Source organism: Crocuta crocuta, unplaced genomic scaffold (genome assembly GCF_008692635.1).
Source record: "Crocuta crocuta isolate KB4526 unplaced genomic scaffold, BGI_CrCroc_1.0 scaffold397, whole genome shotgun sequence".
NCBI lineage: Eukaryota > Metazoa > Chordata > Mammalia > Carnivora > Hyaenidae > Crocuta > Crocuta crocuta.
Window position 1 is genome coordinate 1960436 of NW_027527387.1, and position 144179 is coordinate 2104614.

At 37.7% G+C, this 144179-nt stretch overlaps 2 protein-coding genes across 4 annotated transcripts; both read left to right on the top strand.

Moving 5' to 3' along the window:
• Positions 1–10251: 10251 nt before the first annotated feature.
• Positions 10252–34293, top strand: LOC144221693 (uncharacterized). Its single transcript, XM_077752227.1, has 4 exons — positions 10252–10299; positions 32858–33108; positions 33394–33885; positions 34171–34293. Exons 2-4 carry the CDS (start codon positions 32983–32985, stop codon positions 34291–34293), a joined length of 741 nt encoding a protein of 246 aa, XP_077608353.1. The 5' UTR covers positions 10252–10299; positions 32858–32982.
• A 169-nt stretch (positions 34294–34462) lies between these two features.
• Positions 34463–108440, top strand: LOC144221854 (myoD family inhibitor domain-containing protein-like). Of its 3 annotated transcripts, none has more exons than XM_077752371.1 (4): positions 34463–34545; positions 52624–52746; positions 86414–86692; positions 107930–108440. In XM_077752371.1, exons 2-4 carry the CDS (start codon positions 52692–52694, stop codon positions 108253–108255), a joined length of 660 nt encoding a protein of 219 aa, XP_077608497.1. In that variant the 5' UTR covers positions 34463–34545; positions 52624–52691; the 3' UTR covers positions 108256–108440. The 3 variants fall into 3 exon arrangements, with proteins under 3 accessions (XP_077608497.1, XP_077608503.1, XP_077608512.1); XM_077752377.1 differs by lacking the exon at positions 107930–108440 and adding an exon at positions 99403–99653 and having other exon boundaries at positions 34471–34545; XM_077752386.1 differs by lacking the exon at positions 107930–108440 and adding an exon at positions 89897–89919 and having other exon boundaries at positions 34472–34545.
• The last annotated feature ends 35739 nt before the right edge of the window (positions 108441–144179 follow it).

Below are 144179 nucleotides of genomic sequence, written 5' to 3' on the forward strand. Positions count from 1 at the left end.
AATAGTATTTAAACAGACGGTGATAAAATGGAAGAGTGGTTATTTGCATGTGAAATATGGAATGGATAATCCTAAAAAGAAGAGAGTCAATCACTTCCTTCATGGCCTCTTTGGTACTTTAGATCATTCTCAACCTAGAATTTCTTAAACTTCCCACTTCAGAACTTCTGTAAAAGACCACCACTTTCTTATGTTCATGAATTGTATTCTGAAAGTTACTAAGGTCCAGCCAAAAGGTTTTTCACCTAAAATCCAGAAAAGCAGTTGGAATTCTATCCCTTCCATGTTGTTTAAGTTTCTTGGAGTTGCTAGACTAAGCTAACATCATGATGCAATTCTCAAAAGCATAATTCTCCGAGCTCTTATTAATCTAGAAAATTCCAATGGAAATGTCTTAGTCTTTATTGGAAATTGGTACCACTGTTTTTGAATTAGAAATATAATCCTTCAGTAAATGATTTGTATATATTACCATTTTGAAAAATCAAATGTCTTAGATTTTTAAACTTAAAAATCGTTACATTTCAACTTTAAAAAAACAAGAGTCCTAGTATTACTGTGACTACATTACAAAAGATCTATGCTTAGGAAAGCAAGACCAGAAGGATATACTAAAATGTTAATAGAACAAAAGCACAACTAAAATAGTGTATATAGAAAAGCTTTTAGTCCAACCTAGTGGTTACCAAACCTGTGTTTTCATTAGAATTACTGAATAGTTTTTAAGAGGTGCCTTGTCTTCATCTGATATCTATTGAATTAAAACTCCTGGGGTGCCTGGGTGGCTCAGTCGGGTGACTAATGACTGACTCTTGATGTCTCTCAGCGTGTGAGCTCACGGTTATGAGGTGGAGTCCTGCAACAGGTTCCACACTCACAGCATGGAGCCTGCTTGGGATTCTCTCTCCTCTCTCAGCCCCTATGGCTTGCTCTCTTGCTTGTGCTCTCTGTCTCTCTCTTTTCTCTCTCTCTCTCTCTCTCTCTCTGTCTCTCTCAATCCCTCTCCCCCTTTCTCCCTCTCTCTCAAAATAAATAAACTTAAAAAAAATTCTTGTTGGCAGTCCCTGGTAATCTGTATTTTTAGAAAGGTTTCAAGAGTCTTCTAGTCTGTGGTTTTGTGTTTGGGACCTAGTAATTCAAAGAGAACTAGATCAATTAATTTCTCTAGACTACTCGGATTTGTAGAATTTCTTTAGTAGAGCCAAAACTTAGCATTTTATTTTATTGAAAATGGCTGTAAGAAGGCAACAATTGGAGTATTTCTGAATATTTTGCAAAACTAAGAGTATCACTGAGAGTATCAATGAATATGCATATGCTTGATAAGTGGAATGAGAATTAACGTGCACCAGACATTTTGGGGGGCATAATTTGAAAGATGAAGGTCAACATGAATGAAGGTCGTTAAACTTCTATAGATTTTTGAAATAAAAATATTCAAAGATCTATGTGCTAAAAGGGTTAATTTGTTACATATAAATCTTTGAAATATATCAAAATTTTTGTAATCTGCTTTTCACCTCCATTTAAAAAATATATTAGGACTAAAAAACTGTTATATCCTGGATATCTTTGACTTTGACCTTGCCTAATAAAGACCTTTTATTCAAAGTCTCATAAAAAGAATTTAAAATGAAAATCAGATAATGAAAATGTGTCTATCTTGATGAATTGTGAGATGGCAAATGACCTAAATCCAGAGATTGACAAGAATAACAGGGATTTGGCTTAAGGTATTTTTCTCCTTAATTTCTATCATTGACCCAGCAAACCAGCAGGGCAGATCTTCTAGGAGAGCAGGGAATCATGGGAGTAGATCTACTTCTCCTTGTTGCCTACCTTGCTCTCACAATGACGTGCATTTCAGTGGTCACATGAAGAGTGAGGGATCAGTTGAGTCAGAGGAGCACAGGGCCAGTGATGTCTGCCTTTTTGGTGTTCAGAGTCCCCCTGGAGTTCTCATAATGCCACAGTCGAGCACTTTGGAACCCTACCTCCCTTCACAGCAAGGCCCAGCATGGGTCTGATCCAACCTTCCCCAAGGTGGTAACCCATCATGCCATCCTGTTCCCCTTTCTCTTGGCTTCTTGGATCTTCAGTACTCTTTTGGTGTTTGATCTCTGTGTGCATGTTCCATGATGTCAGAAACTTAGTCTTGTTCATCATTGAATCTCTAGTGCCTTCAACCATGCTCAGTCCAGAGTAAGCGCTCAATCATAATTTGTTAAATGGATGAATAAACGTAGGAGCTGCTTCTATTTCTACCTCTACTCTTCTTTGGTAGTTGAGTACCTCTTTTTATTACTGTGGGTTTTTTTATTTTTAATTTTGTAAAGTTTTTATTTCAATTTTAGTTAGCATAGTGTAATGTTAGTGTCATGTGTAGGATTCAGTATTTCAGTAATTACATATATCACCCTGTGCTCCTCACAAGTGCCCTCTTTAATCCCCATCAGGTGTTTTTTCATCTTAAAAACTTAACTTTTAAAATCTGTAATTTTTTTTTTCCTTTTAAAAGCCTCATCACATTTGATGTAGAGAATACAGCAGGCTTTTTTTTTTTTTTTGAAAAGTTGTACCAAGATGTGTACTATAGTTGAGTTAGGTTTTAGTTTTAATTTTTGCTAGTCAGCCAACAATCTTTACTGTTACATAGAACATTATACTGGGCCCTTGGTGAAGTACAAAATATGAAGGGAGTATAGCCTATAAGATTTTTAAAGACCATTTACTCATCTGCATATTCCTTGGAGGAACTAAACTTTATAAAGTATTAGAATCTTTTATAAAAGCTTCCATAAAGTTATATATTTATAAATAATTATGTGACTAAAGTTTGATACTGGTTAAAATTATCATAATTACTCAAATCATAAGAAAATAAAATTTCAGGGGCACCTAGATGGCTCAAATCTTACCACTCATGAATTTGAGACCCTCATCAGGCTCTGTGCTGACACCTCAGAGCCTAGAGCCTGCTTCAGATTCATGTCTCCCTCTCTCTCTCTGCCCATTCCCAACTTGTGCGCTTGCTCGCAGGCTCTCTCTCTCTCTCTCTCTCTCTCTCTCTCTCAAAAATAATTTTATAGAAGGTCTAAAATTTCAATGTGAGTGATGTAATACAATGTAAAAAACACAAAAAAACAAAAAAGCAAAACCCAAAACCCTGATCAGGATCAACTTTATATTCCCAATTGCTGTTTCTAATTACTTCATGAGATAACCCCAGACAATCTGGGAGTATTTCATCCATTATGTTTTCTTTGCACTTAAATTTCTACATATGTATATTTTTCTACATCTTCAATAATTTGCCTTGGAGACCTTTCAAAGTTAGCACAAAACAGCTTTATCCAATTCTGATAAGATTAAATTATTCGGCACTAATCATTTGTTTGATTTAACCTAGTTTTACACTTTGTAGATAGGCCTATATGTACAATATTTTCTAAGCTAATTTATTTTTCATTATTTTACCAAATTTCACCCTATTGGTAAGATACTGAGAGGACGTCATTTTGAGAATATTTAGCTCGAGATATTGGTTGATGGAAAGTTTGCTGTATCTGTAGTGTATACATCTTTAATAAAATAGCAAGTGACATTTTAAAATTTTTAAGTTTCAGAGTGCATAATGGATCTTAGTTTTCTAATTCTGTAGCAGAGTCAGTTTTTCATGACCTGGTTCAGGTCTTCTACGGGGACAATGCTACCACTTTGTATCTTATGCTATTTAAAAATGAAATTTTTCCAGGCAAGGTTAAAAAAAAGTGGTCCTTAGATGATCAGACATATTTAATAAAAACAAGAAAGAGTGCCAAGAATAAATGTTATTGTCTCCCACTCTTTTCCTCTCATTTCATTTGGGTGAGTCACGTCCAATCTAACTAGGTGTTCTAATAGAAAATTAGGCATTTAAAATTCAGACATTGTTTGTCTTTAAACCTCCCCTTTTGACAAGTACGTACTGCAAAGTGTTAAACTCAATCAAAATTTGTAATTTCTTAATGTAATAAATGTTACAAGAATAAGAAGCATCTTCTCGGGCTCTCACATGGAATTTTCTGTGCAAAAAGTACATAACCCTGATGCTAAGGGCCAAAGAATAAAAGTACACCAAACTAGTATTCCAAGGGGATGGCTCAAGAAGATGAGCAGTCATTGAAATAAAAGGGGAGACATGATTAATTCAATTGCAAAACACAAACACAACATGCGCACGAATCTAAACTTAGATCCACACTAGAAGGTATTGTATGTGAAGAATTTATTAAGTTTGCGCATTAACCTACTTTTGAGTCCTGTTTCTTTTGCGCAAAGAGAGCAATGCAATGATTAATTCCACCACCTGGAGTGAAAGATAGAACAGAAGATCTGCCTTCACCGTGACAATCCCAACTGAGAAAAAGTTTTTCTAAGTGTTCTTTAATATCTCTGTTTCTCCTATAAGATTTCTAGTCTCCATGTTGTTGAAGCTTACATGTAGATGAATTGTCGGTTATATTTAGGGTACTTTTAATCCTAACAAATATCAACTGAAGCTATTTGATACTTTATATTTAACTCCCTATTATCTATCAGGATACTTTCTAGTGATGTTTTGGGTTCAAAGAATGTGCATTTGCCATATATAAGCTTTATGTTAAGTGCCTTGCTTCTAAAAGAAAACTATGTAAGTCACAGCTATTTTCCTAGTCACTGAACTGAATGCTTTGGCTGAACAAAAGTTAAATTTCTTTACGAAGCTCATAGCTTTACTAATATGAAATTAAATGGGTTATAAAACTGGGAATTTATTTTTGTGAACAAAAATTATCCGGAAATTCTGTTGAGTATATGTGTGGTGGAGAGGGGAATGGTAAAGATGAAGAAAAATTTCCAAAAATTACTCCAGTTCTAGAGGTTTAATAAATCACTTGAAGACCAGATTTTATACCAGTAGTAAGATGAAATTATGCTTTCAGAGATCACTGGTAAAGATTAAGAGTCAAAAGATTGTTTTTCTGTTTTAAATCTCTTGACTTCATCTTTTTTTGATCGCCTTGACTTTATAGTAACCTGTGTAACACCTGTGGTGATTGTTCATTATATTAACCATGATGTTTGTCACACGTGACAAATCCTCAACTCCTACTTGATTTAGCAAAAAGACAATATTTTGACTCATAGAACTAGGAAGAACAAGGAATTCTTAGTTTAAAAGGAATCCATAAACTAATAGAAATCTTGTGATCTCCCCATTTCTGCTGTCAGCTTCTTTCTATGTTACCGGGCTTTTTCTTTCTTAGTAGAAAGGGATGCTCTCCATTCGGCAAAGAATATAGATACAGCCTGAGTCATATTCTTAAGATCCGTGAATCATGGAGAAAGAGGATTTCTTTTTTCCCATAGCTCGTTAATTTTCAGAGGAGGATCCTCTTTGGGATCAGCTTTGGCACACGATGACTGCCTAGGCCATGGCTCCTATCCATCCCTATGACCACAGGCAGTATATAGTGATTGGAAGTCCCAACAGAACCATATGGAGTTGGAGAGGGAGCTGTCAGTCCCCAGAGGATTCAGGGGAAAGAAGGGAGCATGTAAGGAAACCTTTCATTGCTCCCAATTGTCCTTTGACATGGATGGTCCCCCCTCCCCCAACTTCTGCTTTGGCTTCTCATCCTCTTCTTACCGCCTGTCACTCATGCAGGCTTTCTCTAACAATCTGTTCCTTTAAAACTCTGTATTTTGTCCCACAAATAATTCCTCTTAACACACATTTTCAACGAGTGTGTCTATGCAGAAACATTGTGAGTTTGTATCTTGACACATCAGTGCCATCACTTATTAGTCAATAAGAGCGTCGGTGTGAGTTAGAGGTTTACCCATAATTAAAAGCTGATGCTATAGAAGAAATACACACATGCACATCCATGATATGGCTAGCTTTTGCTGACTTCTTAAATCTTGTTAGAAAATTGCTATGGGGCCACCTGTGTGGCTCAGTCGATTGGGCATCTGACTCTTGATTTGGGCTCAGGTCATGTATCGAGCCTGCTATCAGGCTTTGGGCTGAGCATGGAATCTGCTTGAGATTCTCCTTCATTCTCATTCCCTCTCTGTCTCTGCCCTCCCTTCGTCTCTGCCCCCCCTTCATTCTTTTTCTCTCCCCCAACAACAACAAAAATTTATGAATCCCATTTCACTGTTTCCTAGCACCCCTGAGACTTAAATGAATAACTGGCATTCTTAGTAATAAAATTAGCTCATAACTATAATTAGAGAAAGAACTACTTTTTCACCTATCAGAAATCTCAAATGCATATACCAAACCCAGAAAAATTTGGGAAAACCTTCAAATCTTTTGAGATAGAAAGTTTTTGCAATATATCTACATTATGATACTCTTCATACACTTTCTTCATTTCGGGATTCTGCTGAATCCAGGGAGTTGAGTCCTTTGTACTGTCTACATTGGTCATGACTTCAGTTCCTTCAGAAAAACAGAACTCTGAGAAGCCAGCCTAATTATGTTTTGCTGCGAGTGTTATTAACCCCAGTGTCTGCACAACAATGGCCACCATGGGTGAAGAAAGCCTGCATTCACACTTCTCAAGGTGGCCAACTCTACATTGGTCTTTGTCACCCAATACAGGGCAGCTGAAGGCCTAATGTGGCAAGTGCCAAAAGGAAGAAAATGATGGGAATAGAGAAAGTGAGATCATTTTTTTTTTTAAAGGGCAGAGTAGACAGAAAAACAAATGAGAGTGAAAGGTACATTCAGTGTGGACATTTTCAATTTTAAGTTTGGAAAACATCCACCCAGAAACTGAAAATTGGAACCTGCGGTTTAGAGCAGAGATGTCTGCTAGAGGTTAAAATGTGGGAGCCATCCAGTTTATCAAATTCTACAAATGTTTAGCCTGTATGCATAAGCAAATAACCAAATTTCTGAGCATTCTGGCTTTCTTATTTTCCAAATAGGGAAAATAAATATAACCATTATGATTTTGTGGGGATTATGAGTTTATACAAGAAAGTTTTAGAAAAAAATTTTACCTAAGTTTTTTTTTTTTTTTTTAATTTGAAAGAGAGGGTCAGGTAGAAGGAGACTCCCAAACAGTTTCCAAACTCCGCTCCAAGCTTGACACCAGGCTCAATCCTACAACCCTAGGATTGAGGATTGAGGATCATGACCTGAACTGAAGTTAAGAGTTGGACACTCAAACAGCTAAGCCACCCAAATTCCCATGCCTAGTTTTTATTAATTAAGTAATCCATTGTTACCATTATATTAATTGCCATTTCAGCGTGCTTGGCTCTGTGGTATGCTGATGGGAATTAATGAAGTTGTCAAGAGAGAGTTTACTGGAAAGGACCATGATAGTAGAGTGTCCTAATGACTGCATTACTTTGATCCTCTTTTCACCTTTGTGAACACTTATTCTTTGTGATCCATTATTTTTCACTTCATATCCTTAATTCATCTATTCAAGATACTCCTGAAGTATCCTATCACTGATAGGCTTTGTTGTGTTACTAATAGTACTGGGCATCTTTGTCATCACCATATGAGAAGAAAATTGAGCCAGATTCCTATCAAGTGACAGGCCCATGATTCAGACCGCAAGTTACAGAGAACATAATTTGAACCAAGACATTCTGATGTACGATCCGTCTGGTTTTACCATCTCCCCAAGCTGCCTCTGTTATAAGAGTTGCAACTACTCCTCCTCGTTCGAATTCTGCCCATCTTCTGATACATATTTCCAGTCTCAAAATTTTAGGAAAGCATTTCCTGAACACAGTGGCCATTGATGGTCTTCTCAATGTTCATACACCGCTTCTTTTTCAGTACTTTATGGTTTGGAAAATTGGAAGTCCTGTGTGAGTTACTGTGATCGGTGATAATAGTAGAGTAGTCAGAGTTTAGGAAAGTGAAGAGAAGAAAAAGAATCTATTATGTGGAGGTATAGTGCAAGACTAGGTACCACTGAGGAGAGAGCATGGAATGCCAGAGGGATGGTGAGCACCCTTTTGGGGTAGAGAATAGCAAGATAATGGTAGACCAGGAGAGTGAGGTCAGAGACTTGAATGATAGATTGAAGATTTTTGAACTTAAATGAAGTGGTTAAATAGAAAATTTTAGGAAAGAGACTAATAGTAATTCAAGGTTTCAGGGAGAATTAATCCATGTTTGGTGTTTATAGTGGATTAGAACAGAGAAAAGCAGGGCCAGGAAAACTAAAAGAGAAGCTGTTGCAGCAGGCTAAGTATGGAGTAGGAGTGTTGGTGAGATGGTGAAAGTGGGGAGGATGAAAAGGAAAGTTGTTGATTCACAAGCAGGTGGAGGAACACACCAAGCAGCTTGAGGAATCGGGGTTTAAAGTCCGGATGATTGGGAAATAGACTAAACACAACCACTCAGACTGGTCCAATCTATGTACTGTTTTGAATTAGTACTTTGTGTGTGTGGGGGTGGGGGTGGGAGGGAGATTAACAACTAATGGTCTGTGTATTGTGTCCCTTTTAACTTTGCTTCTTATTCTGACATGTAGGTTTACTCTAGTAGTAAGAATTGTTGATTTCGTCATTTCTTAAAAATGTCACCATCCTTGTTGTCCAGTATACTTCTTGCCAGTTGACTTCATATTAAACGACCATGGAACTACTTTATTCTGAATTCTACCTTTCCCTACTCCTCCCTGGCTATTCACTGGGAGGAGAGGAAGTGGAGACAGGGAAAAGAGAGTTAAGGAGTTACATAAGCTATATGATACCATTTATTTTCAGCGGTTTAGCTAGTGATGGATACACTCTTTTCAAGATGGCTAATGGGAGAACATGGAGTCTACTTTGACTTGGGCCACTTCTCATGCCTCCATGCTTTGTGAACTAAATGTTTTATGATGAACAGACATTCAAATTATATCAAATTATATCCTGTCCAAATTTTATCTTTTTATTTTCTTTTCATGGTTTTTGATTAACAGGTAATAACTGAGCACATTTGCCCAATACTGAGATAAATTCTAGGAAAATTTTTTACATGAAAGAAATAAAAGAACACATAGTTCCTACTCTCAGGGAACTCTCATGTTATATAACATCACCTCTATCTCAGTTTGTATTTGCCTGGTGAGTTTCTGTTTTAGAAGATCATTTGTCTATATCCAGTTTTTCAGAATTTTACCATTTTCTATAAAGAATGGAAACCTATTTTTGCAAGAATTAAAATATTTGCCCCATTTTTCATTTCTACTTATACCTTTTATTTCATCTTTCTTTCTATTTAAAAGAAAGAGAAAATTGAACTACTATCTTAAATATTAAGATGACCAGCAAAATGATGGAAACTGAGAAGAAGCAGTGGAGTATGTGACCGTCCATAGTACCTAGCTGTGAGAATGTCTGAGAATTTGTTCCCCAAAATTATATAATGGCTCAAAAGAATAACTTATGCTATCTATTGTCTCATCAATTAATAAGTACTCCATAACATTTGAGATTGTACTAGTCTATGAATTTTGCTGCTGAAAACAAATGAGCTAACTGATTCTGGGCAGGTAGTTTTATAGATGAGGTACCATTGACACAAGTCCTGATGAAAAACTTGCTAGATAAAGATGGAACTTTGAACAACGCCCCCCCTCCCCCCACCATGCTTTCCATGACTCTCCTCTAATGTGGGGATCTTTCTAAAAAAGATCCATCTAGTTTCTAAAAAATACCATCTAGTGTATTTTACTATGCCATTTTATATGATACACAAGTCTTTATTGGCCCAACAGTTCTATCAAAATTGGATATATGAGGCTTTGTCTATATGACACTAGAGGAGGTTACCAAAGGGAATGGCATTTTAAGGTATTAATTTCATTTATTCATGAATATTCAGAGTGTGTATATAAGCCAAGCACCTTGCAATACAAAGGAAATACTCTAAGCTGTAAGATAGACACAACTCCTGACTGCTAAGAGCTGAATGGCTCTTATACTGTTTTTCAATCTGATTCTTAAACCCTCCAGCTCCTTGGAAGTGCACATCAAGGATTACACCAAAAACTGAGGAAATTTACAGGAACCAATATAATGTAAAGGAAGCTACTCATTGATGTTTATTTTCCACATATGTTGGGGAAGATTTTACTTGAACAGAGAATTTTAAATCTAGTCTAGTGAAATCAACTAGCTTATAGAAAACAGAAAAAACTATTTAGGATAAAAGAAGAATATCCCTGTGGATCCATAACCATCCATATTGTTTTCCATAGGAGACTCTTAAATGCAGAGAACAAACTGAAGGTTGCTGGAGAGAAGGTGGGTGATGGGCATTAAGGGGGGCACTTGTTAGGATGAGCACTGGATGCTGTATGGAAACCAGTGATGAATCACTGGGCTCTACTCCTGAAACCAATACTACACACTATGTTAACTAACCTGAATTTAAATAAATGAAATACATGTAAAAAATGATAAGTACTATTTTCTTTAAAATGTATATTAACACATTTCTCTGTGTTCCTATTTCTATTGAAATATAACTGACCTATAACATATTAGTTTCAGATGTACAACATGATGATTCAATATTTTTACATAGTGTGAAATCACCACAATAAGTCTGTTTAACATCTGTCACCATATAGTTATAAAACTTTCTTTCTTGTGACGAGAACTTTTAACATCTACTCGATTAGCAACTTTCAAATAGCCAATACGATATTAACTACAAGCAACATCCTGTATATTTCGTTCCATTATTTACTTTATAACTGGAAGTTTGTACTTTTTGACCCCCTTTACCCATTTTACCCACTCCCCATCCACTACCTCTGGCTACCAGCAGTCTGCTTTCTGTAAGGATGTATTAGGTTTTTGTATTGATTTATAGACTCTACATATGAGATTATATAGTATTTGTCTTTTTCTGTCTGATTTATTTCACTTAGCATAATTCCCTAAATGTACATTCATATTGTCACAAATGGCAGGATTTCTGTCATTTTTTTAAGGCTGAAAAATATTTCCTTGCTTATCTATACCGTACTTTCTTTATCCATTTATCCATTAATAGACATTTACATTGTCACTACATCTTGGCTATTGTAAATGCTGCAATGGATAGGAGGGTGCAAATATATTTTCAAGTTAGTGTTTTTATTTTCTTTGGATAAATACCCAAAAGTGGAACTGCTGATCATATTAGAGTTCTATTTTTTTTTTTTGAGGAATTTTCAAACTTTATTTTTTTTTTATCATGGCGGAACCAGTTTATATTACTGTCAATAGTGCACAGGGGGTTTCCTTTTCTCCACAACCTCACTAACACTTGGTATTTCTTGTCTTTTTGATAATAATAATATAAAAAAGCTGTTCTAATAGGTGTCAGGTAATACCGTGATTTTGATTTGCATTCCTCTGGTGAGTAGTGATGTTGAAAATCTTCTCATGAATCTGTTGGCTATCTGTATTCTGTATTTGCCTTCTTCAGAAAAATACCTATTTAGATCTTCTCATTTTTGAATCAGGTTCTTTTCTATTGAGTTGTAGGAGTTCTTTATGTATTTTGGATATTAACCCCTTATCAGATAAATGGTTAGCAAATATTTTCTCCCATTTGGTATGATCTTTTTTGTTTTTGTTTTAATCTTTTGTTGATCTTTTTGTTTGTTGATGGTTTCCTTTGCCATGCAGGAGATTTTTAGGTTGATGCAATCTCACTTGTTATCTTGCTCTTGTTGACTTTGCTTCCTGTGTCAAACCCCAAAAATCATCACCAACACCTATGTCAAGGAGCTTATCCTGTATATATTTTCTTTCTCTATGAGTTGGTTTCAGGCTTTACTTTGAAGTCTTTAATCATTTGTGTTAATTTTGTGTCTGATATGAAATAATATAAAATAATTCTTTTGCATGTGGCTGTCTGATTTTTTTCCAGTATCACTTATTAAGAGTCTATCTTTTTCCTGTTTTATATTCTCGGCTCCTTTGTCATAAAGGAGTGTTTTATGCCAATACATCCTGTTCTGATTACTATAACTGTGTAATATAGTTTGAAATCAAAGAGCATGACACCTCCAGCTTTGTTGTTCTTTCTCTTTGGCTATTTGAGGTCTTCTGTGGTTCCATACAAATTTTAGGTTTGATTGTCCTTGTTCTATGAAATATGTTGTTGGCATTTTGATATGGATTTTATTCAATCTGTAGACCACTTTAGGTAATAAAGACTTTTTTTAATACTTATTTTTGAGAGAACACAAGTAGGTGAGGGGCAGAGGGAGGGGGACAGAGGATCTGAAGCCAGCTCTGTACTGAGAAGCTCACAGTAGCAAGCCTGATATGGAGCTCAAACTCACCAACCACATGACCTGAGCTGAAGTTGGATGCTTAATCAATGGAGCTACCCAAGTGTCCCAAGTAATATGGACATTTTTAACAATATTCATGGTTCCAGTTTATGAGTATGAAATATCTTTCTATTTATTTGGATCCTCTTCAGTTTCATCAATGCCTTACAGTTGGTAGTGTATAGGTCTTTAATCTCCTTAGTGAAACCTGTTCCTAGGTTTTCTTCTTGATGCAATTGTAAATAGGATTGTTACCTTAAGTTTTCTTTCTGCTACTTAGTTATTAGTGTATAGAAACACAATTGCTCTTTATTGTATATTTTGTATCCTATAACTTTACCAAATCCAACGATGAATTCTAAGTTTTTTGCTGAAGTCTTCAGAGTTTTCTATATATAAAATGATGTCATCTGCAAATGATGACAATTTTACTTCTTCCTTTCCAATTTGGATGCCCTTTATTTCTTTTTCTCATCTAATTGCTGTGGTTAAGACTTCTATTACTATGTTGAATAAAAGTAGAAAGACTAGGCATCCTTGTTTGTTTCCATCCCTGTTTTCAATACTCATTTCTACAGACAGTTTTTATACTTTTAATAATTTTAATAGTAATCTGGTTATGTTTAAGAAAAAGCTACTTTATGAATGGAAAATTTTGGATTTAAGAGAATTCTTTTGAATGTTGTGACAGTTAATTTTGTAGTTAAGACAGTATTAAATGTACTTAAATGCCTAGTAGCAAATGTTTAATTTTTGTATTAATCATATGAGTACCTATTAATGACAATAGTGACTACTGTCTAAAGCAATATTATTTAGATTATGAAGTAACTTTGGTACATTGCACATAAATGGAGTCTTCCAACTAGATGTCTTAGATTTCATGCTCATGATAACACACTGCCTGAATGCAGAGGCCCATCTTTTTTGTTTTGTACTATTGTGAAATTTCATTTCATTGTACTTAATGGGACATAAAATACTTTCCTAGAGAGCCCTTGACATTTCTCAGCTACGTAAAGTCATTCAGTTTGTGGCCTTGTAACACTATCTCAGGTATTGACAATCACACAACTCACAGATCTTCTGCCTCTGTTTACTTGGTGACCAGATGGCCTACAAAGATTCATCAGGAAAGTAAAGGACATGTTGTATTCACAATATTCACAATGTTAGGTAATTCACAAAATTACCTAAAAGATTAGGTAATTTTTGGGTTCTTGCAGTTGATGAAAAACTAGCTAGCTGTGATACCATATGATTTGTTAAATGGCTATAGATGTAATTTCATTTACAACTTGCAAAATTGGGCAACTTTGGAAGTTATCCAAACTTTGACATCTGTTAGAGAATAGTTCAGAATAACAGCTATGTGATGAACACAATGAAAGTAATTTCATTACAAATAAAATTGCCAACTCTTTTACCTAAATTGATATATTCTCTTGAGGATACCAGCAGGAAGGATCTAGTTTTAAAAAAATAAATAAATAAACTTTGATCATATAACCCCCTGACAACTTGTATTTTCTATTAATTTCTACTATAAAATTTAAAAATAGCATTTAATAAATGCTAGAATAGTATTAGGTAGAATAGTAACTAATGTGTTTAAGTAAATAGGTTTTGAATATAAAGATTTTGCTATGCATTCAATATAAACTCATATTATGCAAATGAATTCCACTGTTAATATGCAGTTACAGCATACATTGGATAATGATTCCAAAGGAACTGTTAATAAAGATATGTTCTGAATATATATGAAGAATAATAGACACGTGTTATGGGTTCAATATATAGTGAGGGTCCAAAAGTCAGAACATATGGTTTTTTAAATACTGATTCACTGGGGCACGTGGGTGGCTCAGTCGGTTAAGCGTCCGAATCCGGCTCAGGTCATGATCTCGCGGTTCGAGGGTTCGAGCCCCGCGTCGGGCTCTGTGCTGACAGCCAGCTCAGAGCCTGGAGCCTGCTTCAGATTCTGTGTCTCCCTCTCTCTCTGCCCCTTCCCTGCTCACTCTGCCTCTCTCTCTCTCTCTCTCTCTCTCTCTCTCTCAGAAATTTAAAAAAAAAAAACATTTAAATACTGATTCACTGAAAATACTGAAGAAATAGAGACCTATTATGGTATAAGTCTGAATACACATTAAACATATACCACAAATTTAGCAAGCCTTTGAATCCATTGATACTTCACAGCAATGTGATGAGTAATGTTTTGTTACAGAACATTAGCTGGTCTATAAACAGAAAATGGTGTAGATTAGATGGTACAGCTTACAGTTGAATAAAATGAAATGTTTAGTATTTTGGACCTGTGATCTGTTGATCAAAGTAGAAGTTTAGTGGATCCACTTCCTATAAGGGAGAATAAGCTTCTAAGGGCTAGTCCTTTCACATATTACAATGATCAATTTTGAGGAAAATACTACCAAAAAATCCCAAAAACAGCAACGACAACAACAAAACTACCTGAAAACTATGAATAAAGACAATGGACAAAAGGTGAGATAATTTGGAGGGAAATAAAAACTTGAATTAAGGAAGGAAATGGCATGATTTGAGTTCTTGGTTTTTGTAAACTTTGGATTAAAGGCAGAAAGTTGAAGTTCCAGTATAAAACCATAATCTTTCTGGTGTAAGGAATCAGAGAAGAGCTCAAGATGCCCACTGTCATACAAAATGACAAGTAACCATGATAATTAAAGAACTAGAGAAGAGGAAGCCTAGATTCTCTGTATAAACTCTGTCCAAGTTTCTAAATTATACTTCAGAACTGGAAAGTGGAACTGTGATCTGAGATACCATAGTTGAGGCAAAGTTTTCAGTTTGAAAATCAAATCAAGTTAATTATCTACCAAGACAAAAAAAAAAAAAAAAAAAAAAAAAAAAACACAAACAACCAAAGGAATATAAAGGAATTCAGCATCTTTACAATATAACACTTAATACCCAGGATACAATCTGCAATTATTTGACATACAAAGAATGAGGAAAATGTGATGCATTTTCAAGAAAAATAATCAGGGACGCCTGGGTGGCTCAGTTGCATAAGCATCCAACTTTGGATTTCAGCTCAGGTCATGATTTCACAGTTCGCAAAATCAAGCCCTGTGTTGCACCCTGTGCTGGCAGTGCAAAGCCTGCTTGATATTCTCTCTCCCCCCCTCTGTCTGCCTCTTCCCCCTTGCAATCTCTCTCTCAAGAATCAATAAAGGCTGTAATCATTTTCAATGTGCACAACAAATTACCAAAGTTTAGCAGCATAAAAAATGTATACATTTATTTTTTCACAGTTCTCATGGGTCAGGAGTCCAAGCATAGGGTAGTTGAATCCTGTGCTTAAAGTTATAAGGTTTCTGCTGAGCAGAGCTCTCACCTGGAAGTTCCTCTGGGGAAGAATCTGCTTCCAAGCTCATTCAGGCGGTTGGTAGAATTCATTTATTTGTATGGCTAAGAATCCCAGCTTTCTGCTTATGTTCAATAGGAGGTCACCTTCGATACTAGAGGCCCCTGATTGTTCCTAGAGACAATCTGGAGTTCCCTGAGATGGGAGATTATCCATTATGGCTTCTTACTTCAATAATTGATCAAATTAAAAGGAGGAGGAATATTAGATCTGGAATTTGAATTCTATCAGTAATCTCATGAGTGAAGTGGGAATCATATCCTTCACAGTGGAGCCATGAGATGCCTGCATCCTTTTGAGAGAGCCAGAGGAGCCAATTAAACCATGCCCGATTTTCTAGTTTACAGAAACTATTAAATAGTAAATATTAGTGTTTTTAAACCACTAGGTTGTGGGGTGATGTTCAACAATGGAGAAGTAATACACATAAATATATACCTACCATTTGCCAGAAGTTAGAGGATTTATCTTTTATAGAAAGGAGCATAGATTTTCAAATCTGAATATTTGTGAGCAGAAGGGAAAGAATTAGGAAATCTTAAAGATCTTGGTCTTAAAAATCACTTACTGAACCCACTTTTTTAAAATTCTCATGCATAGTAATGTCATGTAACTTGTCCAAAGACCTAACGGCATGTTTTAATTTGGAATCCACTACCAAATTATTGTCTACTTATTTTCTAGTGGCTCTTCTTTGTATGTGTGCATTTCTTATCCATTTCTCACTATCACAGGCTCCTAACTGACCCTAGCAATGTTGAATGCTTATGAGGAAAAGAATGAAGATGCACCGTGAGTAAAGATAATATGCAAGTAGAGATGGTTTATCTGCTTTATTAAGCAATTATCAATGTCCTCTGTCACAGGTCAGGTGAATAAATGAACAATAAAGTAATACTCAGATTTTAATGAAGTAGGGTGAAAAATTGAGAAATACTCTCATGAGTTAAATTTACATAGCCAGTCAATGATGATTACTTCCATGAGCTCATGCTGATTAAGGGCTAAGCACAAAAGTTCCATAAATGTTAAATCTCATTATTTCAGAAATGAATTTCTGTCCTTTCATTTTTATTAACATATATATAACACACAGATATAAATTTATAGGTGGCATAAAATTAGACATCTTGGTAGTGTGTGTATGTGTGTACATGTAGTCTTTTTCTTTTTTCCTTTTGTCTCTTTCAAAAGACTTTCTTCATCCTCCCAACACCTAGGATGTTAATAACATAGTAATGTCACTAACTAAAGATCATGTTTCTAAATTTTTATGTATGTACCATCATATATAAATTTATCTTATATCTACATTTGTGGGGTTATTTTAGAGAGATTAAGCATAGGGGAGAGAGAGAGAATCCCAAGCAGGCTTTATGCTCCTTGCAGAGCTTGATGCAGGGCTCCATCCCACAACCCTGGGGTCATGACCTGAGCCAAAATCAAGAGTCACATGCTCACCTGACTGAGCCCTCCAGGCACCTCTCTACATCTACATTTGTTTCTGCTTCCTCATCTGCGTGCATATGTTTTTAATGTTTTATTTATTTCTGAGAGAGAAAGAGAGTGAGAGAGACAGCGTGAGCAGTGCAGGGTCAGAAAGGGAAGGAGACACAGAATTTGAAGCAGGCTCCAGATTAGCTGTTAGAACAGAGCCTGATGTGCGGCTCCAACTCATGAACTATGAGATTATGACCTGAGCCAAAGTCAGACGCTTAACTGATTGAACCACCCGGGTGCCCCTCTGCATGCATATTATATCCATATTGGTGTTTATAACCAAAGACACAAAAATATGCAGTCATCATATACAAAGCTTCACATATATGAATTGTGCCCCTGGAGTTGTTTAACAATAGAAGTTAGGTTATATAATACATTTACACATACATGTATATTTCATGTCTATACCTAAGAGACTTTTTTCTTTTTTGGTATGTGTTTTATACAATAGCATATTAAACATATTTGTTTATATTTTGCTTTTGTAGCTCAACAGTATGGGAACTGTTTCAAATGAGCTTTAATTCTTTCTTTGTAAAGATCTGATAACTAGTCTTTGGTATGGATCATGACACAATATATTCAATGGTTCTTTTAATGATGATATTCACATTATTTCCAGTTCTTTTCCCTGAGCACAGTGTTGCCATAAATATCGTTGTACATGTATCCTTACCTACTGAAAATTATATTTCTATAGGATAGATTCCTAGGGATTGTCATGGGTAGGTAGAGTAGTGTATGTAATTTTTAATTAAAGTTGATTATTTTTTAAAGTATTTTTTCTCCTATTACCACCAGCATTGCAATTAGTAGTGTTGACTAAAACAATGGATATTGTTGTTTCCCATCACCATATCCTGTATACATACTTGAGTTTCCTCTATAGTTGTAGTTTTATTTACATATTATATATGTAACTGCTTAGTTTTCTACAAAGATCTATATTTTTTACATTTAAATCCATTTGAAATTGTTTGCCTTTGGATTAAAATAAAGTTATAAAAGATAAATTATTATATCAGCATCATTTATTAATCTTTCCCCTTATTAAATTGAAAGACAGTATTTGTCATATATATAAGTTATGTCTGGATCTGTTCCACTGATCTCTCTTCATTCCTGTCAACACCATATTAACTTGATTACTGTGACTGTATAGAGATTTCTGATAACTGGTAACCCCCCTCCATGTTCTTCTTTAGAGTATATGGGGGGTTCATACAACTCTTCTCTGGTATTTATTTTTCCATATTAATTTTAAGATCATTTTACCCCAAATTAAAGAGAAAACAAAAAAATGCAACTGGATTTCTAGTTAGAAAAACATTAAATGTATAAATTACATTTAAGAGGAATGTCACTTTATAATATTATAAACTTCTCCTCCAGGAACATACTCTGTCTTCCCATTTGTTCAGATTTTGTTATGCCTGTTAGTAGGATGTTACGCTTTTCTTTGTATAGGTCATATGTCTTAAATTTATCTCTAGTGACTTCATAATTTTTATCAGTATTAGGCAAGGAATAACAATCTCATTGCTGAAGGAAAAGTTACTGGATTTCAAAAAACCATACTTATTTTACATCTATCCACACTACCATTACAGTATTTACTGTTTTTACTAATATAATTCTACGTATACAATCCAACTTAAGCAAAAAGAGAATTTTACCACCACCTCCCATCATGTTTATACTGACTGTTTAATTTTCATTTGTATTAAATTTTCTGGACTCTGAGGACAATATTAAATAATAACAGTATTTAATACTTTTTATTAAACTGTGTTTAGTGTTAGCTATTGAGAATAATATTTGCTCTTGATTTTATTAGAGGATATTGCATTTAAGTAATTTTCTCAATTCCTTCTACTTTACAGGTAGAAGACTGTTGAATTTTATCAAATGCTTTTTTGGCATTATTCTCTTTAAATTATTTGACATATTTTATTAAGTTGACAGATTTCTCAGTACAGAATCATGCTTGCAGTATTGGAATAAATATATTTATATGCACTGTTATTCTTTTGCGGCATGGTAGATTCTATTTGGTATAACTTCATTTAAAGTTTTAATGTATTATAAATGAGATTTATCTGTATTATTTATGTTTACTAGCTTTGAAAGTTCATGTTATTTCAGCCTTTACACAAGGCATAGAAAACTTTTACACCTTTTTCACTTTATAATAGCATATTTGGCATTTAATTTGTCTATTCTTTGAAAGTTAAATGAAAGTAGATGATGAACCTGTGTAATTCTGTTGCCTTTTTCAATAGTAGTACTTTAATCACTTTTCCAGTTTCTTTAGTGGTAACTCATTTGATACGTTTTCCCACATGTGCTAATTTTGGTAGTTAATATTTTTCTACAAAATCATGATTTCTTTTAGATTACAAACAGAGGAATTGCATGTGTGGAATTGTATGTATAATCCCTTTTAATTCTTGTTTTTCTGGTGGGGGGCCAAGGTATGGGCTTTCTTTTTTTTAATTTCAGTTTTATTAAGGTACAATTGATTTATAAAATTATAAGATATTTAAAGTGATTTACATTATGGTGATTTAATATGTATATACATTGTGAAGAGACACACCCTGTCTAGTTAATTAACACACCCATCAACCTGAATGTATATATATGACATATATAAATATGTATATATTATATATGTTTAAGTTTTACTCTTAGCAAATTTCAAGTATAGAGAACAACATTACCTGTAGTTGTCATATTTTCCATTGAATCCTCACACCTTATTTTCATACCCAGAAGTTTGTATCCTTTTACCAGCCTCTCCCTATTTCCTCCACCTCCAGCACCTGGCTACTACCTTTCTACTGTTTTCATGAGTTCAGCTTTTTTGAAAAAAATGTTCCATATGGGGATACCTGGGTGGCTCAGTCAGTTGAGTGTCTGATTCTTGATTTCGGCTCAAGTCAGGATTTCATGGTTTTTGAGTTCCAGCCCCACTGTTGGTGCAGAGCTCAGTTGGGAATCTCTCTATCCCTCTCTCTCTGCCCTTCCCCCACTTGCTCTCTAAATAAGAAAAAACAAACAAAAATGTTCCATATATAAGTTATGCCACACAGTATTTGTCTTTCTCTGGCTTATTTCACCTAATATAATGCCCCCAAGATCCATCCAAGTTGTCATAAATGGCATGATTTTCTTTTTTATGACTGAATAATATTCCTTTGTATGTGGCATATACATATATGTGTATATACCTATATCACTTTTTATTCATCAATGGACACAGGTTGCTTCCGTGTTTTGGGTGATGGTTACATAGATGTATATAATTTTCAAAATTTCTTTCAACATTTATAACTGTATTTGATTATATATCTTAATTTTAAAAAAAAATCAGAAGATCTGATGCTGTAGAGAGATAAAAGAATGCACTTATTTACATATAGGTGTGATAAAAAAAATGCAGACATTAAGAGTAAACCCACATTTAAACTTTGGCTGAAGGACAACTTCCATGTTTATTTGGATTGAAAACCAAAGGAGCAGTGATCCTTTGTTCCTGGAACATCAGCCTAAGTGCTGGGCATTAAGGCAATTTCCAAGGCTTAATTAAGTTTTCTATAGTTCTGAATGGTGTTCTGTTGTACTTTGTGGATTCAGAAAGAAAAAAAAACTTTCTAAATTCTATCAACATTACAAATGACCCCAAAACTTCATGGCTTAAACAACAACTATTTATGAACTAGTGGTTTCCGTGGGTGATGCATCTAGGCAAGTGTTCACTGCTTCACGGTTCTCACAGACTGAAACCAAGGTGTCTGCTGGGCTGTGATTTCATCTTAAGGCTCTGCTGGGGAGGAACTGCTTCAAAACTCACTCATGTGATTTTGGGGAAGGTTCATGAGGGCTGTTGACTGAGGGCCCCCAACAGTTCTTTATTCTTAGGGCCTTATGAGAGCATGCGTACCAGCAAGAGAAAGTGCTAGCAAGATGGAATTCTCAGGGTTTTGTCAGCTCATCATGAAAGTTCTATACATACCATCACTTTTGCCTTATTCAGCTCATTGCAAGCAAGTCAACAGGTAAGCCCTTACATAAGGAAAGGGGACTGCACAGGAGGTGAAGATCATTCAAGGTCATCTTAGAATGCTGCCTGCCCAAACACTTACTAATGTGGCTAGTATAGGAAATAGTAAGTGTATGTATTCTGGCCTTTGGTACACATGCATTATTTTATTTAATAATGAGGGATTTACATGATGGTAAAGAGAAAATAGTCTTTAAATATATCTTCATAATGTAGTTACAAGTGTATGATATAAACATTGACAGAGGAATGAAGTAATTTTACAAAGTTCTAGATGATTAAATTGGCATTACAATTTGTGAAGTTAAATACTAAAGGAAACATTTAAATAACTACTTTAATTCAATTTTCTTAGTCAACTGGATCATTTTCAAAAATACAAATTTGTGCCTGTGATATTATAATTTTATATGATAGCTATAACTTGATTGTATGGACAATTGATTACTTACTAGCTTGCTATTTCATTAACAAAACTCATCCCAAACCAATGAAAATAATTACTTCTAAAGTTGGCTTTCTAAAATATTGATATTTTAAATTTTATCAAGTACAGTACTATTATTATACACTTAAAATAACTAAGGAGACAAAATGGTTTAAAAATACTTCTTATGTGAGGGCACCTGGGTCACTCAGTCAGTTAAGTGTTGGACTCTTGATTTCAGTTCAGGTCATGATGTCAGGTTTCCTGATATGGGGCCCCATGCTGTCCACACAAAGCCTGCTTGGGATTCTTTCTCCCTCTCTCTGCCACTCCAGTGCGCTTTCTCTCTCACTCTCTCACTCGCTCGCTCACTCTCTCACTGTCTCTCTCTTGCTCTCTCAAAATAAGTAAATAAACATTTAAAATATTTAATAATACTTGTAATGTGAACAGAAACTGTATCTCTTTTATTCAGTATTTTGAAATGACCATTGGGCTTCTACTGAATACACTAAACTACATATGCATAGGTAAAAATTTTACTATAGCTATGAGGATCATCCATAATCTTGGAAGCAAGCTTCTAACAAGTAGAGGTTATTACTTTTTGGAGGAATTTTAACAAACAAAAACAATGATGTTAAGGTCATCAGCACGTAAAAAAAAATGGTTTTCTTTCATTTCATCTCAGTTAAAATGTGGAGTTTGGGGGTTTTTTTGTTTTATTTTTGTTTTGTTTTTGTTTTTTTAACATATCTGATTCCCTGGATTAAAGGCTACGAGGGAAATATTTCAAACTGCTGACTGTTATACAACAGTTTTCATCTTTCTCTTGGATTAAGGTTTCACATTCTCTCATCAAAAGCCTTCCTTCTCCCTTGGCCCATTCTCTACTCGGATGGGCTTAAGGGGCTAGGGGCAGATATGGCTCCTTAAGAACCACTGAGTGTTGGAAAATATGAGCAGAGCCCCCCCCCCCAAAAAAAGAAGTGATTTGTGTTCACTATGCTAAACTAAAATTCAGAATCATAGTTTAAACATCTTACATAGCCTTGCTTTTAAAATAGTTCTGCTTACTTTGTGAATTATATTCAATTTTTGAAATGACTTTTAAAAAGCTATGCTAAGAAAATCTCCAAAAATTGATTTATCACAGAAAAAAATATCCAGGTGGTCCTAAGAAGTGACTTCCTTCTGGTTCTGAAGATATTCACATCCTACTTGAAAGAGGTGTAGTGTCTGTAATGCTGAATGATCATAGACAATGTCTCTCAGCTAGCATCTAAAAGGAGAGTGCTCTGGGTCTTAGTACAGACCAAATAGAATATTCCAAAGGTTTTCTCACAATTTTAGGTCTCATGGTTTTATTTTGTAATGGTTTGTTTCAACCTTCTCTTTCTTAGCATCTTTGGCATTAATGATGGCTCTATGTGGTTGACAGATTTCCTTCTATTTATAAATAACTTTGTAATCATACCTTTATAAGCACCAATCAACCAATAAACCAAAATTACCAAAGGTAATTTAGAAAATTACCTTTACTTGTAGTGGGCTTTCCAAATGCCCCCTTCCTTCTCCATTACAGAGAGACCCAGGAAAGATTATCTGTTCTTCATAGTTTAAAAAGTAAAGACTGTAGGGGACACCTGGGTGGCTCAGTGAGTATTCAACTGTTGATTTTGGCTCAAGTCATGATTTCAATTCATGAGATCAAGTCCCACATCAGGCTCAAGATTGTGAGCCTGATGTGGGACTTTCTTTCTCCCTCCCTTCCTTTCCACCCCTTCCCTCCTTTCCTTCCCCCTCCCCCTCCCTCTCAAAATAAATACATATTTAAAACACTTTTTTTAAATGTTTATTTACTTACTATTGAGAGAGAGCAAGAACACAAGCAGGAGAAGGAGACCCAGAATCCGAAGCAGGCTCCAGGCTCCGAGCTGTCAGAGCAGAGCCCTATGTGGGGCTGAACTCACAAACAATGAGATCATGACCTGAGCTGTTGGATGCTTAACCCACTGAGCCACCCAAGAGCCCCTAAATACATACATACTTACATACATACATACATGTATATATGTGTATATATATATGTACTATATATGTGTGTGTATATATATGTGTACATATATATATATATTTTTTTTTTTCAAGTAGAGACTGTAGGATAGAGAGATAAATGACACCAAGGGGCTCTAACCAATGTCCCACTCCAGCAACATCATGGGGCAACATAATTCTATTGATGACATCAGTGGTGCAGTTTATGGTGTAAATACAAATGAGCCTTCTAACTATACTTTTTTTTTTTCTGCTATCAGGTAGATTTTGCCACGACCATATAGCTAATAGCATTTTGGGCATACTTCAGATGGATCGATGTCTGATCATCTGGGGAAAATTAAACATTCTCATTATTAGAGTTTTAAAAAAAAGTTTTAAAAAAAACTTATCATAACACTGTATGTTAACTATACTGGAATTAAAATTTAAAAACTTAATAAAACTTGAAAAAACTGAGCCTAGAAATCCCTGTGGTAGAATTCTGAGATGAACTAAAAGCTTCCGGAATGTGTAAATGAGGTCCTGTTTTAGATCAGGTACACATGTGGTAAGAAATACAAAACAGGGACAGGGTTTGGAATTTTCTAAATGCTCCCACTTTACCTTCCTCCCCCTCTTCCTATGGTTGAATCCTTCTCATCTAGGCTCTTCTCCAAGCCAGTATTATTCTTGATATTCTTCTTCCTCCAGATGGGCTTTGGTGTCATCTCTTAAGGCCCATTACAGGACCCCGTTGCTACTTCCTAGTATGAAACCCATATTTCAATCTCCTTAGGTTTTCCCCATTGTTAGGTTCCTTTAGAGCAGAGACTTGGTTTCTAATTCTAGGCCCCTTTGCCCACTCTCCCAGCACCCATTGTTTTCCTCAGTAACCACTATCTATCCTTACATATTTGTATGTGTGCTTGTGTGATGAACGTCTACCTGCCCCAGGCCTCTACAGCTCTGTGAAGGCTTTACTTTCCACTGCATCCCAACATTTAGCAGCATATCTGACATCTTGTAGTTGAAGAAAATAATTCTGTACTACCAGGACTTAACTAATACTTACATGTTCCTTATTTTACCTCTCTAAAACTTTGTTTCCTTGTTTATAGAGGGGAAATTGTTGATAGGGATCCAGGTCCTTGGAGACTCAGGGATAGAATCTGTGCCATGCCTCTTTTGGTTTCTGATAACTGCCAGCTTCCTTGGCTTGTGTGCTTTTAACTCTAATCTCTGCATTCACCTTTATAGTGCCTTCTCATCTATGCCTGATACACATACACATGCATATATACATATATGTTTAAATATAAAAATATTTCCATGTTTATATATATTATATATATAAGGAGGTTTGTTACAAAGTATTAAGAAGTCCCAGGGTCTGTGATGTGCAAGCTGGAGACCCTGAAAAGCCTGTGGTGTAGTGTGAAAGCCTGAGCCAGAAAGCCAATGACAGATTTCACCTGGAGTCTGAATGCTTGAGGACTAAGAGTGCTTAATACAGGATAAGATCCGGTGTTCTAGCTCACACAGTGGTCAGCGAATTCAACCTTTCTCTGCCTTTTTCTTCTAGTTAGTCCTTCAGTGGATTGCATGATGCCCACCTATATTGAAGAGGTTCACCTGCTTGACTCAGTCTACCAATTCAAATACTAATCTCTTTCAAAAACCCACTCACAGACACACTCAGAAATCATGTTTAATCAGCTTACCTGGGCACACCTAAAAATAACCATCACACTTGGCATTGAAATGAAGGCCTACCTGGATAATTTCTTCCTTTCAAGTGCTTGTTTATGTCTACAAAGACCCTTTAAACCAACTAAGGAAACATTCACAGGTTTGATGATTCAGATGTAGACCCATCTTTTTAGAGGCCACCAATAAGCTGGCAACAACACTCCATGCAAGAGTGAGGAAAGAAGACATGCCTTTGTATAGGTTGGCTGTAGTCGCCAAAGTTTTGGGTGGTGCTGACCTTTAACACAGATAAATTGGGTAATTATAATTGTAGTAATTTTAAAGATATATGTAAGAGACCCCTTCCCCAATATATATACCGCAACATCTTAGTTTCTTCTGGTTATTTTAGTGCAATGATAATAGACAAAATATGAATTCAGGCAAGTCTATTATTATTAATACTTGTAGTAGTAATAGCAATAGTAATAGTACTGGTATTGGCAGTAGTACTTGTCCTTGGTTTGAACCTCTGAAATAAGTGAGTTAATTGGTACCTTGGTACATGGCGCTTTATCATCACTGGTCTGCAAGTTCCTTTTCTTGTACATGACGCTTGCTTGTGAATTTTTGTTCTCTTTGATGCCTGTTCACTCTTTCCCTTCCCCTCTAGATTACCATTGTAAGGTGGTTGTGTACGTCCTCTTGCTTATGTGTATTCTTACAAACTGTGTTGCTGTTTTTTATGTGTGTATTTTTAATAACTGGCGCTATGCTAAAGTTACATTGTTTCTTACTGTTTTTACTAAATACACAGTGTTTTAAGGATTCATTTTTTTTTCTAACTTGTGCCGATAATCTGTTTCTTTTAATGGTTACACAACCTCCCAGGCTCTGCGTCCACCCCATTAACTTCCCGCTTCCCCAGGGATAGCTATACAGGCTGACTCCTACTCCCTGACCCTAAAATAATGTGGCAATAAGTAGCCTGGCTGTGTCCCCTTATGGCCCTGAATACATTTTTGGGGTACTATCAACATAGGAATAGGACTCTTGGTCCTCATTCTAGCAACTATTTTTATTTTTGTATTTAATACATTAAACTGAATTCATTCCTTTAAACTTTAGCATGTTCTTTGCACAGAGTCTAAAGCTGGAAACTGGGATAGCAAGAGAATAATTTGGGGCTCCAAGTGCTTGGGTACCAGGGGCTGTAGGAGAGAGGAAAATAAGGGAAAGTGGGAGAATATTCAGGAAAACCTTGCCTTTTACCCACCGTTGATTGGAGGTCCCAGGATTGACTATCTTTTCATTGTCTTTGTCATGATCATCATGCATTGTAGTTTCAGCCAATCACTTATCATTTTCAAGGGCCTATGTGTTCATTACTTTTCCACAATACCTGGTATAGCCAGGTTTACTTTCTGTCTATCAAGAAAAAGTCTCCTTATTGTCTATTGCATACAATATGCCCATTTTCATTTCTGTCTTCACTCACACTGTTCTCCTCTGACATGTGCCACTGTGTGGGTTAATATCTCCCTCCCTTCCTTCAAAACAGGGAAGAAAAGTACAGTGACAGCAAGGAAATACCCTGAAGGCCAGTGCCCCAGGCCAGAGCAGTCAGCCAACTGAAGGAGACACTAAGCCAGGGCTTGGTGGAAAGGACAAGTCAAACTAATTCAGCAACAGGAGATCCTCTGCCCAACTCTTCGGTCATGTAGTGACAACAGAAAATCTTTGGAATTCCTAAGTATAAGAACAGGCCTGCCCTTTCTTTGCTATCCCTCAGAAATGATGAATTCATTTACATGGCTTATCTAGATAATGGGATGAAGCCTGGATGTCAAGAAATGTAGGTTCTTAGTGCCAGTTTTGTCATGAACCCACTAAACGAACTATGCCAAGTCATTTAGCTTCTGTGGGGTTTTCCCACTCCTGTGCCTTTGCATGTATTACCCTTTCTGTCTGGAATTCCCTGAGCTTTGGGACAGGCAAACTCTTACTCATCAGCAGTACTTTGCTTGGTATCATCTTTACTCTGAAACATCCCCTGAGTCTCCCCACCTACGCCTGAGCAGTTAGGTGCCACTTTCTTTTTGCCCCTGTGCTACTGTTCTTGTTTATGTGACTGTTCTCTCCCACTCTGCTCCCTGTCCCTGCCCCTAGGGTTCCACTATGAGCTCTTACTATATTCTCTGTTGGTTTTTGTTTTTTTGTTTTTTACTTTTTTATTTTGTTTATTTTAAGCCTCTATTTTGAGAGAGAGAGAAAGTGCAAGTCAGGGAGGGGTAGAGAGAGACAGGGAGAGAGAGAGAGAGAATCCCAGGCAGCCTCCACGTTAGCAGCACAGAGCTGGACGCAGGGCTTGAACCCAGGAACCATGAGATCATGACCTGAGCTGAAGTCAGACGCTTAACAGACTGAGCCACCCAGGCGCCCCTCCTGTTTTTGAAGAGAGGAAGTGCCAGCATATGGTTTGGCATATAGTGAATACTCAGTATGTATTTGTTGAACTTAATGAACTTTGTCTTTGTATTTCTTTGCATGCTAAATGAAGGAGTTGGACAAGATGGTGGTTTTCAAATGTTTAAAAAGTAGAAAGACTGGTTTTCTCGTTTAAAAAATTTTAAGGGGAGGACTAATAAGAATGTTACAGAGAAAAAGAGGAAAGTGCTCTATTTGAAGTAAGAATGGGATTCCAGAAACCTGTCCACTTGACCTCTCCTCTTCGAGAAAGCACTAGGAGGTGGAGAAATACAGTTAAAACAAATTGGCTGGAATCACGGTGGCTCATTTCCCTTGCAGCTATAAAAATGTAATTCTGTGAAAGATACTCTTTCAAGTAGCAACATTTTTTTTATGTGAACATTTTTTGGTGAAATTTTTCCTGGAATGTAAAAATACTGACCTGCTTCCCTCAGACAGAATGCAATACTAACATAACTGAATCTTTTCTTAATGACCTAGGTACCTCATTAGGAACATTCACTGTTTCACTGGACTGAATTCACAAAGGCACTGTTATGACGTGTTTATTTTCCTGTATCTTCCCTATCTGTCATCTGCCATTTCTTCTGCTGTCATTTTCTCTGACCTAATAGCTCCCTTAGCTAATGTCTTTTTCTCAAAGCCCCTGCGCCCTAAATTTTTTGTGAGCTAAAACAATAGAAAATAAAGTTTGTTTAGAAAGTGTATGTTCACAAAAAAAGAAGTTGAGTTTGGGAAAGTAGATGGCTATTGTGTTGGCTCTATGTGAAGGTCATGAAGGTTATTTTTGGTATTTAGAGGCTTAGGGATATTTCTGCATCCCTGGGTTTGGAGATTGCTAAAGTCCCACATCGACATAAATTAGGTAGGCATATATGTTTTCTAGAAAAACTAACCTTGGAATAATCTGGGAATGACTGAATGAACGTACCTTGAATAGTGTAAAACATTTTAACTATTTTTTTACAAAGCAAATGATAGAATATTTTTTAGTATGAACCCCTAATGTAGGTTTATAAATGATACACAAGTGCTTTTGTATTAATGTGTTTTATAAGTTGTAGAATATTTTCAAGGATCAAATTTACAAATAATAAAAACAAATATAAATGCTAATATTAGAATTTTTTCTCATATTTTCTTCTCACACTCCAGAGAATTGTCTTGTGCACCCCTGGGATGCACGCTTAGTTACACACCCTGCTTGTATAACACGGGTGTACATACCTGCATACGGATATTGACTTTGACTTGAGCTAGGCCACTATCCCTTTGCCCACGTGAAAACTAATTTAGCTGCTTTTCAAGACGTCAAATAAAAATATTTAGCTCCAGAACTTAACATGTGGCCCAGTTTATAGTATAATAAATGTTTGATGAGTGTTGAATGAATGATGGACATTGAGTAGTTCATAATGATGCTTTATAAACTCATTTAATTAGTTCATTTTATCTGTTTAGTTCATGTCAGACATCTTTCACAATGCGTTCACATTAGATCATCACTAGTGTGCATATAACTAGAAAGAAATGGTTATAAAATACACTGGGACTTTTTTAATATATATTTTTTAAAGTTTTATTTATTTTAAGAGGGAGCAAGAGCAGGGAAGGGGCAGACACAGAGGGAGAGAATGAGAATCCTAAGTAGGTTCCACACTGTCAGCACAGAGCCGGATGTAGGGATCGAACCCCTGAACTGTGAGATCATGACCTGATCGGAATTTAAGAGTTGGACTCCTAATCGGCCGAGTCATGCAGGCATCCCACATATTGAGATTTAATGGTAGAAGGCTGTAAGCCAGAGCATTTAATTGCCAAGGGAAAAATTATACCCATCCAGATTACTATAGTATGAGACATGGCAAAATCTGGCTTAACAAAGGCCATCATGTGATACCCATGGGCATCTGGGGTCATGGGTTGGGCACTGGTGGTAGTAGTGACTAAATAGTGGTGGTTCTCCAGGCAGGGAGATAACAGCATTACGGCATTGGGAAGGGTGTGGAGGGGCCAGTGAGGACACATTCATATTGAATTTCAGGGCTTAGCTGTCTGAAGCCTTCTGCTTTTATGCTACATGTTCCTCTTGGGCACTCATAACTCCCAGCCAGTGGAGAACCATCTGTGTGCTTATGTTCCAGAAACCCAGCTAGCAACCTTCTGGATGATTCCAGTTAGCTGTGTTGTAGGTACCTCAGAGGCTACATCATCTACATAATCAATTCAGTAGCTTTCCCCAAACCTGCTTCTCCTAAATGTTTCCATATCTGTGGGTGGTGGTACCACCCTCCACCTAGATGCAGAAACCTGGGAGTCACCTTGGATTCCTCTCCTCCCCACCTCTTAGCTCTGTTTGGCTTCATTCCCACCCACCACCACCTCCCTAGCTCCGATCTCCGTGCCTCGAAGTTGTTTCACACGTTATACCAGAATGACTTTTAGAAATGGAAATTTGGATAATACAGCCTCCTTGTTGCAGTCTGGTAAGAGCCCTGTTTTTCTCTTCAGCTCTGCCCTCCTCACTGCCTCCCTTGCAGTGGTTATCCCATTACATTGAACTTTTTCAGTTCTTCAAGGATGCTTGGCTCCCTTCCACCCTCCGGGCCTCTGCCCACATGGGTCCTTTTACCTGGAGCAGTCTGTTCCTTCCCTTTCACTTTCTTCTTCTGGTCTCAGCAGAGACATAATTTTTTTCCAGGACCTTTCCCTTGATTCCTAGACTAGACTGCATCTCCCTGCTAGGTTATTATCCTAGCATTCCAGAACGTGTCTTGCCATGCCACTCAACAACTGTTGTGTAAGTGGTTGTGTATCCCTATTGATTTCTCAACTGCAAATTCCATGAGGGCAGTGGCCACGTTTATCATCCTCACAGCTGCATCCCCAGCACCCACAACAGTGCCCTCTGCCTCCAGACATATTTGTTAAATGAAAGAAGAGGGCACAGAACGTTGCTCATCAGGAACCAAGCTAAGCAATTAATCAGACTGAACAAATACAGCAAGGGGATAGGGTAAATGGGCAGCTTGGGGAACACAGGAGCCCACACTTAATTCCTGGCTTATCAGATGCCACCCTTATACCTTCCAGAGGGAAGATCTGAGTTTACCTTAAGAAGCAAGATAGGCTTATAGACAGACAGATCTGAGTTCTAAATTCTAGCAGTGCAAGCCTGGCAAGTGACTGGTATGGCTGATGTAAGAATTCAGTGAGAAAATCTGTGTAAAGTATATGCATAATACCTGATATATATATATATATCACACATATATATATCACATATATATATCACACATATATATATATATATTTTAATGTTTGTTTATTTTGAGAAAGAGAGAGAGACAGAAAGAGAGGGAACACGGAGTCCAAAGCAGGCTCCAGGCTCTGGGCTGTCAGCACAGAGCCTGATGCAGGGCTGGAACCCGGGAACCGCGAGATCTTGACCTGAGCCGAAGTTGGATGCGTAACTGACCGAGACACCCAGGAGCCCTAATACCTGGTATTGTGTTGTGGCCCTTGTGATCTAATCATCATACCATGTTCAGCATAATCCATTCAAATGCTTCTGCTGTATAATAACAGTTCATACCTTTGAGTACCTGTCCTCATACCTGACATTATTCCAAATGCTATAGGAGAATTAACTTATTTTTATATTTTTCATTTATATTTTTATTTACTTTATAACTATTTTTTATAGTAATCTTACCAGCCCTCATGGGATACTGTGAAGAATTTTTCTTATCATCTTTACTTTATGAGGCAACCAAGGGATAGTTGGACTAAGTTGCCCAAAGTCACACAGCTGAGCAACATACAGCATTTGACCATCCTGATGATTCTATAACACAGCCTCTCACTTATTCCTAATATTTTAATTTGAATTTTATTTCTCTCTCATTAAAAAGTAAGATGTTTAAATTCAAGAAGTATTTATTGAATCCCCTACCATGTGTGCAACGTCAAGCACTCGGTCTAAAAGTAATAAATATTTATCGTGACTATGAATTTCTAGAAGAGTTGTAGAACTTGATATTCATGGACTATAACCTCTTTGTGAGGGGATCAGAAAAAAAAAAGTCAAGGAAGTGTGCAAAAAGATAAACTTTCAGAGTGGCTACTTCCTACCCTGTTCCTTTGATTGCACATGATGCTGTAGCAGTGATGTTCCCTAAACGTTTATTCTCAAATGGCACTGCAAGTCATTCTCAGAATTNAGTCAAGGAAGTGTGCAAAAAGATAAAACAAACTTTCAGAGTGGCTACTTCCTACCCTGTTCCTTTGATTGCACATGATGCTGTAGCAGTGATGTTCCCTAAACGTTTATTCTCAATGGCACTGCAAGTCATTCTCAGAATTGATCTGCATCCATCAAGCAGAATCCGGAGTCCGGGCCCCTGGACAAGTTTTCAGGAAAGTTTAGGCACTTTTATGCACACCATTTCTGAAATCTCTAAACTTAGAAGAAAAACTTTAGTCACAGGTCATTAGGGAAAATGTCATTTGTCTCTTGAGATGTAGAGTCTGAACCAACTGTCATCAGAAACTTCCAACGCTGTGTTCTTCAGGTTTAACTGAAAGCAGGTTGGGTTGCCCTGGCCCTTTAAAGGAATGGAGCTTTTTAAATCAGTTGAAATCAATTCCAATGGGTTTTTTAAGGAAATGAAATTCCTGGGATATCATTGATACACCTACAAAACTGTGTCCAGTGTACATTTTCTTCAATTTTTATAACTGTGATTCCTCACTTGTCTTAGAGATTTGAAGAATGAGTTTCTTGTACTTATCTAGAAATGAATTCTGCATTTCACTTACAATGGAAAAAAGCAAAAGTTATCTGAATATATTACTAAAGTATTTTATATCTGCAAATTACTCTGTACTGTTTTTTCTAGGCTCATCGGATTAAGCTACAATCAGAATGCCTGAGACTTAGTTGGCTTTTTACTTCCAACCACAAGTTTACCTCCCCACGGAACCCATTCAGTGTGCAGAGAGGCCTGGCTTGGGGCCCTGGGCCATGGTGACTTCTGGGATGTCAACCTTGTCTGCCTGGATGCCTCCAGTTGATTCAAGCAAGTGCAACTGGTTTTACCAATCCAGGATCCTGTTTGACCAGAATAAAGACCCAAAGAAGAGAATAAAGGTAACTTCGGAGGCACAGACTTTAAACACTGAGCTAAGGGTCGGGGTTTCAAAACCATATTTTTGCTTATCCTCTCAGGAAAAGATCGATGAATATTTGTATTTTTGGTTTGTTTGTTTTGCATGGTCACCCCTAAAGTTTTCTCCTTCACTCAGGGAGTTCCCAGATATTCAGTGGGTGTGGGACAGAATTGGGAAGAAAGGCTGGGAGAGAGGGAATGGGGTAAGTCTCGGCAGGAAAATGCCTGGGGAGACAGGGACCAGCCACCTCCCTCTTTTCTCTCAGCCCCTAGAGGAGCCCCTTACCCGGGGCCAGTCCATCAGGCTTTGGCCTCCTGACCCAGACAGCGCAGGGCAAGGGAGCCCACGTTGCACCGCCCCCAGCCTTGGGCGGCCCGCCAAGAGTTCGAGGCCTCTCGATCCGGATGTGATGAAGAAAGAGCCACAGAGAGAGAAGTGTTTCGGGAGTGGAGGAGTGGAGGCAGGGGGAAAGAGAGCCAGAGGAGGAACAGTCCCCCTTATTGGGGAGCTGGCCCGACTGAACTGGCTGGAAAGAGGGCGGAGAACACGGAGTCAAAAGAGCGGCCACTGGCGCAGTTGCAGCCACTGCAGTGCCTGGGCTGAGCCGGAGGGAGGCGGGGAGGGACGTGCAGGGGCGGCCGCCACTGCCGCCAGGCCACCGGGGCGACATGCCGAAGCCGCTGGATCCTCGCTAACTTTCCGGGGCGGAAGAGGAGGAGGAGGAAGGGGCTTTGAGAGAATTAGGGGGGATGCCGAGGTAGGTGGTGGTCTCCCGGGCCAGAAGGAGGAGGGCTTTGGTCCCCTTCCCCGGGCTCCCAAATCCTGTCTCCCTTCCCCGCCCCCTTTCAGTGCCTGCCTCCGACTACCCTCCTCCGCCCCCCCAACTCCACCACTGTCAACGTGCGGGGCAGCAGTTTTCCTCTGGGTTTCAAATCAAAAGTTTTTTGGGGTGGGGTTTGGGGGAGGGAAGTGGAGGAGGAGGGAATGTCCCGCAGGGGTGGCGTGCTGGTCTCTGAAAACACTTTTTTCCCCCCCCTGCCAGAAGCAGTCAGTTCTCTGCACCCACCACCTAACAGCCCTTCGTGGTCCGCCCCCGGGGCGGCGAGCTAGGCGGCAGCGCTGCGCGGGCTCGGCGGAGCGGCCCATGTCCGGCGCNCTCACCTAGTAGTTGTGAACTTTTGCACAGTTAGTGCTACTCAAGAAAGTTCTCCGGGACTGGAGCCCTAGATCAACAACCGGATAAGAGGGCGGGATCCGCTGGTCCTTCCACTCCCCCTTCCTTTGACTGCAGGGAAACTGGACGACACGATTGCTTCTTTCTTAAGCATATGCATTTTGGGGCCTAAAACTTCAGTATGTGGGACCTGAGGCACTCTCCCCTGCTTCACGTCATTTCTTGTGTCTTCATCAGATCCAGGTCTGTTGCTGCTCTCTAAACAAGCTTGCACTCTGGGCTCCTCTTCGTTTCTTGTGAGCCACTCTACAACTCAGTTGATGATCTGGGTTTCTGTGACCAGTTGCTCTGGAATGGCTCACTCATACGTTGCAATAACTGTTTTGTTTTGAAATAAGCGGGCTTTAAAAAGAAACACTTTCCAAGAATGAATTAACTCCTTTGTGTTCTTCCAGAGTATAAACATAGGCAGCCTATAAAGAAAATAACCTTGTTTCTGGGAAACTTTCCTAACAAGGTTATAAACAAGTCAGGCAATATCTGCTCTCTTGAAGGTAACATCCTTGAGGTTTTCAATGAGCAAGGGCCTTACTCTTCTCATGCATTTTCCTCTAAGGGTGGCTCTGTTTTACAAAGTTCTGATATTGATATAAGCTAAATAATTTTCCAGGTCTCCAAAACCTACTGTATACTCGATTTTAAGCATATCTGATAGCTTTTCTATTTCTCTGATAATAACGTAGTGAGCTTCTTGGGATTGGTGTGGTTTGTTTTGTTTTGTTTTTGTTTTTGTTTTATGCTGCAAAAATGGAAAGGAAGAAGTTAATGTTGAACTCAGAAGAGGTGAAAGCAGAAAACATCCATGGCTAAATTAAAATGTTCTGGCATTCAGGGCTGTTAAATTGAATTATGTTTATCATTGCTTTTTTGCTTCTAAACAGTGAGTCATTCTTTTCTAAACAGAAAATAGAGCGAATCAGAATGATAAACATGTTTTCCCAGTAGCAGCCCATGCTCTGCACGTCGAATTGCCAACAGTCATTTTCCTGTTGTTAGGCATGCCCTTCAGAGTCTTATCGACTCACTGATGTTTCACACTTGAGCTGTTAATCACTATTGTTGAACAATGCTTATGTCAAAATCCACATCAAATACACTACAAAAGCAGTTGATTTGGACATGGTGACATCCAGTGTCCAAGTGACTTTAATAATATGCATCTTTAGAGTCAGCTAGAACTTGCAGTGGTATGTAATGTAATGCAGTGCAATGCTGTAAAATATGACATGATTTTGACTTTAAGAAGTGAGCATCTAGAATGGTCTGAAGGGCGGTTGACTGCATTCAACGTGATCTGCGTGGAAACTTTTGGGTTATATTGTACCTGAAAATTGGCTTACCCTCAGCAACATAGTTACATAGTACCTATTTTTTTTTAGTTTATCTTTGACACACATCCTTTAAATAAGCATCAAATTAACTGTACATGTAATACAAAGTTGAGTTTTTAAAAAGGAAATCCTCAGAATCTTGTTAAAATATGTCTCAAAAGAGCAGATTTCATACGGTATATTGAAAGGAAACAAATTTTGGAGTAAGTGGGTAGGGTAAAAGCTTCCAGATACAGGCTTTCACTTGGTAAAGACCTCAGTGAAGTAAGAAGCTTTGCTCACAGAGCTCCCTACTCTCCAGCTCTTCCTTGAGGTCTTTCTTCTGTCCTTGGATTCTTCATCATCCTTTCAGAAGAATAGTTTAATAATTCTCTGGTCAGATGTGGCTGCTTAGTTAATTGAAACTTAATTTAAAAATTTTATATATTAAAATCAGTGAGAAAAATGGAGTGTTTTATGGCAATTAACAGAAAATATCTTTTCATGAAGAGGAACTATAAGGTCAAGTCTTAGCTTGTAGGCAACGATAGATAGATGTCAATATAAAACCGGTGCATGTATTACTATATCATGATGAGCTATCCATACTCCTAACTAAGGTCATACTGTTGAAGGTAAAAGAAATTGTAGGGGGTCTCTAGTGAACTCCCGATCAAATCTAAAATCCCTTCCTCCATTCTTCCAGATGGTTAGTTAGAAACCTTACAGTGTAGCTGATTCTACTCATCAGCATTCAGGGTTAGGAAGGTTTTCCTTATTAAGAGCATTGTTCTAGCTCTTTAAAATTTCTGCTCTTCGCCTGTGATTCTGCAAGGAAATTTCTATTGGTTCAAAAGCATTAAAAGCATTTTCTGTGTATTTTGAAAATTGTTACAGAGCGAGGACATATGCTCATAGGCTCCAGGCATTAAGGGGCGACCAGGAGGGGTGGCAGGAGCCTGTAAGCAGCCGGGATCGTGGGCCCTGGGACAGCTCCTGGGCCAGGAGGCAGTGATGCTCAGCTCCAGCTCAGTGTTGCCGCTTGGGCTAAAATCTTCCAGTATTTCAAGAGACACTGGAAATACAGATTTTTATGTATCATTGCTCCCTTTTTAAAAGTTGGCAATTAACTAAATACAATTTTTGACCAGGCCAACAAAACAACTACGCTTTCAGGCTGGAAATGGCCTCTAAGCAGCTGATCTGTTATCTGCGTTCTAGAAACTAGAATGTAAACATGTGTTTGTAACTGTTTCCCTATTTGTGAGTAACTTCTGAAAGATTGGTTTGATTTGCTGTCCCGTGAAAAGTCCCTGTATTAATGTCTTGGTAGGTGAAGGATATTCTGGGCCAAACTTACTTTTGTTTTAAGAGAGAATGGATCTTGTATATGTGATTCATCTAATTGTCTTTTTTTTTTTCTTTCTTGGGTTAAGCATCTTAAAATTCATTGTGTTATCAACACTGACAATGTAGGTACTTACTTTTTTGTGCAATAGTTACTAGAATCCATGTAATTGAAAGAGCTTTTTAATTAAGTGCTTCATTCATACATTTGCGACTTGGGACTAGAAGGATTTTTTAGAAACAACTTAGTCCAACTGGCTCACTTCTTAATTTTTTTTAACATTCATTTCTTGAGAGACAGTGTGAGCAAAGTAAGGACAGACAGAGAGGGAGACACAGAATCTGAAGCAGGCTTCAGCCTCTGAGCTGTCAGCACAGAGCCTGACGCGGGGCTCAAACTCAAGAACAGTGAGATCATGACCTGAGCCAAAGTCGGATGCTCAACCTTCTGTGCCACACAGGTGCCCCCAAATGGCTCACTTTTTAGAAAGGATGTCCAAAGCATTCAAGTGACTTGGTCAAGGTCTCATGCAGTCCATAGAAATCAGGGTAGAACCACAAACTGGGGAATATATGTCATTGTGATGAATGTGGTTGAAATAAAGAATCAATATAAATCTTTCCTACGATGGATGAATTGAAGATAATAGGCTTTGGATACTGTGAATCACTTGAGCCTGTTCCAGTCCCTGCATCANGTGATAATGTGTGATTTAATGCACTCTTCTCTCTTGGGAGAGTCCTCTGAGACTATTAGGCAGACTTTTCATAGCAGGATGCAAAATGCCAGTGAAGTTAATTAAAAATAATTTAAAATGGAAGCTAGGGAGAAAATCTTCAAGTTGAAATTACATAAGAAGAGCTTTGACTTGGAAGCTTAGCTGAGTTGTCAGGAGTTTATAGTGGCTAATCAGATTTCCTTTATGGGAAGCCTGTTTATTTCAATTTATACAATGTATGCTTCTAATACCCATATTATTCTACATGTATCATATTGTTTTATTCTTCTGATTAAGGATGGTGTTTCTCAAAGTTTGTCTTCTTTGGATAGCTTCTCTCTCATAGCTTCTCTCTCTGGTTCCAGTCTGGGGAGATTGTGCTCTCCAGGAGACATTGGCCAACATCTGGAGACCTGTTTGGTAGACATACAGGGAGTGGAGTGGGTCCTTCTAGTGGGTAGTGGGTAGAAGCTAGGGGTAATGCTAAATATCTTACAATGCACAGGACTGAACAGCTCCTCACAACAAAGAATTACCTGGCCTAGAATGTAAGTAGTGTTGAGATGCTATCCTAATCTCTCAAGGCTACTGGCATTTTGGGTTCCACTCTGGATTTTAAATCAGAGTCTCTGGGTGTGGAAGGCTCAAGAATCTGTTTTTGTTTTTGTTTTTTAACAAGCTCCAGGTACTCTTTACCTCTCATTGAAAATCATTGTTGTAGAGGCATTTATCTGTGGAAAGATAAGTTATATTGATAGGTTTCTAATAAGCCACTCCATTTTTTACCAGAAGGGCCACAGAAAGCTTTAAAAAAAAGTCTCTCTTTCAAGTTCCAAATTTTAAATCCTATCACTCTATGTATACTGTATATAACTACCCATCAGCATTTTTTAAAGATTTTTTAGTATTTATTTATTTTTGAGAAAGAGACAGAGTGTGAGTGGGGAAGGGGCAGAGAGAGACGGAGACACAAAATCTGAACTGTCAGCACGGAGCCCAGTGTGGGGCTGGAACTCATGAATGGTAAGATCATGACCTGAGCCAAAGTCGGCAGCTTAACCAATTGAGCCACCCAGGCGCCCCGGATCAGCATTTTTTCACATACCCCAGTTAATAAAAGTAATCCTGAGTGTATTCTTCCTCAAAGAACTTCCTAAAATCTTGTGTACTGTCATACAAATGTATTGTGAACGTTAGAAAGGAAATCCATAGATAAAAATTTTAAGTGGATGAGATAAAAATAAGGGAAAGAGATATTTTAATATTTTCTTCCACTGGCTCAGTAGATACTCCTGTCCTGCCACCCTATGCTTGTCTTTGGAGATTGCAGCATTATGGAATAATAAGGAAAAGAGTGCATGATTTGCACATGGGTTGTTCATTTGTAAGCTGGAGTTTTGGAACCTAAGTTACCCTTTCTCATAGAAACAATGATAAATTATATTTAGTTCCCTAATCTCAAAAAATTAAAATTAATTTGTATTACATATTTATTACTAATTTTCATCTCTACCATAGCTTTTTTTTTCTCTTTGTATTATTTCTGCCTTACTCAAATGCTTCATAAATATTCAGTCCTACACATGCACCTTGAACCTTGCCGTGTGACCAGTACAGAGAATAGACTGATGAAATTAAGGTCTTGCAGAATGATGGGAAAATGCCTACATTCACCCATAATTATAATACAAGGTAGACTGATAGGTGCTATAATAGACATACAAAGAACACGTGATGGCAGAACATGGGAGACAAAGTATCTCTAGCTGGGGCATTTGGAAGAACTGCAAGGAAAACTTTTGATCTGAGCTGGATGAAGAAGAATGATCATAGAACTCAACTCTCTGGAGATGGATAATGGAGAGCAAAGCTTGACGGTGATTATTATAGAATATTGAATGCTTCACTAAGCCCATTGTATGGGCTGTATGAAGGAACAAAAAGTGAGGTAAAGTTGTAAGGATAAACTAAAGTAATTTTGAGGATGGCTCTAATTCTCCGCTAAGGTGTTTGTGTATCCTTTCTGTAGGCAGTGGTGAGCCATTGGAAGTTCTAGAGAAGGGGAAGGACAGGACCAAATTGGTGTTTTTAGGAGAATAAATCTGGTGGCAGTGCAAAGGATAATGTTGGTGGAAGGGGCAAGATGGAAGGCAGTGATTATCCAGGAAGCTATAACAGTCTCCCGACAAAAGAGGACCTAGTGCAGCACCACTAGGAATAGGATTGAGAAAATGGGTTGAAGAACAATAGCAAAAGTAGAAAAGAGGTCTTCCTAGCTGTGAGAGCCCCTTGAGAGCCTTGACTTTTACTTGTTTCTCTGTGACTCTCGTAAAGCACAGTTTCCAAATTTTTTTGAATCCAACTGATATAGTTGAGCAACATATTTAGTATGGGGGATAGTGTAAAGGTAGAAATTAAAGGTAATGCAGGGGTTTGGTGTTTTTAGCCTGAGTGGAAACATGGGAGGAGCTGTTGTGTCTTCTTTAGATCATGTTGGTTCCCGGAACTTTATCCTTTCCCATGATAGCCAGTAAGCCACCCAGAACTAAAACTTGTATTTAGGAGAATGGTGAGGGTCAAGCTCACCCGCAGATAGCTGCGGGACTTTGAGTATGCTCACCATATGCTAATTGAAATAAATCCTGGGGGGAGAGGGAGATTGAAGATGAAAGGGTATGGGATACAGTGGTGGTGCGGTGGGTGCATATAATTGAAAGAGTAAAATTCTGGGACAGAACTGGACAGAGACCCATCTTAGGAGAGTAGACCATGTTCAGATGGGCATGGGAGAAAATGATGAGTGATAACCTAGAGACAGTTTGACGAGAAAAAGAGCTCTTGGAAGACCTAGATCTTCTCAGCAAAGTAGATGGTAACATTTGCTGAGGGCAAGGGTAGGGGCGGTTAGGATGAGTCAGGAAATTTGAGATGTGTGGAAAAGATTTCAAAGAATGAAGTGTTCAAGAGGGATTCAATCTGGGGTAAACAAAAGGGCCACTCTGTAACACTGAGGGCTTAACTAAGAATGAGTGGCATGAATTTTTAGTGGACACGGTCAGTACAGTTGATTGCCTTTCTCAGCAAGGAGCATGTGGGAGCTTGGGAATAGAAGCGGATAGAATGAGTTTTTGGAATTAGCATAGTGTTGGGGGTTGGCAGGGTAGAACTAGTGGGAGACAAAGGAGGAGGATTACCCATGTGTGGGAAGAGCGTGTTTGTTCTAATGCATCTTGTGTTCTAGGGTGTATGGGAAGCCAGAGAGACCAGAGGTGCATTTGGCAGGCTAAGGTTGGCCTTGTTTGGTCAGTTAACATATATATATATGTATATATATGTAACATTTATATATATATATGCATATATATGTATATATATTTATATATATAAATGCATATATATTTATATATATACGTATATATATATTTATATATAAATGCATATATATGTATATATTTATATATATAAATGCATATATATGTATATATATATATATAAATGCATATATATGTATATATATTTATGTATATATAAATGCATATATATGTGTATATATATTTATATATATATATAAATGCATATATATATGTAAAGAGGGGGAGGAGAGAGAGAGAAGAGATCTGTAATTGAGTGACCTTTCTAGGACTAGTGGGGAAACTGGCATTTTTGGGTGTGTAAGAGCTTTTCCTGTTTCTTTGAATCTTATTTCCTGGATCTTGTTGAGGTGATATCATGGAAAATTCTAATAGCTGTGTGCAGTTACTTTAGTAGCATTATATTTTTATAATAATAAAAGATTTCGGGAAAATAAGGAAGCCTAAATTGACATAATCTAAAGTTAAGCCATTTGCAAATGGAAAATTAGAACAATACAGTAAACGGGGCGCCTGGGTGCTTCAGTCGGTTAATTAAGCATCCAACTTTGGCTCACAGTTCATGGGTTCAAGCCCCACGTCGGGCTCTGTGCAGACAGGTCAGATCCTGGAGCCTGCCACGGATCCTGTGTCTCCCCCTCTCTCTCTGCCCCTCCCCCACTCATGCTCTGTCTCTCTCTGTCTCAAAATAAATAAACTATTAAAAATTTTTAAAAAGAATGATACAGTAACCAACAAAGGAGAGAAGTGATTCAATCAAATGGTCTTTCTGAGGTAATGTAAGTATTTTACAATTTACAAAGGCAGGAGATGTGATTTTATGTTTCTATTTCTAAAAGTGTCTCCTCAGCTTTTATTAAGGGAAGACCGATCCTGCACTGCCTAGATACTAGATGTTTGGATAGTTCGATGTTGGTGATTGGAGCAGATGAAGGATGCTGCAGTTCCTCCCCCCGTCTTAATCATATGTATATTTGTGCACCAGTGTTTTGGATGCTTCTACGTCTTTTCCTTATCTCTGTCTGTGTCTCTCTTTCCCTTTCCTCCTCTCCTTTTGCCATTAACACCTTCCTAAAGTTACTTAAACTTTTCATATCTGCTTTTGACATTCCCATACATAGTCTAAAGAAGAAAAGCTTTTAACCTCGATTTTGAAAGCCAGTTTATTTTAAACGTTCTAATTTAATCAGTTAGGGTTCACTAAGTAGGAGCTATGAACAGTTATTTTAACATTAATTTTGTTTGTGGTTTCTACTTGCAGTCCACTTCTGTTTTCAGATTCACATCCACATGATCTGAAGTAAGATGATTCATATGCATGTGCTTTTATGCTTGATTTTCTTTTTGTAGTTTCAGCAGTAGAATCTGAAGTTAATTTTCCTGCCAGCACATAGATTTCATTATTGATATGGTTTAAGAGAAACCCTGTCAACAAATAGTTTTTGTGGGCCTACTGCGTGCAAAGTCCTGTGCAGATTAAAAATGTGTAACGCAGAGTTTGCCCACAAGAAGTGTGTAAAGTTAATTCCTTGTCCAAATAGCATGTCAAGATTATAACAAGAACCAGGTGACAGATTAGTTTATGGCCAGTTGCCAGCTGACTGGTGCAGTTTTGGAGCATACAAATTCAGAGGTTGAATGAGAAACTCAGAATGGCAAGAAGTCAGTTTCGTCTGGGCTGGGCTGCTAGTGATCCCATCTGAAGAAGACATAGTTCACAGGTCTTTTTGGTTTGGATTATGCAGCGTTGAGCACTAAAAATAAAGCAATTTGTGGTTGAGTAGGTGACAGGCCCTTTGCAGGCAGCTGGCAGACTACAAAGGAACCAGCCTCTCTTCTAGGATCTGGTCCTTCTACTCTTTTCCATGGTGGACCAGCCCTTGACCTCTTGGGCTCTGTGAATGTGGACCTACTCTGTTCTTAGTTTTTCCATCACTCAAGCAGCATGCATTTCCTGAGGTGTATTACTCTTTATTTCTCACTGAACTACAAGATGAAATTATGGAGCATGGGAAAGGTATAGGAGCTTCCATTAAAATATGTACAATGTGACAGTAACTATACCGATTTGTCATCAGTATGTGAAATGAATTTTTACTTGAGCCAAGGAGTAACATATTCAGTCTTTATGTTGAAATTGTTTCAAGAAAAAGGTGGCATTGGTAATAGGCATAGGAAAAAAAAAAAGTATACATTTGAGAGAAACTGGGAAGTTGTAATTAGCTGGATCTCATAGTTGACTATGTTAGGGTGGAGAAAATAGAGAATTGAAAGATGATTCTGTGAACACCACTGGCCAAGATATAGACTACAGTTGGAGAAAAGTCAGGACCAGAAGAGAAGTGGTGATAAATTCCTAAAATTTTAGGAAATGTTAAGTTTGAGTTGCTAAAGATATATTCACATAGAGGTGAGACTTCAAATCTGTAGGTCAGGGTAGGGAACAAGTCTAAAGTAATGGATCTACAAGTTCTCCTGAGGCTATCAGTCATTATGTGAGATTACAAAGATTGTGGAGCCAGGATGGGTTTGTTGTCTTAAAGGAGAATCCAAAGAAAGCAGTGTCTTAAAGAAATGATCCTGAAGCCAAGAAGCCAGGTTAATGAATTCTATGAGAGACTTCTGGTTTGGGCCTTGAGGAGAATTACCAAAGAGGACCCATCTCCTGACTTAGAATCCATGTTCATCATTCCAAAGTCCAAAAAATAAATTGTCACATAGTTACGATTCTCTTATCATTATCTGTGTTTTCACTACTATGTAAAATGCTCTTCACCATCCTCTCTCTGTTAATTATATCAAGATTAAACTCAAATCATAGCTTTGAAAAAGCCTTTACAAGTGAAACAACTCCCTTCCGTTCACTTTTGATTTCCATTGGCCTTCATTCTTGTAACAATGCCAAATTAAGGGTTCATCTGCACCTGATATAACAGCAAAGTTATATAAGAAGTAACAGCAGAGTTTTAGAATTGTGGCACATATAATAGTGATCATGATAAAAGACTGAAGATGGGTGTGTGACATCGTTTTTAAAAAGAGGAAAATGTCAGAGTCCTCAATTCCTTTTTGTAGTAGGCTTAGTCAGTTGCTAAGTAAGAAGACTGCTGCACAGACAGCCTCTCTGGATTTCCATAGTCAGTAAGACAAAATGTTTGATGATAGCTTGCTAGACAAGATGTAGAAGACTCTCCTGTCCATAAGGGTGAACAGGATGTAAAAAAGGCCCCGAAAAAACCACTGAAGGAATTGAGGGTGTTTAGCATGGAGAAAATAAAAAGACAAGAGCATGAGATGTTTTCTAATATGAGACTGTCACAGAGGCAACATTAGACTTTGATTGCAAAGAGCAAAATGTGATAAATCAGTGAAAAATGTAGGGGAGCAGATTTTAACCAATCGTCAGGAAAACCTGTGAGTGATGAAAGCAGTCCCAAACTGGAGTGAGGCTGTTTCCCTGCTCCGGAAGTAGTCATGCCTATGCTCCTGGGCTTGTTCTTGGGGATATTGTATGGTGAAGGTATTCATATGAATTCAAGTTATCAGGTTGGGCTGAGATCTCTAAAAGCCCATCTAACTAAATTCCATGAGCCTGAGTGTTTGCTTTTAGCATGAGTATACTTGGTTGAAAGAACACAAATGAACTTCTATTTTAAGTGGGAGGAGTTTACTGTGCCTCGGGGTAGGTCATCCTGAAAATATATATTTAGGACAAGGAACTGTAAGTTTGGATGTCAAAGGGCAGGAGATAAAGATGACTGAGTAATGTGTCCTCGTTGCCAGTATCAGCTTTCTGTCATCAAATGCTCCCTACTCCTTTTGCCGTTTCTTTAGAGCACTGATTTCTTGAGATATTATTATATTTTATACCTATTCATTTGCATAGTCCTATTCAGTTGTATATTTATCTAATTTTGGAATTGTTTTCCACTTTGCCATGTGTGTAACCCACTCTGCCTACCCCCAACGTTTAAACAAGTTGAGTCAGTGTCATTTTTATCACTCTTGAATATAAATGCACCCTAAGCTTTTAAATGAATAAGAAGCCCTTTGAAGGAATGCATACTAGATTTTGCTCTCTTATTTTTCAAAATATAACAGTGAATTGACTAAATTGATTTAGGCAGTTCTATAAACATTTGTAATGGTTTGTGCTTATGTAATAACTCATATTTACACAATTATGAAATTTGATGCATATGCTCATTCATCTGTTAAAAATACTTTAGTTATCTTAACTTTTTTTTTGGACGATGAGATTTTAATCCAATTTATTTTATTTAATTAAAAATTTTGAGAGAGCATACATGTGCATGTGCAAGCAGCAGAGGGACAGTGGGAGTGGGAGAGAGAGAATCCTAAACAGGCTCTGTGCTATCAGTGCAGGGCCCACTGTGGGGCTCAGTCTCATGACCATGAGTTCATGACCTGAGCCAAGATCAAGAGTTGGACATTCAATCGACTGACCCACCCAGGTGCCCTGATTTTTACTGATTTTAGAAGATTAGGGAAAGCAGGTTGGTTTTGCAATGTTTCTTGAAGGTCGTTAGGCTTGAGGGTTTTGTTGTGATATTTTGATGAGTGAAGAATTAAAATTCCAGAACCTCAGGTCTTCCCGAAAGCTGCTTTATCTTTGTTTTTTAAAGGTTACATATGGGAAGCATTTGTAGGTTTCCACATGGTTCTGAGTCTCTGGGAAAAATAGAACCAGATTTTTTACTTTGCCCAGAGATTTTCGTCTTGGATTACTTGAGATTTCATAAACTGAAACACACATAGATCATCTGAAACAATGCTGATATTTTAATGGAAGAATAAAAATTGTTTAAAACAATTGTTTTGTTTTCAGAAAAGGTATGAATGTAGATTGCATGCAGAACATACATATTATATAGATTATAAATGATCTGTCATAGATTATTATCAAACATTGAATTGGATGAGATCTAACCTGCAGAAGTCCCCAAAATTAAGTACAAAGAAAGCTACTTCTATTCCTTTTCTACATGAATATATGTGTGTTTTACACTAAGTTTTATGAGGTTTTGTCAAGATTTCTGCCAAGCACCATCATTATATTAGTCTTTCATGAAGTAAGCAAATAAAGTATGGATAACAAATAGAAAATGTATTTGATGGTTGGTTTGTGCATTTACATATACCTCTGTCTAGTTCAGTAGAATATTTAAGGTGCCTTATAAGAATACATTATAAACATAATAATGGAAAATATAGGTACCTAGGAGATCTGAACATGGGGAAAATCAAAATGCACTGAGAGACTATACGGTCACACTCACTCAATTTTGTCTGTAAATTTGGGTCAAAAAGAAAACTCTTTAATATGATGTTCATTGTGCATCAGGAAAAAAATGTATAGCTTTTCAGAGAAAGCAGTACGTTTCCTTATACTGAGTCTGGAGATAAATTTCTTGCATGGTTTTTCACGTAGGGATTATTGAATAGATAGTGCCCTCAACAGCTTCCATATGATAGCTATATAGCAGGTTTTTAAAAGATGCTTATTATAACAATAGTTAATGAAATAATAATAGTAGATGTGGGTGAGCCCTTACTATATAATAGAAACTCTGCTTTCCAGGCATGATTCCATTTGTTTCCACAGCCAGTTTATGAGATGGATACTATTGCTTTTCCTATTTTAAAGATTAAGCATGTGACAGTTAATTTGCCCAGGTTCTATAGCATTTGTGGTTGACCCAGGCGCCCTGATTTGAGATCCTGTGCTTCTAACCACTTCTAGCTCAAAGTACAATTTAGAGATGGTCTTTCTGTCCCCGAGAACCAAAGAGAGTCTTTTTATTCATCAAGAAGGAATCAGATATTTTGACTTTTACATGACAAGATTGTCTCCATTCTTGGAAAACCCTGGCACATACAGAACTCTGTGTTTAAAAGCTGGTTAGTAACTTTGACAAACTAATCATCTTCATGCAGCATGGCTAGATTCTTTTACTATTATGTGCTAACAGCACTTAACTATTGAGATAGTGTATTTGCTCGATTACAAACTGATGGAAAGACTATCCCTCTTCAGTAGTTGACACTATTATCGTTTAGAAAGGTTTAAGTTTACTGTGTCTACCTACAATGAGCAGAACTAGCACTAGTTGTAAATTACCTGATAGCAAATTCATGTTCAAAATAAAGAACAACTTACTAACGGACCTAACTGACCAGGAGTAGGATGTGTTTCCTTGAGGGATCATTTCTTGGAGCTGAGGGGTGTAGTGGGTCTTTCTACACTCGGTACAGTATGAAATTAGCTGCAAGATGCTTTCCACCTCTGACTTTTCTCCTATTTTCAATATTCAATGTTTTGAATATCTGTCTCTGAGGCTCATTCTGTATTCTCATTAGTAAAATGAAGCCAGCGTGTTCTTTCTTATAATATCATTGATGGTTCTGAAGATCAAATAAATACTAAAGCCCTTTGAAAATTGCTAATACTGTAATTGCAAAAGTTAATTAATTTACTCTTTCAACAAAAGGTAGTGTTTTATTTTTAAAAACTTGTTTAACAACCATATACCAGCTAAGTGGCTGTTATGTGGCATAGAACATAATATAATGTTGTACATATATTATCCAGTTTACTGATACGTATGGCTTTTAGATTTTTCTCTTGTTAGTCACCATTCAACTAGGTTATTCCCCAACTCCCAGAGATCAGCAAAGTTTTCATTCTCAAAGTTTCAAACTTGGACAGTGTCAACTAGATAAAATATTACAGAATTTTTAATGAAATGGAAATTCTGTTTACCTGGATCTATCTTATTCTTTTTCAGCAGGAACAACTGAGATTGGAGAGAGATTGCTTTTCACCGTTCATACCCTTGTTGAGAAAAATAAGAAAAAATAAAAAGTATTAATCCTGTGAGATAGTCATTTCTTAGTAGGACATATTGTATTTAAATCGCTCGTTTAGAATTCTTACTATTTTCTTTTGATCCTTTTTCTTAATTCATACTTGTTATTTTCTTTGAGAATTAACTCAAATCCAATCCTGTACAAAGGCTTTTCTTTGATTTCCTCCACTCCATTCTGAACACCCTTCACATGTTTATGAAGTTGTGACTCTTTTGTTCAGCCCATTTGCAAAGTCAGATTTACAGAATTGTAGAGACCAAAAGGCCTCTGCCATGATCCAGTCTAATGCCCTCATTTCTGGTTGAAGAAAATGAGACCCAGCCCCAGCCACATAGCTGGTCAGTTTTTGAGTCAGAATTACAACCCAGAGCAGTTTCCATTACCTTCTGTTTGGTGATTGCTTGATTGTTTTGTGTGTATGTTTGGTCTCTCAAGCTAGAGGGGTTTTTTCTTTGTTTGTTTGTTTGTTTGGTCAGAGACCAATTTATTTTCCTCCCTCAGCCAAAGATTTTTCTGTACTTCTGTAATTCTTGGGAAGCCAGCCTTTTGGAAGCAGATACCAGTAGTATGTAACTGTCCTCTGATCTAGTGCTGTCTTTAAAGTGTCTTCAGTGTTTATTTTAATTTCCAAAACAATGCTTATATATTCATCTCTTAGTAGAACTGATTTAATGTTATATATAATCAGGATTTGTATTCTCACAGTTTTCCTGACTTGAAGACCAAACTAAATACCTTTATATTACTGATTACATAAAATTGCATTTTCTGATTCCTTAGAATATGGTGAGGAGGTGTTGTGAAGCAAGGTCTAAATCACAGTATTGAATAGATGTTTCTAAGTGAACTTTAAATTGCGTAGTATAGAAGAGCTTGCTTAGAACAGTGCCCCTCAAACCTGGCCATATATGATGATGACATCCCTCCCCCTCCCCCACCCCATCCATACCACCTAAATTAAGACCCATGCCTCTGTATGTTTAAGGGGCTCACCAGTGAAGACCCATTGGCATAGAAGAACAGCATTATTGAGATAACCAAGGTCCCCTTTTCAGAGAAAAATGTTAAGTTAGGGTGGAGTGCTGCCTTGATGTATATACAGAATTCTTATAGAAAGGTATGGGCTGAGCTCATGCTACATGAAGCTACTTGATTGCCTGTGGGATATGTCGTTTGAGTCATATACTAGTTGAATGGCAACTACAAACCTTCATCAAACCAGAAAGGAATTGACTAAACCAGGACCGTGAGCCTACTTCTGCAGTTCAGAAGTGACACACACACAGTAAACCTGCATTGAAAACAGAAATCTATTTGAAACTGCCTGTTTGTCATCTTACTGAGTAGTGGCTGACCCAAAGTATTGAAAGTTGTAGTAAGGTTGGTTCTGTGGCTGGACAACATGATTCCTGCCTTACAATTGTCTATTGATTAATTCACTCTGTCTCTGTGCATTTCTTCAGCATTAGATGTAACTATGCCCTATTTATGAGGCTGTCATATGGGTATTCCATTAAATATTACAGACATGCCAATAAAATAATATACACATATTAGAAAGTTGTAGAACACTCACATGATCACAGAAATTTAGTTTTTAGAAGTGGAGAATTGCCAAAAATCAACTTAATTTTTGTACTTAATATCTTTTTGAAGCCTTGCTGGGTGCTGACTGGGTTATAGCAAAAAGCTGAGACCAACTTTGGGACTAACACATTTACTTTTCAACTAAGGCAAAGTTAGATAGACTCATGATTATGATTTGATAGTAATTACATTTTATTTGTTATTTCTTGAATGTAAAGAGACAGAGAATGATAGTTTTTCTTTTTTAACTGGAGAAGGCCCCTACCTCTAGAATTTCACAGATAAGCAAATTTTTTAAAAAAAAGTGATAAACTGTTCCTTAATAAATAGTTAAAGCAGAGAGAAATTTATTTTCTTCTTAGTGGTGGGTCACTACTAAATCAGTGTGTACATGGACCACATGACATTTCCATTTATTCAGTGGAGAGTTTAGAGGACCTGTGTTGAGCACTTGAATATTGGACATGATTCAAATGTGAGTCAAGTGTGTCTAGAGGCTTTATTCATACCTATTTTCTTTTAGTCAGCAATGCTTCATAATGCCCTGGTTTCATGAATTAATTTTAATGGAATTAAACTTGAACAGCTCAAAATTATATAATTAATTTCATTCAGCTTCAATTAAAGTTACTAATTGAATCAAGCCTACTAGCATGACACCTGGCGGCAGTTAGCTATATAACAGTAGCAGCAAGTGTGTGGGACTCTGCTGATGAGCTAGTTTATGTATACTAGTGACTTTTTATAAAAAGCTCTTCTGTTGATAATCTCAGAAAGGCCTTGAGTTGACTGTAACAGTGGAAATATTTCTGGAGTTGTTTAAAAAAGTAAAGATTTTAATTGAAACGAACACCTCTCAGGAAGATTACATTTTCTCCAGGATAATGCTGAGTAAATGTTACATAAATCTTCTAGAACATATTGGTTTAGCATGCTTCTGATTTATATTTTACTGCTATCTGAATACAGTTTTGCTTTCTGAAAATACTTAGCATTGAAGACCCTACTTTTTTTTTTTTCCCAGAGATTGTTAGCCTCTGAACCTAGTCCTAGGTGGGTGTCCATCTATTTTCATGTGTTGAAATGTGTTTAATGGCAGAATTTTTCAATTGTTGTGAAATCCCCATGGTACATGAGAAACTTTTGCATGTGCAGAAAATTTTTCCTTCCACTGGAAATGTTAACAGAGTTGACTAACAACTTCTGTTTGAATCTCTTTCCTTTCCTTGCTTCCATGGCTTGACATCATCCAGTTTCTCACCCTTCTCTGACTCCTGTCTAATTGTACAGACCCTTCTTGCTACTCTTAATGTACTCACTCTTTTGATGAGCTCATTCATTTAAATGGCATTAGCAGTCAAGTTTAGGAAGATCACTTTTCCCAGCTATAACTTTTTTTTTTATGATTTGCAAATTCAAACGTGCAACCCTAAACTCCTCTACTAAACTGTAAAGTTCATGAAGGCCTGAGCTGCTTCTCACAGTTCATTGCATTTTTGTTGCCTGGCACAAAGCCTAAACATCTGCTACATACAAATAAATAGTGTTTAACTAATATATTGTTCTCCTGGTCTTCTGGTTTTCCCAGCCAAAGCCTTGACCAAGAGAGCACCATCATCTCCAATCCCATCTTCCCTGGTCATCTGTGCAGATCTCTAGTTGTTTTCTCACATCTACTCCCTTTCCCGTCTTATTCAGTTGACTGAATTCTGATTAAACTGGACTATTCTAAGCCTCTCTTATAGTTTCCCTTACTCTGTTCTCTCTCTTAGATACATCCGTACTCCAGCATTTCTCAAGGATGTAAGTGCAGCAGAATTACCTAAATGCCCCACCCCTAGATGGAAATAGAATCTTCAGTGGTGGGGTCCAGGAATCCGTTTTTTTTTTTTTTTTAAAGTCCCCCAGTTGAGTTAAAAGGCAGGCAGGCTTGATACACTGCTGTGCACAAATGAATTAATCTTCCTAATGCACGACTCTGATAAGGCAATTCATAAAACTTCAATGGCTACTTTGACTTACTTATCTTGCCTTGAAATTCTGTCCAGATTTCCTTCTGTCCAGATCACCTTCCCATTCAAATACCCATGCGGTGTCCCTAATCAAACCTTTATAGGCTTATCTCCTAATGTCCCCCTTAAAGTATTTCACACTCCAGAGAAGTAGAACCTTTGCCCGAGTTTATGCTTGTGGAGTTTGCCCATGCCACTCTTCCACCTGGAATGGCCTTTCTCCCATCTCTGCTTGCAAAATTCCTGCTAGTGTTTTTGAAGACTATCCAACAGGCACCTTTTTCTGTAGTTCTTTTCTTGAGCTCTGAATCCTGATGAGTTTCTTTTTCTTCCTTTGAGCCTCTTTAGTGCTCTGGACCTCTTATAACATGGATTTTACCTTGTGTTGTAGTTAGCTTTTTGTTTGAGTTATTATGTTCCCGATCAGATGTTACTTTTCCTTACTGGATTTCCCCGTAAGAGCCCATAAACCCATGTATAAATCTCCCATCCTAAACCTCTCCCTTTCTGAGAATGCATAACATAGCCCTTGCCTCTTTCCCAAGTTTCTACAGAGATAACTCTGTGCTTGTTTCTATACCTTCTCACTTCTCAGTTGCTCGTCACTCAACCTCAGTGTGATTTTTAATCCCAACCATTCATTGGGATCTCTTCTCCTTTGGTGCTTTCCCTGCTGTACCTGCCCTCTGCATGCATGGACTCACTTTCATCTTTTATGTGACCTTCCCACATTTCTCTGTCATGGCAGACCACTTGTGTTACGACGACTTATTTACGGTAATCCCAACAGGTTAGTTTTACTGTAAACATGTTTGTTTCTTCAATTCTTGTCACATAGTATGCGCTCAATAAATCTGTTACTGCTTCAATAACCTACAACAGTCACTAGAGGTACCGCTCCTATTACGTTAAATTATGGCAGACTGGGAAGCATTTGGAAAAAAAAAAAAAACCTTAAAATGAAAAAAAAAAATAGAGAACAATATGTAACATTTAATGACAATCGATCTTTTGTTTTATTTAGAAAACTGTGATAAAGAAAATACTGAGAGAAATAAGACTCAAGCTGCCGATAGCTGCTTCGCACACGGAATGATGCAAGACCAGTCCATTTGGGGAAATTGTTCAGACGACGAACTCATTCGAAGTAAGTAGTTTTAGAGAAAATTAGAGTGATTTGGATATATGCCTATGATAATAGGTTTTTAGTTAATTGTTCCATATAACTTTTCTGGAAACATACAAACCAACAGAGTTTATCTGAAAATATATTTGTGACTATTTTAAAAAACAGAGCTAAACTAGGATATAAGTAATTCTGCTTGTCCATTTTCATTCTTTTTTTTTTTTTTTTTTGAAAAGGAAGAATTGACCTATAAACTTTGGATTTTATTCTCATAGAGATAGATAAAACTTAATTCCTTCTTGAGCAGTGACTAAGAAGTAGTCAGAGAATTCTAAATGGACTGTGAAAGTAAAAAGATAAGGAAAGAACAAAAGGACCGTGAACAGTATTTTGGTAATGCCATCCTGGTCCATGTTCTTGGAGCCAAATGATTCCAAATGTGTTTGTTTTTTTCTTTTTTTTTTTTTTTACAATTCACATTATTAGCACTACCTGGCTATTCATTTTCTTCTGTTACTCCTTTTCCTCTTCCTGAACTTACCCTGTAGACTATATACAAAAGCTGTGGTTTATTTTCATTTGATAGTGGGAATCCCCGGAAACACCAGTATCTTTTGGGTACTGTGTAAAATGCTCATTCTGTGTCAGGTTCTCCTATAGACCTGGGGCTTTCCCCCACCCCGGTAGGTCAAAATGAATTTGATATATAATGAATTATTCTTTGTAGTAAACAGGTAAGTATAAAGATTATCGCTATACTATTTGGTGAAGCTCGTCTTAATTACAGAATTCATACCATTAAACAGGAAGATTTAAAATGAACTAGTCTCTTTATTATCTACACTGTTTAAGTGGACAGTGATAAAAAAAAATACTGTAAATGGCATGAAATAGTTTCTATGTTGAGATAATGATGATTCAGCCTGTATGATGGGACGCTGGTGCTCTGAGAGCAACTATATAGTTGTTTTACTAATATGCCCTGAAGAAATGCAGAGACAGGGAACTTTGGCCTCCCCTGGGAAAATAGGCAGATGAATGCGTACACAAAAGATAAAGGCCAAAGAGAGCAATGCCACTCCTGCCTGAAAAATAGCTGGCGAGAATTTCCACATATTTGCGGGTGACCTCAGACTCTGAATTTTGATTACAAATTTCAGAAACTATATTTTTGCTCTCTTCCTGGTCACACTTTTTTAAGGCAAAGGCGAGTTTGTTGGGTCTAGAGAAAAATCTGATCTCTGGATTTGCCAAAATGGAATGTTTTATGTCATCTTTAAACTCAACTCAAGTCTGGACTGCACTTCAAAGTTTGATATTGTGATAGCTTCTGCTGTTCCAACTCCCTGACACTGAACTCTACAAAGCTGCCTGGATTTCCTTCATTGGACTTCCCCATAGGGTAGTTGGTCATCTCTGCATAATTTACTGTCTGTCTCTCTTAACCCCACAGCTAGGGAGATGGGTGTTTTCCTTTGAGCATCTAGCACATTTTGGGGGGCCCAGTGAAATCTTTTGTAATAACACTAAGTCCTGGAAAGAAGGCCCTGGCTCAGAGTTGCATGGGGGAGGAGGGGAACATCTGTGGTGAGTCAGGACCGGGCTGGCTCCTGTTCCAGGAGTCCTGTGTGGCTCCCTGAGCACTGTGGAAGAGGCGGACAGCTGGCTCTCATGGAACTGATTTTAGTGTTCCCACTGTAGTGTGAGGTTGGCTGGATGCAGGGATCATCAGAAAAATGAGGCCGGCTGGGCTGTGGGAACATTTTCAAATGCACAACCCACTCTTTTTTCCAAGGCTCCATGGGACAGCTCAGCTGCATAAGCAAGAAGTGGAAGAGAGTGAGTCTGTTTAATATGACTTCTTTTTCTCTATCTATTCTTGAGAGTGGTTAGAAGGGCTGGCAGCCGATGTCTACATTGTCTGGATACTTGCTGCTGTCTTTGCTGGACATTTAAGGTGTAATTTATAGGGGACCGTTAGCTGTCAGTGTGATGAGGCTGTTTTTACTTTTCTGAGAATAACTGAGCTCTGGAAAGTCAAGGGAGTGGTTGCTTTGGAAATTGTATTCTAATTAAAGGGTGTATTCTCAGGCCTCATAAACGAGATCCAAGCGGAGAGTAATTTCCAAATTATTCTGTGAACTTTAACCCCGACCTCAGTGGATGACCCACTTGTGGCTCACACTTGGCTCATATTCCACACAGAAGTTCGAGCTTTGTGTGCCTTCTTTGGTCCTTCTAGAAAACATCGCAGGTGACAGACGTCAGGTACAGTGCTCTCAGAGCCTTATTTCACATTGGTTGCCCTTGAGTTGCTAACTTATTCCTGAGAATCCTTTCTGGAAGTTATAAATAAAAGAGAAGAAATACATATGAAATCAAATATTTCAAATAAATAGGCCACACACTATCTGGTCTGGGGTTTGCATTGTGATTTTCTTTCTTATGGAATTTAAATTGAAAAGACAAACCTAACTACTCAAGTTGGTTTTTTAAAAAAAAACAAAAAACAAAAAACTAAATCAGTAAAGAATTAAAAATGTAAGGAAGGTGTTTGAGGAAATTTTATGTTTGGGAAGTTTTACTTTTTCACCTTAGGAGTTTTCTTTTTACAGTTTACAAAGCATTCATGTTAGGAAACATGTTTTGGTCTATACTTTCTGGAAAGGGGCTTAACTTTTAGAGTTTATAAGAGTATCTTTTTATGGTAACACCAGTGAAGACTTCAGCTTTTCCCCCTCAGATTAGTGTATATGATTCAGTATATGATTTGGAGCTATGCCTTGTTTTTATAATCACTATTCCTCTGAATTGGTAAAATAAACGTGGCAGGGAAGTGACAGCCTCAATTAATATTAATTTTTCTATTTAACCCATAATATGCATAAACTGGTAACAGGCAATAGGCAACACTTCATGTTTTAATTAGACTAGAAAAGGAACAGAAGTAACATTTTGATCTTAGTCTTTGGGGGATTTCTAAGGTAGGAAGGGGTGTGTGCGTGTGTGTGTGTGTGTGTGTTCCTGTGTTTATACTCAGATATATGTAGTATTTTGCTTTAATTTAGGTCAAATTCTATTCTAATTACTTCCTATAGAGAGGGAGCTTACATTTTTCTTTGTTCTTCTTTCTAAAGTGCCTCAGGTCTCTATCTCCGATTTTTCTAGGTCTTTCTGAAAAATTCATATTACTTAACTTTATCCTTGGACATCGCTTTTACATAAATGTCTTCTAATTCTAAATGTCATTACTTAACTCCAGAAATTTTCCTTAGCTCCTCTTCTGAAATAAATTTCCCATTAAATTAAACTATTTTGTTCAGCTAATTCTCTCCTTTGTGATTTTGTAGAATTCCCATGATCTGAAGCAAAGTTAGAATGCTCTACTTAAATGGTAATCCTCATTCTATTTAACCCATTTATTCATTTTTGAAGAATTTCTAGCTCTCATAATAGTAAGCACTTAATTGGTAGTAGGATGTCAGCCTGTTCTCTAAGTCACACTTGCCTCCTCTTCACGGAGCTAATGCACCATGCTTTTTCCCTCTGCCTGCTGCTTGAATCCTTCCTCTTGGTGTCCTCTGAGCTCCCTCTCAACATCACCAGGCTCGGTTATGAGGAACTCTATTATTTCTTTTAGAAAACTTTGCCAGCTTAGCTATGATCACTCCTTTGTGAAGATTATTTTATCACTTTAGGGAATGTCTCCTCTATCTCTAACACTGAAAAAAGGCAGATACTCAGGTGTACTGTTTATATACTGAGAACATTTTCTCACTTGGTGATAAGGAAAGATCAGGAGAGATTTGGATTTAAATTTCTTTGGCAGTTCTCATGTTGAATGCACATTATAGTAAGTGGTATTAATATTCTTCTGGAATTCACTTTATATAAAAGAGGACATAAACAAGAGGTAAGTACTACCTGATAAGACTGGGAGAGGCAACTTTCAAGTTATGGTTCTTAGGGGATCTGGAATTCTTTCCCAATAATGCATCTTCATTGATCCTGTGATCCCATATTGGGAGCAAGTCATTGTGACTTCATCTTGCTCAGTATCTTTGCTTCCATTTGTCTCTGAGAAAAATTCTCTATTAAAAAAACACACTGACCAAATGGTTATGTGGCTACAGTTAAAATGCTTTGGTCTGTAAAGAATCTTTAACCAAAAATCCAACTCATAGTTTGGTTTAGGGTTTGGTGGACAAATCATAAGTTGGGTTTTTAAAAAAAAATTGTTTTAACATTTATTCCCTTTTGAGAGATAGAATGTGAGTGGGGGAGGGGCAGAGAGAGAGGGAGACACAGACTCTGGTGAAGCCTCCAGGCTCTGAGCTGTCAGCACATAGCCCAACACTGGGCTCAAACCCAAGAACCGTGAGATCATGACCTGGGCCAAAGTTGGATGCTTAACTGACTGAGCCACCCAGGTGCCAGATCATAAGCTGTTTTTTAACGGTTACTTATAATTATTTCATTAGTCATTGACCATGAGATAGGTTATTAGGCTGCATTCAAGAATGGAACTTAAGTTACTGACATACTTCTTCCTTAGGATGCATTATTCCAAGCTCATCTGGGTTTTGACCAAGAAGCTGGAGAGAGCCATTGTCCATATTTTGCTTTGGGTATCTTAAGTTCAGTTTCTGGAGGCCAGTGGGAGTTGACGGCCAAGTTCAGATCCCGGATACACAATTACTGCTGGTGTTGGGCAAGTTATTTAAGCTCTATGATCAAAATTCTCATTTTTAAAATGGAAGTCTTGGGATGGCTGGGTGGCTCAGTCAGTTAAGCGTCTGACTCTTGGTTTTGTCTCAGGTCATGATCTCCTGGTTTGTGGCATTAAGCCTCGTGTTGTGCTTTACACTCTGAGTGTGGAGCCTGCTTGGGATTCTCTCTCTTCCTCTCTCTCTCTGCCCCTCCCCTGCTCGCTCACACATTCAATCTCTCTCGAAATAAATAAGCTGTAAAAAATAAGTAAAATAAAATGGAGGTACTAATTCTGTATACCTTATTGTAGTATTTTAGGGATTATAGGAGAAAAAATATTTTGTATGCTTAATTAGTGCAGAGCTATGTGTGTAAACGTTGAGTGAATTTATTGGTTTTAATTATTATATTTGGGCACAAGTATCAGTTACAAAACTTTGTTTTTTGCTTTTGCTGCTTTTTTGTTTGTTTTTGCTTGATCCATGGTTGGGGCACCTGGGTGACTCAGTCTGTTAAGCATCTGACTTCGGCTCAGGTCATGATCTTGTGGTCCATGAGTTCGAGCCCACATTGGGCTCTGTACTGACAGCTCAAGGCCTGGAGCCTGGTTCAGATTCTGTGTCTTCCTCTCTCTCTGCCCCTCCCCCACTCATGCTCTATCTCTCTCTGTCTCTCAAAAATAAATAAATGTTAAAAGAAATTTTTTAAAAAACCAAAGCTTTGTTTTTTGCTTTTGTTGTTGTTTTTCTTTCTTTTTTTTTCTTTTTTCTTTTTGTCTGGATCCATGGTTCCAATGGGTTGCATGTCCACACACCAGATATGCTGAGTACATAGACCATGTCTTCCTGAGATCATTGATATTTATGTCATAATAGCCAGCACATTGGATACTACATGATTTGCGTTTAATAAATCCTTAAGAAGTACATGGAATTAATGAGATTTCTTTATCCATCTTGCTTGTATTATTTCATACTTTAAGTTCCTGCTCTGCACTTTGAAACTACCCTGAAGAGTTCTCCGTGAACTAAGGTGGTGCTCTGAATAATGTTCATTATCTGTGGAGGTGGGTAGGAATGGCACTTTATATAGGAACTGTTTTGGTTCCCTATTTCGTATTTTTCTTGCTTTGCTAAAAGAGTCTGAGACTGCTTTAGTTCCTTTCCTTCCTTCTTCATCGCTCTTTATCTTGCTTACAGCCTACCTTCTCACCCTCCTTTCTTTTCTCCCTCCTTTCTTCTTCCTTCTAATATCTTTCTGTACCTTTTTAAATTAGTTTAAAATGCTTCATGTTCTATAAAGTATACAATGTATGTAGTTGGCTGTTGTTGTCCTTACTATTCTGATTAATATTCTAATTTTTACTTTACCCTTCACCCTTATCCTATACCATGATTCATTTCATTTTCAGTCTGCCTCCTGCCTCCCCTTTGTCAAAGATTTTCAGGCTCTTTCTGATATCCTTAACATCTTTTAGTCTTTATTAGGAGAGATGAGATGGCATTAAAATACAAGTGGTGGGTGGGGTTCAGTGAGGGAACCAAATCTATTCCTTTCCCATTTGGGAGTTTCTTCAAGCCGCAGGGAGGAGCTGAGGCCTGGAAATTACCACAGAGATCACCCTGAAAATGCTAACCGCTGAAGAAATAACTAACATGTAATGATCAAGACCATAAATGCTGCGGTCTAGATAATTTTAGTACGCAAACCTCCAACTTCCTGGAGCTAACACTGTGTGAATTTACACACAAATTATTTTTTGTAGAATATGTTATTCATGGATACCTTTCAGGATTAGGAGTCAAAATATAACTTTTAAAGCTGAATAAAAAATCAGATCTATTAAGATGGAGTGTTACAGTGTGCTGACCCTGTGTTATGTTTGTGATGCAGTGATGAACAGTACAGGTGTGGTCTCTGCGTTCAGAGTTTATAGTCTTGAAATAATGTTCATTGTGAAAGCTGTGATGGGAAGGAGCAGGCTGTTAGATTTTCACGTTTGAGAAACACAAATTCTCACGTTAGGGAGAGGTCAAATTGGGCTTTCCAGAGGGAGCGATGTCTTTGATAAAGCCAAAAGGAGCTAGGCAGAGCATGGGAGTGGGTGGAGCCAGTAGTCCAAGCCAATAGAATTGCTTACAGGTCAGAGGTCAGAGGTCAGCCTGAAGAGAGTTGGAGAAGTTTTGTGTAAGCCGAGATGGAAAATACTGGATGAGAGGTGGAGGGAGGTGAGAGGCAAAGAATCTACAAACGGGGTTAAGGGAGGACGAAAGGTATTGAAGGGAATACTGACTTAAGTAGGTTTATTTGTTTGTTTGTTTGACTATATTCTAGGGCAATTACTGTTGGGGTGGCTGGAAAAAATAAGTAAGAATGGGAAACTGAAAGTATTAGGAGACCGACTGGGAGACTGTTGTATTATTCCAACTGAGAAAGACTGGTCTTGGATGGGGTATTGGCAGGTAGGAGTCAGCGTTTTAGGGTATATAATCAGTAAGACATATGGGGTAGGGGAATGGCAAGTGCTGGGGATGAGGCCAAGGTGTTCAGTTTGGACAAATGATAGTTATGATGAAAAGACAATGGGGCAAAGAATTTAAGGACATTGTCCAAAGAGGGTTTGTAGTGCTGGGCTGAGGATATCAGATGGCTTGAGAAGGAAGTAAAAACAAAGATCTGGGGCACCTGGGTGGCTCAGTCGGTGTCTGACTTCAGCTCAGGTCATGATCTCATGGTTCGTGGGTTCGAGCCCTGCATTGGTTTCTGTGCTGACAGCTAGCTCAGAGCCTAGAGCCTGCTTCAGATTCTGTGTCTCCCTCTTTCTCTGACCCTCCCCTGTTCATGATGCCTCTTTCTCTCCCAGAAATAAAACTTGAAAAAATTAAAAATTTTTTTACAAAAGAAAGATAGATCTAACAAATAAGAAAACTGGCCAGAGAGGCTAACAGTCCCTAAAGGTTTCTCTTTCTTAAGAAACAAAACAGGTATCAATGCAGTAAATGAACAGGAGAAGTAGAAAAGAGAAGATGAATTATGAGAATGGGAAATAAGAATTTAAGATTTCTAAAGTAGGACAACACCCAAGGTATGATTGTGAGGATGGGTGACTGCGTGTCTTCCAAATCCAGAATGCTAGATTTGGATGAAATTTTGGAGGTTTCATAAAAATTTCCCTGTTTAGTAGTCAGGGAATCAGAAATCCAGAAGTTCATGTTAATCAGCATGGCCAGTAAGAGATAAAGCTGGGGCTTATCTATGTTTTTTGTTTGTTTGTTTGTGTTGAGTCTCAATCATCTGAATTTCTCATCAAACTTAATAGTTTAGGAGAAGCCAGCCAGTTGGTTTTCTCTGGTTCTTTCTGCTTTAGTCTAAGATTAGTCACCTGTTGTGGAAGAATGGAAGAGGGATTTGATATTCTCTAAGCTGAGGACAATGAAATGAATGAAAAATAATGCACATTGTTTGGAGCTGCTGGTGTGCTTCATTGAAGGATTCAAAAGGGTCCTCTCCATCTAGTCCAGTAACATACAAAATTGGGATTTAAAAAAATATATGTGTGTGCGTATTATATATGTGTATGTGTATGTATTTGATTTGTATCAAATTAGATGTATATTTTTTTCTTAATGGAAGACATCTCTTTGCAATGGTTAATTAAGTTACTTTTAGGGAGTTACGTAAAATTGAGTAGGGGGTGCATTTGTGAAGAGGACTTCCACTTAATATTCTTTATACTTTCCTCTGTATCATTGATTTTTCCCCCCATGGAGTGAATTATTTTATTACATTAAAAGCAACAATAATAGAAAGAAAGTTCTCCCATGTAGCAAAAAATACCAGGGTGAGGACCCAGCCTCCCAAAGCTACATTAGAGCCCAGTCCGTTGTAAGAAATGCTTCTCATGTGACAGGTAAGCCAGGAGATTCAGATTCCTTCAGGTTCTACCAAAGACAAGACCAGCTAAATAAATTGGTGGGTGGGGTGTGTGCGAGGAATAGTGCAAACTGAGAATTCAGGTCACCTTATTCAAAATTGTGAATTTCAAGATGGCGACAGCAGAGCATTAAGCCAGCTCAGGCTCCTTCTGGACCATTGCACAGGCCACATGTCCATGAAGCTGGGCCTGGCTGGAAGCAGTGAGAGAGTGGGTATTCAGTTCTGCCCATTTTATAATTTGTTTTTTCAGTAAGGCACTAAAATTCTAGAACGAGGAAGTTTTTCTTGGCTTCGCAGATCCTGCATTTGTCACAAGCACCAGTGGCTTATGCAGGTACATGGGAGCTGCCAAAATTGGTCCCCAGCTTTTATTCAGCCACAGAAGGAGTGACAACTGCTTCCAGATTTATCCATGGCTCAGTAGAGAATGAGGTGTATCAGAATGAGGAGGCTTGGTGGAAACCCCTCTCCATTCCCTCCACGAGCTCCATTTCCCCCCTGCCTTAGCACAGCTGGGAGTCAGTACAGTGACTAGTCCTGTGTTTCTTTCAATGAGTCTTTCAGGACCCGGTGGTAAATCCATGCTCCACAGTTTTCCATTGGAAGCTGGATTCTTCCCAAGGCCTTGGGTTCTGCAGCAAGACACATAAAAGTCAGGGAAATTTCGTTTAAAATCCTCTGATGCTGGTATTAGAGGGTGAAATTGCATTAAGTGAGCTAGAGAAGAGAGTGGGTGGGAAATTTGTTCTGCATTGGAATATAATCTAATTAAATACATTTCCCATGGTTCTTGAGAGCTTGGATTGGGAAATGTTAGAAAAAGAAAAAGATTTCCACCATCTCAAATTCTCATAAATAATTGATTCATGCCAGTGTGATCTAATAAGACCATACATGTCATCTTTGGACACTGCCCATCATTCCTTCTCGTAATGGAAAAGATATTAATGTATCCTCAACGAAGGGGCCCATTTCTGCAGGGTGTTTTCTTCATATTTTCTCAGCATTGCAAATGTGCTGTCGTCATTACAAAGGTGAGTGAAATGTAGGCAGCAGCAGTGAGAGCATCACATCCAAAGGATGGTTTAATTGTGTGCAATTAGCATTTTTCTACCCTTCTTTATGAGTTAGTTTCTTCTTCTTACACTTCTCCCATATCCAGTACATTTTTAAAAGTCTTATCAAATAGCTCTGAATATGAATAATTACTACTGGAAATGTAAAACTAAACCCATATTCTTACATATTTAAGTTTTTAATGTTTTTCATTTTAGCCAGTTTCAGGTGGTTGATTTTTGGTCTGGCTTTACCTGTTGAAAGAAACAGAACAAATGCCTTTGAGTACTTTTTAGGTAGATCTATGTAATTTTCCTTTTTTTTTTTTTTTAATAAGAGGAGTCCCTTTTAATTTCTAAAGATTTTATCCCAGTAGAATATATGTGTGTAATATATAACATATGTTTTTGAATTTGAGAGACAGAATATGCATGTGAGCAGGAAAGAAGGGCAAGGCAGGGAAGAGAATCTTAAGCAGTCTCCATGCTCAGCCTGGAGCCCAACATAGGGCTTGATCTCACGACCTAGGGTTCATGACCTGAGCTGAAGTCAAGAGTTGGATGATCAACTAACTAAGCCACCTAGACACTGCCCCACTTTTAGTATAACATTTTAAATGTTTATCATAAGATCTTTTTTATAGGAGGTTGAATATAACTGACTTTTGCTATAAAGTGGAAATTTGTTTGGACTGATTCAAATCAGGGTAAAATATTTCAGACTACAAGATATGATAATTTAATCATTAAATTCTAGCCTAGCTGCTAGTCTGATACCTGGAAAGTTGATGTGAAGGTGGGTGTCGGTAGTAGCTGACACTGAAAATCAAATGTCAGAGTCTTACATTAGTCTTTGCGTGGAGGGGTATTGAGTGTGTTGTTGCTCTGACTAGTCATGCACTCTGCTCCACCTTCTAGCTGAACGTGTTTGATTCCTAACTAGCATCTGATTTGTTCTCTAAGTCAAAGCTGCTTTTTATTTCTTTAAACTATAGAGCTTCTTTTAATTTCTTTGAAATCACACTGATTCTTGACTTCTTTAGCTCAAAGGCCCTAATGTCTATTTCACTTCAGCCACCTTACAAATACAGACCCACCTTGGACCTAGTTTACTGCCAAGATCTCCTTTCTAAGATTTTGAAATCAGAAGTTAACTTTCCCATTTCTGCCTGTTTTTCACCTTAACTATGCCTAATCTGTTAACTATGTTCTTTTTCTTCATAGTAACTCATCTGCTTTTTAACTTCATAAGTCTTTATTTTCATGGCCTGCTGATACCTGCAAATGATCTGTCATTATCCCCTTCAATTCTATGACCTTGTATACTATTTGCCGTGATAATAAAGTAACAGACAATGCCATCAGTATTCTCAGCGCAGATTCCAGGGCCTGGGGATCATAGATAAAAGATGTTATATCGAAGTAGGATTAGCTTTGGTGTAAATACATGTTCTCTAATCTCAATTGAGACCTCTCTGCTACTCAGCTGTACTTTAATTTCTAGTTGAATTTCACTTTTGGTCCATTTTTGTCTTTTGACTTTATGATGTTTGCTAGAGACTCAGGTTGTATTCTAATACATCTGTCTCCATCATTGAGATATTCTAGGTTTTTTTTTTAGCACCAGCTCCTGGTATTCAAACGCAGTTTGATCTACATGACTGATCCTTAGTCTCTTGATATATATCCTGGAAGGTTAAATACAACTAAAATGGTATTTTTTTTTTTTTTTTTGAGAGAGGAAGAGAGAGAGAAGGGGCATGAGTGGGGGGAGGGGCAGACAGAGAGAAGGAGACACAGAATCCTAAGCAGGCTCCAGGCTCCGAGTGAGCTGTCAGCACAGAGAGTGGCACGGGGCTCAAACCCATGCACTGCAAAATCATGACCTGAGCCGAAGTCGGACGCTTAACCAAGGGAGCCACCCAGGCGCCCCTAAAATGGTTTTTTTTAATACCAATGAGTCAGTTAGTCCAGTGATCAGGCCTCTTTGTGTGTGTTTGTCAGGACATGTTTCCTGCTGGAAAGTCTTCCCTCTGCCTCTGGAGCTATACTGGGTTCCTTTTCGATCCTCCAGCCTTTCTGTCTCTGAACTTTTGCACTCCAGGTCTGCCCACCAGACTTAATTGTCAGTTCCCAAGAGAGACTTCCCAGACTTCTCAGTCTAAACTGGCCTTCCCTGTTTCTCCAGGCGCCCTTTCCTCTCTCTTGTCACAATTTGAAACTTGTTTCTGCTGCTACATGTCTAAGGGTCTGCTGGCTTTAGCTTGCACCCCGGGCAATTAGCATTGATCCAGGAACATGGTGGACTTGCCCTAAGCTATTTTGGATGACTGTGGAAATCAAAGAAATTTTGTTTTTTTCCTCCACTACTTGCTTTCGTGAAGTTTTGCTCTAGCCTAAATATGTTCTTTTTTTCTTCCCTCTACATGTCCAATATTTTCCTTCTCCCACGCTTCACTCATTACCTGTCTCCCCACATTTCCAGCAGGACACGGGAGCCATGCCGTGATTTCTCTGTCATCTAGACTTGCAGAGTGGGTTTATCTTCATCTCTCCTAAAGGACTCGTTAATTTTGAAATTGTCCTGTGTGGATGGCCCTCTTCCTCACTGAACTAAAGGCTCCTTAAAGGCAGAATCCGCGGCTCATTCAGCTTTGTAGCCCTCACAGCATATAGCCCAGGGCCATGCACAGAGTTTGTTCCCAATACTGTCATGTTAATTGTTGAATAAATGAAAATCTGTACCTTTTGACTACATTTAGCTTCTCTGTAGGAGACTGACAGCTTTGAATTGGTTAAGCTGTAGTAATTTGTCTTAAAATGTGGATTGACTATCTTTGCCTCTCTTAAGGAGCTAATTTTCTCAGTCTACAGTTCATGCATATCAAAGGATGCTTTTTATTAGTAATATTAACAATGTTATTACTTAGAGCTTTTTACAGTTAATGAAATTTTTCATATTGATGATCTCAGTTGGCCTATCAGCAACTTTATCAGGCAGGTGGAATAAGTATTATCTGTAGATTGGACTGCGCTCAGAAAAGTCAAGCAGCATACCTAGGGCCACACAGCTAATATCCCAATTATCTAGCCCTGACTCTCAGATGGGGAAAGAGTAGGGAAAGCGTCAGAACTCTGTGGTGTTCATGATCCCCTAGAGATTACATTAAAATCATAGGGGAGATGATAGTTTTCTTAAACTATTAATTTATTCCAAGCTGAAAATTCTAATCCATTTCCCTAGTTGGAAATTATTGCCCTTTTTTACTATTAATGATGTGACTGTATCCTGCCTTTGTGTTGGGTCATGAAAAAGGAAAATTTTAATATACGATATTCCTTTGGAATTTTATCTTTGTTGTAATAAATTCAAGACAATTCCTGGGCTTACTATATATTTGACTTCTTAGATAAAAAGCTTCTTTAGTTTTCAGAACTATTGACTCATTGCCTTCATGAGAACTTACTTGGTCTCATTCCAAGAGATAGACAGAGAATCTTGACATCTTTTGTTCTTTTTTGTGGTCTGAAGATAAGCATTTTCTTTGGGCACCAAGAAGGAATCAGAATAACTGAAGTTGAAGATACAGGAACAGGAATATGATACTATAATCCTATGCCTTTGTCGAAAGCAATGGTCCTCAACTCTTTATATTAGCTTAAAAATGTATTGATTTCCGGGCTCCAACCCACACCAGTGAAGTAGATCATATGTGGGTAGGGTCTGGCTAACCTTAATTTTTGAGAGCTTCTCAGTTAATTCTGAGGTGCAGCTCAGACTTAGAAATAATAATAAGATTTTTCAATTGAATATATTGCCCTAGAACACATAAACTTATAAAAATAAGTTGAACAGAGTTTTTTATTTGAACATTTAGAACCTTTTTTTTTTTTAAAGTGGTTTCTTGACAGATGTGATTGATAACCCCTAGGGACTGAAAGCCATGGCTGCCTTTTTAGGAGAACCCAGGTACTGGCTTCTTGTTTGAGACTAAGCTGGTTTTGAAGTTGTTTTCTAGAGAGACGTTAACATTGTTCACAAAGTGTTTCTTACCTTTAGTTTCACTGTGCAGCACTTTACATTTTATAATACTGGAAAAGAACTATTATAGTATGTACCTGTGGCCTCGTTAAATGGCCTGATGGGGTTGGATAGTGCAATGAAAGGACTTTAAAATCGAACACCTGATGCTGCCATAAGGGAGTATTTGATTATCTTAGGAATCTTGATGTATTAACCCAAGATCAAGGTTTATGTTCTAGAAGAGTCAGATTTATTAAGGTTGAAAACTCTTTTGCCTGTTTTTCTGAGGAATTACAAATGCCTGCTTTCATCTTCTCTTGACACTCTGTCCCGAATGGGAATAAGCTATCTCTTTCAGTTAAAAATTTCTGCAATAAGCAGCCTTCCATCAAGTGTTTGTAGATACACTGGAAAGAATAGCTCCTTAACTATTGCAGCTTGAGTTTGTTCTCGGAGTAAAGTAAAGTCCCTTATAATAGAGATACAGTTTACCAAAGAGTCAGATTAATAAGTAAAAAAAGATCAGCTTTTTGAATAATATATGAATTCATATGATATCAGTGCTATCTAGGCATTTGGGACAATACATAATTAGTTTCAGTGCCTTTAGAGAGGGAGATGTGGATGTTAAAATAAATTGCTGATGAAGCACATACTTTGGAGAACAGTGTATTTCAAAACTTTGTGCAATATCAGCTATTTCTTTCAATGGTATAGAAATATAGCATAAGACGGAGATTTATTAGGGGCAGTTTTACACCATTCTTACTCTATAAAAGTTCATAGTTTGCTCATTTGGAACTAGCTACTAAAGAAAGAATAATGGCAAATATTTATAGGTCTGCTGGGAAAACATTAGTTCTGGACAACTTCTGGCACCATTGTTTGTCACCAGTAAACCAAGAATGATCATTTGGTTGCATAAGAATCATCAGTATCACAACATACAAGTGCTTAAAAGAGCTTGATCATTTAGTTATTAAGAGTTACCATTTAAGGGGCGCCTGGGTGGCTTAGTCGGTTAAGCGTCCCACTTTCGCTCGGGTCATGATCTTGCGGTTCGTGGGTTCGAGCCCCGGGTCGGGCTCTGTGCNTCTGAATGATGGACCTACCCCAGAAAATTCAGCACTCATGGAGTAAGAAGTCTTGGAGTTGTGGAAGAAATATATTCTGAGAGGAGGGATTGATTTTATGAAGTCAAAGTGAAGAAACTGACTCTATAGAAGGAACTGATTTTGCCATGAGGAATAAATACTCCAAACTCAACTGTTCTTGGGCTGTAGCCTGTCTCCTCATTCTCACCACGAGGGAGTGCCTTCAATGGTTTCAGTTTTACCAGGGAAACTAAGTAATTGGGCTCCAACCTACATGCTATATGTAGTATAATGTTCTCCATGAACACAGTCCACCATCTTCTCCTGAGTGTGTGAGACTCACAAACAAAAGACTGTAGCCTTTGCACAACTCTTTGAAGATTGTACTCTGATGTTGGTACACTTACTATCATTATCTTAAATATTTTCAAAAGTTTTCTTCCTGAGAAATAGGGCCCATCACTTAGCCAAGGATTCATCGCCCTACTCCTCACCTTTCTCAAGTTTGCTTATTTTGATAAACATGGCATTCATGAGCAATTCCTTGTCTTTATTAAGCCTAAAGAAAATGAGGGGGTTGCTAGAACACTCACTGGGAAGAAGTCTTTAATTTAGTTTGTTTTTCTGGTGACATCTACAGTGTTAAAGTAAAAATATTTAAATGTAACAGTTCACCGAGTACATACTTAATGTGTAAAAAGCATGAATGTGTGGGAGTGGTCATTTTCTGCATTTAATTTTGTTTTTGAGGTTTTTGTGTGTGTGTGTGTGTTTTTACTAAAAACAAACAAAAGCCCAACCACTACTTCTTCAACCTAAAAAACAAAACAGGGTAACTAAGCTCAGAGTCAGAATCTACAGCTCTGGCAGGCTGAGTAAGTGCGATTATAGCTTGGTCAGTAATAATGACAGATTTTAGTGTCCATTTTAGTGTATGAGACACTAAATTACAATGAATTGAAAAGATGAGTAGTTTATAGACCTAGAATAGCATTTCATGGGGGGGGTGGTGGGTAAGGATGACGTTAAATCATATTAGGATAGTTTTAGTCTTTTCTCTTTTAATTGTAGGTACAGTGTTATTCCATGTCTTTGCATATCAATACAAATGTGAAAATATTTGTGGATGGTCTTTTTGGGGAGAGAGGCTCATTACTATGTCTCTCTCCCTCTTTAACATATCCCTATTTTGTTTTTGACACACAATATTAGAACTCAGTCCCTTGAAAAATGTCGTATAGAAGTTCCATTAAGACCACTTAATTTTTATAAGTCTGTATGAGGGCTGCTTCAACTTAAAGAGCTTCCAGGGAGTGGCGCCTGATTCGATCCGCTCTAGGATGCCTTGCGAACTAAGTGCTGAAATCTTTCCCCCTGCTAATGATGATGTATGAAGACTCAGAAGAACTGGAGGGGTCACTGACGACAGGTTCAAACATAGCATGTGCTTTTTTAAAGTAGAGGAAGGTACACATTGGCAAGCCAATTAGATTGACTTCCATATTCTTAATAGACAAAGGCAAATGCAGGAAAAGTGAAAACGAAATAATGGGCAAAAGCTGGACTTGTCAGCTAACTCTAGGTATGTCGGGAGTGATGCTCCTGGTCAGACATTATAAAAGGGGCTTTGTGAATGCAGAGAAGGTCAGATGTGAAGTCCTCTGATTTGGGTTCTACTCCTAACTAAGATTCCTTAGCTTTGGGTCACTGGGCAAAGTCACTTCATGTTCTGCATCTTCAGAATATGGATGGAAGGGAGGTACTCTCTTTTCTCACTACCTCATGAGGTTAGTGAAGAAGCAAACATGAGAACCTAAGTGGAAATATTTTGTTAATTCTAAGTTTCTAGATGGACATTTGTAATGCATAATGGTGACAGTAACTGGTTCCTAGATTAGAGGAAGAAGTGCAGGATTGAGTTAAGCTTGGAAAGAATGGAACCACTTCCTTAATCCCATTTTCAGGCTGATCCAGAGATACTAAACAAAGAACCAGGAAAGACAGTAGAGTCTGATTCTCTCATCGGAGTTATCCAGGAGGTAGCAGGGGAGAGTCAAGTACACACAGCATGGCCTGTTTGTATGATCCTAGAACAAAAACAAGAACCACATAAAACACATCATCAGAGTGGCCTACAAAAGCATGAGAAAATGAGCCACTGTACTGAAGAGGCCTCTGTTTTAAATATAAAACTGAATTTTTAGTTTTAAATATAATGAAATACCTCAGTCACAAACAAAAGATTATTTTTCTTGAAAAAGGATACTAATTTGCCCTTGATCCTGGTAATATTCCACTCTATTAGTGTTTTCAGGATAGAACAATGCTCCTACTTAAGTTACCAATCAGCTTATGTGCTTAATAAATAGAACTCTGATTTTTCTTAACACTAAAGTAGTTCCTTTAGAAATGGGGAAAAAATGAATATTGAAAACACCCATGCATGAACCAGGCTCAGATTTAACAAGTATTGGTACCATTTTGCCAAGTTTTCTTAAGGTTTTGTGTGTGTGCATGTGTGCGTGTATGTGTATTTTTTTTTAAATAAAGCACTTTTTTTTTTCAACATGGCAGATTGGACATATATATTCCATTCCCTTTGGAAATCCCACTTAAATGATAATAAAAATAATTTTACAAAGACATAAATTTAAGGAAAGCAAGAAGAGACAAGGAAATGACAGGTTAGAGATGTTAAGAATTTTCTGGAAGATGGAAAGTAGATGAAGAAATAACTGACTTTGTAGCACTGACTAGACAAACCCTGAGTGTCAATATGACATAATATGACACCAGTCCCAAAGGCTCTAGATCTGGAGTCACCGAGGCGCTTAGGCTCTGGGATGAACTTTGGCATGCAGAAGTGTGTGCCGGTTGAAAGTTTGCTTACAGAAGACTTAGACCATCAGGTCTCTTCCACTCCTTGAGTCTGAGTAACCATGTTATTCCCACTCTGACCCTCATAAGACACAAGAGAGGGATGCTCTGAGGAATGTAAACCAAGTAGGTTCCAGATCATGGGCACCTGGCACAGCACAGCATGGGAGTGAGTGGTAAAGTGACCACAGTGTGCACAGTGAAAATCAGCTGCCTGAAGGATGAGTCATAGATACTGTCTCTGCCTCCTTTCCCCCTAAGCATTGATGGTCGTTAGCCAGATAGCACATGTCATATAGAGAAAATACTTATTTTCATGTTCATTTGTGTTCACTGGCTTTCCACTTTTGCGGGGGGTGGGGGGGAGCCTTAATTTAACCCTGCTGGTTACCATTGCTTCTGGTAGCAGTCCTGAGCTCCTGACATCTGGCTAAGAGCAGAGGGTCCGTGAACCTTGTGATATTAGTAATTGTTGACTGGAGGTGGACAGCTCAATCACTATCATCACTCCCCCTGGTTAACCTTGCCCCCAATCAATGATTCTATTTAAGTGTCATACCTTCCACCGTCTCAGACTCCTTTCTCTACAAAAAGATGGTATTTGAATAATTACCTTAATAGATATTATCTAGATGACTTAGATTCTGAATTGTAAGGACCTAACAATGTGGGTACTCACATTGGTATTTTCCAGTTTGTTTTCTCTATATTATATGCCATATTTACATTGTTTTTCTATATGTGAAAAATGAATCCTGGGACTATATTCTCGTAATATTAAAGTTAGGGAGTGTCCCTTGGAGATCAGTGTGTTCAACCTCTGTGGCTTCTTTGTTTTGTTTTGTTTCAGCTGGCAAATTGAAGCATAAAGAGGTAAACAGTTTATGCAGAGAGACTTGGGTAGTTAGTGGCAGAAATGGGCTAAAATATTTGAAAATGGTCTTTGATTATCAATGGGAAAATATAGTTAGCACTTGCACTTTGTAAACTACAGTGTGAGATTTGAAAGGCTATATTTTTCCTCAAGTTTCCATTTAAATTCAAGTTAGTTAACTAACATACAGTGTAATATTAGTTTCTGGTGTACGATATAGGATTCGTTGCTTCTGTACAACACCCATTGCTCATCACAACAAGTGCCCTCCTTAATCTCCATCACCTATTTAACCTGCTCCGCTCTGGTAACCATCAGTTGGTTCTCTGAAGTTAAGAGTCTGTTTCTTGGTTTGCCTTTCTCTTTTTTCCCCCTGTTGCTTATTTGGGTTTTTTGGGTTTTTTTTTTCCACATTTGCATGAAATCCTATGGCATTTGCCTTTTAAAGGCTATATTAATTGAAAATAATTGCTAGAAATTAATGGGAATTTTTAAGACCCCAGGTACATAAACTTATTCACCTGACTGTCCAGTTGCTCATTTTATTCTCCCCTAAGAGTTGGCATTCATGATAAAAATAGCCCTCTACTGGAGGCTCCTACCCAGGGTAGATACAATATTCTACCGATCTGTGGCTCCTGTATTAGAATTAGGACTCTCCGGTGTGGTGCACAGTGCAAGAGCTAGGAGATTCGCTGGAGGAGTTTGTTTTTGAAACCAGACAAGATATTACTGAAGGGTATATGTTGCTCAGATAAACCCGGTGGAGTTGGAAAAAAAGATTGAGAAATACTGCTAGAGAATTATATTTTGAGTAAAGGCATCAGATTTTAGAAATTGGAATAAAATATGAAGAGTACAAATCGGACTTTTAGTCTCATTTCTAAAGTCTGAGCAGATTTGTAAGAACAGTAGCAAGATTCTCTCACAACCATTCATCTTACTATCAGAGAACATCAAATAATTCCTGCTAGTTTCTCCAGACCCAGAACAATTTTCATCCACTTTCAATATAAATAGATTTGTACATTTCAGAGAAATGGATATATGTGTTTCTTTCTTGGAAAGTAATTAGAGGATAAGATTTCTATAAATGTTTCCTAATATTCCAAATTGTGGTTGTATTTTACATTTCTATACAGTTGATGGCCCCTTTTTGTACTTTCCTAAGAAGTCTTTTCTTGGGAGTGTCTTGACTCACAGTCAAGCATTAAGTCAACTTCTGGTCAGTTTTATTGAGCGTGGTCTTACAAGTAAATAATTTATTGTAATGGCTTATATGGTAAAGAAGCACAGTATCTGGAAGAATATTGCCAGGAATTGTTTCTGGAAGCACATTCTATGCTTTTCTGTGATTTTTCTAATGTATTTATGAATGTTTATCATTTGAAGGATGCAATACATATATTGTCCAAAGGACTGTGTGAGTATTATCTAGCCACACTGGCCTCCCAGCAGGTCAGCAGATGTGCTGAGCCCTGTTCTGTTGTAGAACATGTTCTGTCTTTGCACACGTCGTTAGGCTGCCCTGGAACCCTACTAGTCGTCTCTGTGAGGCTTCTTCCCTTTTAGGTCTTTGGTGAAATCCCATTCCTAGTAGCTATCCTAAGCAAAACAATTTCACTTGTTATTCCTTCTGGTAGTAGTATTTTTCCTTTATAGCATTTATCATAATTTCAAGTTGTATATTTTGTTATGTACATATCTAATGTCTTTTTACTCACCTCTACTTAACTAGTCTTAGCACCGTGTCTGATACATAGACGCTCAATAAGCATTTGGACTCATAAAACAGAATTTTGTGGATCATGGGTGCTTCCACCTACTCTTGGTCTTCAGGTGCTAAGATCTGTTGTTTTTATTACTAGTTCCAGTTATTATTTATGGGTTTTTACCTACTGTTGGAAGACAGAGCAACATTCTTCTGTTAATGAAAGTAATATGAAGTCTATGGTGATGAATAAATTTCCCATTTCATTTGAATTACAAGTAATAACTGGCCTTGTAAAGAACACAGTGTGTGTGGGCTAGTTGTTACAGGGTAATAGGGTTGTTATCTGGGTTAAGTAGAAGTCAAATTATATCACGGAGGTATGGGAAGGCAAATGTGTTTATGTTTTCTTTGTTTACTTTTCAAAGTAAGAAATACGTACTTAAGGTTTTATTTTAATGAACTGTAATTGAGATCTGTAGAATGAATATTATTGTCTCTGTCATTCCTTCCTTCATTTTTCTAAGTGACCACTGTTCTAGGTACTATAGCAGATCACCAGAAGTGCTGGGCACTTGAAGGTAGCACTTAGTAAGTGCCCATTGAGTGAATGAATGACTTTTTTTTTTTTTTTTTTTGCTACAGAGGAGCATACATACACTTTGGTGGAAAGGGCAAACCTTTAAACAAATGTTGGTCTGCAGGGAGAGAAGAAGGGAGTTTTAATTTTAGTTTGTGACCTAGTGTCAACCAATGAAACCAGAGGGACATCTTCTGGAAAGAAGGGTTTTTTTGTTGTTGCTGTTGTTGTTAATATATTCTTAAAGAAACAGAAACATACTTCTTCTTTCAAGGGCTGTCATCATCTTTAGGTGTGATGTCTGGTGTTGTTTCAGAAAGTCTTGTAACCATGAGAACAGTCATGAGATGGGGAAGTGGACATGCCGAGGATGGCAGTGAATATCTAGAACCTGTGAAATTAATATTAATTAGAGCTGCCCTATCTTCAGATTTCTTGTTATGCAAGACAATAAATATCTCTTAGCTTTGTAAGGGCAAGGCGTTTGTCAACTTTGTAAAATCTCTAATGCCTGGAATAGGGGCTGGCACTATAGTACGTACTTACCAAGTACTTTATAATATATTTAAGTTAGTTTGTTGCCAAAGGTACCCTTGATGGATTTAGTGGCTTTTCATGGCAAAATCAGAGGAAGAAATGGTCTCAAACGTGTTAGCCTTTAAATGTGATTAATGAGTTTGTTCCTCTGTGCTTATATTTGGATCACATTTCATTCCCATAGAGGTTAAAATAGTCTTGATACACTGTTGAAGACAAGAATCTAAAATTCACGTTCCCCACATCAGTCTCCAAAAATTTAAAGTAGCTGTGTAAATGGGGTGGGGAATGGGGGCGAGATTTCATCTTAGGATGAAGTTGAGGAGGAGGAAATAGTGTTATTTTTACCTATTCACTTACATATTGAAACCTTTCCATTATGTTTAAGCTGCGATCTGTTGCTCACGTGTAAGAATTTAAAATTCGTATGTGTGAATCTACCTCCACAGGTTTGGAAAACTTCATTGCACTATTGTTTTGAATAATGTTTTCAGTGACGTGGGATAAGCAGCTCATTTATTACTTCCTCGTGGAGGAAGGTCTCCAGGATGTCCCCTAGGAGTTGGACATGATCATTAGGGCCATCCCAGTCTTAGAGTCAATTCTGAGAACTTTGGAGTTCCAAATTCTTCAATTATATCAGAGGGAGCATCATCTATAATGAGAACTGTTCTTAGGATCAAAGCACAGAGGTTTCCTTGTCTCAGACCATATCGTCAAGGAATTTATTGAAGAGTGGAAAGCTATCCCAATAACAAATAATCACCAGTGAACTTTGAGGGTTATGACCTATATTAAAGCTCTGGGGAATAACAGTGGAATTTACTTTTTTTCTGATTTACCTTGTATAAGCTACCAGAAATAAATTTCTTTTTAAATGTTCAGTTAGCAGCACATCATTTCCTCTACCTGATTCCCTATTTTCTAACTGGGAACTTCATTTGCAATTCTGCTGCTCCAACCTCAAAGAGATGCCAGTTTTACTTGTACATTAAGTTGGATTTACTTTTATTAAAGGGCAGGGGGAAAACTTTTAGATATATAATTTGGTACTGACTTTTTAATGCTGTTTTCAGGAAGGTCACTTAACTAGTATTTTTGATGCATTTCCCTGCACACTGTATGATATCTGTAACTGAATCTTTAATTCCCTTGTTATAACAGAGAATTTCTTGAATCCTTGCTATAGCTCCACCATCCTCATATTATGCTTTTACAGCAATTCCCTAGACTCATGAAGGTGAAGGATGAAGTTTATAATGGTATTGAATACCAAACTGTTGCTTGATTTATTCAGGAAGGTTGTTATATACTGGGATCAAGTGACAGCTTAAAAGCTAGTATAATTCATCATCATCAGTTAATTTTTACTGGGTGTCCACTGAGTGCTGAGCATTGTACACAGCTCTTTGTCAGCAGGTATGTGCCTGATAAGGTTGATGGAACTCTAAGATGGAATCTTGTCTTTAAGGCACTTGCTATATAATCAAAGGCAAGTCAGCAAATGCCCGGTGTTAAGCTCTGTGTGCAAACTGTTTGTAACTAAAAGTACTTTATTTTTGAAGGGTTCTTGTTAGTAAATTGAGGGCCTGCTCTTATTGATAGCTGTACTGGCACCAGAAGAAAGTGGGTGATGTTGGATGGATCAAGATTCGGTGTCTGTTATGGTCCAGTCCTTGCTTGACCAGCATACATTTGTGTGTGACTACATACAGATACTTCTTGTTTCCATGCATATGGTTTCAGAATATTCTTAATGAGATCCAATTATCCTTGGAACAAACATATGTGTACTCTGTCTCTCCCTAATGAGAGACTAATCAAAGTCACATTCATATGATGCATCTAGAGCTAGCATCATGCGGTCATTGTTCTGCAGACCTCTAGGTGATGTTTATCCCTCCTTTGACATGGTTCAGAAGTGCGATCTCAGATCAAATTTAGATTTAGCTCCTCATGATCTTGCAGCTTATGTTTTAAAACAAATCTTACTGTATGATGGTAAAGGAAGTACAGGGTAGCTGCAGTGTAAACTCTCAAGTACAGTACTGATCTGGGGAATGTCCGTGTCAGTCTGGTGAGGGATAGTGCAAAAGCATTCTTTATTGACTTTTTCCCTTGACCTTGGCCTGGGTTCTATAGGCAGTAGATGTGCTTACTCCAGGATTATCTGCTAAGAAGATTTCCCTTGTTGGGTGTCCCTCATGGAAGGGCTTCGAGGAAGATTCCTTTGTAGGGACCTTAGCAGTTTTCTTGTTAACAAGGACTTAGATTCAGGGATTGCCTTAGGGTGGAACCATCACAAGCCTTTATTTTCTAAGCTAGAGATTTTTCTAGCAATATAATTTCCTTAACATCTTTGTTAATTGTTTATCAGTATCCTTTTTGGGGAGGTAGTGGGTTAAGACTTCATTTTCTGGTAACTGGCATCAAAAGTTTGTTGAATAATGATCTTTGACTCTGGCCCCTTGACCTGCCTGCCATCTGTGTTTTTGAACTCTGGGCTCCCTCTGTCTCCGTATACTGGCTTGCTGTCACTAGATGTGCTTCTGTGGGTGCTGAGGCTTGACCCCGGTGGCCTCTCCTTCCCCAGGCTATATCCCTCATGTATGAGTTACATAAACCACTGAGAGGCAGTGAGTGTGGGAGGCACCGCAGTCTGGAGTCTCAAGCCTTCAAGCTCTTGCCCTCCTCCCTATGCCCTTCTCCATCCCTTCATATTTACCTGATCAGCACACTCAATTTTGACTCACTACATAATTTGGCTGCTAAAATTCAGTTAACATGTATGACTCTCTGAACTTAAGTTGTCCCTCCTCACTGGCTACTAAGACTGTTGTTTTGGGTTGTATGTCTGTGAATTGCACCAAGGCAAGTGGAGGCTAAAACCCAGCCCTTCATCTACTCATTGAGGCATACACTCAGGCAAGGAAGGCTTTTGAAATTTGTGCAGAGGGAGTGTTTGGATTTACACAACAGCAAATTTATATGTATGTTACTAGCTTTGTGTTGTTTAAAGGTAAAAATAGCTCTCTTGGATGAAGCTGCCTGCTTTCTCCAGTTGGCTTTTACCATGGCCAGTTAGAATGGAGTCTGTTGTTTTATTGCAGCAGCTACTGAAAGCCATAAGAAGTCTGATATACCAGCTTTTGAGCTTTCTGTGGAGTACCCCAAAGCCCCAACCTCAGTATGCACATGATCTGCCTTCCAAGAATTGATGGCAACTCATTTAACTAACTGCTTTGCTACTGGTTCACAGTCACTCCTGATTTCCTAGGGTAGGATGTATTGATCCTCATCTTCCCCATTCTTGGCTTTACTTAGCTGGTTTCACATTTTAACAGCTTACTCTTGATGCAGGTTTTTATATTAGATCAGAGTTCTTGGTTTCAAGGTATTTTGACTTGTATCTTTGCCGTACTAGAGAGCTGTCATCCCAGGGAGGAGGACTAAAGTCACCCGAAGGCAGGGATGGGTCTAGGACCTAAGTCAGAAAGCAGTTCTGCATCTACCAAAGTGTGTCGATGTGTATCATAAGTTGGAACCTGAGAGTGCTGTGTGTTTCTTCATGAGAGGTGTTCTTACATGTTTTGTGGTCCTTGAAAGCTGTAATTAGTATGTAAAACCTCAGGACGGATTCTGGAGTTTCAGATATTTGGGATTTTCAGTGTATACTTTCCTTACTTGTTACCCACACTAATTTTACTGCCAAGTATGTTGTTTGATGTTTGTGGATGCTGAGTATGATTAAATAAGGTATTTCTGATATGTTAAAGATATGTGAATGTGTCCTATTCCATTGTGATAGATAATCAGGTGCTTTTATTTATTTGTATATTTTTAATGTTTATTTTTGAGAGAGAGAGAGCGAGAGAGAGTGAGAGAGAGCACGCAGGGGAGGGGCAAAAGGAGGGAGACACATAATGTGAAGCAGGCTCCAGGTAGTGAGCTGTCAGCACAGAGCCCAACGTGGGGCTCCAACTCATGAGCTGTGAGATCATGACCTGAGCCAAAGTTGGACACTCAACTGACTGAGTCACCCAGGTGCCCCAAAAATCAGGTGCTTTTAAAATGATTACTTATAAACATGGCATTAATAATTTTAAAAAAATTTAATGTAAACCTATGACCAGCAAGGTCAAAGAAATATTTAACTTATGGTCTGAAAGTTGAAGTATGAGTAGTTGCTATCTGATACTCATCTTTCTATTGTTTTGAGAATTCCAAGGAGAGCTTCTATTTGTTAAGACATAACACAATTATAGAATTTTTCAAACTTCTGCTTGCCCACTAATCCATTTTTTTAAACCAAAGAAATGCCTTTTATAACAAACAAAAACAAAGACAGTAACATTTCAGGATGTAAAATAGGTTTGTGGAAGATTGTGACTTGGTGTGGCCTTTTTATTAATATGTTTCTCTCCTACAAAAAAAAAGGCTGCTTAGGCTATTTTTGTAAAATACAAATAAATAGGCACCTTTTTTAGATATATGTCATATCGTTGTGAATAATTATAAGCAGAGGTCATTCTGTCAGCTGAGTCAAATGATGGAAATACCTGTTGAGTCAGAGAACAAAGGGGTACCATAGCAAACAGATCCCATCTTCACTATGGGATTGTATCAGAACACAGTGTGGTTTGCTAATAGGTAAGTAAAGCTTGTAGGTAACAATACATAAAGAAACCTGCTCACTTAAACTGAAAAATATTCTGTTCTCATATGTATGAGTGGTGGGCTCATGTTATCCACATAAGTTAACTAGAAACTGTGATGTGTAAGAGCTGGCATAAAGTAAGGCCATATTTGTCATTCATCTGGGGATAGAAACACGCATTCAAGAAAAGCTACACTTGGAGGGAATACAGTACAAAATTGTTCATCGGCTTACTGCTGGGGACTTTGCAGTAAAACATGTAAATCTTAAAAGAAAATGCCGATGATTTTCCTTAATAATCCTTACTTTTAAAAATTTTTATTTTTGAGAGAGAGAGAGAGAGACAGCATGAGCAGGGGTTGGTCAGAGAGAGAGGGAGTCACAGAATCTGAAGACAGGCTCCAGGATCTGAGCTACCTGTAAGCACAGAGCCGGATGCGGGGCTTGACCCACGAAACGTGAGATCATGACCTGAGCCGAAGTCAGACACTTAACTGACTGAGCCATTCAGGAGTCCCGTAATCCTTACTTTTTAATCAAGTCATAATGTTTGTGTATTTTTTTGAAACCTGTTAATTCATAAAAAGGTCTGCATTGCTTTAGAGGTGGGTAATATTTCCTAGTAACAGAATAAAAAAATAAAAGCCAAAGAGTAAATCAGAAAGAAATGTTAGGAAAATTATGTAGGGAAGAGTAAGGAAAAACAGTGGTATGAAACTGGAAAGTGCTAATAAAGTATCCATGCCCATGAGGACCTGTCACTTGATCTCATTTTGCCAGTGAAGGTCCTAATGGCCAGGGAGATAAAGTATCTTTATCAAGCTTACAGAACGGGGCAGTACTGAGTCTAGAATTCAACCCCTCATGCATCTCTGTGTCTCACTGAAAGCCTGTCTTCCCACCATGTGCTAATGCCAGTGTCTTTTTTGAGGAAAGCAGTAGCAATTGTGCACCAATTGCTCCTGAAAAGGGGGACCAACTTGTCCCGATTCACCTGGGCCTGTCGTGGTTTTAAAACTAAGAGTTCTGTATCCCAGCACCTCCTTTAGTCCTGACCATGAGATAGTTGGTCACTCTAATGGATTTTGTACCAGCCATGGTGAGGCTAAAAATTGTCTTCGAGCAGCAAAGTAATGCCAGGATACTTTTCCTACACAACTGCAGGATGCACGATTATCCCTCAGTAATAAGTAGCTTCTGCATTGTAAAGCTAGCTCATCTGCTGTCTTCTAAATCTAATCACAGGCTCTGCATTTGGCAGTGGTCTTTCTACTGCTACTAATGTGCTGTTTCTTTCTAGTGAAATGTTGTATCTTTTGGGTCATTTGGGCTAGGGGCAGTTCATGTATATGTATATAGAATTTGCATCACTAATAGGATTTGATAGAAGCTATATTGTTTTGTAACATTGTTTACAACAGCGAGTCCCAGCGTTAATCCTGTGGCTAAATAAAAGTTTCTTTCCAGGTCAGTGAGAGGCTCTGCTCCCTGCTGCCATGCAGATTCCTTCTGTTTGGTTTCTCCCACATGCCTAAGATATTTCCCGCTGCTGTGGTCAAAGCTGGGTTGCTGGCTAGTGCAAGAAAGAAAAGTATAGACGACACACCCAAGGCTTAGGCCCAGGCCTGGAAGTGGCAGAAATAATGTCTGCTCTCATTCTTTCAGAGTGAACATGGATATATGGCTAACTGAACCACAAGGAAGCCTGGAAAATGAGTTAGCCAAGAGCCCAGGACAATGGGGGGCACGGAATTGGGGGGAAAGCTAGCAGTCCTCCCTCTTTTGAGCTCTCCTTCATTATGGTTAAGGACTTTCTTATGTTCTTTACCAAATGAAGAAAATGATTGATTGTCCAAACAACCTCTAAAGTTTTATCCTTTTGTTTGGGAAGACGTATTTGCAACCTCTACCACTGATTACTGATGAATTACTGTTAAAAATGCTTTTATCATAAGAGAGTCTCCTCCATCTTGTACATTTCAAATTGTGTAGAGAGAATTTGATTGGGGTTCTCAAATTGATCACTGTTCCAAAAAGGACACAATTGCAAAATATGTTTCACTATGTTAATAGTGACAGTAAATAAAATGAAGATGGGAAATATAATATGTCATGAAAAAGTTCAAAGGCTCAAGAGATAAGTCAAAATTTTTGGAAGGCCCTTGGGGGTGGGATGGGGGTGGGGGCTGAGGAAACAAGTAGAAAATGCCAGGAGCTCCCAGACTATGTAAGTGTTAGGATGCAGGGTCTGTCTAGGGTACACCGTGAGAGGCTTGCATTAAGCTGAGGAATAGAGTTAGCCATTAGCACATTTACTTTAGTTGATTTTAGCTTAAATTTTACATCATAACAAATAATTTTATCACGTTAGTGCATCTTGAAGAGCTTTTTAAGGCTATTATATATTGATGCACGTTATATGTATATATAATAAAACATTTTATTTATATATAATCTCTACCATTTTAGTATGTGTGTGCACATGTGCATGTTTGTCTCTGTCTCATAGCGACCATGGAGTTACATAATATTGGGCACCCAGTAAAAGCTTTGTTAACTATCTCTGGGAAGAGTAATTCAGTTCATACCAAGTCACCCCCCAACAATATTCTATTTTGATAATTTTGTTACAACTTTAATTCCAAGCATTTAATTTTTTTCACATGTATACAACCACCATTTAAAGTGGGAAAGTGGTATGAGAATTCTTTTGTAATTTTATTAAATCTGATTTGTGAAAGAGACCAGTGACTCAAGAGGACTTGAACATGCTAATAGATTATATGCTGTAACAAAATGTTGCTTTGTATTGCCACTCGGGCAGCTACAGTTGCAAGTGTAGTTATTACTTGCTACAATATCGCCCAGTTTAAAAAATTATCAAAAGAAGTTCATGCTATTGACTCATTACTCTCATATTTATTATTCTTATTGAAAATCACTAGATTTAATTCTATTGGTTTCCTCCCTGATTGAAAACATTTGAACCTAGAAAGCACAGTATTTCTTAAGACATTTGTAACTATTCATCACGGATATTAAAATTACAATCATGCGGTATTGTGTGAGCACTGGTTTAAAAAAAAAAATCTTTACACATATGGTAAGTGGGTGACCAATGCTATCCAGGTTTGAAGATGCTGAATGTTCATATAACTGGTATTTGAAATTTTGATGTGTATTGCATTCGTTACTGAATATCAAGAATACATTTTTTGCTCACATAGAGTAAGTTTAAAATGGGGTCTTTTGTAGAAGCACCCATCCTGTTTAGAATGATATAACAGATGCTGAATGTTCACATATCAAACAAAATGCCAGCTTTCTGTAGAAAAGAGGTGTCAAAAAGTTTCTTTGTACCTTTAACGCATGTGATTATGTAGTACAAAATGCAGAGTTTGTAAAATTTCTTGAATATACAGGCAAAAAAATGAATAATTCAAAACAACTCATAAGTTCTACATTCTATTGTCCCTTTATAACGCAGGCAGAAGATAGCAGTGCACTCCCAATAGAGCTGAATTTGCACAAGTTACACCTCGGAAAATGCCAGATGGTCTATGGTCTACTTTTGAGAGCTGTCACATATGTAAAGATTTGAAAAAAGAAAGACAGCTGAATGAGAGCAGTGGATCATTAAAGGGAGAGTGAGGGTCCCTAGGCATCACTTGTGTTTTAAGAAGCATTGTGCCATTCCCATATGAGTGTGCTTTATTTTTTTTTTTAAAGCCATACACAACTTTTACACAATAAGGAAATCTATTTAAAGCCAAGTAGTTAGGGTTTAATCAGTCAGATGTTTTTGTTCTTTATTTGAGAATAAATTCATGTTTCTGACTTGGTTTTACTTATAATTTGACTGTGAGATTCAAGTCACACCCATGAAAAATTAGCAGTGAAGTTGAAGTAAATGTTAATATAGCTAATATATCTAGGGTTTATCCATTTTTAATTTGACTTATGTATGCATGTATCTGCCCAAATCCTAAAACTAAGAAGTTATTTTAATAAAAAAACTATTATTAAAAAAAAAACTGGCATAAAGAGATAATACTTGGTTACCTGATCATAATACAAACCATAGTAAAAATAATTAGATGACAGTGAAACAAAAATGAATGTACTATCATTTATCTGCCAACAGAAATAGATATCCTCTTGAAGATTGAAATGTAGATAAACCATTAAGGATGTGTTTGAATACCACTTGAGCCATACCTAGTAATTTGCAAATAGTCAATTTTGATAGTAGAAAAAGGTCAGATCTGTCAGTTTGAGAATTTGGTGGCAAGACATAGTTGTCTTTTACCACCTTTTGTTTTTTAATTTATTTGTTGAGAATGTTTTAACTACATAGTAGTTTTAAATTTATCTTGAATTAGGGGCTGTGACAGGATATTTTTGGTTGATAAGCAGTCTCCTTATGGTCAGTTGGACATTTCAATTTAACCAAGCTCTCAGATTGCTTTTGAAATATTCTTTTTGGAGAAAACATGACCCAAGAATTCCATTTATTTGGGGAAATTATGGGTAAGTGCTCTGAAAAGAACACCACATTAGGTCCACCTGTCTTCTTTGGCATCCCTTTAAATACATATGCATAACTCTGTGTTCACGAGGGGTGAGTATGGTGTCCTCTAGTTGATACAAGTTACAGGGGCAGCAGATTAATCTTTATATCAAACGATTGCACACCTGTAAGTCCTAGATCTCCCTTTGCAGATGCCTTGTTGATTTTTGTTATGAGAAGGACATATATAGATGCTAAACAGAGAAGTAAATTTTTCTCATCAAGAGAAAGGACAAAAACAAAATATTTTGATATGTTTTACCACCATTAGTTTAATTTTTAGACAATCATTCTCCTGTATCACTGAAGAACTGGAAAAGTGTAAGGGAGCTCATAGGTTAGTTTAAGAAATCAGGCATTAATGTCAACAGATTTGGTACGAAAGCATGCTTTTGTTTAAGTTAAAAAAATGTCTTTTTTCTTGAAATAAGAACATTCATGAGTTAGAATGTTTTGATATGTTAAGATATTTTTCTTCAAGAGACAGAGGATATGTGAACAGGAAGGGAAGTAAACAATGTGTGCTAGAGACTTACGCACATGCAAACAGTCTTCTTTGTCAAAAATATATACCAGTCTTAGATAATCCCCAGAACACAGATAATCAGACAGAGTCAATGCCACGTATAATTGTTACTGCTTTGCATGCAATGCTTTTCTTGGTTGAAGAGTTCTTAGTATTCAGGTGTAATACTATACATTTCATAGCTGCTCATACTCATAAATGGAAAAGAAGACTAATTAAAACAGCAGTTTTATATTTTGAAATTGCAGGACATTATAAAATAGTAAAATTTTGGCAACAAATTGTTTATATGGGTGTTTTTTGCTGAAGTGCTATGATTGACAGCTTTGCTTGGGAGCTACTCAATCAAGGTGAATGTAGATTTTAATAATCTCATTACTTAACCAATGTAAAATAACACTGGGGCGGGGGAGTCAGGGCTCTTTAGCTGCAAACCCTAGAATCCATTTTTGCTAATTTAAATAGAAAATAAATTTATGAGCATACAGACCCTCCTAAGAGTTACACAGCCACAGATCTTTTCCATGTATTCAATGGGGCTTCTTTTTGAAAACCCCACTGCTACAGCATTGGCCTATTGGTCTGCTAGGAAATGGACATCAGACACCACAGCCCCCTGACAAAACCAATAAATGCCTTCTACAGGGTCTGTGCTGAGAGGTTCCACCTCCCTGGTGGAGGCAGATGCCTTCTTGCATTGACCACTCTGCATGTAAGTCATACTTGTGCTTAGTAGAACTTAGATCACATACCTGCTCATTAGCTGCAGATGAGTATAGGAATGGAATAGAGGAGTTTACTAAAAATCTGTGAGGGTGTTCAGAAATGCCAGGCAGCACAGATGATGGATAGTCACCCTGCTTTTTTTATGATTCATTGTCCAAAGAATCAAATTAGTTTGCCCCTCCTTAGTGTCACGGTATTAAAATAGTGTTACATTTTTTTTTCAATCTGAAATGGTTTGCTTTTCATATATAAGTATTGAATCTATCTGTAATTTATTTCTGTAAGGTATACGTACACCTAAATGTGTGTACACATACATGTTGGGAACTCTCTCTGTGTGTGCCCTGGCTTATATGTCTGTGCCTGGACTAACACCACACCACTTAGTTCCTGTCATTTTTTAATAAGACCATATATGTAGTAAGTCAAATGCTGAAACCCTCTTTTTCTTCCTGAAAATTTCTTTGGTGACTGTTGATTTTTCTTCCTCATAAATTCTTGGATCACCTTGTCAAGTTCCCTGAACAAGCCTGTTGGACATTCTATGGGAATTACACTAAATAAATAAATTGGGGAGAAATAACATTTATATGCTCTACAGTTAGTAGGGTTTTCTTTAATCTCCTTCAGTATTGTTTTGTAATTTTTGCCAGAAAAATTCTCTGCCCATTTTTTCCTAGCTTAATTCTTAGATACAGTGATTTGTTGCCTTTTTTGTTTTTGTTTGCTTGCCTGCTTGTTTGTGTTTGCTTTTGTTCATGATATTGTGAAGAGTTTATTTTTTTCTTTCTATTTGGTTTCTGTTGGCATAGAGGATCTTTTTTTTTTTATTTTAATGTGGTTGATCTTGTATATACCTTGTTAAATTCTTAGAGTTTCAAGATTTGCAGTCTCCTACCTTTCCCCCAGAACATTCAAATCAGGTATAGGTCTCAAAAAAAATTTCTCTCAGACCTGTTACTTCTTTTTCATATTTATTGTTTTCTCCAGGACCTCTAGAGTAGTGTCGAATAAGAGGGTAGAAGCCAGGCTGCCTGTTCTTGGTCTTGACCTAAGTGGGAGCATGTCTATAGTGCTGACTTTTAACTCTGGCAGATGTGTTTTATCAGATTAAGGAAACGGTCTTCTATTCCTACCTTTTCATAGATATCGAATTAAAGAATACATCTAGAAAAGGTTTTCTTCTCCAAGATTTATAATGAAATTGAAGGGGCACCTGGCTGGCTCAGTTGGAAAAAGCATGTGACTCTTGACCTTGGCGTCCTGAGTTCAAGCCCCACATTGGGTGTAGAGATTACTTACATAAATAAACTTTAAGAATGAAATGAAGTGATATTGAAAAGAAAAACAACTATATTTCCTTCTCTATTGTCCAGCTTTGACACTTGAATTAATTGTTCTTTTCCTTTTATCTCAAAAGACAATTATTTTACCCCATTATCAGAGATATTGAGATAATATTGCTGTGTTTCTAGAGGGGCCCAGTGCATAGAAAACAAACATTTGCTGTTGAATGAGTGTGGAATAACTTTTTCAGATTTCCAACTAAAATTTTCTTAAAAAGCCAAACCGTCCTTCCTGCTATTTTCCTATTCTTTGTGTAAAGTCACTTTAGATGACCCTGTTCCCGTTTAGCCTTTTGTATTAATTGTTTTCTCTGTGTTCATGCTTATTAATATTTCCTTCTTGTATTTCCTTCTCAATTTTTTAATACCATGGGTAAAACCCAGAAAAAAAATCTGTTAGTGAATATATTTTGATGACTTTCAAATATTTCTTTTTTAACTGGATCAACTTTTCCTGTTGTTTAGCCCAACCTCAGCGCCTGCCTCAGCTTCAAACGTCCCTACAGGAGCCAAGTGAGGAGGAAAGCGGGAAGATAAAGAACGGCCACACTAGTCTGAGCAATGGAAATGGAATTCACCACCACGGGGCCAAAAACATATCTGCAGATAATCGAAGACTCTCAGCACCCGTTTCTCACAAAATGCATAGAAAAATTCAGTCCAGCTTGTCCGTAAACAGCGATATCAGTAAGAAGAGTAAAGTAAATGCTGTCTTTTCCCAAAAGACAGGCTCTTCACCCGAAGGTAAGTTTGAGATACATGCTTATTTTATCTGACCAGATATAAAATTGTATTCACCATTAACTACTTGATCAAACATGAATGAAGCATGTTGCTCATCTTTCAGACAAACAGGAGTTTTGGTAAAACGCAACATCTGCATAGGGAAACACAGGCTTGGAAAGGAAGTGTTAGCCGCTGACATCCTGCTTTAGACTATTGTCTTCTAGAGTGAATAGTCAGGACTTGAAATAGAACTGATAGACCTATTTTTTTAATACCACATTGAAAAATACAGATGCAACATTCTGGTGGCGTATGAATGTGTTTTCTCTGTCCCTGATTCATTATGATAGTCTGTGGTTCAGAGATAAGATGACTTGTTTGTATTTTTGTCTTGCAGATCCATTCTTAAATATGCAAAAGTAAAATGAGGAAAGAAATTGATAATTTTCATGCTCTTGCCAGGGAGTGGGTCGGTGATCGCTGTTGCTTCACTGCCTAGCATCTTCCAGCCACCAGTGCTGTCACCCCTTGCATCCCACCTCATTCCCCGGTCACTGTGGTCAGGTTGTGGCCTCTCCTCTGGAGGCACACGGGTGTTCACTGACCTCTCAGGAGCTACTGATTAGGTCTTCAATCCTGCTTCATCCTGCCTTGGCCAGGTTAGAGTCAGGTTAAGTACTAGGAGCTTGAGAAAGGTTTTCTTTATTAGAACACAAGCCCATCTGATGACGGGTTTACAACCCACAACCTCCTTTTCTAAACATGGTTTGCTGTATTATATTTTGTGGTAAAAGAATAGCATCCCTACCATGTGTAAGGTCCCAGGTTTCTCCCAGCCTATCCATGTTCCTCTGTTCTTCCTCTTTTCTCTCCTTTAGCAATTCTTAGGGATCAAAAAAACTCAAATCTGTATTTTAGATATAGATATAGACACAGGTATATATTTCCCCCTCTGGTTCTATATCTGATTTTTTTTTCTAATTCCCCTCACCTTTCAGTTTTAATTACCATGAAATTTTAAATGAGGCAAATTCTATGGATGCGTCTGTGAAGTTGGCCATGCTTATTCATAGAGATAAATTGAGTTGTAAATAGGAAATTGTATTGAGAGTTACCAGTAATGAGTGGGAGAAAGGATAATACATTTTGGCTACAGGTGTCCTAGACTCAACTGAGGTAGAGTGTTAGGTTGATCAAATGATATGATAATAAATGGTCTGCATAGTTCCAGGTCAGTGACACTACTTTCCAAACTAATTAGATTGAAAGGGACATGATTGACACTTTAAAATGAGTTTGACATGTAAGGTGTATGGTCATCTCTGAAGCAGAGGTAGGCTGTTAACTAAACTGGCTCTCCAAGGAGTTGGGAAGGCAATGCAATTTTCTTTAGAGTATCTTTGCTTCCAGGTGATTGGGTGAAATAATTGAAATCTACTTGTTTTATACATTTGAATTTACTTATTACAGCCTTAACCTCTTATATTCCATTTGCTATTTACTTATTGTAAAGAATGGTAGATCAGTCCTACCTGAAATGTGTGAATCAATCCAACTTGAAATAGCTTATGGAATTATTAGAAAATTGTCATTATTTGTTTATTTTTAATACCGTGTCTGAATTTATTTCTAATGGAAGAATACACCTTCCTAAGTAACATTGAAGCAAGAGGAAAGTTGATAGTGTTGAAATGAAATAGAGTTCTGTTCTCCCTCTTCCTCTCCCTCTCCCAGGCCTGTGAGTGTGTGAGGGAGATAAGGATAAGGGAAGTCCCTTGTCATCCTCCTCTTTATCACCAAATCTTCTCAGGTTGGATTGGGGAATGAGGAATATGAAACATAAATGAAGATGTCTGAATATAGTATCTGACGCCCTGTCCAGAACTTTGCTGTGAGGCTACAGAATTTGATTGTATGTTCCTTATGTTGTGATCACTCAAATCTAGGTGAAAATGTCCTTGTCCCTGCTCATGTGTTCTTCAACTTGGACATCCTCATGCTCTTTGATGCTATTTAAAGTTGGGCCCTGCCTTTTAGTTGTGAATTTAAGTTTATTCTCTGGCAACGTAGTTGTAGTTGAACAAAAAGTACAGAATTGGTAGATGGCAAATGAAATTACAAAGTGCCGGCCACCAGCTAGCTGGGCAACTTGGCGTTTCTCAGGGACTGCTTTTTCTATGAAATGGTTTGGAGTAAGGATCCTTCACGTTAGGTTGGGTTCCAAGATTCTGTGTTGCTGTCTCCACAGCAAAACTGCTTCACTTCAGCACAGGTTTCTTGTTCTGCAGAATGGGATTCCTGGCGGAGCAGAAATTTAATACTTGCTGAGTAGGACAGGGCAGGAATGGTTTTGATGAACAGGGATGGTGTCTGGATTTCAGAATAAGTCAGAACAGTAGGTGTTGAACAGGCTTGATTTAGGACACTAATAAAAGTGGATAAAAATTATTTAAAAAATAATGAGGGATTTAATAGTTTTCTTAGTTTCTTTATGTTATATTTTCTTAAGCCTGTATTGTCTATGCCTGTTTGTTCTACAGTAAAATGGGCAAATGAATAGCAAAATAATATTCACTCAGTTCAGCTAAAAATCATTTAACCACAGCTTGACAGTGTGTGTTTTCTGGACAAACGGTGCTTGTCGTTTTTTTTTTTAACACGTAATATTGATGAGGGCATTTTTCTGGTTCAGAAGATGGAATATGAAAATATTTCATATTGCTTCATTAAGAAAAGTAAGGGCCTCTTTGCAGACCAACTTTGGAAAAACCCTTAAGTTGTGGGCCCCCTTTGGGGTATCTGGGCAGCTCAGGCGGTTGAGTGTCTAACTTCAGCTCAAGTCATGATCTCACTGCTTGTGAGTTTGAGCCCCACATCAGGCTCTGTGCTGACAGCTCAGGATTCTCTGCCTCCCTCTCTCTCTGCCCCTACCCCACTCATGCTTTCTCTCAAAAATCAACATTAAAAAAATTTTATAATAAAAATATTTTTAAAAATACATGTGGGCCCCCTTGCTCATGCAGAGCTTAGGGACTGACCCAGCCCCATAATTGAGTCAGTGCATTGGCAACATCTTGTAAGATGCAACTGAGGATTATCTATGGTCTGAGTGGAAGCAGGAATATGTACCATTCATTCTCCTTTTAAGCTATGTTGAGTCACAAGTTAATTGATTCTCTGTGCCTACTTCACTCACATGATTTCATTTTACCCTCCCAACAGCACTTTAGGTCAATCAATTCTGTGTAATTATCTTATTATAAATGAGGAAACTGAGGCACAGACCGGTCAGGTGAACCCACTGAAATCAATTGGTAAGTGGTAGAAATGAGATGAAACCCCAGACCTTCTGGCTGCATAGTCTATGCTCCTAACCACTGATACTTTGCCTTACCCAAATTCTTTAAGATAAAGGTAGTTACTGTTCATTCCACCATCATGTCCTGTGTTGTTGGACTTCTCGGTGGATTCGGCAAGGATCTTGGTATACCTTTGCCTTCCTGAAGCCTTTCCTACTCAAACTATAAAACAGTTGTCACACTTTAGCCCTGTGCTTGTTTCCTTTTCCTGCCAGACTAAAGTCCTGAAGAGGCTGGACTGATCGGAGTCATTTTTTTCCTCTTTAATTTATAACGGGGTCCAGCACTGTAGCTTCATAGAGTGTCCCAGCAGTTAATAAGCGATACAGTGTTTTATTCTAAACACCTTTATCCTACTCTTCCTTGAAACTATCACTGGAAAATAAAATAGCTGCTCATATTCATTAAAAAATGTTACTTTAAAAAGTTCCTTTTATGCAATAGAGGAAAAAAATACACATGTTGGAAAATTTTGTACCTTTTATTTAAAGGTTATTAAATAAGTAGATTTCTACTTGTTTTGTATAATTAAATATTTTCATACATACTTAAAATGTCTGATTGCATCACCCAGGTGGAGAGTTTTAAGACTAAATGTTTAAGATTCTTGACCTTTGAAATAATTATAGGATAATTTAGCATCATATAATATTCAAATTGCCATGGGTTTTCATTAGACTCAGCCACATTTCTTATCATATTTGAGGTATTCCAGTTACAGCTATATATTTATATAAATTTAAGTTTCAACAAAAGGGTTTTTAGAACAGACTTTATACCTTTTGGGTTAATATGCCATCTTACATATATACTTCTCCAACCCCAAAGCTCATTGAACATAAATTGAACAAGATAGTCAATTTAGCAGTACCTAGTATCTGTCTCATTTTTAATCACAGACAGGCTGGGTGGCATAGTGATTAGACCACAGACTCTGAAACTAGTCGACTTAGATTCAACCACTGACTTGTGATGGGTAGGCTTTGTACCTCAGTATCTTAAGTGTAAAACGGGGATATTATTAGTACCTACTGCATAGGATTGTCATAAAGAGGAGTTGAGTTGATGCCAAATTCATCTGAGTTAGAACCACAATCTGGCCCAGATGGATTATCTGATAAGTATCACTGCTAACATGGTCATCATTAAAGAGCTAGCATTTGTTAAGAATGTTAACTCCCTGAAGAAGGCAGTGCCTGGATGGCCATTCAATAGATAGATGAGGGACTTGACGGTAGAGAGAGACATTCAAGGCTGTTAGGAATTAAGGCATTTTGTTCAGGTAATCATAAACAGTGTACTGTTGTCGAAGCTAAATTAGCCATGAGAGTGGAAATGTGACAAAGGGCAAGTCCACAGTATGTGGACCAGCAAGTCCCTGGTATGTCTTATTCCTCAAAAGCTTTAAATCAATTTCTCTGAAGGACACCATTTTATATCATGTGTATATTTCTTGGAAAAAAAATCTTCTCTCCATAATGCAGACATTCCATGGTTGCAGTTGTTTAAACCAGATGCCTTCTTACCTGTTCAATATCACTATCCATTAAGCGCCTGCATACAGATTGTCTCTATAACCTGTAGTGTGTTAGAAATTATTGCCAAACATGACATGATGAGTTACTTTAAATTTGTTGAGCTGGGACGCTACCAACCTCTAGGAAGCCTTTGGAACTATGGATGGACTTTAGCCCAGTCTTCCAATTTAACTGGTTCTTTCTGCTTCCTTTTCTTGAAACTAGTTTCTTGGTTTCCTACCTCTCTGACCTATCATTTTAGATTCTTCTTCCTCCTCCTTTTCACTGTTTTTCACTGTTTTCCCCTTGTAGTCATAATGTAGCAGTTTTTCACAGTATACCAGGAGTCAGGCACCTTAGTGTGAGGAGGAGGAGCAGAGCAGTGATTGTCTGGGAGGAAGTCTAGGTGGGGCACACAGCCTTCAAATGGGATGTGGCACTATTGAGCATGAAAGTTTGAAAAGCTCAGGAGGTGGTCAGTTATGTCCTGTCCGGCCTTCCTTGAGAACCACTGGTGAAATGGTAAAAATATCTTTTGTTGACCTCACCACTTCCCCTACCCTCCTCACCATCTGCAAACCTTGGCACAACTCCATGTGTTTCAAAGGGTGCCTTCACTCCAGTGGTTAGAGGTCCCTGTACATGTGGTTAAGAGTTACAACTAAATGCCCTTGTTTCTTGACTCCCCTCAGCCTGGAACGCTCTCATAATTTTCTTTGCCCTTTTCAACTGTGTACATTGTTTTTCAGAACTCGATTTAGGCATCATTTCCTGAAGCCCAGTTTTGAGCCAACTGCCCCTTCTTTGTGTTGGCATGGCACCTTCCACATACACAATGATACTGAAGTTATGTCTGTCTCTCTGCACTAAAATGTAACCTCACTGAAGGCCAAGACTCTGTCTTACTCTTTTCATTTCCAACATAGTCTAGATTCTGGCTTGTAATAAGTGTTCAGTAAATACTGGAGCAAGTAAGGAGCATAAACCTGAGAACACGGGTACTTGTTCTGTAACATTCCATAGACATTGTGGTTGAAACTCAAAGGCTAAAATCCTCCAGGGAGAGAATGTGGAGAGAGAAGAGTGCAAATATCAAAGAGAGACCAAAAAAAAATTCCTCTGAGGTAGGACTGGAACTCAGAACTTCTGGCTCTTAACCTTATTTCCTCATTCCTTGTGATTTTCAGTCAATAACATGTTCCCAAATCCTAAAACCAGGAAAAAAAGGTACAACTCAAACTGAATTATTCATTCTTACATAATATTATAAAACCTTACATTCATTTTCCGCCATAAAACGTCAGGTTTGCCGGTAGTTATAGAAATACAAATATTTTAGTGGAAAGATAATAGGATTTTATGATAGACCATAGTGTTATAATTTGAGCTTCCAGAAACACACCTTCTCTGACTTTGGCAAGATAGGTCTCTGCATTCCTGAAAATACTTTTTTTGCTTGGATGATGTTTTGTTTTGTTCTGTTTTCTCAGGCACAGTGCCTTCCATTCCATGTCCAAATGATTGTGTGGGAGAAAGGTTTAGAATTTTGCTTTCTGAGGCAGTATTTACCAGTCCATTGGAAAACAGGCTTTTAGTAAACTTCACTGCTCAACCAACAAACTAAATGGAACAACAGTAATATAATAGATGGGTGCGTGAGGAAAGAAGGCATGATCAAAGTTGATGGTGTCAAAGTAGAAATCATTCTTCCTATTTACTTGAGATATTGAATCAGCTTTTTAAAAAAAATTGAAACAATTATCTATCCAAAGTACTTATAAATTATGGTTTTATTTTTTTTTAAATGGTGTTTCTCAATATTTGAATATTTTTTGATTTGAATATATTTCCTTTAGATTTTAGGAAAAAGTTAGCTGTATAATTGATGTTCTATAGTAAATTATTCTCTTATCCATTTGATGAGCAAAGAAAAGATTTTGTAAGGTTTTGAAATATATGTAATTTATCATTTGAAACATAGAGATGCCTCAGATCGCTTCTTTTGAAATAGCTGACAGTTTTTCAGGCCAGGTTAAAGAAGAGAAGCCATCAGCTATGTATGGATTTTACCTCTTTCACCTTTGGCTTTTTGGTTTCATAGGCAAGTAGCTTAGGCCACTGTTCTAATAGTTTAAATTAGTTTAGCATTCACTCAGGAGATGGGTGGGGAGGAAATAAAACAATGGAGATAGAGATTGGCCAGGAAGCTCTGGGGTATGGGGTGGCAGGGTGAACAAACTATTTAGAAACCCAGCCTCAGAATAATGGCTAAATGGAAAGAATTGAATGGATCTTGTGACCCTATTCACACACCAGGGTTTGAATTTTTTCTTTGGGGATGAAAAGTTTAGTGGTGGTTTTCGTATGGGAAACAGCACTAGGCAGGCACCACAGCCAGGCTTCTCTGGGAGGTGACTTTGTTTTTTACCCTGTGAGTTGGGCTGAATGTGATCAGTGAGAAACCCAGGTTTTCTTTAGGGTTTCATGGTTAAGGGCTGGGTTAAAAGTGAGTAGAACAGCAGTCAGACATGCATCTGAATCAGGACTATCATTCATTTTCTAGTTCAAGTAGTTGGGAAAATAAAATTAGGAAATCATGAATAGCTCAATGCAGTCTGAGGATGACTATGAGTTGAGTTTTAGAACTCTTCAGTTTCAAATGATGATACACAATCCAAGAGCATTTGGGAATATACAGTTGGAGCTTGGGAGGAGTTAAAACCAAGTGTGCTAATTTATATTCTCAGAGAGGGAATATTTGAAACTAAATCTGGTTAGTTTTCTTAAGAAGAGATTTATGAGAAAAGGTCAGATGGCTGTAAACTAAGTGACTCAGGGATCACTGGAGGCCAGCCAGCTCAGTGGGAGGGGAATGTGGGTTCAGTTTGCGCACTTGGGAGACAATCACATGGAAAGTTCAGACTTTTCTCCACAGGTGATGTCAGATAGAGCAAGTCAGAGTGAGGCCATGATACTGATAAGATAGCCCATGGGAGAGGTCAGAAGCAAAGAGGATGATTATCTTGCTGAGAAAAACAATTGGAAAGGGTAGTGCCATGGAGGCCAGGGAAAGAATGTAGGAAGGGAACTGGGCCAGATAGTTGACAGGTTCAGCAGGATGAATACTGAAATACTTTTTGGATTTCATTGTGGACATCATTTGGTGACCTAATTTAGAGCCATTCTCATGGAGAAGCTAGAATGATGTGGGCTGTGGAACGTGAAGGAAACACATGGACAACAGTAATTCTAGAAAGGCTGAAGTCCAAGGTGGAAGTGTGGGTCCAGGGAGTTTGTTTTGTTTGTTCGGTGTTTTTTCAATTGAAGATGGGAAGGCTTTGAATGTGTTTAAATTTCGATGGAAAGGATCAAGGAGAAAGGAAAAGTTGGAATATGTAAAAAGTTTTAACATTAACTCTTGACAGGCCAGCATATAGGTTCTTTAGAGTTTAGCTCCTAATGTGATTGTGTATCCATTAACAAAGCAAGAGAATTGAGCAACTAGAAAAGCATTTACTGAATGGTTAACCTAGATGACTCCACTCTGTTTGTTGTATGGTTGATTAATCTTAGAAGACCTGTGAATAACCTCTGTGGAATGACTGGGTATGAGGAAATGTAACTTAAAATGATTAAAAAGCCTTTCTCAAGCCCTCCTCACTCCTACCTCATTCCAGAGCACTAACTGCCATTTGAATGGAAGGCATTGACAGAGAGAGTATTTGTGATTCTGAGTTCCAAACTTCTGAATGTTGTCTTTTGGACCACAAGTTCATAGCTTCTTATACTTCAGATTGGTAAGGCCCCTAATTGAATTTAAATGCTGACATCTCTATGTATAAGAAAGGAAATAGATAAACAAAGACTCAGTTAAAGAATTAGAAGTGTAGGAAAGATAAGTAAGGAAACCACTGCATCATCCAGGGAAATAGAAAACAGGTGAATTATAAAATACATATGAATGAAGTAAATTTATCTTTTAATGTGGCCTACTGTTTTTCCTTTTTTAAGTGTATTTTGAGATAGAGAGCTTGAGTGGAAGAGGGGCAGAGAGAGAGTGGCAGGGTCAAAAGTGCTATCAGCAGAGCCCAGTGCAGGACTCAAACTCACAAACTGTGAGATCATGACCTGAACTGAACTCAAGAGTCAGACACTCAACTGACTGAGCCACCCAGGCACTCCTAATGTGGCCTACTCTCTTGACTGCAACATTTTGCTTGCAATAGTAATTCAAAGGTTAAGACCTAACCTGTAATAAATTGAAATATTGATTATGATACTCTTTCAAAGTAATTTTGATGTTTTTGGTTCACAGGCTTTTTTGACAATCTGACAAAAAATTGGGATCCTTTTCCTCAAGTTTTTAAGAAAGATGGTAACAGAATCCTGTTTTCTTGTTGTTCCTGGAAGTAAATTAAGACACTTAACAGTGAAGGCAGTGCAGATAATGGGGATCCTGAAGAACCATTGTAAGGATTTTGAACAAATGAATGACATGGTCTCACTCAGCATTTTTAAGCATCACCTGCCTCTGTGCTGATAGTCCATTATAGGTACACAAAGACCAAAGATGGAGGCCTGCAGATGTCTCAGATGGGAGACAGCTGGGTCGGATCCACACGGCAGTGGTAGAGGTGATGAGATATTGCATAAGGATATATTTGGAAGGCACAGTAAGATTTACTGAACAATGAGATTTCAGTATCAGAGAAAGACGGAACTTAAGGATGGCTCCTGAGGTGGGTTTTTTTCTTTTTTTTTTTTTTTTTTGGCCTAAGCACTCTAAAGTAACAAGGTGCCAATAATGGAGATGAGAAGACTACGGAAAGAACAGGGTTTCTTTGGGAGAGGAAGATAAGGATTTTGGTCATGGATTTGAGATACCCTTTATTTAGCTGTGATGTAAAATAGGTGGTTGAATAGAGGTGTCTGGAATTCAGAAGAATAGTCTGCAGCCCAAGATATTTTATGAATCATCAAGGTACAGAATGTTTGATGAATGGGATCACGGAGGACTGGGGTTGTCAACCTGGGCACCTGGAGGAAGAGCTTCTGGGGAAAGGGAATAGGAAGTAAATTACTACTCTCTGGGCTTTGCCAGAGATTCTGATTCATTTGGCATTGGAGGGCAGGGTGGCTAAGGTATCAATATGCTTTAGGTGCTTCTCACGGGATTTTAATATGCATGTAGAGTTAAGAACTACTGCTCAGGATGAAGATAAGTATTCCAAAAACTGAGCCACTGGACTGCTCCAATACATAGAAGTCAGAAAATAAAGAGGAACTATTAAAAAGAAGAGGAGGAGGAGTAACCAATGATGAAGGAGGAACCACTGAATAGAGCTTGGAAACCAAATGAAGGAAGTATTTCTCAATATGAAGGGAATGATCAGTTTCAAGTGAAACTGAGAAGTCCAAACAGGTGAATGAGAGGTGACCATTGACATTGTGTTGTGAGGGGGACAAAAGTCTGATTAAAGGGGGTTCTAGAGAGAATGAAAGGAGAGAAATTAAGAGGCGCCTGGGTGGCTCAGTCAGTTAAGCATCAACTTTGGCTCAGGTCATAATCTCAAGATCCATGAGTTCAAGCCCCACATGGGGCTCTGTGCTGATAGCTAAGAGCCTGGAGCCTGTTTTGGATTTTGTGTCTCACCTCTCTCTCTCAAAACTAAACAAAAAATTATTTAAAAAATTAAAAAAAGAAATGAGATCTATTGGTTGATTGTTATTGGTAATGAGCTAGTGGAAGGGAGATATTGATGGTGCAGGAGAAGGAGGTCCTGGAGTGTAGAAGACAGGGGAAGAGACACATTACAAAGTACTCTGTATCTTACCCTTCTTAGGTTTTAGACTTAAAAGCAGTCATGGTTTGAGATTATCTTTTATAGTGCTTGCTATAGTATAGTGCTTATACTAGGAGACACTTTCTGTTTCTTTAGCTGGATATCTTTCAAATGACCAGTAGGATTTGGCATAGGTTTAAGGTTTTGGAAACATTCAATTTAAGAAAATACTTTTTCATTCGGAATGATGTTAATTATAATAAAGTTTCCATTCGTTTTAGAAGGATTTCAAAAACTTATTTCATGGTTACAATAATAGCACTAGACACTGCGTAATAACTACAATTCTCAAAGGAGGAAGTTTTTGGGAAAAATACAGAATGTGCAGGATGTTTTGAATCTTCTGACAAAAACTGGCAGATGACTCATTAGTCTCTTGTAGTTTATGAAGTAACACGGGAAATGGTAGCAAAGGATTGTTCATTTAATATAATTTTTATCTTCTAATATTTGAGAGGACCACTCACAGTAAAACTTTATCTCTGCTGCTCACAACAAATCAAAATGTTTTGTTTTGTGTCTTACTTTAGCCTAAAATTTACCATGTTAGCTATAATAGTTACCTCATAAAAAAAAGATTAGTTCAATTTCTGAGGTGTGAAGGATAAAAATATTTAAATGAGCTAATGAATTGAGGAAATACTGGTGTGTAATCCATACCTTTATTTATGTCCAAATGCCAGGTAGCCTGCCCACTGACAACCTGGAAGAAAGAGAAAATTCAAAGCATTAAGCCTAACTGGGTTATGTTCATGCAACTTGTGACTTCAACTAAAACCGTTTTTGATAATGCTATTTTCTATATTGTTTGTTGTCTTGACACCTTCATAAATTTACTGGGGTGTTCTGCCCCATGTTTTACTATGTTCTTTCAGTTCCTTCCTTTGTGTGCCCCCCACTGTCATCTGCATGTACTCAAAGGATCTATTGTTTTACTGGTTAAATAGACACTAAAATATTTAAGAATAGAGAACTGTAATATTGGGGGGAAACCAATTTAGAACTGTTTTTAAAAAAGATTCTGAAGGAACAGAAACAAAAGGGTACCCTTCATCTCTAGGGACATTTATCACTAAAGAAGCTTCCATCTTTTAAGATCTGGCCAACAAGCTGAGGCTCCTTTTGGCTGTAACTCCAAAGTATACTTTCTGTAGTCCCTCTGTCCATCTGTCTGTCTTTGTTACCACCGCCCCCTTCCATCTCTCCCTCCCTCCTGACTCAGAGATTTTGCATGATTTCACTGAACAGTTTATTACAATTTACAGGAACCCAAATGGCAGTGATTCATGACATTTTCAATAATAATGTTTGAATATTAGTGTCCAGTGGTTTTATTTCTTAGCTTTGTGTTTGTGAGTATGGGTACATAACGTAAAAGAAAAAGCTCTAAAAAGTCTGGAGTCTTAGGGATTTTTGAAAACTGATCTTTTTCTAGATTGAACTGGATTCTCATGGTATTTGAGTTGATTTCTCTCGGAATACACAGTTGCTTCATTGTTTGGAGTTAGGCAGGGTCATTTGAGAATGTAATTTAAAAACAATTGAAGTAACATAGAAATGTGTATAGTTTCTCTTAGAAATGTTTTCACTAACTTTAGGACCAATATATAGTGTTTAATTAGTGTAGTTTTTGAGGACTTTTTCAAAAATTGATTTGTAGAACTCTCAATTAGTATGGTATAAAATAGGATAGTGAGAAACTCATGGTATAAATTTGCCATATTTCTGAAAAATTGTTGCAAGGTAAAATATTTTCTTATGAATAAGGTTTAAGTTGAATATACTTAAATGAATAAATATACCTAAGTGAAGCTCTTTGAAAGAGTCACTTATGATCCTCCAGTTCAGGGATCCTTAGCTTTGGGAGGTGTCCATGACTTTGAGAGGGGAATGAAATCAATTATACTTGAAATTTAGCATTTCCTTCAAATATAAAAGGAAACAATAAACTTTAGTAGCAGTAGTGGTACCTGATATTTATCGCTGATTTTTTTTATTATTATTTTTAGAGACAGCATGCATGTGAGTGGGAAGGGGCAGTGAGAGAATCTTAAGCTGGCTCCACTCTTGGCTTGGAGCCTGACTCGGGGTTCAACTCATGATGGAATGTGAGATCATGACCTGAGCTGAAATCAACTCAGACACTCTACTGAACTGAGCCACCTAGGTGCCCCAAACACTATTATTTTCATACCTTACTACTACTGCTGCAGAAATCATGAAATAATTGTTTATGCTTATCACTACTTTAAAATTATAGCAGTTAGGAGAGGAGGAAAGATGGCAAAGTAGGGAGCTCCGTACATTTCACTTGCCACCATCTGTCAAATGGAGAAGGCCTGAAGCCATAGGAACCCTATAGAATCCATGAGATTGGGAGAAAAAAGAGAGAGAGTCCACTGAGAAAACCTTATAGCAGCTACCTCAAACAAGCCAAAGAATACATGGTGGAGAGTCCCAAATATCACTACAAGTAGGGAACTAAAACAACCAGAGTCTCAACAAGAGAGACCAAGAGACACCATTCAAAGAACACTTCGTGAACAGACAGGCTCTGGACAGTCAAAGAGCCTTCTTTAATACAGCAGTACTCACAAGTGCAGAGTGCATAACAAGCTTTTAAAACTAATGAGACAGAAAGCTAGCCAAAATGATGAAATGGAAGAACTTCCAGGAAGAAATGACAGCAAAAGAACTGCTCAAAACAGATATAAGCAACATCACTGAACAAGAATTTAGAACAATAGTCATAAAATTAATTGCTGGGCTTGAAGAAGGCATGGAAGACATCAGAGAAACTATTGCTACAAAGACTATGGAGCTCAAAACTAGTTGTGTTGAATTTAAAAAATGCTATAAATGAGATACATAATAAAAAGGAGGCATCCAATGCACCGATTGAAGAGGCAGGGAACAGAATAAGTGATTTAGAAGACGCAATTATAGGAAAAGAGAGAAAATGATCCAGGAACACGAAAGGAGAGTTCAAGAGCTGAGTGATACAATCAAGTGGAACAATATCCATATCATAGGAATTCCAAAAGAGGAAGAGAGAGGGAAAGGCGCTGAAGGAGTCCTTGAACAAATTATAGCAGAGAACTTCCACAACCTGGGAAAGGAAGTAAACATCGAAATACAAGAGGCACAGAGAACTCCCCTCAGACGTAACTTGAATCCATCTTCTGCATGACATATCATAGTGAAACTGGCAAAATATAAGGACAAAGAGAGAATTCTGACAGGCTTGCTGGACAGAGGATTCTTGGCTGCATATTTTTTCTGTTCATCACACTGAAGATTTCCTGTCATTCCTTTCTGGCTTGCCAAGTTTCAATAGATAGATATTAGAATAGAAGGAGAGATAAAGGTCTTCCCAAATAAACAAAACTTGAAAGAATTCGTCACCACTAAACCAGCCCTAAAAGAAATCCTGAGGGGGACTCTATGAAGGAAATGTTGCAAGGAATGCAAGATACCAGAGACACCACCACAAGCATGAATCCCATAATGGACACGATGACTCTAAACCCATTTTTTTTCAACAATAACACTGAATGTAAATGGACTAAATGCCCCAATCCAAAGACATAGGGTAGCAGAATGGATTAAAAAAAAAAAAATCCATCTATTTGCTGTCTACAAGAGACTCATTTTAGACCTGAGGACACCTTCAGATTGAAAGGAAGGGGATGGAGAAATATATATCATACTACTGGAAGTCAAAAGAAAGCTGGAGTAACTATACTTAGACACTCTGGTCTTTAAATTTTTTTATGTTTTATTTCTGAGAGAGAGAGACAGCATGAACAGGGGAGGGTCAGAGAGAGAGTGAGACACAAAATCTGAAGCAGGCTCCAGGCTCTGAGCTAGCTGTCAGCACAGAGCCCGATGCAGGGCTCAAAACCATGAACTGTGAGATCATGACCTGAGCTGAAGTCAGACGCTTAACCAACTAAGCCACCCAGGCACCCCCCAACCTGGACTTTAAAGTAAAGGCAGTAACAAGGGATGAAGAAGGGCATTATATAATAATTACAGGTTCTCTCCATAAGGAATAGCTAACAATTATAAATGTCTATGCACCGAATACAGGAGCACCTAAATACATAAAACAATCAGAAACAGAAACAATCTTATGGATAAGAATGTGCTAAGAGCATGGGACTTTAATACTCCACTTCCAGCAATGGATAGGTCAAATAGACAGAAAATCACTAAAGAAACAATGGACCAGAATGACACATTGGACCAGATAGATTTGACAGATATACTTAGAACTCTACATCCTGAGTCCAAGGAATTTACTTTCTTCTCAAGTGCACATGGCACATTCTCCAAGATAGATCACAATGCTATGAAACTTGAAATCAATCATGGGAAGAAGTCAGGAAAAGCTCCAAAAACATGGAGGTTAAAGAACACCCTACTAAAGAATGAATGGGCCAATCAGAGAAGAAATTTAAAAATACCTGGAAACAAATGAAAATGAAAATACAACAATCCAAAACTCTATGGGATGCAGCAAAGGCAGTCCTAAGAGGAAAGTATGTTGCACTCCAGGCCTATTCAAGAAATTAGAAAAAGCGCCAAGTACAAAATCTAAAAGCACACCTAAAGGAAATAGAAGGAGAGCAACAAGAGCACCCAAAACCAGTGGGAGAAGAGAAATAATAAAACTCAGGGCAGAAAACAACATAGAAACCAAAAACACAGTTGAACAGATCAATGAAACCAAGAGTTGTTTTTCTGTTTTTTTTTTTTTTAAATAAACAAAATTGACAAACCTCTAGCCAGGCTTCTCAAAATGAAAAGAGAGAGCATCCAAATAGACAAAATCATGAATGAAAATGGACTTATTACAACCAATCCCTCATATACAAGCAATTATCAGGTAATACTATGAAATATTATTTCATATGAAATATATATGCCAATAGACTGGACAACTTAGAAGAAATGGACAAATCCTAAACACACACTCACTACCAAAATTACACAGGAAGAGATAGAAACTCTGAACAGACCCATAACGAGTGAAGAAATCGAATCAGTGATCAAAAATCTCCCAACAAATAAGAGCCTTGCACCAGATGGCTTCCCTGGGGAATTCTACCAGACATTTAAAACAGAATTACTACCCATTGTTCTCAAGCTATTCCAAAAAATAGAAACCGAAGGAAAACTTCCAGACTCATTCTATGAAGCCAGCATCACTTTGATTCCCATGCCAGACAGAGACCCAGCAAAAAAAGAGAACTATAGTCCAAAATCTTTGATGAATACGGATACAAAAATCCTCAACAAGATACTTGCAAATCGAATTCAACAGCACATAAAAAGAATTATCCACCATGATCAAGTGGGATTCATTCCTGAGCTACAGGGCTGGTTCAATATTTGCAAATCAATGTGATATATCACATTAACAAAAGAAAAGATAAAAACCATACGATCCTGTCAATAGATGCAGAAAAAGCATTTGACAAGATACAGCATCCCTTCTTAATTAAGACCCTCGAGAAAGGACAGAAGGAACTTACTTAAACATCATCAAAGCCATCTACGAGAAGCCTTCAGCTATCATCATCCTCAATGGGGAAAAACTGAGAACTTTCCCCCTGAGATCAGAAATACGACAGGGATGTCCACTCTCACCACTGTTGTTTAACATAGTGCTGGAAGTCCTAGCATCTGCAATCAGACAACAAAAGGAAATAAAAGGCATCAGAGTTGGCAAAGAAGAAGTCAAACTCTCACGTTTCACAGACGACATGATACTCTACATAGTAAACCCGGCAGACTCCACCAGAAGCCTACAGGAACTGATCCATGAGTTCAGCAAAGTTGCAGGGTACAAAATGAACATACAGAAATCAGTTGCATTTTTATACACCAATAATGAAGCAACAGAAAGAGAAATCAAGAAAATGATCCCATTCACAATTGCACACACACACACACACACACACACACACAAAAAAAACCATAACATATCTAGGAATAAATCTAACCAAAGATATAAGAGATCTGTATGATGAAAACTGTAGAAAACTTATGAAGAAATTGACGAAGACACAAAGAAATGGACAAACATTCCATGCTCATAGATCAGAAGAATAAATATTGTAAAAATGTCATTACTACCCAAAGCAATCTACACCTTCAGTGCAATCCCAATCAAAATTGCACCAGCATTCTCAAAACTAGAACAAACTATCTTAAAGTTTGTAAGGAACCACAAAAGACCCCGAATACCCAAAGCAATATTGAAGAAAATGAAAATGGGAGGTATCACAATCCCCGACTTTAGCCTCTACTACAAAGCTAGACAGTATGGTATTGGCACAAAAACATATAGACCAATGGAATAGAATACTCAGGTTTGGACCCACAAATGGGTCCAATTTGCCAACTAATCTTTGACACGAAGTGGGAAAGAGTGTCCAATGGAAAAAAGACAGCCTCTTAACAGATGGTGCTGGGAGAACTAGACAGCGACATGCATAGGAATGAAACTAGATCATAAGTGTCCATCAACGGACCAGTGGATCCAGAAGATGTGGTTTATCTATACGATGGAATACTACATGGCAATGAGAAAGAATGAAATCTGGCCATGTGTAGCAACATGGATGGACCTTGAGGGTGTTGTNAATGAGGGTTGCTGGGGGTGGGGGAAAGAGGAAGGGGGGTGATGGGTATGGAGGAGGGCACTTGTTGGGATGTGCACTGGGTGTTATATGGAAACCAACTTGACAATATGAGAAAAATAAATATTTAAAAAAAATAAAATTAAACAGTTATAAGATCACTGGATCTTGTCATTGATGTGTTAGAAAAAGCACATACTTTGTTTTATTCTACCTCAACTTTTAATATTGTAATTATTTCAATGCAATTGGTTTCCTTTGAAATCGTTTTTATTTGACACATATAAAACTATTATGTCAGTGGCACACACAAAAAAAAACAAGAATGCCTGCTCTATCCTGCTTTGCTGCATTCTCAGCTTTCTTTGTAGTATAATTTCCTTTGCAACCTTACATATCTGTGTGCAATTTTCATAAAGCAGAGAACACAGGTTTTTAATAGCTTTTTTGCTCATATGAAATTGAAATAAGCATAAAAATTTCCACGTTAAAAAACAATATTAAATAGCAAATTCCCAAGAAACCGTTGTCCTCACGTTTAGATTTTCATGCATACTTCTGTAAAAAATTTTATTTTTTAACCATGGCATAGTCAGCAGTATCAGGATACAGAGACATGGAGAAAATTATTTCCGTGGTTTTGCATGCCACAATTTGGGTAATCCTAATTTAACTCTCCATAAATAAATACAGGGGAAAACAGAGGATATGTATGAAAAGACAACAACCTGGTGAAAACTTTGTTTCTAGGCTCTCAGGCAAATCTTCCAAAGGGATTTTAATTGATCTGTATCATGGTGTGGCCTCAGGCCCTCCTCCCAGCACTGGACCCTTATAGTTGGTACTGGCTCCCCTACTTCGTGTCCACCTGACTCGAGAAAATGGAAGGTGGTATACACTGTCTCAGGTAGGTATCGGAGACAAATAGAAGAATAAAGTTGAATAATTATAAAACCGTTTACTCAGGGAAATTAATTGTGTTCCTTCTTTTGAAAGGGAAAATATTCATACAAATAAATAGCAGTTGTCTCCTCAAAGATTGAGAAATCCAGGATTTGGGGGGAAATGTGAAGATAATGGAAAGAAAAGAGCAAAATGGATGACTATACTAGTTTTCCAAAGACATATTCAACCTGCCTAAATTTCCACTCTGAATTCTCAGTATGATTGGGAAATCATACTGGAAGAACTGGACCTCTTGGGGAATAATGTCCTCATAACATAACATAATTTAAAGTTGACACTAGAAGCTGAAGTTTATTTTTTTTCCCTAATAATTATCCTCGGTGAGGGATGCAGAAATTGCATCTTGGAATGACAGAAGAGTAGTTATTTTAGAAAGAACTTTTCAACATCTGTAGTAGATATCTCCTGGAAAATGTGTTCTGTGGAGTGACAGGAGAAGATGAAGTAAAACCAAAAGTAATCTTTGCCCGAGGCCATACAAATGAATTTCATGATGCCAACAGGCATTTAAGGATCTGCCAGGTGCCCAGGCCTGTGTACTAGAATCTATAGAGCAGTCCCATTTTATTTTTTAATCTGGTGCCTTTGAGTATTATTCTGTTACTTTTTAAAAATTATACTTTTAGTCAGAAATAAGCATGGCTCTTGAACTCCACTTGACCCTCACTACATATATCTGGCCTCCCATATATTGTCTTCCTTATTGATATTTGGATCTCTCAATGCTTCTCCTGACTTGCCTGAGACTCTGTCTTTCAGGCATACCTGCCTTTCAAAACCAAAACCTAGACCTGCCTTTCAAAGCCAAAACCTAGACCTTTCTTTTTAACTTCTCTCTATACCAAGGAGCTGAGCACTACTGAGGAAACCTTGACCTCCATAAAAATCACCATCATGACCGATGTGTGGTCTCCGGTCTCAACTAGATTTTCAGAATCCCTCAGCAAACCTTTGGTATGACCCTAATTCATTCAACAAATCATTATTGAGCTTGCTCTGGGGCAGGCACCCTTTAAGGGACAAGGACATTGCAGTGAACTATGCAGATAAGCAGACCTGCCCTCTCCATTTTCCACAATGGCTATTATATTTTGTTGCCACTCTCATTAAATGAAGCTTTCCGAAACTTTCCCTCCCTCTCCATGGGGAAAAGACGCTTTCCCTGTACAGATTTCTTGAAAGGATATCTGCATTTGCGGTCTCTACTTCCTCATTTTTCAATTACTCCTCCTCCCACTGCTATTCACTTTCATCCCTATCACATCACTGAAATTTCTCTGGCTAAGCGTACCATTCGACACAATCTCCTTGAAATATTTTGCTGTCTTGCGTCCACGGCACCTCGCTTTCCTGGAGTTTTTATGCCCTTGTTAAGTCCCCAATTTACCCTGCCTTCCCTCTTCCTCAGTCCTTTTCTCAAATGCTGTTTGTCCCCTTCCATCGCTTCTCTTTGTGCTCAGTACATTCTCCCTTGGCAGCTTCATTATTGTATTCACTGTAAGAAGTTCAGCTACTCTGACTCTTAAGCTCTAGGCCAGTGTCTTCAACCACCTCTTGGACAACTCCATTTGAGCTTCTTCAGAGTTATATCTTGAATGTAGAGTATTTTGAACCATTTGTCTATGTTTCTTGCTTAGTGAATGGCTCCAGAAACCAGAGAGTCATACTTGACTATTCTCTTCCCATCATTGTCTCACCCAGTGACTTATCACCTCCTGCTAATCTGACAATCTCCATCATATTCCTCAATAATATGGCATCGGGGGAGGGGGTCAGGTACGTATATACTATCATTGCTGCCGCTCTTGCCTCCTCCTCTATGAATTAGAAAATTGAAGGCTTTCCTCTTGGTTTTCCCTGCCACAAAAGTACCAAGCCACTTGGGTCTCTAAAACTATCGTATCTACAAGGTGCCCTTGTATACCCTCCTCACTACCTGGAGCCACCTCTGCTTTCTCTTTACCTAACACATGTCATCTGACCATCTGCTGAATATGTGTTAGCTAAGACCCAGGAGCATTTATTAACTTTCCATCGTACTTAGAATATTGTGTTAAGCCACGTATTGACTCTGTTCAAAGCCAAGAAAAGACCCTGAGCTAGACTTTCACAGAAACTTAGTGCCTGGAAAGAACTTAGAGATTATTTTCTTTTTTACTAGAAGCAGTTAGACACTGAAATCATTTGTTCAAGGTCACTCAGCCAGTTAGTGACAGAGCCAAGACTAGAAAATAGGTTTTCCAGATCGTGGTAAATGGATATAATACTTGGCTGTCTGTGCCACTCACGAAGATGGCAGGGTGATCATCAATTGGAACATTTTTGTGCCCACAAAAATGTCATTTCCTTGTTGCTAGAAGCCTCATCAACACCAAACAGACTGACAACTACCACAGACACTTGGGGCATTTCTTTCAGTAGTTCCGGCATTTGCTGGCTGGAATTGCCACAGTAGGTGATGAGCTGTGACTTAGGGAAACCTCTGTTGGGGGATGGCCCTGATGAGGTACACAGCATTGAGAGGCAGGGGAATAAGAACTTTGTATTTTTTATCTTCTTTCCTACAATTTAAAGTAATATAACAAGGCTACAAAATTTTTATTCTATTGGAAAACCAGGTTTGTCAGTTTTAGAGTACTTGCAAACAACATGTTCATAGATTTTCTTGGCTCTAGAATTGTTTGTACACTAAATTAAGGTGGAGGTATTTATACCTTATAATTTCAATGTCATGCTGTCCTGTTCACCTGAGGCTTTAAAAAAAAAAGTCCAAATGGTATTAATAGATAACATGGGTGGAGAGGGATGGATATGGAAAGAGTAACAATACTATCATTGATTCACAAATTAATTCCATAAATAACCGGATTTACCTCCTGTGCACTGCTTTGAAATATGCTTTGGTGTCTCGTTTCACTAGGCTTGTTCTTCATCTCGCCTGGAGTGTCTGTCAGACTGCTGTGCTCCTTTGGTTGGGGCCTGGCTCTTGTATCAGGACTGGGGTGCACAGCCTGGGCCTTCTCAAGGCAAAGCAATTCTTGCCTGTGTGAGGCCTGTCCCCCCTGCTGGAGATGCGATCCCTGCCTTTCCAGGAGCCGTCACCGCCAGGCCTCTCAGCCCTTTTCCATCACAGAGGTGCAAGCGCCTGGCGGATTACTGTTCCAGATCCCAGCCCTTGGAATACTGTCAGCCTCCTCTCCCTGTGTTTATTCCCACACTGTCTTAAAGACCTGGTGTCATAAGTGACATAAGCCAATTCTGTGGGGCTGTCTAATAGCAGTGACTAAGCATCTGATATAGGGAGTTCTTGTTCAAGATAGCACTGTAGGATCCTGAACTCACCTCCTCCCACCAACACCCCAAAACTACAGCTACATATGGAACAGCTTCTTCTGAAAAGAATCTGAAGACGAGCTGAGTGAATCCTTCACATATGGCAAAGAAGAAAAAATCAAACCAAACCAAAAAAAAAAAAAAACCCTCCACATCTAAAGCAAGCAGGAGAGGCTGAGATGAAAGCTGCTCCGGCACAGTGACAGTTTAGGATGGAACTCAAAACCTGGAGTTTCTCTCTGAAAAGCTGAACCCCACATTCAGCACCCTTTTAAAACTGCATCTAATAGAAGAGCCCCCAAACATCTAGCTTTGTAAACCAATGGGGCTTATATCCCCAAGACCCAGAAGACTATGTTTGCCGGAGTCCAGCTCTGGCCAGGTCCAGGGGTCCCTAAAGGATGGATGGTGTCAGCAAGGGAGGGAGTGAGAGAGAGCCATGAGAATCTTTTTGGTCACCAGGCAGGCATCTCTGCCCTGTCGGTTTTGGTGTCTTTATTTATAGGTCAAACATTAACATAGCATCAGAAAATGGAATTTTTACAATGGATAGTTCTCTGTGATAAGATGTTTTAGAAAATGTACAGAAACAGGTTTTATAGAAGTATTCTTGGCAGAACTACCCCAATTATAGTGAGGTTGAGTAACTAAGAAAATAAGAGGGTGTTCTTAGTGAAAAACAGGATAACACACATTTTAATAACACTAATATTAGGTCATTGGTTTGTAGATACTCTTATCCATCCTCATCACAGCTGCCAGTGTAAAGGAAGGTGTTTGTGGAATGTAGGCCTTAGGGAAGGGACTGCTATACATCATCACTTAGCAAAGGTATATGTGGTAACTTATGTTCTGCTCTTATCTGTTCCTTCTCTCTAAGTAAGGCTCTTTGTCTCTGGGCAAGACTTGATTTTCCAGTTATATGCTTTATGGCACCAGAGAACCAGCCATACCTTTAAAGAGTTTAGCGCATATCCAATACATAGAATAGCCTCTTCAAGTGCATTTACCTTTCTGTCTAGTTTTATGATTTCTTGAATAGCTAGGGCATGAGAGACATTTTTTGTTAGCTGATTTACATCTTGAGCTGTATGAACCTCTTGGACTAACACAATGGTAGAAACAGGATTGTACATGTAAAGGTCAACCTTTTATGAGTAAGGGCCATTAGCCTGTTCATAGCTCAAGGGAAAGTATGGAGGGAAACAGGACTTGCTGGAGACACAATGTCTGTTCCCATAATCCAAAGAAGAAGTTCCCACAATAAGTTCCTTCACAAGGTGCAATCATCATACCAGGGTTAGAATAAGGGGACAAGTCACATCTGATACTGATCAACAAGGTACCTTGGTGGTTGGTGCTAAAGCAGAAATAATTGAGTAGGGGTGGATATTGGTCATCATCTGATTGGCAAGAGATGGTCCAAACTTGCTATAACCTCATCAGGAGCTTTCTCGACTAGTGGGCTCAGAATGGCTCCCAGCATATGTTGAACCGAGAAATGGCTAGTAATGGGCTACTGCACGCGGACGCACATGCAGCAGGCCCAGTAGAGAGGCCGTGGATTGAGAGGTGCCCAGACCGTAAGTCAAGTAGACACTCTTTAAAATAAAGTGTCAGAGGGTGCCTGGGTGGCTCAGTCGGTTAAGCATCTGACTTCGGCTCAGGTCATGATCTCACATTGAGCCCCGCGTCGGGCTGTGTGCTGACAGCTAGCTCAGAGCCTGGAGCCTGTTTCAGATTCTGTGTCTCCCTCTCTCTCTGACCCTCCCTGCTCATGCTGCCTCTCCTTCTCTCTCAGAAATAAATAAAACATTAAAAAAATAAAATAAATTGCCAGAACTGAACTGGCAGCCACCATCTTAGGGAGGTTGCTCCAACTCACCCATTGTAATCATCTTCAGAGATCCTGGAGAGTAAGCAATATCTTGTCCTCCAGCATGCTAGTGTCTCTGGGAGAAGATAAGCTTATACACATCTGGTGTGCAGGGACACTTGATTGCTTAACTGTGGCAGACAACAGGGTCTGCGTTTCTGGGTCCCACAAACTAACACAGGGGAGACTGCTCTTGGTGGGCTGCCACTCCTGAGGCATTGCACAGAGAGCAGACTGAAACATACCCCCAGGATGTCTGCAAGAGAGGCCTATTTGCTTAACGTAAGCTTTGGCTAGGAGCAGGCTTCAGGTTGGGCACATGTAGGGGCCTACTGGTACATACTTCCAGAGACATGGCCTGTGAGTGCTGTCTTTAAGCTCTCCCTTTGCCTTGCTTCAAATAACCAGTATCCTCCCAAAAGAAATTCTTATACCCCCTAGTGCCCCAATTTTTGTAACTGCCACCAGTGGATACCTCTAGATTGCCTGGCCTTGGAAGCCAGTGAGATTTATACTTTTAGTGTCACAAGACTATTTATGTTTGCATCCTTACAAGCTGCTTCTCCTGGGGGCGGGAGGGGATCTGTCTTCCAAATAACCTCAATCTAGGTGCTGACTGAGATCCTCCCCTTTGGGACACTGTTAAATCTTAGCACACCTCAGTCACTGGGAGCCACTAAAACTAAAATACTTTGGACAGTCACAAAGGTTTGAGAGACAACCACAAGCTAGAACAGGGTTGAACAAGAGATTTATCTGCTACACCAAGCCATTCCTTCAGACTGTACAAGTTAGCTGTTTTATCTAATGCATAGAAGCCAACACAGAGAGTCAAGAAAAATGAATAGAGGAGTATGTTTCAAAAGAAAGAATAAGGTAAACCCTAAGAAAAAATTCTTAATTAAATAGAGATAAGTGGTTTACCTGCCAAAGAGTTCATAATAATGGTTTTAAAGATGTTCACCAAACTTGGGAGAAGAATGAGTGGACACGGTGAGAACTTAGAAATATAAGAAATTACCAAATGGAAGTCACAGAGCTGAAGAATACAAAATCAACCTGAAAAATATACTAGAAAGATTCAACAGCCAACTATGAAGCAGAAGAAAAGATCAGGGAGCTTGAAAACAGGGCAGTGGAGCTCACCTCATCAGAGCAGCATAAAGAAAAAAAGAATGGAAAAGTTAAGATAGTTTAAGGGAGTTATGTGACAACACTGAGCAGGCCAACATTCACATTAAAGGGATCACAGAGTGAAAAGAAAGGGGCAGAAAAGTTATTTGAAGAAGTAATGGCTTGTTTTTTTTTCTAACCTCTTGAAGAAAACAGATACCCAGATACAGGAAGCTGAGAGATTGCCAAATAAGATGAACTCAAGGAGGCTCATACCAAGACACATCATAATTAATATGTCAAAAGTTAGGAAGGAGATAATCTTAAAACCAGCAAGAGAAAAATATATGTATAAGGGAACCTGTATAGAATATCCTTAGATTTTTCAGCAGAAACTTTGCCAGACAGAAGGGAGGTTCATAATGTATTTCAAGTGCTCAAAGGAAAAAAAAAAAGAAAAAAAAAAAAAACTTGTAACCAAGAACACTCTCCAGCAAAGTTGTCATTCTGGATTTCAGGAGACAGAATTTTCCAGACCGACAAAAGCTAAGCCTGGCTTATAGGCTTAAGGGAACTTCTTTAAGCTGAAGAAAAAAGGGCACTAATTACTAACAGGAAAATATCAAAGTATAAATCTCAGTGGTAAAAGTAAATGTAGAGTAAAATTCAAAATACACTAATGTAAACATGACAGATTAATCACTTATGAAGCTAGTATGAAGGTTAAAGACAAAGGTACTAAAAATAACCACAATAAGTAGTTAGGATAAAAAGATGTAAAATGTGACATCAAAAAAGGGAAAGTAAAAATGTAGAGCTTTAGAATGCATCAAAGCTTAAGTTATAAACTTAAAATAGCCTGTTAGATATGTCATTATATGTAATTCTCTTAATAACCACAAAGCAAAAACCTGTAGTAGACACATAATATGAAAAAACATGAAGCATATCTAAACATAATCTAAGCATAACCACTACAGTAAATCATCAAGTTACAAAGGAAAAGACCAAGTGAAAGAAACAGAAGTACAAAATAGCCAAAACAAAAATAAAAAACACCCACCACTTAACAAATGACAGTAAGGGGCACCAGGGGTGGCTCAGTCACTTGAGATTCCAGCTCTTGATTTTGGCTCAGGTCATGATCTCATGGTTTGTGGAATCGAGGTGCACTGTCAGCACAGAGCAAGCCTGCTTGGGACTTTCTCACTCCCTCTCTCTCTCTCTCTCTCTCTCTGCCTCTCCCCTGCTTGTGTTCCTGTCTCTCTCAATAAACAAATTAATTTTTTAAATGGAAGTAAGTACATACTTATCAATAATTATTTTAAATATAAATGGGCTAAATTTTTCAATTAAAAGAATGGTTGTATGAAAACACAAGACCCATCTGTATGCTGTGTACAAAAGACTCACTTCAGATGTAAAGTTAAAAAGACTAAAAGTGAAGAGAAAGATTTTCCATGCAAATAGAAACCAAAAAAATGGTGTAGCTGTCTTTATATCACGCAAAACGGAATTTAAAACAAGGATTGTAAAAAGAGACAAGATAATCACATCATGATAAACAGGGTCAATCAAACAAAAGAATATAACATGTAACTACTTAAGCACCCACACAGGAACACCTAAATATATAAAGCAAATATTTATAGACTCAAATGGAGAAATAAAAAGACAATAATAGTACAGGACTTTAATACCTCTTTCATCAAGAGAGATCGTCCAGACAGAAAGTCAATAAGGAAACATTGTCCTTAAGCAACTCATTAGACCAGATAGATTTAGCAGATACACACAGAACATTACACATAAAAGTAACAGAATACACATTCTTCACAAGTATACATAGAATATTCTTCATGATAGAGCATACTAGGCCCCAAAATAAGTTGAAGTGAATTCAAGAAGACTGAACTCATATTAAGCAACTTTTCCAACTGCAGTGGTATTAAGTTAGAAATCAATTACAAGAAAAATGGAAAATTCACAAATATGGGAAATTAAGCAGTGTTCTACTGTACAACCAGTGAGTCAAAAGAGAAATTAAAATACCCAGAGACAATGAAAGTAGAAGTACAATGTAACAATACTAATGGATGCAGCATAAACAATTTTACAAGGAAAGTTCATAATGATAAATTTCTCCCTCAAGTAATAAAAGAAAGGACAAGAACCACATGATTCTCTCAATAGATACAGAGAAAGCATTTGACAAAATATAGCATCCTTTCTTGATAAAAACCCTCAAGAGAGTAAGGATAGAAGGATCATACCTCAGGATCATAAAAGCCATATATGAAAGACCTACCGCTAGTATCATCCTCAATGGGAAAAAACTGAGAGCTCTCTCTCTAAGGTCAGGAACAAGACAGGGAGGTCCACTCTCGCCACTATTATTCAACATAGTATTGGAAGCCTTAGCCTCAACCATCAGACAACACAAAGAAAAGGCATCCAAATTGGCCAGGAGGATGTCAAACTTTCACTCTTCACAGATGACATGATATATGGAAAACCCGAAAGATTCCCGCCAAAAAAATTGCTAGAACTGATCCATGATTTCACCAAAGTTGCAGGGTATAAGATCAATGCACCAAAATCAGTTGCATTCCTATACACTATAGGAATTATATATGCCTATATAATGAAGCAACAGAAAGAGAAATCAAGGAATCGATCTCATTTACAATTGCACCACAAACCATAAAATACCAAGGAATAAATCTAACCAAAGAGGTGAAAAATGTATACACTGATAACTATTGAAAGCTTATTGAAGAAGATGCAAAAAAATGGAAACATATTCCATGCTCCTGCATAGGAAGAACAAATATTGTTAAAATGTCAATACTACCCAAAGCAATCTACATATTTGATGTAGTTCCTATGAAAATGACACCAGCATTATTCACAGAACTAGAACAAACAATCCTAACATTTGTATGGCACCAGAAAACACCCCAAATAGCCAAAGCAATCTTGAAAAAGAAAACCAAGGCTAGAGGCATCACAATCCTGGACTTCAAGATGTATTACAAAGCTGTAATTATCAAGACAGTATGGTACTAGTACAAAAACAGACACTCAGATCAACAGAACAGAACAGAGAACCCAGAAATGGACCCACAAACATATGGCAAACTAATCTTTGAAAAACCAGGAAAGAACATCCAATGGAATAAAGACAGTCTTTTCGGGAAGTGATGCTGGGAAAACTGACAGCAATATGCAGAAAAATGAACCTGGACCACTTTCTTACACCATCACAAAANTATAGGAATTATATATGCCTATATAATGAAGCAACAGAAAGAGAAATCAAGGAATCGATCTCATTTACAATTGCACCACAAACCATAAAATACCAAGGAATAAATCTAACCAAAGAGGTGAAAAATGTATACACTGATAACTATTGAAAGCTTATTGAAGAAGATGCAAAAAAATGGAAACATATTCCATGCTCCTGCATAGGAAGAACAAATATTGTTAAAATGTCAATACTACCCAAAGCAATCTACATATTTGATGTAGTTCCTATGAAAATGACACCAGCATTATTCACAGAACTAGAACAAACAATCCTAACATTTGTATGGCACCAGAAAACACCCCAAATAGCCAAAGCAATCTTGAAAAAGAAAACCAAGGCTAGAGGCATCACAATCCTGGACTTCAAGATGTATTACAAAGCTGTAATTATCAAGACAGTATGGTACTAGTACAAAAACAGACACTCAGATCAATAGAACAGAACAGAGAACCCAGAAATGGACCCACAAACATATGGCAAACTAATCTTTGAAAAACCAGGAAAGAACATCCAATGGAATAAAGACAGTCTTTTCGGGAAGTGATGCTGGGAAAACTGACAGCAATATGCAGAAAAATGAACCTGGACCACTTTCTTACACCATCACAAAAATAAACTCAAAATGGATGAAAGACCTAAACATAAGAGAGGATGTCATCAAAATCCTTGAGGAAAAAGCAAGCAAAAACCAGTTTAACCATGGTGGCAGCAACTTCTCACTCAACATGTCTCCGGAGGCAAGGAAAATCAAAGCAAAAATGAACTATTGGGACCTTATCAAAATAAAAAGCTTCTGCACAGCGAAGGAAACAATCAGCAAAAACTAAAAGGTGACCAATGGAATGGGAGAAGATATTTTCAAATGACATATCAGATAAAGGGTTAGTATCCAAAATTTATAAAGAACTTACCAAACTCAACACCCCAAAAACAAATAATCCAGTGAAGAAATGGGCAAAAGACATGAATAGACACTTCTGCAAAGAAGACATCCAGATCGCCAACAGACACATGAAAAGATGCTCAACATCACTCATCACCAGGGAAATATGAATCCAAACCACAATGAGATTCCACCTCACACCTGTCAGAATGGGTAAAATTAACAACTCAGGCAACAACAGATGCTGGCAAGGATGCGGAGAAAGAGGATCTCTTCTGCACTGTGGGTGGGAATGCAAACTGGTGCAGCCACTCTGGAAAACAGTATGGAGGGTCCCCAAAAAATTAAAAATAGAACTACCCTTTGACCCATTAATTGTGCTAATTGCACTCCTAGGTATTTATCCAAGGGTTACAGGTGTGCTGTTGTGAAGGAGCACATGCACCCCAATGCTTATAGCAGCACCTTCAACAATAGCCGAAGTATGGGAAGAGCCCAAATGTCCATCGATGGATGAATGGACAAAGATGTGATGTGTACACACACACATATACACACACGCATATACACACACACAATGGAGTATTACTCAACAATTAAAAAGAATGAAATCTTGCCATTTGCAACTGTGTGGATGGTACTAGAGGATATTATGCTAAGTGAAATTAGAGAAAGACAAATATCTTATGACTTCACTCATATGAGGACTTTCAGATATAAAACAGCTGAATATAAGAGAAGGGAAGCAAAAATAATATTAGAAACACGGAGGGGGCGCAGAACATAAGAGACCCTTAAATATGGAGAACAACAGAGGGTTACTGGAGGGGCTCCGGAGGGGGGATGGGCTACATGGGTAAGAGGGATTAAGGAATCTACTCCTGAAATCATTGTTGCACTATATGCTAACTAACTTGGGTGTAAATTAAATTAACGGAAAAGGGAAAAAAAATCCAAAATATCTCTAGAACTCAAGAACTGGTCAGCTTATATCCACCCAGGGCCTCTAACAGTAAATGAAAATAAATTCATACAAAAAGAGGAAAGTAGGGAGAAGAGGATATCCTAAAATCTTCTAGAAAGTAAGCAAAGGAATAAACAAAAGTTAAAGAGTCAGAATGGCATGAAACTTTGACAACACCACCAGAAATTAGAAAGGAAATGAAACCATGCAAGAAAAACTCAAAGGAAATTATTTCTAACCTAGAATCTTTCACTCAGCCAAACCATCAATTAAGTAGAAAAATGAAGACATTTTCAGTTATAAAACAGACAAAAAATGTATGATAAAAAATCTCAACACTTGTGTATAGAGGGAATGTATCTCAACATAATAAAAGCTGTCTATGACCAGCCCGTAGCTAGCATCATAATGGTGAAAAGCTTGAAAGTTTTTCCTCTGAGATCAAGAATAAAATAAGGACACCCACTCTCAGAATTTTTATTCAACATAGTAAATTCTGACCAGAGCAATTAGGCAGGAAAAAGAAACAGAACACATACAAATTGGAACATAAGAAGTAAAACTATTGCTATTTGTAGGTGACATAGATATGTGTGGAAAACCCTAAAGACTTTTACAAAAAAACTTAGACCTAATCAGCAAATTCAGGAAAGTTGCAGGATCACAAAATCAGTGTGAAAAATCTGTGGCATATCTATACAGTAATAAAAAACTATCAGAAAGAGAAATTAAGAAAACAATCCCATTTAAAAATGCATCAAAGAATAAAATACACAGCAATGAATTTAACCAAGGAGGTAAAAGACTTGTACACTAAAAACTACCAGACATGGTGAAAGAAACCTAAGACAACACGAATCTATATGAAAATAATCTGTGCTCATGGATTGGAAGAATATTATTAAAATGTCCTTATTACCCAAAAACAATCTACAGTTTCAATGAAATCCCTATTAAAATGGCCAGGACATTAACAGAAATAGAACAAAAAATCCTAAAGTATTTTTTGGAACTACAAAAGACTGAATAGTCAAAGCAATCCTGAGAAAGAACAACAAAACTGGAGGCATCACACTCTCTGATTTCGGGCTATATTACAATGCTATGGTAATCAAAGCATGATGGTATTAGCATGAAAACAGACACATGGATCAATGGAACAGAAAAGAGACCCCAGAAACAAACCAATGTATATAGGGTCAATTAATTTTTGACAGCTAGCCAAGAATATGCAATGAGTAAAAGTTTCTTCAGTAAATGGTATTGGGAAAACTAGACAGCTGTATGCAAAAGAATGAAATTGGACCACTATTGTATACCAAACACAAAAGTTAACTCTAAATAGATGAAAAACTGTAAGACCCGAAGCCATAAAACTCCTTGAAGAAAACATAATAAGCTGCTCCTTGACTTCTAACTTTGTGCTAAGTTTTTAGACTTGACACCAAAAACAAACCTAAAATAAACAAGTGGGACTACATCAAACTGAAAGGCTTCCACATAGCAAAGGAATACATCAACAAAACAAAATCATAAGCTATCTAGTGAGAGAAAATATTTCCAAAACATATCTAATGAGTAGTTAATATCCATCATATAGAGAGAATTCATACCACAAAAGCAAATAAACAAACAATCTGATTAAAAATGGACAGAAGATCTCAATAGATACTTTTCCAAAGGCAATATACAAGTGGCCAACAGGTCCATGAAAAGGTGCTCAACATCACTAATCATCAGGGAAATAGAAATTAAAACCATAATGAAATACCACCTCACACTTGTCAGATTGGCTGTTAGCAACAAGAAAGAGCACGTGTTGTGTTGTTGAGGTTGTGGGAAAAAGCGTACTGTTTGTGGGAATGTAAATTTATTTAGCCACTATTGAAAACAGTATGGAGGTTGCTCAAATTAAAAACAGAACTACCATACAATCTAGTAATTCTAGTTCCGGGTATTTATCCAAAAGAAATGAAAAGACTAATTCAGAAATATATATCCACCCCCGTGTTCACTGCAGTATTATTTATAATAGTCAACATACAGAAACAATGTTTTTCAATGGATGACTGGGTAAAGAAGATGTGACGGATACATATAGTATATGATATTTGTGTGTGTGTGTGTGTGTGTGTGTGTGTTTGTATACACACAATTGAACACTATTCAGCCATTAAAAAAAAAGGAAGGAGCCTTTCCAACAACATGGATGGACCTCGAGGGCATTATGCTAAGTGTGTAAATCAGAAAAAGACAAATACCATATGATCTCACTTATATGTGGCATCTAAAAACAAAACCATGAGTTCATAGATATAAAGAACAGATTGGTGGTGGCCTGAGGCAGGGGGTGGACATGGGTAAAATAAATGAAAGAGTCCAAAAGTAACAGACTTCAGTTATAAAATAAGTAAGTCATGGGCATGTATTGTATGACATGGTGACTATAGTTAACATATTGCATACCTGAAAGTTGCTAAGAGAGTAGATATTAAAAAGCTCTCCTAAGGAAAAAAACTATAGTGGCAGATATTAACTAGACATTGTGGTGATCATTTCACAGTGCAGATATATTGAGTCAGTATATATGTTTTTTCTTTTCAAATTGAGTCAGTTATATGTTTTTTTCTTTTCAAAGTTTTATTTAAATTCTAGTTAACATACAGTACAATATTGGTTTCAGGAGTAGAATCCAGTCAATGTTAATTATGCCTCAATAAGTATAAATACATAAAACGTGATATGGCAAGGTGTTAATTTACTGTTCTTATCATCGCCACCACCTTTTGCAGGATCACCCCATTGGGTACTATTTGACTTAAAAACCAGATTTCTTTTCATAATGTACCTTGCACAATATTTAGGCCTCCCACAGATCAGAGAGGAAACTGAAATGGTAATTGTGAAATTGTCACAGTTGTGAAAAATGGGGAAAACGTTAAGTTTGTGGAGAGATTTCTTAGATCATTTTTATACAGTCTTAAGAACATAAATCCTCTAGTTTTAATGAAAAAGTGTATTTTTCCCTAGCCATAGATGGCTTTGTGACCAATTTTAGGAGACATTGTTAAGACATATTCTTTTTGGGAAAATGCTTTTAAGATCTAAAGTGGATTTTGTTCTCCGAGAGTTATATTCAACTTTTTTATTAAACTTTTTGGATTAGAGATATTCCAACTGGCCGACTGAATAAAGTCAGCATTGAATAAGTTTAGGTAAAGCATAGTCTTACTCTGTTCATGCCTCCTAGCTTCCTGAGAAAATAAGTGGATAATTTAAATATGCAAAAAGATAATTATTTTAAGTCTTCTGCTGTAGTCAAACAAGAGGTACTGATTTTTTCTGGACAGATTTCTGCTTCACTCTTCTGCAGATCTGTCTCTTAAAGTTGACATTTTGTGTCTCTTTTTTCAAGTGTTTCAACTCTGGACTGAGCCTTTTATAAAATTCCTTAGATTAAAATGGAATGGCCCAATTTTGGTGTAGTATCAGAGTGAATGAAGTCTATCGGTAGGTAGGGAGGTGTGGCCTCCCTAAAATAAATATTTTTCTATTGTCTTCATTGCTATCACAGTAACAACATTTAATAAGCATTACATGATAAATCCCTTCTTGAGTACTTTTTAAGTTTATTTATTTTGAGAGACAGAGAGAGAGAGAGGAGGGGCAGCAAAGGGGAGAAAGAGAGAGAATCCCAAGCAGGCTTTGCACTGCTAGGGCAGAGCCTGATGTGGGGCTCAAGCTCAAAAACTGAGAGATCATGACCTGAGTGGAAACCAAGAGTCAGATGCTTAACCAGTGTAGCCACCCCAGCCCCCTCTTCTTGAGTACTTTTTCTGCATTGTCCCTTTTAATCTTCACTGTTACCCTCTGAGGACAGCACTGTTAGATCAGATTTGTGATCTTAGTGTTGTAGAGATTCAGTGAGTTAATGTAAACGTTATTTGAACCATCTATATTTTTTTAGCTTTTCTTTACCCTCTTCCCTCCCCACATATTAACTGCCTGTAAAATGTTTTAAAGGAACACGTCTACTAACTGAGCTTTTACTCCTCTTCAGATTTCTCTGTACAGCTCCTGAAGGGGAGGGGAAGGTGTTTTGGTATATACATTATGTTCCTAGACTTTGTAAGATGCGACTATTTAGAAAGGACTACTTGACTCAGTCCTACAGTTAAGTAATGACTAACAATTACTGGATCAAATCTCTTAGAGAGTTTGGAATATTTAATGAATCAACCATGGAGCATGCAGCAGGATAAGCAAATAAGAGAAGCAAAAAAAAATATGTGCCTTCCACCTACTGTAATGTAAAATGCAAATGCACCTCTCATAGGTACAGGATGGAATCCAGAATGTGCTAGGAAAATTATCAAGGAGTCCCTCTGGGGGGTGTGGGAGAACAGTGCTGTTTTTTTTCCAAGGTTCTTTCGAGTTGGCCCAAAGGAAAGATAATAGTAAAGAGAATTGTTCAATTTTCCTAAGTGTGGTCTTCTTTGTACTGCAGTGGAAAATATCGCTCTTCTCTTTCTTTTACCTCCTGACCTAACTCCCTTTCTTCCCCACTAGGAAAATGTTGACTATGTTCTGGCTAAGATGCATGGCCTCACGGGGACAGCAGCGTGCCAGAGAGTTCTGTGTAGGAGGTATGCTTCAGGCCAATTTATGCAGGCAGCGGGTCATTCTAGGGCTGTAGGCCAGAATGCTGTGCGTCCTCTGGCTGGGAGACACAGAGCTACTTGGAGCTGAGCTACCGTGCTGTATTAGTAAATATCTCCTGCCCCTATGAACACTTGAGGAGCACAACTCCCTGGAGAGGTCTGTGTCTCACCCCTCACAGCTGGCTTTTCACATAGGCCAGATACTAACGTAGCCATCCTGGCTGCAATTTTCAGGATTACTAAACCCCACTTCTAGCCTGCTTTCTGATTTTACCTTGAGAAACAACAGTTGCAGTCAGGCAGTGTCTGGTAAGAAGAATGCCACCAACCAATCAGGCATCCTCTGTACAGTGAGCCCCTTTGTACCCCCCCACTGGGCAGATGTGAGCCTTAGCAGTTCAAGACATGGGAACACCTGTGGGTTCTCTGTAGCTGTGGGTGTGAAGTCAGGTTTGATCTCAGTGCAATTATTAAATGACTCATTACGCATAATTGACTGCTCATGTTCTAATCTGCAATTGCTTTTTGGCATACTGTTACACTGTTAACAATGTTAACAAACTTCTGTTTCTCAGTATATAGTTTACTTGTTGGGGGCTTGGTTAAGAAAGTCGTTTCAAGCATTGAAGTCATAGGAAACATTATTAGAGATTAGTTGAGATAAAACACATACAAATCTGGTTTGTGGGTTATTCTCAGAATTCTCTGCTCTGTGCTTCCCAGTACTCTGCTGTTTGGGGTCTTTGTTCCAAGAAATTCAGAGCATCTGTCATACCACATCTTAAAAAAAGAAAACTCGAGAAATGTAATAGATTCCTTTATAATAGAGCTGAGTTTACTGCGCACATAGTTTTCTGATGGCTCTCCCTTCTGTTTTCTGAACATTTGGGGCCACTGATGAGGAGGTAAATCAGTTCGGGATCGTTTCATTATTAAATTAATGTATTCTTATAAAAATGAGTCTTCAGCCTCGTTTTAAACAGACCAAAGCCCCTTGGGCCAGTCATGGACATTTCTGGAGCCACCTAAGATGCTATTGAAGTGGTTTCTATTGTTGCTTTCAAGGCCTGGGGCAGCCGGATGTTTTCCAAATAGACCAGCTACAGGGGCTTAACACTGATGACCTTTCATAGGATTCAGATATTTTGTTTGGGTTTGTTTGTGTCTGCAGTCTTTTATAGCAGTTTTGTTGTTGGGGTTTTTTTTTAAAATCAAATATTGCACTAAAGTTTTCCTTTTATGATTTCTTGCAAGATACTTGGCTGCTGGTATGTGCCTTTGTTTTCCTCAATTTACAGTAGCTGTCAGTCTTGTGCTGAGTTCCCCTCTCACTAGCACACTGAATTGTGCAATTCTTGCTTGGCCCAGTTTGGGATAGGCATCCTTCCCAGAACCTAGTTGGCTTCTCAAAGGTTAAATGCTTTTGGCAAAAACTGCAAGTATGACTGAATAAAACCATAAAAATGAAAAACCTCAAGAACGGGTGCGGGGGGGGGCGGAGAATTATTTCTGACTGTGAACTATCATCTATGCAGAAGACTCTTCTTTTTTTAAGTTTCTCTATTGAAGTCTTCTTAGTTTGCTAATTCTTAGACTCTTCTCTTTGCTTCAAAAAAAAACATTGTAATATCTTTTATGATTCTGGATTCCCCTGGGGGTGGTGGAGGTGATAGTGGAAGAAACGCTATCGGCTATTTTGTCTTAGTTTAACCTTTTCATTGCCCCGGGTCACAAACTGCTCTTTCTAGAACACAAACAAAAGACATGTTTTTGGCAAGGAATAAAAATTAGATTATTAAATTGACTTGATAGAACTTAGGAATCCTTTTGTTTCTTTTGTTGCTTTCATACCTAGGAAGTTCTTATAAAGTACAGGTAATGACTGCATTTGTGGTATATGTCCCTGTAAATGCGCCTTATTTAATATCACTTTACTCTCTAAGGTGCAGTTTGGTTTGTGACATTTTTAGGTACCCTTTAATAGATTGGTTTTTCAGAGTAGCACAAAATGGTTTTCTAGTAAATTATGTAGGACCTATGTGCTAAGAGGATGTATTTTTTTTTTACCTTTCGTATTTACCTAAAGAACTTATTCTTTTAAGACCTGTGTTATTACCATGCTGTACCAGAATCCTTACATAATCTGTTCACTGCTTTTGTTCATATAACTGTGGACCTTAATTTTTGTGTCACATTTACAGATTTGCTTCTTTTGAGACACTATCTCTCTCTCTTTCTGCTGCCCACCCTCTTATGTCTGTCTCCACAATGCAACTGGCAGTTTATCAGCTCTCCAGCTCACAAACTTTGCTCTTACTTGTTGAAGGTTAACCTGTACTATCAACTCTTCATTCAAAGTGAAATTCAGAATCATCTTTAGAAAGGAAAGGAACATGAATCAAGGCTAAAAACAGATCAAGACAAATCAGTAAGTTTTGGGTTTATAACTGATCTTCCCCCGAGGAAGATGAACCAAGCAGTCCACCCCTGCGGTCAACACAGCATGCTGGATTAGAGCAGGGCCTTTCCCTGCAAACCACATGGTTCTCACCCTGGCACTGCTGCTTATGGCCTGGATGACTCTGGGCAAGTTTTCTAAATTTTTTCTAAGTCTATATTGGTAAAACACAGATAATACCAGTATTGCTTCTTGAGAATATTATTAGAATTAAGTGAATTAGTATTTGGAAAAAGCCTTACATAGAGATTAAAGTACCTAAAATAGTTTTTTTAATGAAATAATGAAAACATTTTCTCTCCTGAGATATTTTTTCCTAATATGCAAATAAATAATTTTTCTTCATTTTTGCTAGGCTTCCCATTTTGTGAAAGACAACCACTCATACCTATTAGTTATAGAAATCATGTTTTATTGTAGAAGATAGATTAGAAAGGAGTGTTTGATCTATTTCTAGCTAAGAACTTTTTGTTTTGTTTTGTTTACTAAAAATACAAAGGAAGTTTAACAGACTTAATTTGATCTGTGAATCCTGTTGGCTAAAATAGGAATTTAGACAGATCCTATTCTGGGTTTGAGGCAACTGTCATCTAAAATCAGGAAGGGATTTTCATTCTCCAATGAATAGAGAGGTCCTGTGAGTGGCAATGAGCTGTTTAGTTTGGAATTATCTTGAGGGCTGTTGATTTCTCACTCATCACATTCAGTCTCTCCCTCCTGATTATTGGTTTCTTCTCCCTCTCTCTATATATAGGCAGGGCTGGGCTGAGCTCCCTTCTTTTGAATCAGGCATTAAAACTTTTTATTTCATTCTGCTACCGGATCTTGTTAATGCCTCCTCAGCCATCTCGTCAATCCTATATGTCCAGCTGACAACAAGATTTGATTTGGATTTATCTTTATTACTTTAACTCTCAAAGTCTGAAAATTAACTCATCTGTCTCTTGTTAGTTTACTTTAACCTAAGAAAAACCATGTACTAAGAGCAAACAGTCATTTTTGAGAAAGGATTGGTATCTTGAACATATGAAGAACATCTAAAATCAGTAAGAAAAAAAGCACAACTTAATAGAACAATGAGGGGAAAACACGAACACACTGAACACCTGTTTCAAAGAAGAGACCACATGAATGACCAAACTTGAAAAGACGTCCAAACGTACTAGTAACTCAGCAAATGCAAAGTAAAACCACCAGGATATCCTGTTTCACACTCACCTAACTGGCATATATGAAAGTATGACAGTATCCACGATTAATGAGGATGCAGACAGTGAGCATTCTCAAACTTGGTTTGTGGGAGTAAACTCTTGAGCAACCGCTCTGGAAACCCATTTGCATATCCCATGAGCCAACAGTTCTGCTAGTTATAGATCATGTATGTTCTCAGACACTTGTACAAAACATTCCCAACAGTGATGTTTGGAGTAGGAAAAACACTGGACATGACAAAGATATTCGTAAATAGTATGGAAAAATTATGGTATATTAGCTCAGTTGGAATATTCTAAACCTGGAAGATAAGTGATCTATAGTGACATGAATCAGTGAGGGGAAATCTGAAACACAGTGTTGAGCAAAAAATGCTACTCACAGGAATTCATAAGGCATCCTTTCTTTTCTGATCAGTTACTTAGGGATGTTTACACATTCACTGTTGTAAAAAGTGCAATGATAAGGGAAGAAAATTCAAGACATTGGTCATATTTCAGGAGAGGAAAATCTACTTATTAGAAAGGGACCAACAGAGGCGTCAAAGATTTAACCCTCCACTTCTGACACTAGGCGGGGTGACCATTCTTTCCCCCTTTAAAATTGATAGATCCACTACAGATAGTTTGATATTGATGTAATTTCTGATTAATACGTAAATAATCTAATGCCCAGTAATATTCTTAGGGTTTTCAGAATACTCAGTTAAAGATTCTTTAGTGTCCAGTGAGTTTTGTAGGTTCCCCTTTCAGCTTTGAAATACAAACTTTCCCTAGCACAATAGAAAGTGAAGGTCAGAAATGTTAGAACTGGTTAATAGGAGTATTTCTTTGAAGGCATACTGAATAGAACTGGCTTACTGCCAGTTAACCACTAGTTTCTTAATATGATAATAATCTAGCTTGTTAGCTCTTCAGAACACTTCAAGTACCTTATATATCATGATGTACTCATGATATACTCAATAATCTACTGAATATATCCTATTGAATTTTCTTTTCCTTCCAATGTTGGAGCAGGTGGATGGAGCAAATTTCTATGTCTAAAGGACTGTACTGTTACAGAATTGTTTTAGCTTCTGTTATAGAGAGTAATAGGATATAGGGACGATGGGTAAGAGACACAGAGAAGTGGAACCTAGGACCAAGACCACTGAACAATGTGTGAGAGTAATGTAGAATCGAACCTACATGCACACACCTGTACACACAACCATCTGGTTTTTTTTTTTTTTTTCNTATGCACAGGGCCACAAGGAGAAAGTGGTATTTGAAGAGGCCTTTTAGGATGAGTGATGCATCTATGGCTTGAGTGAACTAGATGCAGGAACAACTTTTAGGTGGGAGCCCAAACTGTGTGTGTCCTTAAGCANTCAAGGAGAAAGTGGTATTTGAAGAGGCCTTTTAGGATGAGTGATCCATCTATGGCTTGAGTGAACTAGGTGCAGGAACAACTTTTAGGTGGGAGCCCAAACTGTGTGTGTCCTTAAGCAGTTAAAAGAAAAATGCCTTAAGTATGTATTTTCTTTACTTGCAGGAATACAGTTTTTTTAATAAAAATTTAACTAAATTATGCACTAATTTTTTACACACAATTTAAATATGATAAAGTTTTTGATAAGAACATATGGTTTATTAAAATAGCTCTATTTTATACAGAACATGGAAGGCTTTTGACAAATTGCATTTAAGCTGGTTATTTTTTACATATTAAAATCTCAGCATTCTGATTTTGATTTATTAAAAAAATGGTTTTTTTTTATTTTTGGAGAGGTTTAAGCCTTTTCTAAGGGAAGAAAGGTTGTTTTGCTTCTTAACCAATGTTGTTATATTTTATAAACACAGCTCATCTTAAATGTAAACTATTCTTTCCAAAGCAGTGGAAAACTTAAGGTCCGCTACTGTGACCAAATGTCAGTATTGCAATTGGCTGTTAAATTAAGCCAACAGGACAGGTTATAAAGATGCTGCAAGTATAAAGAAGTAAGTCAATTATGAGAATCAGTATATAGTTAGTAAGACTTAGACAGACACTTTGTGTAGCCCAGATGAAAGGGGGAGTAAATTTCCATACTGTGTGCTCTCCTACTACGTCTGATCTCCCCAAAATTGTCGTTTGGTTTGGTTTAATGTAATTCCTTGTAAAAATTCTGAAAGAATACCTTTGGATTAATAGTTATTTTCAGTTCTTCCAGTTGAAATTCAAACTCACTCATGATAAAAACAAATGACTATTTTTAGGAAACCTTTAACAAACCTAAGCTTTTAAGAAAGGTTTAAAACCTCAAGCATAGGTATGTCACCTACAGTTTTTCCTTTGAGATAAAACCTAGTTCTGCTTGTCATTACTGAAAAGACTTAAAAAAGTCAGCAAACTCTTGACTCCCTTTTTCAGTGCTATGTGTGTGTACACACACACACACACACACACACACACACACACACACACACGCAGCCTTTAAATTGTCGGGTTTAAATAGAATTCCAGGGAACAGCTGTCTTTCTCTTTTCTACAGAGTGTCTCTCATTTGTTACATTAAATATAAGAATGTCTTTGTACTATTTCATAGTAACCAGAATCTGAATATTTACGTATACTCAACGTTAACTTATGCGTATATATTAGGATATAAGAATATCATCTGCGTATTGACATGTAAAGCCTTCTAATGACCCAGAATTGTTAAAATGCGTCACTTTTTATCATGTAAAAGTTTTCAACCAAGTGGTTTATCTAATATTTAAATATATTCTGCTACTATTTGCAATGAAAATATTAGCACTTTTTAAGCAATGTTTCTTCTTAACAGAGAACATTAATTGATGATAGCAGAACTTTATTTTCATATTTATGTTCACAGGACTTTTCCTCTATTGTCTGCCAGTCATTCCATAAAGTGTCTTTTATGATTTTAAAAAATGAAAAAAAACAAAAGTAGGAAAATGTGAAAATAGTTTCAGTATATGTTAGAATTTCTGTATGTAAAATGTTTGGTTTCATTATATGGCCCTCATGACTAAGTGCTATAGTTTACAGTTATAGATTTGGTCTCTTTTCAAATGTGGAAACTTAACCTTAAATATTTTTAAACTGGACCTATATTATCCTGAATACATTATTTTGAAATAAAAAATTCTCCATTGTGCCTTAGCATATTTCCTATCTAATTCTTACATTGATTTGAATTAATTCAACTATAATTGAAAACTTTAGGCTTTTCTTGTTACTGCCTTTTCTGAAGATTTCATAGTTTCCTTATGTAAATCACATGACTCATGCTCACATGAGCATATGCTCATGCTTTCATATGAAATATTCAGATCAGTTTTACTGCAAATCATAGGTAATAGAGTATGTTAAAACATAGTCTTAGGTAAATGGATTTTGTAAGTTGGGAGATAATTCCAAAATAAATAAATGGAAACAAAGATAATTTATTTTTAATGTATATATTGAGATCACACACACACACACACACACACACACACACCCCTGTGAATCTGTGTATTAGGTTTAATCAATTTTACCCAAAAGTTAAATCATCAGAAGTATTTTCATCTAGGGTTTTTAGTCATATAATTTTCAAGTAGTAGGAAATGTTTTATAGTATTTAACCCCCCCACCCCCAGCATTTATTTAGCAGAAGCGTTTCTATTTAGGAATATTTTATTTTTGTATTCTTAGTCTATTAACTATATCCACTTTCCTCACCTAAAGTAGTATTTCACTGAACAGTTCAAGGAGTAACCAAGGCAACCTTATGTAATAACTTTCCATTCTTTATCCATACAAACTCTATCAGTGCCCTAGATTCTAATGTTATAAATGTCAAAGTCACTGCCTAACATAAATAAGACTGGAGTCCTGAGTCTATGGCTTGCCTTCTTGTGTTCCAGTTTAAATGCTTAGATTTACCCAACCACCTAAAGAATAAGTTTATTTATTAATTACAGTATTTTTCAAATTATTCAAGACCTTTATGTCCTTTCCAATTACTTGTGATTTGTAGGCCTGTAGGTTTATTACATCTAATCTGACAGGCAAGATAAAATTTCATCAAATACTATAATACCCATTTTTATTTTCCTTTTACACTACTGTAAAGCACACCATTTTTGTTTTAAACAGTAAATATATTAATAGGGTTTATTCCACACATACTATTTACATCTTTTAATCAAGAATTTTTACAAGGGTGTCCCTTTAACCCCTTATTTCTATTTCCCACTATAACCAGTAAATTTACAAGTGCCTATTTTTTTTTTTTTTTGTCTTCAATGCTAATTTCTTTTTGAGCGAGAGAGAGCATGAGCGAGGGAGGGGCAGAGACAGAGGGAGACACAGAGTCTAAAGCAGACTCCAGGGTCTGAGCTGTGAGCACAGAGCACGGCATGGGGCTCAAACTCAGGAACCGGGAGATCATGACCTGGGCCAAAGTCAGACGCTTAATGGACTGAACCACCCAGGTGCCCCTACAAGTGCCTGTTTTCTCTAGGTACCTCAGTGGGGTCAGAACCCTCACATAGCTCCAACCTAGGTAAGAAGTTTGGCACCTCCCATAAGAAACCTGTTTGCATTTACTTGCTCATTTAATATTAGAGATTCTGTGGAAGAGCTGTGGAGAGATGAAAGCATTATGATGCAGCCCTAAAGTGGAGGGTGATTTTTACAAAAACCATCAGTGGTGACTAAGTCCACCATGTATTTCCACCTCTCAACATTCCCATCAATGACTGCTCCCTCAACCTTAAGGGACTGTGAATCAAAATACCATATAAATGATCAAATTTTAATGAAATCAATAGGCAATCTGGATTGAAAAGGATTATGAGCACAGCCGGGCCCCACCCTGTAGAAGGCAGACTCTCCAGGCAAGCAGAAGCCTGCACCATCCCGTGCTTCATCCAACCAGGGCAATAGTGTGAGTTTCCAGGGGGACTACACCGACAGCTCCCAAGCTGCCAAATGCCCCCATGAGTAGCTTCCTGCCTTCCCACTGAACTGTGGCTCCTAGTGCCAGTTCCATTGTTTGCCTGTTATTTATGCCCTCCATCCGTCGCCGCAGTGCTTGCTAAAACAGAGCCCTGCATTTACTTGTGAGGTGACCGTGAAGAAATCATGTTAGATAACCATCCTTTGACACATTACCAACATGGGGTATAGATAGCACGTGTTAAAGACAAAGTAGAGCTTTGCAATTAAGTGCTCACTTCCAGGCAGGTCTTTGTGTGAGGTTCAGTCGAGAATGTAATTATTAGGAAAATAGTAAAAAGCAAATTCAAACCAATTCTAAGTTTAGCTTGAAAAATTGAAAAGGTTCTTAAGTTCTGTCTGATGCATAAAGGGGTAGAAGCAAAAGAATTACATTCCAAAGCCAAGAAAGAGGGTGTACAAAAGCAGCTGATCCACTTGACATAGTTCATAGCCTTTTGCAAAGGAATAAAAGCCTGTTGAGCAGGGAACCAAAAGATCTCATTATAGGATGAAGCCAAGCCATATTAAAGCTTGTGCACTAGTAACTATGTCTAAAAACAGCCTGCTGTTTTATATTGAACCAATACATTTCTTAACTTGGTAGGTTGCAGTGTAAAGATGTACAGAGCCTGTCTGCTGGATGCTCGCTCTGCCAATTACAGATGTGGCGGAGTGGTGTCAAACACCTACAAATAGTTAGGATCTCAAGCAGTCTTCGAGAGAAACAAAAGAAGTTTTAAAATGTCATCTCAAAACCTAGAAAGCACAGTTCATCATGTATGTCTGACTCTTAGAGTCTTGAGATCACCTTTATTATATAATTTAATGTGGACGTCATATGATCCCTGGATCAGAATGCACAGTTCTTTCAAGGACATGAATAGTGCCTGAGAGATAAGGAGAGTATCTTTTAAAAGTAACACCTTCAGATGACAAGGCATCTGTGATCAGCTCTGCAGGAAGGGCGTTTTATTGGTGTTGAGGTGGAGGAGGAGGGAAATACTCACGAATCCATATTCTATTAGGTTTTCTTAGATCATCAGAAAGAATAATTGGGCATATTTACACAATTACATCTTAGTAAACTATTATGCCAGCTTAACGAGAATACATATTCTGGTAAAAGTACATTAAATTGCAATCCAGAGGCAATTTGACTGCTGAGGACATTATTTTTTTTATCTAATTATTCACAAATTAATGAATAAAATTAAATTCCAATCACTGAAGAAAATGAAGCAATGGTAAGAATCAGAACTACAGATTAGTTAAAGCAAAGGTATGCAATGCATAACAGAATTAAAGCATTTCTTTTACTCAAACTCGGTGCTTAAAAAAGAACAAATCCATCATCTTGAAATTTGACTTGTAGCTTGACATTAAAAATAATCTGAGTAGAATTTTCAGTGGGGTAAGCACAAAACTAGTTCAAGTTGTGTCACTCTCAATTACTGTACTCAGGTGGTGTGCCCATTAAAATTCCCACTTGTGGGTTCCGCTCACTATGCAAATGGGGTCATTACCTGGAGAATTTAATTGGTTATGACACTGGGAGTAGGACTTTTCCTTTCAAAATAAACCTACTTACACACATTTTCACTAGAAATGTGATTGTTATATATACTTTGGATTGTTTTGCTCTATCAATATTTGCTAAAATTAGATGGTCTTTGCTTACTTATTTCTCACAAATAATTCAAAGTAGATCCAAATTACTTTGCGGATATGTCTGTAAGACTACTTAGAATGACTCTTTGGTACATCAAATTGCTTATCAAAACATCAGGAAGATCTTCATACCACCTATCAAATGTAGGAACACTTCCAGAAAAGATTTTCATCTTTTCAGAATACACACTTTCTGTCTCATCCATGTTCTGAATATTTGAGGGGATTCTTCCATTTTTGGGGGGGGGGTACTTTAAAGAAATAGTTAAAACCTTAACCCTCCTCTTGGACGTATAATACATATATTGGGTATTTAATATGTAATGTGTAATAATACATATGGGTGAAGAGCCATGTGTGTAACACTGGAAAGGCCCTTATGTTCACCAATAAGTCTGGGTGAGGACCTAAGTTGTTTGTCAGAACTAGTTTCAGAGACACTTCCAAGAGCCCTTAGACGACTGAATTTAAGGAGGACAAACAACAAATTGGTGTGAAAAGTGCAGCTCTTTATATACTCACCGTCTGTTCTCATTGACTGTGATTTCAACTGGAGAAAACCTGAGTTTATAGCTACCTAACAGGAATATTATTAATATTGGCCTGAATTCACAACGAACACTGAAACTACAGTGTGGCATAGTGGATGTAATATTAAACTGTGCATCCAGGAATTTAGTTCCTAGACACTGACTCTCCTGGCAGTTCCCAGAGTGAACTTGAACTAGGAACAGGATTGCTGTAGGTATTAACGATACAATCTCAGGGAAGCACTAACAGTTCCTTGAAAGAGAGGGGCTACGTGGTCCAGATTTTTATCACCATACCAAGTTGTACAAGCCAAGATTTTATCACTGGTGTGTCTAGACCTACAGAGAATTATTTTTCCTTTAATGCAAAAAAGAATATTCTAAAATGAGAGGGGAAAAAGTAATTCCAAGGATGATAGAAGAAAAAATACCACACATTCCTAACTGGACCATTGGGCAGGATTATTAACATCTGTAACTATGGGAAGTTTCCCATAGAATATCAAATATGGATCCAAGTCTCTGAGATTCATTTTTCTATGATATTTCTAATTGTGCCCGGAGGATAAGAAGGAGTTGGCGCATCCAATAAATATAATCATTTACATGCACGGAGCTCCCTTTGAAGTTAATAGGACCTATGGAAAGGAGAGTTATGCACCACGAAAACGGAGTTCAACATGAATCTAGTTCTCTGTTGTTAACATGCAGCCGTATTGCATTTGGATTTTCTTACTGCTTATCTTTTCTTTGTATATGGTGTTTAAGTTGGAGTTGAGTTAAGTGCTCCATGTGTAGGGGAAAGATAGTCAAAAAGAGAAGATGTGATGACTGCAAGTGCATACTCAGGGACCGGCTTTATATGATTGTATCCAAAAGCGATTCAGCCTGACATTGGTAGAGCTTGTTTAACTTTTCAGAAGGAAACCATTTCCACTTTCCCATTTGATCTTATAATCCTACGATTCATCTAGGATGTGCATTTTTTCCTTCCATTTTACAGATGAAACAATGGGGACAGATGGCTTAAGTTCACTTCCTCAAGTAACACAGTTCCCGTACACCTAGGAAACCTGATTTCCCTTCCAAGATCTTGCTATTACAGCCATATTTTTCTTAAGAAGTCTTACATATAGGGGAATCTGAGTGCCTCAGTTGGTTAAGCAACCAACTGTGACCCAGGTCATGATCTTACAGTTCATGGATTCAAGCCCTGCTTTAGGCTCTGTGCTGACAGGGCCTGCTTTGGATTCTGTGTCTCCTTCTCTGTCTGCCCCTTCCCAGCTTGTGCTGTCTCTCTCTGTCTCTCAAAAATGAATAAACATTTAAAAATTAAAAAGAAAAGAAATCTTACATATAATAGACTTAATCGCAGCTGCTCTGCTTGAAGCTGGCATGAGGACACAGGGATCTGAATTCTCACCAGCCTTATTTCCTGTCTCTCACCTCTCCTACCCTGAGTGGGGATCCTGGCACAGGATCCTAGGGAGACTGAAAATCATACCCACTGTACTACTTAAATCTCATTACATACATTGACCCCAAACCAATCAATCCACAATATTTCACTATCTTATGCCTACTTATCACTATTTGTTTTCCGAGAAGGATAAGGAATCAAGAGTTGGATCTTCATCATAAATTGTTTGCTGGTCCATTCTCCGTTTGTCCCTCTAGGTCTGTTCTCAGTCTCTGCCTGCTTTGTGCCAGCCTCCCTTGCTTTCTGGTTTCCAGTTGGCTTTAGCTGATGGCAATAAATCAGAAGGTGGGAGCAGAGAGAGGGCAAGGTGTTAATTCCTACCCTACTCCCTGGCCCCCTTCCTGTCAGGTAATGACCTTTAACAACTCCATTCCCCACCATAAAGTGCTGCTCTGTCATCATCCCTATCTAGAGCTATAGCTCTCTTGCTTTTGCCCCTTCAGACATAGAGAAGTAACATCTTCCATTGTTGCTAGTTTCTGGCACCTCAAACTCCCTTGTTGGTTACCTAATGACTGATTCTTCCTAGCTGAACAGTCCATTTTATTAAATGCTCTTCAATTAAGCCCTTTGAGTGAGCTGTTTGCTGTCAGTACACCAATGAGATATTGAGGAAGAATGAGTTTGTGTGTGCAAATGCACATGTTGTCTGAATCCAATCTTGTTATCCTGTGCTTCTAAGATTTATCAAAATAATGTAAACTCTGGTGGTTTCTTAAATGTTTTTCTCTTTAGCATGGACAGTTAGTCAAATAATACTGCAGGAAATACACTAGACACTCAAGAAATTAACTTAGCAATTTTAGGTTCAATGATTACATATTTTGATGCTAACTTTTGACACTGTAACAAGCTGGCAGTGGAACATGGAAGGAATTACAGTATCATCACCAGGAGTTATCGAAAGTTTATAATTGAATTTATACAGCTTTAGAATTCCTACAGATGGTGAGGTTTAAGTTTGTTCCACACAACCTGGAATGATGCAACATCATTATCAATGTAAACAGACCCACAACAGAAATCTTAGCCCGGAAATTAATCCTTCCAGAAATGTCCTATTTAGAGACTCCATATGAATGTAAACAAAGGTAATAAAATAATTTAAGTGTGGATCTGTATGTCTTCAGAGTCAAACACTTTTAAGCTCAAGTAGGTCCAACGTTAACCTTAGTTTTCCAAAGTTCAACCTGTAGGCTCTAGCCTGTAGGCAATGGGAAGCTTGCTGAGGATTTTAATCAAGGAGATGGGGAGATCAAATTTATATTTTGATGTAATTTTATTGGGCAGCTGTATGAATGACAGACTAGAGGGGTTTAAGATGTACTGAGGCAGCAAAAAGACTGTGCGTTCATTTATACCAAAAATGGTGAGGGCCCGAACTAAGGCACTGACTGTAGAAACACATGGGGGTGGGAGGAGGGACTGAATTAAATACATTTCTGGAAAAGAATTGAAACCCTATCCTAGCTGAATTGATGTATTGAATGCGCCTGGTGCTTACATACAAAACCAACTGCATGAATATTAGATAAAAGTCTAGTTTACAGAAGTTTTAAAGCCCATTATTGTTTCAAAACACAAATATCTTATCTTCACTCAGGGAGATAATGGATCTGAAAATGCTTGTAAACTGTGTCACCAATATTAGGAAACTTCTTCGGAATCACATTTAGGGTTTACATGATGTTCTGGTGGTGAACTAGTGAGAAAAATACCAGAGTAAACTCTTTCATTTCCCTAAGATGCTGGAAATGTATGTTAATGTGTGTAGTCAGTGACTGTAGGGGAGGAAGTATGAGGAAAACAGGAGTAAGGAGACATGGACAAAGGATCACCAGAGTTCTGATACATAGGAGGTGTTCATTTGTACATCTGTCAAATTAATATGTGAGTGAATGAATACGTGTGTGTATGTATGGTATTTATATGTGTCTATATATATGGCAAGTATATAGACACATATAAATACCATACATATACATATACATATATGTGTATGGTATGTATATATATATATGGCATATATATCTATATATGGCATGAATAACTGCACAGAATCAGACATGTATGACTACAACACACTGAATGACAATTACAAGCATAATAACTGAAAGAGAGGACAATTTCCACTGGACTGTACACACTATTGTTTGATCATTTTTAGCTAAGCAGATTGCTAACCAGTTACTGATTATTAACTGTTGGCCAAATGAGTCATTCTTTAATTGGCTTAATGAGTAAGTTCACTTCCCATCATAAGTCTTAGGTAATGCATGACCCAAATCTCGTTCGTGGGCCTCCAGCAGCTCGAAAATTAGGGAGTAAATCTTCCAAAGTTATACTGTTGCCAGCCTTTGTCTTTTTGTGCAACCTGATTCAAATTTTCAATTGGACAGGTTCCAAGTTTTGTGTTAGTCTGGGAGAGTGTTTACTGGCCCCAAGAGGTTGCCCAATTTGTCTTAAGTTCTGTGCATCACATATTATGTTTCCTTAGTTAAAATAAAAATGACCCAAACCTGCTTTAACTATTTTATTCTTTATACACACACACACACACACACACACACACACACATTTGCAGTCTAAAATAGAATTAGACTGTTTTCTTAAAAAATAATTACGTTAAAATGTCAATATTTAAATTCACATTGCAAATACTAATTAAATTTCAAGAGATCTTTAAAATATAGGTGCTTCCTAAGAATAATAAGGGAGGAAGGGAGGTACCAGGGCAAAAGGGAGCCCCTTGGGTTCTTTTTGTCCCCAGTGCCAGAGGCTGGTACTTGAAGGGAATCACAGCGCAGCTGCCTGGGCAGCAGTTTGATTTGCATCTGGCAACTAAATCATAAAATATGAACTGAGGCCTTTTATCCGTTCATTAAAATATTTAATAATTGTTGAAAGTTTGAACGACAAGGCAATGGGAATCCACACCATAATACAAAAACACAGTTGTGCCACATTCTTAAAATACTGTGTATCCCAATTCCTTGCGTGTTCCTGTTTTCAGAGATCATGTCCTAGAATAAAAGATCATGTCATGTGCGGAGGCTTTTCATGTCTTACGAGAGTCAAAGTTGTCTTTCATTTGCATTACATTTTCCTTTAAACCAAACTTTAAAGTTCTCTGACCTAAAATATGATAAATTATACTGAAGTATATGTGGTGCATATAATTAGGCAGAGTCTATCCCAAAACTTAACTATTTTTAAATATTTCAATACATAATAGTGACATTATAACCATTTCTTCTTTAAAGAAGAGCATGTGCTCAGGATAAATGACTATTTTCATGGAGAGAAAAGTTAATATTAATAAGTGAAAAAACTTTAATTTTATGCTTTCTTAAATTTCAACAAGTAAGATTTTGTATACTATCAAAGCATCAAAATGCCTGTAGATGCACAGCTTTGTGATGAAAACATTCTACTTTTTCTATATGCACTCAAAAATGTCCATTATTTGAACATTGGCAGACTGTCTTGAGAAAGTTTTTCTAAATGAAAAAATATGATGGGATAATACATAGCATAATTATGCCCCAAGTTTGCATTAAGAAGCATTCCACTTGTAGTTTTCACAACTAGAAGTAGTACTGTGGTTGTCATCTATTACAGTACACACAATTTGATTGTTACAGGGTAGACATCTGCCAGAAACATTTCAGTTTAGCATGATGAATTTACCTTAGCCCTGTCAAGAATCACATTACAATGCCAAAGTATTGCTTTGAATATATGTTGAAAAACAGCAATAAATTTGTTGAGGTAGAGTTTCAAATCCCCTCAGAATCGTGTCATTACTGGTACTATGGCTAGGCACATGTGAGCTCAGGTTACCCTGTGGGGGATTTACCAATAGTGAGTATCACTTGCTTACTCGGAACAGCTCAAGAAAAGGTATTGTTGACTGTGAGCAACACAAGGAGTTTATCAGCATCACAGCAAGGATTCCAGCATACTTAATTCAGAAGAAATATAAGGATATTTAAAGCATAATCCCTTTCTAAGACATTTAAGCATACTCACATGGGAAGTTGTTTATCTGTAGCCCTTTTTCTGCTTAATGGCAAACTTCTGTGAAAGACTGAACTAAACTCTAATAGAAACCATATTTGGCCCCAAATACCTAATATTAGCCTCGTTCATTTCAATAGTGGAATCTGCACTTTCCTTGTGTGTGAAGTACAGGATAGGAAGACAGCAGCAGACGCCAACCGTTGGTAGATTATTCTAAAACCATTCAAGAACTATTGATAAGTTCAAGTCCAGTGTCTTTGGGAGCAAAGATAGACCACAGTCTCCTCTACAGCCTGCGTCACAAATGCCAGATGAAATTTTACTTCTTGAAAGACCTATGAATTCTACCAAGAATTTGCTGCGCACTTTGGAAAGATTTTACGATGTAGACATGACCACATGACAGACTTCTTATATCCATAGCAACTTTTAAAGTCTAAGATACAGAATAAAGACTACTGCCTGAATAATACCAAAGGGCCACATCCATATAGGCAAGATTGTGTGCAAGGTTCACAGTTTAACTACCATAAAATTTAGCTGCCGCTTTCATTTGAGAAATGTGGCAGATAAAAGCAGCTTCAATATTGCACCATTGCATTAATGTAGATGTAGCACAGATATATTAAATTTTTTCCTCTCAACACCATGCTCTAAGAAAGTAGTAAAAGTATTATGTTTGCATGATACTGATTTGACATGTAGTCTGAGAAATATATGAAATGTTGTATTTTTAAAGGACTTGGCTTATGAAAAGTCATATTTGAGGGAGTGTGGAATCAATTCGCAGTGATACTTTATGGTCTAGGAACTCTTACAAGCTAATGGAAGAAACTGGTATGCGCGTGTGTGTATATACGTAAAATCTGACAGAAGTAGTGTTAATAACTTATACTGAACTTCATCAAGGGAGAATAAAAATCATGCAGTCTCTAAGTTTATAGTTGCAGTATATCTGTAGTATTTACCTAGTCTAGAAATTGTGATTATATCACTTTCCAGGTTTTTTTAATCTTCTGATTGCCTTCAGTTCAGCTAGAAATACAAATTTCTATCACATTCAGTGAGCCAAATATATAAAGCCAAATATATAAAGATAATATCTAACTATAAAAAGATCCCAGAAAAGAATGAACTTTTAGTGTGTGTGTATCCTTGTTTGATGTAACCATTTATACATCCTGGAAGAATGTCCAGAACTACTGATTTGAAGAAGGTTTACAGATACTTCTGTACCCAAATCTGACTATAACATAGATACTAGGAGTGAGGAGGAACCCACGGCAAAATAACTCAGAAAAACAGAAAACATGATAGAGAGAGAACAAATATCTACAAGTGTACTCTACTAAAAAGAAAAAACAAGACACTATTGACAGTATATATATATTTAAAAAAAAAAAAGGATTCATAGACTCTCAAACTGTGGCATAGCAGAACATCCTATCACTACAGAACAGTGAAAAAGAACACTGTACTCATAAGGAAACACTCCTTTTACTGGAACTATGGGAAATCCTTTTTACATATGAATTCAGAAATTTGGACAACATTACAGGTCTGGTATCTCTCCAATATATCCTCTATATTAAAATTTTTAAAAAATAAGCTTTCTCATCTTTTCTACTTGCCTGCTATAGTCTAGTAAGAGGAATTAACACTATAAATCAAATCTACTTCCTCTGAAGTTGCTTGCATGTCAAGTTTTTTTTTTTTTTTTTTTTTTTTTTTTTTTTTTTTGAGAGTTTCTAAGTGTTTGGCAGCCAGATACCACTGCTCCTGGGGCTCCCTCTCTGGCTTTTAGATCAGGTAAAAATAGGAAATATTCAGAAACTGATGCTCCACATTCTTTCTGAGGTAGAAGCCTGGAGCATCAAGATTCTCAAAAGGCAAATTCTAATTTGTAAAACAGTTTCAAAATAGGAATTATCACTTAAATCACTTAACATTATCTTGTACATTGTGGTGCCTTTATATGTGCATAATCATTTTTAAAGAATAATTTGTAATGTTAAATTAATCCTGAGAGTATAGCAGTTTGTATAAATAACAGTACTTAGGAAACTGAGCACTAATAACCTGTAGGATATATTTTTAAAAAACTAGAGCAACATCCCTGAACCTGAACATCTGTCTGTGTCACTTGTATCTCTCTCTCCTTTGCATTCTATCTGCACACATTTTTTCTTCTCATGATGCTGGCTTTCCTCTCACATTCCAACTCCACTTTCATTCATCACTCTTCACCTTATTTCCCCGGAATGCCTGTTGATAAACACCTCCCTCCTAAATCCATCATCCCCTCTTTCCTGTGCTTTTCTTCAACATCTAATTCTCTCTTGATGTTCTCGGTACCATTTGGTCAAGTTGGGCACACGTTAAGTGGTCAATTTTTCTAAGCACTGGGAGGACAAGATAAATCAGAGTTGGCTCCTACATTTCTGGTGCACACAGCAGACTGAGGGAAATAAAGACATGAACAAATTATGAAAATGCATGGTCAGAAGTCACAGAAAAACGTGAATGTTGGATGGGATTGCACAGGACTGAGGCTTGACAGGAACAAGAATTATAATAAAGTATTATTTTGAGCCAGTTCTTGAAAGATGATTTCAAGTTTCTCAAGCATACAAGGAGAGGAGAAAGGACAGTCAAGCAGAAGGAGCAGCATCCATAAATACATGGAGTGTGAAGAGTGTGCGTGTCCTAACACCAGAGAATGTTCAGTGTGGCTAAAAAACAACTTCAACAGGAGGGACAGAGTGGAAGATGAGACAGAATAGAAGTTGTGGTGTAGATGAGTTTTTATGGCAGGACACATAATTCAATTTTTTTTTTCTACGTGCTATAACTTAAAGCAGGAAGATAGTTTCATATTTGTGTTTAGAGAGGTCATTCAGGCAAAAAAATTGGACGACACTGTAAAGGAGGAAGATGGAAGGGAGAAACTAACACCAAATCTGAGATTGTTGTTATAGGGAAGTCCACAATTGCCCCTACCTACGGCTGCCAAGGCTGCAGCTTAGGCCCTTCTTGGACCTAAAGAAGAGGTCAGTAGAAAGAAAAGTAAATTTGAAAGCTATTTTAGTTTTGATAGGATTGTCTTGAGGGCAGAGCCTGAAGCAAGAACTTATATTTAGTTTATCTGGGAGGTGATCCCAAGAGCATGATTGAGGGATCAGGGACAGGGAAGCAAGTGAAGAAAAGCCAATTTAAAGGTGTTATTATGTTGTCATTTGGGCAGTGGGGCTCATTTCTGCCAGTACAAGCTGAGAAGGGCACAGAATACTTTCCAGAAATGTGTACCTAAAGGACAAGAGGCAGGGACATTAATCTATAAACTTCTACTCCATTGGTCTCCATTTCCCTTGAGAGTGTCCACATACTACACTTCCAGTTTACTTGCTCTGGCCAGTCTAGCTGCAGAAAGTGATTAAGGGGTAACTTGATGCCAGATTTGGTCACCATGTAGGTAGAAGTCCACAAGGAATCATCTGCCAATTCATATCTGAAAACAGAGGTGGCACTTCAAGGATGTGAGTCAGGGTACCAGAAGTGTTAAAAGTAACCTCGCAATAAAGAAGTTGTCCTTCTACACACACACACACACACACACACACACACACACACATTAGAATATTACTCAGTGATCAAAAAGGATGAAATCTTGCCATTTGTAACAATATGGATGGAACTAGAGTGTATTATGCCAAGCTAAAGTCTGTCAGTGAAAGATAAATATTATATGATTTCACTCATATGTGGACTTTAAGAAATAAAACAGATGAATATAGGGGAAGGAAAGGAAAAATAAGATAAAAACAGAGAGGGATACAAACCATAAGAGACTCAAATACAGAGAACAAACTGAGAATTGCTGGAAGGGTCTTGGGTGGGGGGAGGGGCTAAATGGGCATTAAGGAAGCCACTCATTGGGATAAGCACTGGGTATTCTATTAAAAAGTGATGAATCACTAAATTCTATTCCTTAAACCATTATTATACTATATGTTGACTAACTTGGATTTAAATAAAATTTAAAAATAAATAACAGTAACCACAAATAGGTATTAGTTGAAGCTACTTAACCTGAGGAGATCACTAGAGTAAGCATGTAGGCTGGCCTCTCTTGACATGGTCGGATTATAGGGTAAACCCATAGAAAGTAGGAAATATGTTTGTATGTATTGCTATATGCACTTTTCTGAGAAATAAGTCCAGAGATTTATCACATTCTCAAAGTGCTTCTTGATCCACAAAAGTTTAAGAAACACAAATTTGGAGCAAAAATGCAAGTATAAGAAAATAAATCAGAAAAACAACATTTAAGAGTCAGAGATGAGAAGATGGGGAAAGAAGTGTTCATGTCCAGGGTTTAGAATCAGAAAACCTTGAGTTTGATCAAGGCTGTATTTGAATTTGAACAGATTATTGCGTTCTTTGAGTCTCAGGATGCTCCTCTGTAAAGCATATAGCGATAATAACTTATAACTTAGATTGTAACTTAAATTGCAGGGGTATTTTGAGTATTAAATGGAAAATATGTGCAAAGTATCTAGAATTAAGTAAATGCTCATTAAATGAGTTATCAGAAAAGTGGAAAATGCCAAGAAGAAATTGTGTAATAGAACCCAAGGGGGGAAAAAAGACAAAAAGAAGCAAATAATAGTTCTCATTCGGCAAATATAGGAACGGAGGTTGAAAAGAGTTCGTGGAGTTTCTGATGATTTGTCAAGAATAATCAAAATATATTAGTTGGGTAGAGAAGGTACCTTGAGGAGTAAAGTAGTGTATTGTCAGAGCAGACTCGTACAAATTAGGTATCTCACCCAGTGGTGAGCTTTACTAATCATTTAAGAATATCCTCAATCAAGAAGCACAGGCCCAATAGAGACACCTGGAACTTCCACACAGCTTTCCAGGCCCTTCCTCCCACATTGGACATGCTATTCCTGGCCCACAGTAATATATGGAGTCTCCAAATAAGGTTTTTCAGGATTACCTGACAAGTCAAGAACATTAAAGTTATGAAACCTCTACATTTTATATCCAAAGGAGTTCTATAATTTATGGGACATTCTCTAAGGAGTCATGCCTTATAAACCCATAGGTTCTGAGTTTATTTACTATAGTAAACCTTTAGTCAGGGGCTTCCTACTGTAAGAATTCTGTGGAGAATGTCTCTGTTTCCCACCAAATATTATTAGTCTCTCTCTCTCTCTCTCTGTATAGAAATCCAATTGACAAGATCAGAACAACTCACTTTTCCTTATTTTTTTCCCTAGAGGTGCTCCCCACCCCCAGAGAAACTGAATGGATCATGAGTCAATGACATGGACACTTGTCCTCAGTACCCTATTCATTGTCCCACCCACTTCTAACTCAAGTACCCAAGCATCCTTCTCTTCCAATAGAGAAGTTACCATTTTTTTATTATTTAGTATATATCCTTCCATAATTTTTTTAAATCTTTACATATTTATTGGTATATGTTGGGTTCAAATGTGTGTGTGTGTGGTATGTGTGTACATTGCTTTTTTTTTCCTTAACAGTATGTCTTGGCGATCTTTCCATATTGTATATAGAGACTTTAACTTTTCAACAATTTCAACAGCTGTGAAGGGTCTGAGATTTTACTCTATAAGCAGGTTGAAAGCTACCTTACCACAGTTTCATGGATGCTGGCAGATGACATGAGACTCTTGGGTCAGAGATCAAGAACTTTTATACCAACAGCAATAGCAGTATCAGGAATATCATCATTTTTACCAATCCCCTAAGCTCGAATTCCTATAGGGTAACACAAAGAAGGATAGCCAATGCCTGCATATGTAGTTAAATGACCCGAGCTTATAGAATGGCAAATCTTTATTAACTGGCAGTCAGCAGAACAGCTTTATGTTGACACTAGAGGAAGATACTGTATTTATTATACTGGAGAGTAAACAAACATAGCCTATACTCCAGAGGGAGATAATATCTCTATCTTCCAAGGCTATTCAGTATATAAACATTCTTGTAAGACATACAGAAATGTTAAGAGGTGCCATTAAGGTGGTGGGAGGATTGTCTCCCAAGAAACCAGTGTATACAATTTCATAGTATGAACGTTATTTAACCATTCTCCTATTAATAGTCATTAACAGTTAAGGTAGGACAAGTTCTACTTTCTCAATTATTTTCCCAAGGTTATTTGCTTAATGAACTGAACTTTTATTTATTTTTTAATTTTGAGAGAAAGCACAAGTAGGGGAGAGGGTCGGGGGAGTAGGGGGAGGAGAGAGAGAGAATGAGAGACAGAGAGAACGAACTCAAGCAGGCTCCATGCTCAGGGCAAAGCCTGATGTAGAGCTCAATCTCATGACCCTTGGATCATGACCTGAACCAAAATCAAGAGTCGGACACTCAACCGACTGAGCCCCCAGGTGCCTCTGAATGAACTGAACTTTTCAAGTCATTGACAAATTGCTCATTTACCTTTTTTGATGTGAATTCATTTTCTGCAGTTTGATTTTGTTGATTGTCTTCCATAAAGGTAGTTTTTCACATATGTTTTGAATGCTCATTCTACATCTTCATCTTAAATGCATTGTTAACTTTTTTCCTCTCTCAATTTTAGGTTTCCCTTTCTACTGTCTAGGAATTCTTGAATTGTTCCATCTGGCCTCATAGGGCCACCTTG

What these genes read in the sequence shown, in the direction of transcription:
- LOC144221854 (XM_077752371.1), top strand. Translation starts at nt 52,692, where the DNA reads ATGATGCAAGACCAGTCCATTTGGGGAAATTGTTCAGACGACGAACTC. An exon ending in AGACGACGAACTCATTCGAA is followed by an intron (nt 52,747 to 86,413) that starts GTAAGTAGTTTT and finishes CCTGTTGTTTAG; the next exon opens with CCCAACCTCAGCGCCTGCCT. An exon ending in GACAGGCTCTTCACCCGAAG is followed by an intron (nt 86,693 to 107,929) that starts GTAAGTTTGAGA and finishes TCGTTTCACTAG; the next exon opens with GCTTGTTCTTCATCTCGCCT.